Raw genomic sequence first — 144,179 nt, forward strand, 5'->3', positions numbered from 1 at the left:
GGCTTTATCAAAAAGGAATGTTTTAAGTTTAACCTTAAATGCACAGAAGGTGTCTGCCTGGTAGCTGAATGCTCTACCTCATGTTCTACTCTTACAGACTCTTGGAACCACACGAGAGCCTGTGTTTTGGGAACGAAAACACCTACTGTCTTCACCTACTGTAGATGGTTGAGAGAGAGTCTGAGCCAGGGACAGTAAATATGGTTGAGGTTCCATCAATAAGGTGAGTAATTAAAAATGTGATAGCTTACAATATACTGTGATGTAAACTGTGTTCTGAGAATGTTTTGGAAATCTGTGGGGATTTATGTAGGTAACATTAATTTGACAACCTTTACCATTTCTATTGGGGAGCCAATTTCACGGCTATGCTCAGTATCAAATTCTAAATCCACATTAAAAAATTGGGGGGTAAAAAAAATGAAAAGATGAGGAGGGCAGTTCATTTTCATGTGATTTTTACTATGTTGTAGACTGGTTTGTTTTAAATGTCCCCAGGCAAAATGGAACGTGCGTAACTTGTAGGTACTACAGTACCAGTATAGTGCCTGGAAAAGATAATATTGGTTACATGCATGATGCCTTGAGCTGCAACTGACAAGTAACACAGAAAGTGAGGGCAAACAAATGCACGTAAGAGGCATTGTCATCATCCACAGGGTCTTCTCCTGTGTCTTTTCACTCTGTAATGTGTATACTGATGACTGCCGCAGCTGGCATGACAACAGATTACTTTTCAAATTTGCTGATGACCCTGTGACAGTCAGTCTCCTCCATGCGGATGAGAACAGCCATGGTCCCATTGTGGATTGCGAATCTGTATTGTTGTGACTGCATTTTTACTACTAAATGTGACAAAAACCAAGGACATGAGTTTTAGGCATCAGCCCTCAAACTCTCAGAGTACTATCATCAAGGGGCAGGTGGTAGACTTTGTAAAGAACTACGGTACAAGTACCATGGGATGATTATTAACTATGATCTCTCTGATGACTATGTCCCTGATGATGGCTGTTTGTATTACGGATAGCATGTGGCTGATCCCTTATTCAGTAGAACATGTAGTAACATGTCCATGTTCCATGCTGTTTATTTAAAAATAATGTACTTGTCTTCTTGTACAATGCTCAATGATATAGATGTCCATTCCAGATTTCTGCATCATACCTTGGAATTGTATCCATAATTAATTATGAAAATAAATCCAGTTTATGATTTGTGATATATGACAATTTGATTCTGACTGATCATAATTCAAGGTCAGCTTTAATTTGCCTCAATTCAAGATACCTTAAATTAAGTTTAAAGTTAGAATGTCATTGTGGAAATCCTGAACTAGAATTGTGACTAATGAAGCATTGTGTTAGTTCATGCAGGACACGGAGTCATGTGCTCAGCTATACCGATAGGTTTATGGGTGCTCGTCAGTCACCCACCAATCACAGCCCATTCTCTCACCAAAGCGGTCCCTTTAAATACGACCTCATCCTCACTGATCCCTGCGAAGCTCTAACACTTTTAGCACTGTAATGGAAATTTTACATTCGTGTATGTATAATTGCATAAACAGACATGTATGTGGAGGACTGACCAAATGGTTGACCAAATTGTTCATCTAAAAGGGCAACTTTAAGGTTTACTGTGGTGGCTTAAGAGACTTGAGTTTTATGGCCTCGAGAAACCACAACTTTATGGTATCTCGTATCTCTGATTGGGATCAAACAAGTGGGATCTCACGGGGGGGAGTCATCCACAGAACATGTAAACAAAAGGACAGGATGTCTCCTCCACTGAGTGAAAATACAGAAGGGTAATATATACCTTTGCATGCTTAGTGGGAGGGGGCTGTGAGTTATAAGAACACAGATTCTCCTATGTTCTTTGCTCATTTGTGCATGTCAATCAGGTGATGTGTACTAATGAGTCCATCTGCAGATGGTGAATTAAACTTAAAGAAAGAAGTGTTTGACTTTGTGCTTGTTTCACAGAAACTGCCACCACAGCACCGAGTCCAAACACGGTTGTGGTAAATCATCTTAAACAAAAGTACCTTGCCTGCTACGCCCACTGGGCACTCTGCATATGTCCCCTGTTTTATCTCAGCACACTGCTCGGCTAACCAGGGAACATCCAATGAATGGAGCCTTCAGCGCCAATCATAACTGTGTCCCCATTTGCAACAAATGGGTAAAGCATGACAAAGGGTTCCTGACTGAACTCGGAATTAAATGGTTAATATCTGAAACTATAATAGTTCAACTGAATTGTAGATATCTAATGTCATTTTAATTCTACCATTACCTGTCTTGACATGTACTGTAGATGCTTGAGAGAGTGTCTGAGCCAGGGACAGTAGACATCACTGAGGTTCCATCAATAATGTGAGTATTGAAACACATGATATTTTACAATATACTGTGATGCAGATTCTCAGAAAGTTACAGAAATTTGTGGGGAAAAATTGTTTGCAGATGCTATGAATGTCGTGTTAATTTCTGACACTCAGTTCACATTTATAGAGTTGGCTTGTTTTGTCAAGAAATCATCCATGTAAATTAAAAGAACATGGAACAAATTATTTATCATGTATTGCTATATTTATTTCTTTACCATTTTCACTTTCAGTGTTGCCAGAGGCATTATGTTTTCAGCTTATCCATCCATCTGTCTGTCCCATTCATGTGAAAGCGATATCTCATGAACAACTACATCATGTAAGTCAAAGGTCGAAAGGTCAAGCTCACTTGACTTTGCATTGTTTTGAATACAAAGGAAATATCATTACATGTGGCACAAACATTCACTTGGCCTCAATGATGACTTGAATAGAATTCAGTTGTCAAAGATCAAATGGCAAGGTCACTAGGACCTCACAAAGCACACTTCTTGCCTTGTAAATGCGATACGCGCAGTACCTCAAAGTAATGGTTAATATTTACCAGTGTGTTAGGTGAATGTGTATATGTGCTCAGGAAACAATTTGTAATACGGTCTGTTCGTGTAGCGTGAAGTAATATTGATAATTACATGACGACGATTAAGTTAACATAAGGCACATCAATCTCCTGCAATGCTAACTGTGCGCTGTCTGTGGAATAGTAGTACACCGTGGCTGTGGAAAAACTATGTGACTAGTGTTGTTGCAAGCAGGCTTTTTTAAATTGATTTTTTCAGAAATAATTGCGTTACTGAGTGTACTGTTCTAAATTGTGAGTTGCAATATATTATCAGTATATTAGAAGTAAGCCGAGTTAAAGAATATTTTGTGAAATGCTGTATTTGTTTATCTTACATGCTTATGTTTACTTTATTACTGGTATCCAAAGTTGTTTAATGAATGCAGGTGCTAGGTCACAGATTAGACAGGTTAAATGTCTGTTTGGATGTACATGGTCTATAGTAATATTTCAGTATAGTCTATTGACGTATGTAATATTTCAGTTCTGTAGATATTCAGCAGTAATTGTACACATTGTGGCATTTGTATTTACAGTAGGTGGTTATCCTGATAATGAGTCATAATACACATGATCTGAGAAAAGTATGTGTCCATTTATCGTTCACTCAAATACACCCTTTTTCAGGTATTTTACACTAGAAAAACAGCTTCCGGCTACGGCGACCCGAATGTAGTTGTGCTTCCTGGGTCTCAGGGGGAACCTCTACTTAAAACTTGGGGCCCCTGGGTGGTTTTGGGCTCGAACTGAGGTAGGAGGTAGGTGGAAAAAATTTGATCTTTTGACCTGCAACACACAGAGCTTTAATAACACATAGGGAGCCTTCTGGGGTGAGAGGAGAGGCAGTGTGCAAAATGTCAGAGCTCTAGCTGGTCAGGGGCCCAAACTGCGAATCTTTGATATCATCTACATTTGCCACTGCCTGTTTATATCTTTGAATGACTTCTATTTTTGATATTTTATATTTCATGTTGAATGCTGTTTGCACCGGGGATAAGAGGGAAACGCTATTTCAATTCTCTGTATTTCCTGCACATATGTCATTATTGATCATAAAGTTGACTTGACTTGAACACTGATAAAGTTGATTCAAGATGTTGAATCTAGGAAAAACTGTTGTGATCCGTGGTCAATGACCTCCATCTAGTGGACGAAAAAAACCATTGCACCCACTTTATCAAGTCACAATCCCCATTATTCCTACACTCACAAACCATTAAAAAGCAATGATTTCGAGTGCAAATCCAATGGAAATGCAGTCAGTGGAAACCAAAGACTATTGTTAGCAGTAGTCAAGTGTTTTAGTGTTTCATCTTGGACACTGCCTTTGTTATTTGTCTGTAGCCATGTCCAAACTCTTCCACAAAGGGCCGAGTGGCTGAATGTTTTCTTGCCAATTCAAGATTCAACAATTTTTACTGTCAAATACACACAAGAACACACACGTTCCCCTGTGAATTGAAATTCTTGTGCTGTCCTTTCTGGAATACCAGCCGACCAAAATAGACATTCAAATACAATATTTACATCAAATACAATAAGAATATGAAACATGTTTAAGAGTAAGGTGAAAACAAGGGTAATGAGGTGAATAGGGTGAGTATTGTGCAAAACTGAGCAGTGCAAATGTATGCAATGTAAATGTAAACAGTACAATTGGAAATAGTTTAATAATGGAGCTAGCTCTCCTGTGAACCCTGCCTGCAGTGGTAAATGCTCTGCAGAGAGGGCAGTGAGTTCTTGATGATTTTTTCTGCTGTCTTCGCCACTCTCTGCAGGCGTTTGCAGTCCATAGTAGATGTGCTGTCGTACCACACGGTGATGCAGCTGGTCAATATGCTCTCAATGATGCAGCTGTAGAAGTTGCTGAGGATCTTAGGAGTCATCCCAAACTTCCTCAGCCTCCTCAGGAAGTACAGCCGCTGTTGAGCCTTCATGACTAGCTGTGTGGTGTTTAATGTCCAGGTGAGGTCCTCACTGAAGTGGACCCCGAGGTATTTAAAGCTGAAATGAATGAAGCAGCAGCAGCACAACAGACACATATTACTACTATATTATTATTACTTTGGCTACCCCCCCATTTTCAGGGGTGCTCTTTCCGTTGGTGGCAGTGCCCGGCAGCTATGACCTTCGGTCCCTGAGATATTCAGGGAAAACACTCCCCATTATAAGCGAATGGGATGGTCAGTAGTGAAAGTTTCACCAAGTGTGGAGGCCCAAATCGTTCCTCCAGAATAGTGATAGGAGCATGTTTCAGGTCATTTGTAGTCTTGGTGGTGGTGGTTTATAGTGGTGGATTTGTTTTGGAGAGCATCACATTTATATTTGTACTGTAATTCTGTTCATACTACCATAATTATATTCCACTGATAATTCTGTTTATATTTATACTGTTCATTCTGTTCATCCTGCCATATCTGCCACATTTATACTCTTGATATGGTCTAGATTTGACACTGCCTCTGTGTGGCACAAAACAACTGGAAACAGTGGCTCTGCCTGCACAAAAGCACTGGAGATGACGAAAGAAGCTTCGAGCCACTTTGTGAAGAAAGGTTCATCTTCTGAACTAAAGTTGCAATTTTAAGCTTCTCTCGCCATCTCCAATGCTTTTGTGCACGCAAAGCCACTGTTTTCAGCTGTTTTGTGCACACAGAGCCACTTTATGAATAAATCACATGATGACCAGTGGAGAGACCTTGGACCATCATTTCAGACAGTCAGTGAGTGGCATTTAACCATGACGCCTGATCTATTCACCTTGCATGAATGCTTTCAGTTTCAAATTTTCTCCAAATCAGTGTTTTCCTGCCACACGATCATTGTATGTGGTTGATGACTATCTCCATTTTCATATCATGTTGTCAAACCAATCAGATGTTCTCCTGCTTGTAGACTTGCCAGAAATGCTGTGGGCAAAGGACAAATACGATGTGGGCCTCATCAGAAACTGTGACCCAGTTACAATTACCCCAAAATCTGAATATCGACCATGTAAACAATGGTACCCAGTCAGACAGGAAGCTGTGGATAGGATACGCCCTGTTTTTGCATCTCTCCTGCAGGCTGGTGTAATTATCCCCTGCCCTGATTCGCCAGTCCATACTCCACTGTTTCCAGTTAAGAAAATCAGAGTGTTGTATATTGGGGTAGCGATGATGTGAAGATGATGAAGGAATCGCCGATTGACACCGTTTGATTGTTTGAAAGGTTTATTACAAAAAGTTCAGCATCAATACAAGCACTGCAATCTGCCTGGAGAGAGATCTGGGGCCAATGTGAATCTCTTCTCCCTAACAGCTTCAACTCCCCGTTTATATAGGAGAGTTGTTTTTGTGAATCTAAAGAAAACACATCTGGCTTTCATCCAGCCCACCTCATCTGTTTGGTAACAGGGAGGGAAAGGCACCAGCTCAAATTTAGGGTGACAGTTTAAGCCGTGACCTAATGCATTAATGTATACATTCAGTTTTTCTCAGAAAACCTAAACTTATAGGCCTCTGAATCCCTCAGGACCTATGGGCCTCAAACTCAGAGATCAGCTTCCTTTAAAGAGAACACAACACATGACATTTCAGACACCACAAGAGATAAAGGTCAGCCTATTGAGTGGTGATTTGTGCAGGATTTGAAGGCTGTGAATGACGCTGTAATTGCTCGATCACCCATTGTTCCCAACCCGTACACGTTGCTTTCCCAAATTCCGCCTGATGCAGAGTGGTTTTCGGTTGTAGATTTATCCAATGCTTTTTTTTAAACGTTCCTGTCCACAAGGACAGCCAGTACTGGTTTGCTTTTAACTTTGAAAACAAGGCCTACACATTCAGACGCCTTTGTCGAGGCTACTGTGAGCCTACTTCTCTGCTAAACTTGACCCAGTGGCAGCTGGCCCTCCACAAAGCTTGTGTGCAGTGGCCGCCTGTGAAAAAGCAGTTCTTGCCTCACGTGACATCGTAGGCTACTCTGACTTGACACTTCTTGTTACTCATGCTGTGTCTCTCATTCTCACAGAACAGAAGACCTCACATCTTTCTGCTGCTAGCTGTTCTTCTTGATATGCCCAACATCACAGTGAAACGCTGTTCAACCTTGAATCCAGCCACGCTTCTCCCGCTTCCAGATGACGGGTGGAGAACACAACTGTGTTGCTGAACTACAAGTCCAGTGTTCACCACAACCTGACCTTTCTGATGAACTATGACTTGATTCTGTATGTAAATGGGTCCGCCTCACGTGAACCCGGTCTCTGGTACTAACTTTGTTGGTTTTTCTGTCTATTCTGATAGTGACATTCTCTTCTCTGGTCCTTTTCCTCATCACCTCTCAGCCCAGGCAGCAGAACTCATTGTGCTCACTGAAAGCATGCAAATTGGCTACTGGTAAAACACTCACAGTTTACAAAGACTCCGGATATGCATTTGGTTTCACTCATGATTTTGGTGCTCTCTGCAGGCACAGGTAATTTTTGGTTGTTCACCATGGCCTCACCATTAGAAGGTAAATCTCACTGCTTAGTGATGGTCAACATGTGGTCAAAATGGGTTGAAGCCTTTCCTGCTTCAAAACAAACTGCAAGTGTAGTCACCAAAGCACTGTTACAAGACATCATTCCACAATGGGGGATTCCTAGCAGAATCTAAAGTGACAAAGCTGTCAAACAACTCAGCTCTCATCTAGGAATGGATGTGCGAACACACTGTGCATATCATCCAGCCAGTGGCGGAGCTTTGGAACGAGAAAATGCACACTCAAAACGAAGCTCGCAAAGTGCTGTGAAGACAGAGGTCTCACATGGACAAAGGTCCTGCCTCTGGCGCTGATGTATATGAGGATGAGAAAACGAACCAGGTCTAACCTTTCACCTTATGAGATTCTTTTTGCAACTCCTCCCCACATTGGTGCGGGTCTTTCACCCTCTCCACTTCCCGCCACAGACTTGTGTGATATGCATGATATGTTGTCCTATTGTTCTAACCTGACTAATGCTCTTTCAGACATCAGGAAACAGGTGACATCTTCCCTTCCTCATCCAGTGACTGAACCACTTCACGACCCCCGTCCAGGCGACTTCGTGGTGGTCAAAGACTTTCGGAGAAAGAACTGGCGCTCACTCAGGTGGCAAGGCCCCTACCAGGTGCTACTCACAACCCACACTGCAGTGCTGAGAGAGCCACCTGGATCCACACTAACCATTGCAAAGGAGTACTGGCTCCATCTGAACAGCTGACGCCTCCAGCTGAAACCACACACACTGATACTCCCACAGGTTGAGAATCACAGAGAGTGTCGTGTGATTAGCACATGAGCGTTCTGCCACAACAGTTGTCTCTTATGTTTCCTGTTTACCTGACTGTATAAAACCTTCTTCTTTCCCTATTCGGAGTTGTTCCACTCTGAGCATTCATGCTAAGTGTGAAACCCTCTGCAGAGCTTTCTATTAAATGACCTAAAGACAACTGTCTGAGAAACTCTTTATTTTACATCTCAAGATAAATTTCCACCACAAGTGTAACCACCTACTGTAAATACAAGTAGTAGTAGTTGTGAAATTACAAGTGCAATAAGTACAAACATTTTTTTTTTACATAAAGATTAATTGACGTTTGGAAAGAATTCAATCCTAAGGGAAGACTATACATTTTTCTCAGCACCACATCAAATATACTCCAGGATAGATAATTTTTTCATGTTCAGTTAGGACAGTTATAGGATCGAAAATTGTGAAATTGGAGTGAGAGACATATCAGACCATAGTCCTGTATATATGACTCTGGCTATGTCAAGAGAACAAAAATCAACACTTTGGAGGCTAAATATAAATGTATTAAAAGGACAAATGAAGGAAGAGTTTATTAAAGAAATTCAGTTATATGTGAGGGAGAATGATAATGGTGAGGTGTCTCCCTCGGTGCTGTGGGACGCGTGTAAAGCTGTGATTAGAGGACAACGAATTGCTAAATCAACATACTTGAAAAGGCAAACACAGGAAAAACTCAATAAATTAGAATCAGAGCTTAAAAAATTGGAAAAAGAACATAAAAAAAATGTGGACGAGCGAATAAACCAAAAGATCAAAAGAGTTAGAACAGAGGTAAATGACATCTCAGGACAAGAGATTCAAAAAAAGCTGTTGTACATGAAACAGCGATAGTATGACGTGGGAAGTAAATCTACAAAATTGCTGGGCTACAGATTAAAAAGGCATAGGGGCTCAGCTACAAATCTACCAAAATATAAGACAGAAGAGATACATACATGTTTTGAAACATATTATAAGAATCTATATTCCCAACCAAAAATAAATAATAAACATCAGATAGCCACATGGCTGGATTCCTTAAATTTACACAGGGTGGCAGAGGACCAGAATTCAGCTCTGATAAAGGAAATCACAGCAGAAGAAATAAAATGATAAAAAAATAAAATGAAATACTTGTTCTACTACTACTACTACTACTTATGGTGAGTATACTGATGACATGATGCTATTGTGATTGTTAATAACAGTATGTAACAATAATACTATATAATGATAATATTTATAATAATATAGTAGAAATATGTGTTGTGCTTCTGCTGCTGCTTCATTGGAAAAAAAAACATTCAGCCACTCGGCCCTGTCCAAGATGAAACACTAAAACACTTGACTTCGGCTAACAATAGTCTTTGGCTTCCACTGACTGCATTTCCATTGGATTTGCACTCAAAATCACTGCTTTTTAATGCTTTGTGAGTGTGGGAATCATGGGGATTGTGACTTGATCAGGTGGGTGCAATGGTTTTTTTTGTCCACCAGATGGAGGTCATTGACCACTGATCACAACAGTTTTTTCAAGCTTCAACATCTTGAATCAACTTTTATCAGTCTTCAAGTCAAGTCAACTTGTCACTTATCAATAATGTCATGTGTGCAGGAAATACAGAGAATTGAAATAGTGTTTCCCTCTTCCCGCACATGATTTATTATTATTATTATTATTATTATTATTATCATTGTTATTATCATTACTATTACTATTATTTATCCAATTTAATTTAAATCAATTGAAACAATTCCTAAAAAAGTTAGACATTTTTTTAAACAAAATCACTTTCCTCACCTCTCTTCCCTCATGAAAGTGAGGGAATAGGGGGAGGCAGAGTTCACAGCCCGAACAGGCGGGGGAGGGCTTAGCCCGGCCGGCTTCTCTCCCTGACTCTGCGCCCCTTATTATATGAATGGTATAAAAAAATATGAAAAGGAGGATTCTAAACCAAATCACTTTTATGAATACTTTTTTTTTTTAAATAAACGAATGAATTAATAAGGAGATATTTTAAATTTTATTCCTAATTCTATTTTACAACTCAAACTACATTATAAACAATATTTTACATACAACAACAAGTTTTAAACTTGTACAAAATAACGTTTTCCTCTGATTGCCTCCACTACTCCCAAAGGATCATGGGAGTTGATTAAATAATGAATTTTTCTCCATTCATTTCCCTTATATCAACCACCAATCCTCAAAAAAAGTTGGAATCATAAACAAATTACTATCCCAATAAGGATTTCCCTAAAATTAAAAAAAATATTTTAAAACATACTCAGAAATTTCAATTACTTATGAATTTTTTACAACTTTAAAATAATTTTTTCTCCTTAAAATACACATCCCACTCTCAAACAATGAGAATTAAACTTTACAAATATATTTTATCCACTAATTAACCAAAAAATGGTAAATACACTGAGATTCTCAGACGTTTTGTTTTAACCACGATAAATAGGAACACGTGTGAGCAAGACTTCCCCCCAAAATACATTACAAAACACAATAGAATGAAATACCACAATAAAATGAAATACTTGTTCTACTACTACTACTACTACTACTACTTATGGTGAGTATACTGATGACATGATGCTATTGTGATTGTTAATAACAGTATGTAACAATGATACTATATAATGATAATATTTATAATAATATAGTAGAAATATGTGTTGTGCTTCTGCTGCTGCTTCATTGGAAAAAAAACATTCAGCCACTCGGCCCTGTCCAAGATGAAACACTAAAACACTTGACTTCGGCTAACAATAGTCTTTGGCTTCCACTGACTGCATTTCCATTGGATTTGCCCTCAAAATCACTGCTTTTTAATGCTTTGTGAGTATGGGAAACATGGGGATTGTGACTTGATCAGGTGGGTGCAATGGTTTTTTTTGTCCACCAGATGGAGGTCATTGACCACTGATCACAACAGTTTTTTCAAGCTTCAACATCTTGAATCAACTTTATCAGTCTTCAAGTCAAGTCAACTTGTCACTTATCAATAATGCCATGTGTGCAGGAAATACAGAGAATTGAAATAGTGTTTCCCTCTTCCCGCACATTATTTTTTATTATTATTATTATTATTATTATTATTATCATTGTTATTATCATTACTATTACTATTATTTATCCAATTTAATTTAAATCAATTGAAACAATTCCTAAAAAAGTTAGACATTTTTTTAAACAAAATCACTTTCCTCACCTCGCTTCCCTCATGAAAGTGAGGGAGTAGGGGGAGGCAGAGTTCACAGCCCGAACAGGCGGGGGAGGGCTTAGCCCGGCCGGCTTCTCTCCCTGACTCTGCGCCCCTTATTATATGAATGGTATAAAAAAATATGAAAAGGAGGATTCTAAACCAAATCACTTTTATGAATGCTTTTTTTTTTTTAATAAACGAATGAATTAATAAGGAGATATTTTAAATTTTATTCCTAATTCTATTTTACAACTCAAACTACATTATAAACAATATTTTACATACAACAACAAGTTTTAAACTTGTACAAAATAACGTTTTCCTCTGATTGGCTCCACTACTCCCAAAGGATCATGGGAGTTGATTAAATAAAGAATTTTTCTCCATTCATTTCCCTTATATCAACCACCAATCCTCAAAAAAAGTTGGAATCATAAACAAATTACTATCCCAATAAGGATTTCCCTAAAATTAAAAAAAATATTTTCAAACATACTCAGAAATTTCAATTACTTATGAATTTTTTACAACTTTAAAATAATTTTTTCTCCTTAAAATACACATCCCACTCTCAAACAATGAGAATTAAACTTTACAAATATATTTTATCCACTAATTAACCAAAAAATGGTAAATACACTGAGATTCTCAGACGTTTTGTTTTAACCACGATAAATAGGAACACGTGTGAGCAAGACTTCCCCCCCAAAATACATTACAAAACACAATAGAATGAAATACCACAATAAAATGAAATACTTGTTCTACTACTACTACTACTACTACTACTACTTATGGTGAGTATACTGATGACATGATGCTATTGTGATTGTTAATAACAGTATGTAACAATAATACTATATAATGATAATATTTATAATAATATAGTAGAAATATGTGTTGTGCTTCTGCTGCTGCTTCATTGGAAAAAAAAACTTTCAGCCACTTGGCCCTGTCCAAGATGAAACACTAAAACACTTGACTTCGGCTAACAATAGTCTTTGGCTTCCACTGACTGCATTTCCATTGGATTTGCACTCAAAATCACTGCTTTTTAATGCTTTGTGAGTATGGGAATCATGGGGTTTGTGACTTGATCAGGTGGGTGCAATGGTTTTTTTTGTCCACCAGATGGAGGTCATTGACCACTGATCACAACAGTTTTTTCAAGCTTCAACATCTTGAATCAACTTTATCAGTCTTCAAGTCAAGTCAACTTGTCACTTATCAATAATGTCATGTGTGCAGGAAATACAGAGAATTGAAATAGTGTTTCCCTCTTCCCGCACATTATTTTTTATTATTATTATTATTATTATTATTATTATTATCATTGTTATTATCATTACTATTACTATTATTTATCCAATTTAATTTAAATCAATTGAAACAATTCCTAAAAAGTTAGACATTTTTTTAAACAAAATCACTTTCCTCACCTCTCTTCCCTCATGAAAGTGAGGGAGTAGGGGGAGGCAGAGTTCACAGCCCGAACTGGCGGGGGAGGGCTTAGCCCGGCCGGCTTCTCTCCCTGACTCTGCGCCCCTTATTATATGAATGGTATAAAAAAATATGAAAAGGAGGATTCTAAACCAAATCACTTTTATGAATGCTTTTTTTTTTTTAATAAACGAATGAATTAATAAGGAGATATTTTAAATTTTATTCCTAATTCTATTTTACAACTCAAACTACATTATAAACAATATTTTACATACAACAACAAGTTTTAAACTTGTACAAAATAACGTTTTCCTCTGATTGGCTCCACTACTCCCAAAGGATCATGGGAGTTGATTAAATCATGAATTTTTCTCCATTCATTTCCCTTATATCAACCACCAATCCTCAAAAAAAGTTGGAATCATAAACAAATTACTGTCCCAATAAGGATTTCCCTAAAATTAAAAAAAATATTTTCAAACATACTCAGAAATTTCAATTACTTATGAATTTTTTACAACTTTAAAATAATTTTTTCTCCTTAAAATACACATCCCACTCTCAAACAATGAGAATTAAACTTTACAAATATATTTTATCCACTAATTAACCAAAAAATGGTAAATACACTGAGATTCTCAGACGTTTTGTTTTAACCACGATAAATAGGAACACGTGTGAGCAAGACTTCCCCCCCAAAATACATTACAAAACACAATAGAATGAAATACCACAATAAAATGAAATACTTGTTCTACTACTACTACTTATGGTGAGTATACTGATGACATGATGCTATTGTGATTGTTAATAACAGTATGTAACAATAATACTATATAATGATAATATTTATAATAATATAGTAGAAATATGTGTTCTGCTGCTGCTTCATTGGAGAAAAAAAAACATTCAGCCCCTCTGCCCTGTCCAAGATGAAACACTAAAACATTTGACTTCGGCTAACAATAGTCTTTGGCTTCCACTGACTGCATTTCCACTGGATTTGCACTCAAAATAACTGCTTTTTAATGCTTTGTGAGTGTGGGAATCATGGGGATTGTGACTTGATCAGGTGGATGCAATGGTTTTTTTTGTCCACCAGATTGAGGTCATTGACCACTGATCACAACAGTTTTTTCAAGCTTCAACATCTTGAATCAACTTTATCAGTGTTCAAGTCAAGTCAACTTTATGATCAATAATGCCATATGTGCAGGACATACAGAGAATTGAAATAGTGTTTCCCTCTTATCCCCGGTGATAACAAGAGTATAAATATTTCAGATATGGCGAGATGAACCAAATGAACGGTATAAATAGAAACAGAATTATCAGTGGAATATCAATAGAAATATGGCAATGTGAACAGAATTACAGTAAACATATAAATGAGATGCTCTCCAAAAAAAAATCCACCACTACAAACGTGCTCCTAACACTATTCTGGAGGAACAATTTGGACTTCCACACTTTTTCACTCCTGACCGTCCCCTATCATTATTATTTTCATTTATTGTTCACTTCATTTGTTGTTGTTGTTGCTGCTTTTTGGTGTGATGTTTTAAATCCATGTTTTATTTTGCTACACAGGACAACGCCTTGAATACATCGATTTTATTGCATTAATATACAATACATAATACAATCAAATGAAATACGACAATAGAATGAAATACAACAATAGAATGAAATACAACAATAGAATGAAATACAACAATAGAATGAAATACTTGTACTTCTACTACTACTACTAATGGTAACCGTACTGATGACATGATGGTCGTGTGTTTGTTAACAACAGTATGTAATAATGTAATAATAACAACACACTTTGGATCTCTCTGTGTGTATGTAATTATAATAACACTATATAATAATCATATTTATAATAATATAGTAGTAATATGGGTCTGTTGTACTGCTGCTACTGCTGCTACATTCACTACTGACCGTCCCATTCGCTTATAATGGAGAGTGTTTTTCCCTGAATATCTCAGGGACCGAAGGTCGTAGCTGCCGGCCACTGCCACCAATGGAAAGAGCACCCCTGAAAATGGGGGGGTAGCCAAAGTCCTGAGTCTCTGGCACCCCGGAAAATAGCGTGTCCACGGAGCCGGACGCGGACACGCTTGGCTATTATCCCCTTACCTAACCCTAACCCCTAACCCTAACCCTAACCCCTAACCCTAACCCTAACCCTAACCCACCCACAGACACACACACACACTCATTTATTTATTTTAATAAATATCAATAACTATGTCATTGACGTGTCTTTTTTCTCCCATGTCCCTCTCTCTCTTTCTCTCTCTCATTGCAGGCATCTCTGACTCCAGAACTGAAGGAGTTATTATTATCTGACTTATCATCATTATTATTATTATTATTAACAACAATACTTAATTAATTATTATATGAATTGTTGCTGCTATCATTAATAATCAATAACTTCTTTACACTGTTATTGTTTAAATTTTAACTAGTCAGAGCTGATACCTGATGTTGCTCAAGTGTTCCGGTCTCTCTCGCCTCCCCCTCACCACTGTTTCTCTGCTCTCCCCAACCAGTAGAGGCAGATGACCATCCACATTGAACCTGGTTCTGCTAGAGGTGTCTCCCTGTAAGTGAGGTAGTTTTTACTCTTCACAGTTGCCAAAGTGCTTGCTGATTGTGGGAACTGTTAGGTTTCTCTATATTAAGCAAGATTTTAAGGTCTTGACCTTCTATGTAAAGTTCCTTGAGATAATATATATTATCATTTGGCGCTATACAAATAAAATTGAATTGAATTGAATAGGTGATGGGAAAATAATAACAATAATTAATTGAGCAGTAGTATCGCAATATATTCAGTAAACTGTACAAAAATAATAATATGTTTTTTCTTCTTTCATGAACATATTTTCCACTTCATATTATGCACACATAAAATTAACAAAACATTCATAGCATCTGTAAACAATACTATATAACAACACTCAAGCATACTATCTATATAACAACAGATCTGAACTGTGTTTGTTCTCAAGTGGGTTGTTTTATACATTTTTAATAACGTTATACGGATCACATTATAGCGTGACATGTTTCTGGTTAAGATTAAAAGTATGCTGACAGAAATTTCATGCGTGCCCCTTTAAGGGACTAGTGACACTACAGGCAGGGCCTGCGTGATGCTGCAGCAGAGACCTGATGGAGAGAGCAGAGGAGAAAATGGAGAAAAACGAGCTTTAATAAGCAGAAAAAGAGTGAAAAAAGTTGATTTAGCAGTTGAAAAATATAACTTACCTGGTCGGGAACTGACGGGGATTTTATGAGAACTAAGTCACACTGGTTTTGGTGAGTTTTGTTTTTATTTTCTTGCAATTTTGCTGCGTTGTACCTTTTTAGCGGAAAGCTAATGCTAAAAACGTAGCTATTCACAAGGAAATGCTCCGTCATAACCTGTTTATCAGTAAATTTTTTGGGTTTATGAAGACTGTGAATGTTACAAAAGTGTCTGTAAGCTGTATAAATGAAAGGTATGCGCTGTAGTTTGTGTGGGAGACGGAGCCGTGAGTTGAAAGAGACCGCTCCGCTGCCATTTTGAGACGAAAAAACACCGTAGCAGTAACGTTACAAGTCAGAAACTGTGAAACATTTATTTGTGTGATTTGAGGATTTAAAAAGAGATTATTTGTGTTTATGACCTGTTACACAGGTCAGGTTTTTTGCTCGGTTTGAAGCTGGGTCGGAGCAAGGACTGTGCACACACAGACGGGATTCAAGATGGCGAGCCAGACCCAGACCTTCACCTTCAACTCATCTACTCCTTCGCGCTAGTGAGGAAATCTTCGGCTTATGGTGACTCGCCGCCAGAGTGGTAGGAGTATCAGGAACTAGTTTGATCTGAACTGATTGATTTATTATTATTTTCGGACTAAATCGAACTGAAACTTTTCATTGAACCGAACACTTGAACTCATGTTGAACTCGATTCGAAAGTGTCATACTTTTATTTGCATGTTGAGTGTGATTGGAAATGATTGTGGTCCACTTTGATTTGATTATGTAACTGAAGGTATTCTCTTACATTTAAAAGAAAGGGAAAAAAGAGTTAACTCAGGAGGAAAAATTCTAAAAATAGATGCAACCTAGGAGAAAAAAGACTGGTTTAACTTAACTTAGATTAGCTTTACTGAAATAAACTAGGAGAACTAAAGAACGAAAGGAAAGAGTGAAATACTCTTTTCAATTATACTTGCCTTAGTATTAGGAACCTGCAGGGTATTTGTTTTGTTTTCTGTACTGTATTTTATATGTGTGTTTTGCATTCAGTAAATTGCCGGCCTTTTGTACTTAGAGCAACGGTCTCTGGTGTGATTATTCTTGCTTCCCACTCCTTAGAACCTAGAACTGGTCCAGTGGCGCAGTAAGTGGGGTGATACCGGTGCTACAAATTCAATTAAATTTTATTTGTATAGCGCCAAATGATAATATACATTATCTCAAGGAGCTTTACATAGAAGGTCAAGACATTAAAATATTGTTTGATATAGAGAAACCTAACAGTTCCCACAATGAGCAAGCACTTTGGTGACTGTGAAGAGTAAAAACTCCCTCACTTACAGGGAGAAACCTCTAGCAGAACCAGGTTCAATGTGGACGGTCATCTGCCTCTACTGGTTGGGGTGAGCAGAGAAAAATGGGGAGAGAAGAGAAACAGTGGGGAGGGGGAGGCGAGAGACCGGAACACTTGAGCACCATCAGGTATCAGCTCTGACTAGTTAAAATGTAAACGATAACAGTGTAAAGAAGTTATTGATTATTAATGATAGCAGCAACAATTCATATAATAATTAATTAAGTATTGTGGAGAAGTGCTCTGTGGATGATGGGAGTTTCCCCAGCAGTCTAGACCTATAGCAGCTTAAGGGATGGTTCAGGACTCACCTGATCCAGCCAGGCTTTATCAAAAAGGAATGTTTTAAGTTTAACTTTAAATGCACAGAAGGTGTCTGCCTGGTAGCTGAATGCTCTACCTCATGTTCTACTCTTACAGACTCTTGGAACCACACGAGAGCCTGTGTTTTGGGAACGAAAACACCTACTGTCTTCACCTACTGTAGATGGTTGAGAGAGAGTCTGAGCCAGGGACAGTAAATATGGTTGAGGTTCCATCAATAAGGTGAGTAATTAAAAATGTGATACCTTACAATATACTGTGATGTAAACTGTGTTCTGAGAATGTTTTGGAAATCTGTGGGGATTTATGTAGGTAACATTAATTTGACAACCTTTACCATTTCTATTGGGGAGCCAATTTCACGGCTATGCTCAGTATCAAATTCTAAATCCACATTAAAAAATTGGGGGGTAAAAAAAATGAAAAGATGAGGAGGGCAGTTGATTTTCATGTGATTTTTACTATGTTGTAGACTGGTTTGTTTTAAATGTCCCCAGGCAAAATGGAACGTGCGTAACTTGTAGGTACTACAGTACCAGTATAGTGCCTGGAAAAGATAATATTGGTTACATGCATGATGCCTCGAGCTGCAACTGACAAGTAACACAGAAAGTGAGGGTAAACAAATGCACGTAAGAGGCATTGTCATCATCCACAGGGTCTTCTCCTGTGTCTTTTCACTCTGTAATGTGTATACTGATGACTGCCGCAGCTGGCATGACAACAGATTACTTTTCAAATTTGCTGATGACTCTGTGACAGTCAGTCTCCTCCATGCGGATGAGAACAGCCATGGTCCCATTGTGGATTGCGAATCTGTATTGTTGTGACTGCCTTTTTACTACTAAATGTGACAAAAACCAAGGACATGAGTTTTAGGCATCAGCCCTCAAACTCTCAGAGTACTATCATCAAGGGGCAGGTGGTAGACTTTGTAAAGAACTACGGTACAAGTACCATGGGATGATTATTAACTATGATCTCTCTGATGACTATGTCCCTGATGATGGCTGTTTGTATTACGGATAGCATGTGGCTGATCCTTTATTCAGTAGAACATGTAGTAACATGTCCATGTTCCATGCTGTTTATTTAAAAATAATTTACTTGTCTTCTTGTACAATGCTCAATGATATAGATATCCATTCCAGATTTCTGCATCATACCTTGGAATTGTATCCATAATTAATTATGAAAATAAATCCAGTTTATGATTTGTGATATATGACAATTTGATTCTGACTGATCATAATTCAAGGTCAGCTTTAATTTGCCTCAATTCAAGATACCTTAAATTAAGTTTAAAGTTAGAATGTCATTGTGGAAATCCTGAACTAGAATTGTGACTAATGAAGCATTGTGTTAGTTCATGCAGGACACGGAGTCATGTGCTCAGCTATACCGATAGGTTTATGGGTGCTCGTCAGTCACCCACCAATCACAGCCCATTCTCTCACCAAAGCGGTCCCTTTAAATACGACCTCATCCTCACTGATCCCTGCGAAGCTCTAACACTTTTAGCACTGTAATGGAAATTTTACATTCGTGTATGTATAATTGCATAAACAGACATGTATGTGGAGGACTGACCAAATGGTTGATTGTTCATCTAAAAGGGCAACTTTAAGGTTTACTGTGGTGGCTTAAGAGACTTGAGTTTAATGGCCTCGAGAAACCACAACTTTATGGTATCTCGTATCTCTGATTGGGATCAAACAACTGGGATCTCACAGGGGGGGAGTCATCCACAGAACATGTAAACAAAAGGACAGGATGTCTCCTCCACTGAGTGAAAATACAGAAGGGTAATATATACCTTTGCATGCTTAGTGGGAGGGGGCTGTGAGTTATAAGAACACAGATTCTCCTATGTTCTTTGCTCATTTGTGCATGTCAATCAGGTGATGTGTACTAATGAGTCCATCTGCAGATGGTGAATTAAACTTAAAAAAAGAAGTGTTTGACTTTGTGCTTGTTTCACAGAAACTGCCACCACAGCACCGAGTCCAAACACGGTTGTGGTAAATCATCTTAAACAAAAGTACCTTGCCTGCTACGCCCACTGGGCGCTCTGCATATGTCCCCTGTTTTATCTCAGCCTACTGCTCGGCTAACCAGGGAACATCCAAAGAATGGAGCCTTCAGCGCCAATCATAACTGTGTCCCCATTTGCAACAAATGGGTAAAGCATGACAAAGGGTTCCTGACTGAACTCGGAATTAAATGGTTAATATCTGAAACTATAATAGTTCAACTGAATTGTAGATATCTAATGTCATTTTAATTCTACCATTACCTGTCTTGACATGTACTGTAGATGCTTGAGAGAGTGTCTGAGCCAGGGACAGTAGACATCACTGAGGTTCCATCAATAATGTGAGTATTGAAACACATGATATTTTACAATATACTGTGATGCAGATTCTCAGAAAGTTACAGAAATTTGTGGGGAAAAATTGTTTGCAGATGCTATGAATGTCGTGTTAATTTCTGACACTCAGTTCACATTTATAGAGTTGGCTTGTTTTGTCAAGAAATCATCCATGTAAATTAAAAGAACATGGAACAAATTATTTATCATGTATTGCTATATTTATTTCTTTACCATTTTCACTTTCAGTGTGGCCAGAGGCATTATGTTTTCAGCTTATCCATCCATCTGTCTGTCCCATTCATGTGAAAGCGATATCTCATGAACAACTACATCATGTAAGTCAAAGGTCGAAAGGTCAAGCTCACTTGACTTTGCATTGTTTTGAATACAAAGGAAATATCATTACATGTGGCACAAACATTCACTTGGCCTCAATGATGACTTGAATAGAATTCAGTTGTCAAAGATCAAATGGCAAGGTCACTAGGACCTCACAAAGCACACTTCTTGCCTTGTAAATGCGATACGCGCAGTACCTCAAAGTAATGGTTAATATTTACCAGTGTGTTAGGTGAATGTGTATATGTGCTCAGGAAACAATTTGTAATACGGTCTGTTCATGTAGCGTGAAGTAATATTGATAATTACATGACGACGATTAAGTTAACATAAGGCACATCAATCTCCTGCAATGCTAACTGTGCGCTGTCTGTGGAATAGTAGTACACCGTGGCTGTGGAAAAACTATGTGACTAGTGTTGTTGCAAGCAGTCTATTTTAAATTGATTTTTTCAGAAATAATTGCGTTACTGAGTGTACTGTTCTAAATTGTGAGTTGCAATATATTATCAGTATATTAGAAGTAAGCCGAGTTAAAGAATATTTTGTGAAATGCTATATTTGTTTATCTTACATGCTTATGTTTACTTTATTACTGGTATCCAAAGTTGTTTAATGAATGCAGGTGCTAGGTCACAGATTAGACATGTTAAATGTCTGTTTGGATGTACATTGTCTATAGTAATATTTCAGTATAGTCTATTGACGTATGTAATATTTCAGTTCTGTAGATATTCAGCAGTAATTGTACACATTGTGGCATTTGTATTTACAGTAGGTGGTTACCCTGATAATGAGTCATAATACACATGATCTGAGAAAAGTATGTGTCCATTTATCGTTCATTCAAATACTCCCTTTTTCAGGTATTTTACACTAGAAAAACAGCTTCCGGCTATGGCGACCTGAATGTAGTTGTGCTTCCTGGGTCCCAGGGGGAACCTCTACTTAAAACTTGGGGCCCCTGGGTGGTTTTGGGCTCGAACTGAGGTAGGAGGTAGGTGGAAAAAATTTGATCTTTTGACCTGCAACACCCAGAGCTTTAATAACACATAGGGAGCCTTCTGGGGTGAGAGGAGAGGCAGTGTGCAAAATGTCAGAGCTCTAGCTGGTCAGGGGCCCAAACTGCGAATCTTTGATATCATCTACATTTGCCACTGCCTGTTTATATCTTTGAATGACTTCTATTTTTGATATTTTATATTTCATGTTGAATGCTGTTTGCACCGGGGATAAGAGGGAAACGCTATTTCAATTCTCTGTATTTCCTGCACATATGTCATTATTGATCATAAAGTTGACTTGACTTGAACACTGATAAAGTTGATTCAAGATGTTGAATCTAGGAAAAACTGTTGTGATCCGTGGTCAATGACCTCCATCTAGTGGACGAAAAAAACCATTGCACCCACTTTATCAAGTCACAATCCCCATTATTCCTACACTCACAAACCATTAAAAAGCAATGATTTCGAGTGCAAATCCAATGGAAATGCAGTCAGTGGAAACCAAAGACTATTGTTAGCAGTAGTCAAGTGTTTTAGTGTTTCATCTTGGACACTGCCTTTGTTATTTGTCTGTAGCCATGTCCAAACTCTTCCACAAAGGGCCGAGTGGCTGAATGTTTTCTTGCCAATTCAAGATTCAACAATTTTTACTGTCAAATACACACAAGAACACACACGTTCCCCTGTGAATTGAAATTCTTGTGCTGTCCTTTCTGGAATACCAGGGGACCAAAATTGACATTCAAATACAATATTTACATCAAATACAATGAGAATATGAAACATGTTTAAGAGTAAGGTGAAAACAAGGGTAATGAGGTGAGTAGGGTGAGTATTGTGCAAAACTGAGCAGTGCAAATGTATGCAATGTAAATGTAAACAGTACAATTGGAAATAGTTTAATAATGGAGCTAGCTCTCCTGTGAACCCTGCCTGCGGTGGTAAATGCTCTGCAGAGAGGGCAGTGAGTTCTTGATGATTTTTTCTGCTGTCTTCGCCACTCTCTGCAGGCGTTTGCGGTCCATAGTAGATGTGCTGTCGTACCACACGGTGATGCAGCTGGTCAATATGCTCTCAATGATGCAGCTGTAGAAGTTGCTGAGGATCTTAGGAGTCATCCCAAACTTCCTCAGCCTCCTCAGGAAGTACAGCCGCTGTTGAGCCTTCATGACTAGCTGTGTGGTGTTTAATGTCCAGGTGAGGTCCTCACTGAAGTGGACCCCGAGGTATTTAAAGCTGAAATGAATGAAGCAGCAGCAGCACAACAGACACATATTACTACTATATTATTATTACTTTGGCTACCCCCCCATTTTCAGGGGTGCTCTTTCCGTTGGTGGCAGTGCCCGGCAGCTATGACCTTCGGTCCCTGAGATATTCAGGGAAAACACTCCCCATTATAAGCGAATGGGATGGTCAGTAGTGAAAGTTTCACCAAGTGTGGAGGCCCAAATCGTTCCTCCAGAATAGTGATAGGAGCATGTTTCAGGTCATTTGTAGTCTTGGTGGTGGTGGTTTATAGTGGTGGATTTGTTTTGGAGAGCATCACATTTATATTTGTACTGTAATTCTGTTCATACTACCATAATTATATTCCACTGATAATTCTGTTTATATTTATACTGTTCATTCTGTTCATCCTGCCATATCTGCCATATTTATACTCTTGATATGGTCTAGATTTGACACTGCCTCTGTGTGGCACAAAACAACTGGAAACAGTGGCTCTGCCTGCACAAAAGCACTGGAGATGACGAAAGAAGCTTCGAGCCACTTTGTGAAGAAAGGTTCATCTTCTGAACTAAAGTTGCAATTTTAAGCTTCTCTCGCCATCTCCAATGCTTTTGTGCACGCAAAGCCACTGTTTTCAGCTGTTTTGTGCACACAGAGCCACTTTATGAATAAATAACATTATTGATGACCAGTGGAGAGACCTTGGACCATCATTTCAGACAGTCAGTGACTGGCATTTAACCATGACGCCTGATCTATTCACCTTGCATGAATGCTTTCAGTTTCAAATTTTCTCCAAATCAGTGTTTTCCTGCCACACGATCATTGTATGTGGTTGATGACTATCTCCATTTTCATATCATGTTGTCAAACCAATCAGATGTTCTCCTGCTTGTAGACTTGCCAGAAATGCTGTGGGCAAAGGACAAATACGATGTGGGCCTCATCAGAAACTGTGACCCAGTTACAATTACCCCAAAATCTGAATATCGACCATGTAAACAATGGTACCCAGTCAGACAGGAAGCTGTGGATAGGATACGCCCTGTTTTTGCATCTCTCCTGCAGGCTGGTGTAATTATCCCCTGCCCTGATTCGCCAGTCCATACTCCACTGTTTCCAGTTAAGAAAATCAGAGTGTTGTATATTGAGGTAGCGATGATGTGAAGATGATGAAGGAATCGCCGATTGACACCGTTTGATTGTTTGAAAGGTTTATTACAAAAAGTTCAGCATCAATACAAGCACTGCAATCTGCCTGGAGAGAGATCTGGGGCCAATGTGAATCTCTTCTCCCTAACAGCTTCAACTCCCCGTTTATATAGGAGAGTTGTTTTTGTGAATCTAAAGAAAACACATCTGGCTTTCATCCAGCCCACCTCATCTGTTTGGTAACAGGGAGGGAAAGGCACCAGCTCAAATTTAGGGTGACAGTTTAAGCCGTGACCTAATGCATTAATGTATACATTCAGTTTTTCTCAGAAAACCTAAACTTATAGGCCTCTGAATTCCTCAGGACCTATGGGCCTCAAACTCAGAGATCAGCTTCCTTTAAAGAGAACACAACACATGACATTTCAGACACCACAAGAGATAAAGGTCAGCCTATTGAGTGGTGATTTGTGCAGGATTTGAAGGCTGTGAATGACGCTGTAATTGCTCGATCACCCATTGTTCCCAACCCGTACACGTTGCTTTCCCAAATTCCGCCTGATGCAGAGTGGTTTTCGGTTGTAGATTTATCCAATGCTTTTTTTTAAACGTTCCTGTCCACAAGGACAGCCAGTACTGGTTTGCTTTTAACTTTGAAAACAAGGCCTACACATTCAGACGCCTTTGTCGAGGCTACTGTGAGCCTACTTCTCTGCTAAACTTGACCCAGTGGCAGCTGGCCCTCCACAAAGCTTGTGTGCAGTGGCCGCCTGTGAAAAAGCAGTTCTTGCCTCACGTGACATCGTAGGCTACTCTGACTTGACACTTCTTGTTACTCATGCTGTGTCTCTCATTCTCACAGAACAGAAGACCTCACATCTTTCTGCTGCTAGCTGTTCTTCTTGATATGCCCAACATCACAGTGAAACGCTGTTCAACCTTGAATCCAGCCACGCTTCTCCCGCTTCCAGATGACGGGTGGAGAACACAACTGTGTTGCTGAACTACAAGTCCAGTGTTCACCACAACCTGACCTTTCTGATGAACTATGACTTGATTCTGTATGTAAATGGGTCCGCCTCACGTGAACCCGGTCTCTGGTACTAACTTTGTTGGTTTTTCTGTCTATTCTGATAGTGACATTCTCTTCTCTGGTCCTTTTCCTCATCACCTCTCAGCCCAGGCAGCAGAACTCATTGTGCTCACTGAAAGCATGCAAATTGGCTACTGGTAAAACACTCACAGTTTACAAAGACTCCGGATATGCATTTGGTTTCACTCATGATTTTGGTGCTCTCTGCAGGCACAGGTAATTTTTGGTTGTTCACCATGGCCTCACCATTAGAAGGTAAATCTCACTGCTTAGTGATGGTCAACATGTGGTCAAAATGGGTTGAAGCCTTTCCTGCTTCAAAACAAACTGCAAGTGTAGTCACCAAAGCACTGTTACAAGACATCATTCCACAATGGGGGATTCCTAGCAGAATCTAAAGTGACAAAGCTGTCAAACAACTCAGCTCTCATCTAGGAATGGATGTGCGAACACACTGTGCATATCATCCAGCCAGTGGCGGAGCTTTGGAACGAGAAAATGCACACTCAAAACGAAGCTCGCAAAGTGCTGTGAAGACAGAGGTCTCACATGGACAAAGGTCCTGCCTCTGGCGCTGATGTATATGAGGATGAGAAAACGAACCAGGTCTAACCTTTCACCTTATGAGATTCTTTTTGCAACTCCTCCCCACATTGGTGCGGGTCTTTCACCCTCTCCACTTCCCGCCACAGACTTGTGTGATATGCATGATATGTTGTCCTATTGTTCTAACCTGACTAATGCTCTTTCAGACATCAGGAAACAGGTGACATCTTCCCTTCCTCATCCAGTGACTGAACCACTTCACGACCCCCGTCCAGGCGACTTCGTGGTGGTCAAAGACTTTCGGAGAAAGAACTGGCGCTCACTCAGGTGGCAAGGCCCCTACCAGGTGCTACTCACAACCCACACTGCAGTGCTGAGAGAGCCACCTGGATCCACACTAACCATTGCAAAGGAGTACTGGCTCCATCTGAACAGCTGACGCCTCCAGCTGAAACCACACACACTGATACTCCCACAGGTTGAGAATCACAGAGAGTGTCGTGTGATTAGCACATGAGCGTTCTGCCACAACAGTTGTCTCTTATGTTTCCTGTTTACCTGACTGTATAAAACCTTCTTCTTTCCCTATTCGGAGTTGTTCCACTCTGAGCATTCATGCTAAGTGTGAAACCCTCTGCAGAGCTTTCTATTAAATGACCTAAAGACAACTGTCTGAGAAACTCTTTATTTTACATCTCAAGATAAATTTCCACCACAAGTGTAACCACCTACTGTAAATACAAATGCCACAATGTGAAATTACAAGTGCAATAAGTACAAACATTTTTTTTTTACATAAAGAGTAATTGACGTTTGGAAAGAATTCAATCCTAAGGGAAGACTATACATTTTTCTCAGCACCACATCAAATATAATCCAGGATAGATAATTTTTTCATGTTCAGTTAGGACAGTTATAGGATCGAAAATTGTGAAATTGGAGTGAGAGACATATCAGACCATAGTCCTGTATATATGACTCTGGCTATGTCAAGAGAACAAAAATCAACACTTTGGAGGCTAAATATAAATGTATTAAAAGGACAAATGAAGGAAGAGTTTATTAAAGAAATTCAGTTATATGTGAGGGAGAATGATAATGGTGAGGTGTCTCTCTCGGTGCTGTGGGACGCGTGTAAAGCTGTGATTAGAGGACAACGAATTGCTAAATCAACATACTTGAAAAGGCAAACACAGGAAAAACTCAATAAATTAGAATCAGAGCTTAAAAAATTGGAAAAAGAACATAAAAAAATGTGGACGAGCGAATAAACCAAAATATCAAAAGAGTTAGAACAGAGGTAAATGACATCTCAGGACAAGAGATTCAAAAAAAGCTGTTGTACATGAAACAGCGATACTATGACGTGGGAAGTAAATCTACAAAATTGCTGGGCTACAGATTAAAAAGGCATAGGGGCTCAGCTACAAATCTACCAAAATATAAGACAGAAGAGATACATACATGTTTTGAAACATATTATAAGAATCTATATTCCCAACCAAAAATAAATAATAAACATCAGATAGCCACATGGCTGGATTCCTTAAATTTACACAGGGTGGCAGAGGACCAGAATTCAGCTCTGATAAAGGAAATCACAGCAGAAGAAATAAAATGATAAAAAAATAAAATGAAATACTTGTTCTACTACTACTACTACTACTACTACTTATGGTGAGTATACTGATGACATGATGCTATTGTGATTGTTAATAACAGTATGTAACAATAATACTATATAATGATAATATTTATAATAATATAGTAGAAATATGTGTTGTGCTTCTGCTGCTGCTTCATTGGAAAAAAAACATTCAGCCACTCGGCCCTGTCCAAGATGAAACACTAAAACACTTGACTTCGGCTAACAATAGTCTTTGGCTTCCACTGACTGCATTTCCATTGGATTTGCCCTCAAAATCACTGCTTTTTAATGCTTTGTGAGTATGGGAAACATGGGGATTGTGACTTGATCAGGTGGGTGCAATGGTTTTTTTTGTCCACCAGATGGAGGTCATTGACCACTGATCACAACAGTTTTTTCAAGCTTCAACATCTTGAATCAACTTTATCAGTCTTCAAGTCAAGTCAACTTGTCACTTATCAATAATGCCATGTGTGCAGGAAATACAGAGAATTGAAATAGTGTTTCCCTCTTCCCGCACATTATTTTTTATTATTATTATTATTATTATTATTATTATTATTATCATTGTTATTATCATTACTATTACTATTATTTATCCAATTTAATTTAAATCAATTGAAACAATTCCTAAAAAAGTTAGACATTTTTTTAAACAAAATCACTTTCCTCACCTCGCTTCCCTCATGAAAGTGAGGGAGTAGGGGGAGGCAGAGTTCACAGCCCGAACAGGCGGGGGAGGGCTTAGCCCGGCCGGCTTCTCTCCCTGACTCTGCGCCCCTTATTATATGAATGGTATAAAAAAATATGAAAAGGAGGATTCTAAACCAAATCACTTTTATGAATGCTTTTTTTTTTTTAATAAACGAATGAATTAATAAGGAGATATTTTGAATTTTATTCCTAATTCTATTTTACAACTCAAACTACATTATAAACAATATTTTACATACAACAACAAGTTTTAAACTTGTACAAAATAACGTTTTCCTCTGATTGGCTCCACTACTCCCAAAGGATCATGGGAGTTGATTAAATAAAGAATTTTTCTCCATTCATTTCCCTTATATCAACCACCAATCCTCAAAAAAAGTTGGAATCATAAACAAATTACTATCCCAATAAGGATTTCCCTAAAATTAAAAAAAATATTTTCAAACATACTCAGAAATTTCAATTACTTATGAATTTTTTACAACTTTAAAATAATTTTTTCTCCTTAAAATACACATCCCACTCTCAAACAATGAGAATTAAACTTTACAAATATATTTTATCCACTAATTAACCAAAAAATGGTAAATACACTGAGATTCTCAGACGTTTTGTTTTAACCACGATAAATAGGAACGCGTGTGAGCAAGACTTCCCCCCCAAAATACATTACAAAACACAATAGAATGAAATACCACAATAAAATGAAATACTTGTTCTACTACTACTACTACTACTACTACTACTTATGGTGAGTATACTGATGACATGATGCTATTGTGATTGTTAATAACAGTATGTAACAATAATACTATATAATGATAATATTTATAATAATATAGTAGAAATATGTGTTGTGCTTCTGCTGCTGCTTCATTGGAAAAAAAAACTTTCAGCCACTCGGCCCTGTCCAAGATGAAACACTAAAACACTTGACTTCGGCTAACAATAGTCTTTGGCTTCCACTGACTGCATTTCCATTGGATTTGCACTCAAAATCACTGCTTTTTAATGCTTTGTGAGTGTGGGAATCATGGGGTTTGTGACTTGATCAGGTGGGTGCAATGGTTTTTTTTGTCCACCAGATGGAGGTCATTGACCACTGATCACAACAGTTTTTTCAAGCTTCAACATCTTGAATCAACTTTATCAGTCTTCAAGTCAAGTCAACTTGTCACTTATCAATAATGTCATGTGTGCAGGAAATACAGAGAATTGAAATAGTGTTTCCCTCTTCCCGCACATTATTTTTTATTATTATTATTATTATTATTATTATTATTATTATCATTGTTATTATCATTACTATTACTATTATTTATCCAATTTAATTTAAATCAATTGAAACAATTCCTAAAAAAGTTAGACATTTTTTTAAACAAAATCACTTTCCTCACCTCTCTTCCCTCATGAAAGTGAGGGAGTAGGGGGAGGCAGAGTTCACAGCCCGAACTGGCGGGGGAGGGCTTAGCCCGGCCGGCTTCTCTCCCTGACTCTGCGCCCCTTATTATATGAATGGTATAAAAAAATATGAAAAGGAGGATTCTAAACCAAATCACTTTTATGAATGCTTTTTTTTTTTTAATAAACGAATGAATTAATAAGGAGATATTTTAAATTTTATTCCTAATTCTATTTTACAACTCAAACTACATTATAAACAATATTTTACATACAACAACAAGTTTTAAACTTGTACAAAATAACGTTTTCCTCTGATTGGCTCTACTACTCCCAAAGGATCATGGGAGTTGATTAAATCATGAATTTTTCTCCATTCATTTCCCTTATATCAACCACCAATCCTCAAAAAAAGTTGGAATCATAAACAAATTACTGTCCCAATAAGGATTTCCCTAAAATTAAAAAAAATATTTTCAAACATACTCAGAAATTTCAATTACTTATGAATTTTTTACAACTTTAAAATAATTTTTTCTCCTTAAAATACACATCCCACTCTCAAACAATGAGAATTAAACTTTACAAATATATTTTATCCACTAATTAACCAAAAAATGGTAAATACACTGAGATTCTCAGACGTTTTGTTTTAACCACGATAAATAGGAACACGTGTGAGCAAGACTTCCCCCCCAAAATACATTACAAAACACAATAGAATGAAATACCACAATAAAATGAAATACTTGTTCTACTACTACTACTTATGGTGAGTATACTGATGACATGATGCTATTGTGATTGTTAATAACAGTATGTAACAATAATACTATATAATGATAATATTTATAATAATATAGTAGAAATATGTGTTGTGCTGCTGCTTCATTGGAGAAAAAAAAACATTCAGCCCCTCTGCCCTGTCCAAGATGAAACACTAAAACATTTGACTTCGGCTAACAATAGTCTTTGGCTTCCACTGACTGCATTTCCACTGGATTTGCACTCAAAATAACTGCTTTTTAATGCTTTGTGAGTGTGGGAATCATGGGGATTGTGACTTGATCAGGTGGATGCAATGGTTTTTTTTGTCCACCAGATTGAGGTCATTGACCACTGATCACAACAGTTTTTTCAAGCTTCAACATCTTGAATCAACTTTATCAGTGTTCAAGTCAAGTCAACTTTATGATCAATAATGCCATATGTGCAGGACATACAGAGAATTGAAATAGTGTTTCCCTCTTATCCCCGGTGATAACAAGAGTATAAATATTTCAGATATGGCGAGATGAACCAAATGAACGGTATAAATAGAAACAGAATTATCAGTGGAATATCAATAGAAATATGGCAATGTGAACAGAATTACAGTAAACATATAAATGAGATGCTCTCCAAAAAAAAATCCACCACTACAAACGTGCTCCTAACACTATTCTGGAGGAACAATTTGGACTTCCACACTTTTTCACTCCTGACCGTCCCCTATCATTATTATTTTCATTTATTGTTCACTTCATTTGTTGTTGTTGTTGCTGCTTTTTGGTGTGATGTTTTAAATCCATGTTTTATTTTGCTACACAGGACAACGCCTTGAATACATCGATTTTATTGCATTAATATACAATACATAATACAATCAAATGAAATACGACAATAGAATGAAATACAACAATAGAATGAAATACAACAATAGAATGAAATACTTGTACTTCTACTACTACTACTAATGGTAACCGTACTGATGACATGATGGTCGTGTGTTTGTTAACAACAGTATGTAATAATGTAATAATAACAACACACTTTGGATCTCTCTGTGTGTATGTAATTATAATAACACTATATAATAATCATATTTATAATAATATAGTAGTAATATGGGTCTGTTGTACTGCTGCTACTGCTGCTACATTCACTACTGACCGTCCCATTCGCTTATAATGGAGAGTGTTTTTCCCTGAATATCTCAGGGACCGAAGGTCGTAGCTGCCGGCCACTGCCACCAATGGAAAGAGCACCCCTGAAAATGGGGGGGTAGCCAAAGTCCTGAGTCTCTGGCACCCCGGAAAATAGCGTGTCCACGGAGCCGGACGCGGACACGCTTGGCTATTATCCCCTTACCTAACCCTAACCCCTAACCCTAACCCTAACCCTAACCCACCCACAGACACACACACACACTCATTTATTTATTTTAATAAATATCAATAACTATGTCATTGACGTGTCTTTTTTCTCCCATGTCCCTCTCTCTCTTTCTCTCTCTCATTGCAGGCATCTCTGACTCCAGAACTGAAGGAGTTATTATTATCTGACTTATCATCATCATTATTATTATTATTAACAACAATACTTAATTAATTATTATATGAATTGTTGCTGCTATCATTAATAATCAATAACTTCTTTACACTGTTATTGTTTAAATTTTAACTAGTCAGAGCTGATACCTGATGTTGCTCAAGTGTTCCGGTCTCTCTCGCCTCCCCCTCACCACTGTTTCTCTGCTCTCCCCAACCAGTAGAGGCAGATGACCATCCACATTGAACCTGGTTCTGCTAGAGGTGTCTCCCTGTAAGTGAGGTAGTTTTTACTCTTCACAGTTGCCAAAGTGCTTGCTCATTGTGGGAACTGTTAGGTTTCTCTATATTAAGCAAGATTTTAAGGTCTTGACCTTCTATGTAAAGTTCCTTGAGATAATATATATTATCATTTGGCGCTATACAAATAAAATTGAATTGAATTGAATAGGTGATGGGAAAATAATAACAATAATTAATTGAGCAGTAGTATCGCAATATATTCAGTAAACTGTACAAAAATAATAATATGTTTTTTCTTCTTTCATGAACATATTTTCCACTTCATATTATGCACACATAAAATTAACAAAACATTCATAGCATCTGTAAACAATACTATATAACAACACTCAAGCATACTATCTATATAACAACAGATCTGAACTGTGTTTGTTCTCAAGTGGGTTGTTTTATACATTTTTAATAACGTTATACGGATCACATTATAGCGTGACATGTTTCTGGTTAAGATTAAAAGTATGCTGACAGAAATTTCATGCGTGCCCCTTTAAGGGACTAGTGACACTACACGCAGGGCCTGCGTGATGCTGCAGCAGAGACCTGAGGGAGAGAGCAGAGGAGAAAATGGAGAAAAACGAGCTGCGATTAATAAGCAGAAAAAGAGTGAAAAAAGTTGATTTAGCAGTTGAAAAATATAACTTACCTGGTCGGGATCTGACGGGGATTTTATGAGAACTAAGTCACACTGGTTTTGGTGAGTTTTGTTTTTATTTTCTTGCAATTTTGCTGCGTTGTACCTTTTTAGCGGAAAGCTAATGCTAAAAACGTAGCTATTCACAAGGAAATGCTCCGTCATAACCTGTTTATCAGTAAATTTTTTGGGTTTATGAAGACTGTGAATGTTACAAAAGTGTCTGTAAGCTGTATAAATGAAAGGTATGCGCTGTAGTTTGTGTGGGAGACGGAGCCGTGAGTTGAAAGAGACCGCTCCGCTGCCATTTTGAGACGAAAAAACACCGTAGCAGTAACGTTACAAGTCAGAAACTGTGAAACATTTATTTGTGTGATTTGAGGATTTAAAAAGAGATTATTTGTGTTTATGACCTGTTACACAGGTCAGGTTTTTTGCTCGGTTTGAAGCTGGGTCGGAGCAAGGACTGTGCACACACAGACGGGATTCAAGATGGCGAGCCAGACCCAGACCTTCACCTTCAACTCATCTACTCCTTCGCGCTAGTGAGGAAATCTTCGGCTTATGGTGACTCGCCGCCAGAGTGGTAGGAGTATCAGGAACTAGTTTGATCTGAACTGATTGATTTATTATTATTTTCGGACTAAATCGAACTGAAACTTTTCATTGAACCGAACACTTGAACTCATGTTGAACTCGATTCGAAAGTGTCATACTTTTATTTGCATGTTGAGTTCATATTTTCTGAGTGTGATTGGAAATGATTGTGGTCCACTTTGATTTGATTATGTAACTGAAGGTATTCTCTTACATTTAAAAGAAAGGGAAAAAAGAGTTAACTCAGGAGGAAAAATTCTAAAAATAGATGCAACCTAGGAGAAAAAAGACTGGTTTAACTTAACTTAGATTAGCTTTACTGAAATAAACTAGGAGAACTAAAGAACGAAAGGAAAGAGTGAAATACTCTTTTCAATTATACTTGCCTTAGTATTAGGAACCTGCAGGGTATTTGTTTTGTTTTCTGTACTGTATTTTATATGTGTGTTTTGCATTCAGTAAATTGCCGGCCTTTTGTACTTAGAGCAACGGTCTCTGGTGTGATTATTCTTGCTTCCCACTCCTTAGAACCTAGAACTGGTCCAGTGGCGCAGTAAGTGGGGTGATACCGGTGCTACAAATTCAATTAAATTTTATTTGTATAGCGCCAAATGATAATATACATTATCTCAAGGAGCTTTACATAGAAGGTCAAGACATTAAAATATTGTTTGATATAGAGAAACCTAACAGTTCCCACAATGAGCATGCACTTTGGTGACTGTGAAGAGTAAAAACTCCCTCACTTACAGGGAGAAACCTCTAGCAGAACCAGGTTCAATGTGGACGGTCATCTGCCTCTACTGGTTGGGGTGAGCAGAGAAAAATGGGGAGAGAAGAGAAACAGTGGGGAGGGGGAGGCGAGAGACTGGAACACTTGAGCACCATCAGGTATCAGCTCTGACTAGTTAAAATGTAAACGATAACAGTGTAAAGAAGTTATTGATTATTAATGATACCAGCAACAATTCATATAATAATTAATTAAGTATTGTGGAGAAGTGCTCTGTGGATGATGGGAGTTTCCCCAGCAGTCTAGACCTATAGCAGCTTAAGGGATGGTTCAGGACTCACCTGATCCAGCCAGGCTTTATCAAAAAGGAATGTTTTAAGTTTAACTTTAAATGCACAGAAGGTGTCTGCCTGGTAGCTGAATGCTCTACCTCATGTTCTACTCTTACAGACTCTTGGAACCACACGAGAGCCTGTGTTTTGGGAACGAAAACACCTACTGTCTTCACCTACTGTAGATGGTTGAGAGAGAGTCTGAGCCAGGGACAGTAAATATGGTTGAGGTTCCATCAATAAGGTGAGTAATTAAAAATGTGATACCTTATAATATACTGTGATGTAAACTGTGTTCTGAGAATGTTTTGGAAATCTGTGGGGATTTATGTAGGTAACATTAATTTGACAACCTTTACCATTTCTATTGGGGAGCCAATTTCACGGCTATGCTCAGTATCAAATTCTAAATCCACATTAAAAAATTGGGGGGTAAAAAAAATGAAAAGATGAGGAGGGCAGTTGATTTTCATGTGATTTTTACTATGTTGTAGACTGGTTTGTTTTAAATGTCCCCAGGCAAAATGGAACGTGCGTAACTTGTAGGTACTACAGTACCAGTATAGTGCCTGGAAAAGATAATATTGGTTACATGCATGATGCCTCGAGCTGCAACTGACAAGTAACACAGAAAGTGAGGGTAAACAAATGCACGTAAGAGGCATTGTCATCATCCACAGGGTCTTCTCCTGTGTCTTTTCACTCTGTAATGTGTATACTGATGACTGCCGCAGCTGGCATGACAACAGATTACTTTTCAAATTTGCTGATGACTCTGTGACAGTCAGTCTCCTCCATGCGGATGAGAACAGCCATGGTCCCATTGTGGATTGCGAATCTGTATTGTTGTGACTGCATTTTTACTACTAAATGTGACAAAAACCAAGGACATGAGTTTTAGGCATCAGCCCTCAAACTCTCAGATTACTATCATCAAGGGGCAGGTGGTAGACTTTGTAAAGAACTACGGTACAAGTACCATGGGATGATTATTAACTATGATCTCTCTGATGACTATGTCCCTGATGATGGCTGTTTGTATTATGGATAGCATGTGGCTGATCCTTTATTCAGTAGAACATGTAGTAACATGTCCATGTTCCATGCTGTTTATTTAAAAATAATTTACTTGTCTTCTTGTACAATGCTCAATGATATAGATATCCATTCCAGATTTCTGCATCATACCTTGGAATTGTATCCATAATTAATTATGAAAATAAATCCAGTTTATGATTTGTGATATATGACAATTTGATTCTGACTGATCATAATTCAAGGTCAGCTTTAATTTGCCTCAATTCAAGATACCTTAAATTAAGTTTAAAGTTAGAATGTCATTGTGGAAATCCTGAACTAGAATTGTGACTAATGAAGCATTGTGTTAGTTCATGCAGGACACGGAGTCATGTGCTCAGCTATACCGATAGGTTTATGGGTGCTCGTCAGTCACCCACCAATCACAGCCCATTCTCTCACCAAAGCGGTCCCTTTAAATACGACCTCATCCTCACTGATCCCTGCGAAGCTCTAACACTTTTAGCACTGTAATGGAAATTTTACATTCGTGTATGTATAATTGCATAAACAGACATGTATGTGGAGGACTGACCAAATGGTTGATTGTTCATCTAAAAGGGCAACTTTAAGGTTTACTGTGGTGGCTTAAGAGACTTGAGTTTAATGGCCTCGAGAAACCACAACTTTATGGTATCTCGTATCTCTGATTGGGATCAAACAACTGGGATCTCACAGGGGGGGAGTCATCCACAGAACATGTAAACAAAAGGACAGGATGTCTCCTCCACTGAGTGAAAATACAGAAGGGTAATATATACCTTTGCATGCTTAGTGGGAGGGGGCTGTGAGTTATAAGAACACAGATTCTCCTATGTTCTTTGCTCATTTGTGCATGTCAATCAGGTGATGTGTACTAATGAGTCCATCTGCAGATGGTGAATTAAACTTAAAAAAAGAAGTGTTTGACTTTGTGCTTGTTTCACAGAAACTGCCACCACAGCACCGAGTCCAAACACGGTTGTGGTAAATCATCTTAAACAAAAGTACCTTGCCTGCTACGCCCACTGGGGGCTCTGCATATGTTCCCTGTTTTATCTCAGCACACTGCTCGGCTAACCAGGGAACATCCAAAGAATGGAGCCTTCAGCGCCAATCATAACTGTGTCCCCATTTGCAACAAATGGGTAAATCATGACAAAGGGTTCCTGACTGAACTCGGAATTAAATGGTTAATATCTGAAACTATAATAGTTCAACTGAATTGTAGATATCTAATGTTATTTTAATTCTGCCATTACCTGTCTTGACATGTACTGTAGATGCGTGAGAGTGTCTGAGCCAGGGACAGTAGACATCACTGGAGGTTCCATCAATAAGGTGAGTATTGAAACACATGATATTTTACAATATACTGTGATGCAGATTCTCAGAAAGTTACAGACATTTGTGGGGAAAAATTGTTTACAGATGCTATGAATGTCGTTTTAATTTCTGACACTCAGTTCACATTTATAGAGTTGGCTTGTTTTGTCAAGAAATCATCCATGTAAATTAAAAGAACATGGAACAAATTATTTATCATGTATTGCTATATTTATTTCTTTACCATTTTCACTTTCATTATGGCCAGAGGCATTATGTTTTCAGCTTATCCATCCGTCTGTCCCGTTCATGTGAAAGCGATATCTCATGAACAACTACATTATGTAAGTCAAAGGTCGAAAGGTCAAGCTCACTTGACTTTGCATTGTTTGAATACAAAGGAAATATCATTACATGTGGCACAAACATTCACTTGGCCTCAATGATGACTTGAATAGAATTCAGTTGTCAAAGATCAAATGGCAAGGTCACTAGGACCTCACAAAGCACACTTCTTGCCTTGTAAATGCGATACGCGCAGTACCTCAAAGTAATGGTTAATATTTACCAGTGTGTTAGGTGAATGTGTATATGTGCTCAGGAAACTATTTGTAATAAGGTCTGTTCGTGTAGCGTGAAGTAATATTGATAATTACATGATGACGATTAAGTTAACATAAGGCACATCAATCTCCTGCAATGCTAACTGTGCGCTGTCTGTGGAATAGTAGTACACCGTGGCTGTGGAAAAACTATGTGACTAGTGTTGTTGCAAGCAGGCTATTTTAAATTGATTTTTTCAGAAATATTTGCGTTACTGAGTGAGTGTACTGTTCTAAATTGTGAGTTGCAATATATTATCAGTATATTAGAAGTAAGCCGAGTTAAAGAATATTTTGTGAAATGCTATATTTGTTTATCTTACATGCTTATGTTTACTTTATTACTGGTATCCAAAGTTGTTTAATGAATGCAGGTGCTAGGTCACAGATTAGACATGTTAAATGTCTGTTTGGATGTACATTGTCTATAGTAATATTTCAGTATAGTCTATTGACGTATGTAATATTTCAGTTCTGTAGATATTCAGCAGTAATTGTACACATTGTGGCATTTGTATTTACAGTAGGTGGTTACCCTGATAATGAGTCATAATACACATGATCTGAGAAAAGTATGTGTCCATTTATCGTTCATTCAAATACTCCCTTTTTCAGGTATTTTACACTAGAAAAACAGCTTCCGGCTATGGCGACCCGAATGTAGTTGTGCTTCCTGGGTCCCAGGGGGAACCTCTACTTAAAACTTGGGGCCCCTGGGTGGTTTTGGGCTCGAACTGAGGTAGGAGGTAGGTGGAAAAAATTTGATCTTTTGACCTGCAACACCCAGAGCTTTAATAACACATAGGGAGCCTTCTGGGGTGAGAGGAGAGGCAGTGTGCAAAATGTCAGAGCTCTAGCTGGTCAGGGGCCCAAACTGCGAATCTTTGATATCATCTACATTTTCCACTGCCTGTTTATATCTTTGAATGACTTCTATTTTTGATATTTTATATTTCATGTTGAATGCTGTTTGCACCGGGGATAAGAGGGAAAAGCTATTTCAATTCTCTGTATTTCCTGCACATATGTCATTATTGATCATAAAGTTGACTTGACTTGAACACTGATAAAGTTGATTCAAGATGTTGAATCTTGGAAAAACTGTTGTGATCCGTGGTCAATGACCTCCATCTAGTGGACGGAAAAAACCATTGCACCCACCTAATCAAGTCACAATCCCCATTATTCCTACACTCACAAACCATTGAAAAGCAATGATTTTGAGTGCAAATCCAATGGAAATGCAGTCAGTGGAAACCAAAGACTATCGTTAGCAGAAGTCAAATGTTTTAGTGTTTCATCTTGGACACTGCCTTTGTTATTTGTCTGTAGCCATGTCCAAACTATTCCATAAAGGGCTAAGTGGCTGAATGTTTTCTTGCCAATTCAAGATTCAACACTTTATACTGTCCAATTCACAATTGTGAATTGAAATTCTTGTGCTGTCCTTTCTGGAAAACCAGCCGACCAAAATTGACATTCAAATACAATATTGACATCAAATACAATAAGAATATGAAACATGTTTAAGAGTAAGGTGAAAACAAGGGTAATGAGGTGAATAGATTGAGGATTTTGCAAAACTGAGCAGTGCAAATGTATGCAATGTAAATGTAAACGTTAAAAGTGGAAATAGTTTAATAATGGAGCTAGCTCTCCTGTGAACCCTGCCTGCAGTGGTAAATGTGAGTGAGTTCTTGATGATTTTTTCTGCTGTCTTCACCACTCTCTGCAGGCGTTTGCGGTCCATAATAAATGTGCTGTCGTACCACACGGTGATGCAGCTGGTCAATATGCTCTCAATGATGCAGCTGTAGAAGTTGCTGAGGATCTTAGGAGTCATCCCAAACTTCCTCAGCCTCCTCAGGAAGTACAGCCGCTGTTGAGCCTTCATGACTAGCTGTGTGGCGTTTAATGTCCAGGTGAGGTCGTCACTGAAGTGGACCCCGAGGTATTTAAAGCTGAAATGATTGAAGCAGCAGCAGCAGCAGCACAACTGACACATATTACTACTATATTATTATTACTTTGGCAAACCCCCCCCCCCATTTTCAGGGGTGCTCTTTCTGTCGGTGGCAGTGCCCGGCAGTTATGACCTTCGGTCCCTGAGATATTCAGGGAAAAACACTCCCCATTATAAGCGAATGGGATGGTCAGTAGTGAAAGTTTCACCAAGTGTGGAGGCCCAAATCGTTCCTCCAGAATAGTGTTAGGAGCACGTTTCAGGTTATTTGTAGTCGTGGTGGTGGTTTGTAGTGCTGGATTTTTTTGGGAGAGCATCACATTTATATTAGTACTGTAATTCTGTACATACTGCCATATTTATATTCCACTGATAATTCTGTTTATATTTATACCATTCATTCTGTTCATCCCGCCATTTCTGCCATATTTATACTCTTGATATGGTCTAGATTTGCCACTGCCTATTTATATCTTTGAATGACTTCTATTTTTGATATTTTATATTTCATGTTGAATGCTGTTTGCACCAGGGATAAGAGGGAAACGCTATTTCAATTCTCTGTATGTCCTGCACATATGGCATTATTGATCATAAAGTTAACTTGACTTGAACACTGATAAAGTTGATTCAAGATGTTGAATCTTGGAAAAACTGTTGTGATCCGTGGTCAATGACCTCCATCTATTGGACGGAAAAAACCATTGCACCCACCTAATCAAGTCACAATCCCCATTATTCCTACACTCACAAACCATTAAAAATCAATGATTTTGTGTGCAAATCCAATGGAAAGGCAGTCAGTGGAAACCAAAGACTATCGTTAGCAGAAGTCAAGTGTTTTAGTGTTTCATCTTGGACACTGCCTTTGTTATTTGTCTGTAGCCATGTCCAAACTATTCCATGAAGGGCTGAGTGGCTGAGTGTTTTCTTGCCAATTCAAGATTCAACAATTTTTACTGTCCAATACACACAAGAACACACGTTCCCCTGTGAATTGAAATTCTTGTGCTGTCCTTTCTGGAAAACCAGCCGACCAAAATTGACATTCAAATACAATAAGAATATGAAACATGTTTAAGAGTAAGGTGAAAACAAGGGTAATGTCAATATGCTCTCAATGATGCAGCTGTAGAAGTTGCTGAGGATCTTAGGAGTCATCCCAAACTTCCTCAGCCTCCTCAGGAAGTACAGCCGCTGTTGAGCCTTCATGACTAGCTGTGTGGCGTTTAATGTCCAGGTGAGGTCGTCACTGAAGTGAACCCCGAGGTATTTAAAGCTGAAATGATTGAAGCAGCAGCAGCACAACAGACACATATTACTACTATATTATTATTACTTTGGCTACCCCCACCCCCATTTTCAGGGGTGCTCTTTCTGTTTGTAGTCGTGGTGGTGGTGGTTTTTAGTGGTGGATTTTTTTGGGAGAGCATCACATTTATATTAGTACTGTAATTCTGTTCATCCCGCCATATCTGCCATATTTATACTCTTGATATGGTCTAGATTTGCCACTGCCTATTTATATCTTTGAATGACTTCTATTTTTGATATTTTATATTTCATGTTGAATGCTGTTTGCACCAGGGATAAGAGGGAAACGCTATTTCAATTCTCTGTATGTCCTGCACATATGGCATTATTGATCATAAAGTTAACTTGACTTGAACACTGATAAAGTTGATTCAAGATGTTGAATCTTGGAAAAACTGTTGTGATCCGTGGTCAATGACCTCCATCTATTGGACGGAAAAAACCATTGCACCCACCTAATCAAGTCACAATCCCCATTATTCCTACACTCACAAACCATTAAAAATCAATGATTTTGTGTGCAAATCCAATGGAAATGCAGTCAGTGGAAACCAAAGACTATCGTTAGCAGAAGTCAAGTGTTTTAGTGTTTCATCTTGGACACTGCCTTTGTTATTTGTCTGTAGCCATGTCCAAACTATTCCATAAAGGGCTGATTGGCTGAATGTTTTCTTGCCAATTCAAGATTCAACAATTTTTACTGTCCAATACACACAAGAACACACGTTCCCCTGTGAATTGAAATTCTTGTGCTGTCCTTTCTGGAAAACCAGCCGACCAAAATTGACATTCAAATACAATATTGACATCAAATACAATAAGAATATGAAACATGTTTAAGAGTAAGATGAAAACAAGGGTAATGAGGTGAATAGGGTGAGGATTTTGCAAAACTGAGCAGTGCAAATGTATGCAATGTAAATGTAAACTGTAAAAGTGGAAATAGTTTAATAATGGAGGCAGCTCTCCTGTGAACCCTGCCTGCAGTGGTAAATGTGAATGAGTTCTTGATGATTTTTTCTGCTGTCTTCACCACTCTCTGCAGGCGTTTGCGGTCCATAGTAAATGTGCTGTCGTACCACACGGTGATGCAGCTGGTCAATATGCTCTCAATGATGCAGCTGTAGAAGTTGCTGAGGATCTTAGGAGTCATCCCAAACTTCCTCAGCCTCCTCAGGAAGTACAGCCGCTGTTGAGCCTTCATGACTAGCTGTGTGGCGTTTAATGTCCAGGTGAGGTCGTCACTGAAGTGGACCTCGAGGTATTTAAAGCTGAAATGATTGAAGCAGCAGCCGCAGCACAACAGACACATATTACTACTATATTATTATTACTTTGGCTACCCCCACCCGATTTTCAGGGGTGCTCTTTCTGTTGGTGGCAGTGCCTGGCAGCTATGACCTTCGGTCCCTGAGATATTCAGGGAAAAACACTCCCCATTATAAGCGAATGGGATGGCCAGTAGTGAAAGTTTCACCGAGTGTGGAGGCCCAAATCGTTCCTCCAGAATAGTGTTAGGAGCACGTTTCAGGTTATTTGTAGTCGTGGTGGTGGTGGTTTGTAGTGGTGGATTTTTTTGGGAGAGCATCACATTTATATTAGTACTGTAATTCTGTTCATACTGCCATATTTATATTCCACTGATAATTCTGTTTATATTTATACCATTCATTCTGTTCATCCCGCCATATCTGCCATATTTATACTCTTGATATGGTCTAGATTTGCCACTGCCTGTTTATATCTTTGAATGACTTCTATTTTTGATATTTTATATTTCATGTTGAATGCTGTTTGCACCAGGGATAAGAGGGAAACGCTATTTCAATTCTCTGTATGTCCTGCACATATGGCATTATTGATCATAAAGTTGACTTGACTTGAACACTGATAAAGTTGATTCAAGATGTTGAATCTTGGAAAAACTGTTGTGATCCGTGGTCAATGACCTCCATCTAGTGGACGGAAAAAACCATTGCACCCACCTAATCAAGTCACAATCCCCATTATTCCTACACTCACAAACCATTAAAAAGCAATGATTTTGAGTGCAAATCCAATGGAAATGCAGTCAGTGGAAACCAAAGACTATCGTTAGCAGAAGTCAAGTGTTTTAGTGTTTCATCTTGGACACTGCCTTTGTTATTTGTCTGTAGCCATGTCCAAACTATTCCATAAAGGGCTGAGTGGCTGAATGTTTCTTGCCAATTCAAGATTCAACAATTTTTACTGTCCAATACACACGAGAACACACGTTCCCCTGTGAATTGAAATTCTTGTGCTGTCCTTTCTGGAAAACCAGCCGACCAAAATTGACATTCAAATACAATATTGACATCAGATACAATAAGAATATGAAACATGTTTAAGAGTAAGGTGAAAACAAGGGTAATGAGGTGAATAGGGTGAGGATTTTGCAAAACTGAGCAGTGCAAATGTATGCAATGTAAATGTAAACTGTAAAAGTGGAAATAGTTTAATAATGGAGGCAGCTCTCCTGTGAACCCTGCCTGCAGTGGTAAATGTGAATGAGTTCTTGATGATTTTTTCTGCTGTCTTCACCACTCTCTGCAGGCGTTTGCGGTCCATAGTAAATGTGCTGTCGTACCACACGGTGATGCAGCTGGTCAATATGCTCTCAATGATGCAGCTGTAGAAGTTGCTGAGGATCTTAGGAGTCATCCCAAACTTCCTCTGCCTCCTCAGGAAGTACAGCCGCTGTTGAGCCTTCATGACTAGCTGTGTGGCGTTTAATGTCCAGGTGAGGTCCTCACTGAAGTGGACCCCGAGGTATTTAAAGCTTAAATGATTGAAGCAGCAGCAGCAGCACAACTGACACATATTACTACTATCTCACCAGTTATAGTTAAAGCTGTAAAGTTACCCAGATTAACTTCATTATTTTCATTTAGTCAATCCAAAGAGTAAAGTGGACAGAATGCATTTTGTTGATTCTACAAATTTTAGCAGGGAGATAACACAATTTCTATGCCAAGATAGAAACAACAATAAGGTTTCACAACTAATATTCAGCAATGAGATGGTCATGATCACCCATGGGCATCATGTAAGAAAACCAAAATACAAATACAAAGTAGAAAAGATAAACCATAGTCTTTTACAAATTTGGGTAAATAACCAAGAATTAAGAATAGCCTTGTCCATGCCTACAATATGAAGAGCCACACTGAAGGTAGAGGTAGGATAGTAATCAAAGGAAATATCGTGTTTCAGGGCCATTCTGCACCCATCAATTAAACCTCAAATGAAACCATTTGTTACATTCACAGACTGACATTTCTACAGATAATTACATCTTGATGCCATACAATATAATATGGTTTACGGCAAACAAAAGAGAAGTACTTAAATGTCTCAGAGAAACATTTTCTGAACCATAGACTGTATATAAAGAGGTCTGAACCCAGTTATCTTGCATGGCTTAAGCCTGGCCCCCAGCTTTACTGTGGGGAACCTTGGAGTTACATGAAAACAAGCCTCTGGGACAGCCTTCTTCCACCTACAAAATATGAAAATGAGAAAGATCTCGTCTCAAAGAATGCTGAAAAAGTAGTCCATGCATTTGTTACCTGTCGACCGCTTGGGGAATTCTGTGAAAGAATAAAAATGTTGTGGCTTGTTCAGATGTGTTTTACTCACTGCAGAGTGGGGAGAGACATCACACAAGGCGGTACAATTCTTTCTAATGGTCAACATTCAGAGTTTAGGTTTTGTATCATCACTTAAATGGATAGTTCAACGCAAAAAGAAAATTCACTCATTATCTACTCATCTCTTTGCCGATGGAGGGGTCTCAGTGAAAATAAATGTGAATACAACTCCAGGAACTCCTGGACAGGCTAATTTATTATACAATTATGCTCCAATCATTCACTAAGTCATGTGATAAACACCTTCAGCACCCCTGCTGATGTGGCATATCTGTATGCATTGGGGGTTCAAGTAAATTGAATTCACACTGTGATGTGAGAGCTTGGGAATGGTTTGTATTTATATAGCACCTTTCTAGTCTTGATGATCACTCAAAGCACTTTACAATACAGTTTGCAATTCACCCATTCACACACATATTCATACAGTTTTTTTTTCAATGAAGGGCAATTTGGGGTTCAGCATCTTGCCTAGGTATACTTGCTTGTGTGTCTTGTGTTGCAAGATCCTGCTTTGGCTGGAGCTGGGGGCCATCAGTGAAGTAGAGGTAGCTGGCCACTGCCTCATATAATAATAGCCATGCTCATCCTGCCATTCAGATGAGTTTTGATTTCTGTAGCATTAATTTGATCTTGTTTTGGTCTGGAATTCAGTTCCTGTCAGCCTTATCAGTTGAATTTCTTTTTTGTTTTAGTTCTTTGAAAATTACTTTTTGTTAGAAAAATCTGATCCATCATGTGTCTTCCCTTATTTAGTGCCAGATGACTCTGATGCGCCAAACCAAGTTCTAAATTGCCTGTGAAAATAAAACTGAAAATCTTGTAATTGGTACTGATGTTCAAGGACAAAAGATTATCGGCAAAGTTGGAGCAGCAAAACAAATCAAAAATAAAGAACCTGGGTGTTACTCAGGACTAGATTTTAATCCACACATAAACAATGTCACAAAGATTGCCTTTTATCATTTAAGAAACATTGCAAGAGTAAGACTGTACCTCACTTTGGAAACTGACAAAAAGTTGATGCTTTTATACTTTCTCGCCTGGACTACTGTAATGCACTATATTCAGGATTACCGAAAAAATCCATCGATCGCCTACAGCTTTTGCAAAATTCAGCAGCCATGGTTTTAATGAGAAATAGGAAAAGATTCCATATTACTCTTATTTTAGTGTCTTTACACTGGCTTCTAGCATCACTGCGGATTGATTTTAAAATTATTTTACTTGTTTTTAATTCTCTTAATGGTACAGCACCGTCATACATCTCTGACTGTTTATCGGAATATGTTACGAATCATTCCCTCAGGTCGTCTACATCGGGCTTGCTCAATGTCCCCAAAACAAACTACAGAAGGTTTGGGGAAGCAGCTTTCTCTTGCTATGCTTTCCTATGCTATGCTATCCAAAGGTTTGGAACAAACTCCCACCACACATCAGACATGCTTCTTCTGTTGATAGTTTTAAGAAACAACTCAAGACCTGTTGCTATGATAATACATTTTAGCTGCATTTTATGTATAAATACATGTATTATTATTATTGTTATGGTCTCAGCCAGCCAGGCCATAACAACATGTAATCAGGAAAGCTGTCTCAAAAGCCATCCTCCTGGGAAAGTAGATACAGTAAACACAAAGATCGATGTCATGAAGAAAAGCAGGAACTTGAAAGGTGCATAAAAATATCAAAAGAAATAGAGAAAACAACAACAATTTTCTTCTACAACTCCCAACATGCACTGAACTGTGCCTGTGGCCCCATATTTTTATCATATTACTTCATGTAACTAAAGTCCATTGTTTGTGCTTCCATCTCTCTATCTCTCTCCCTCTCTCTCCAAATTTCACTACTAATAATACCACCATATTATGATTATGATGATGATGATAAACTGTTATTATTAATAATATAATTGCATCTCAATGTATCACTATTCATTATATTTATATTTTTATGACAACAACAGTCTCTCTCTCTCTCTTCTCCCCTCTTATCCACTCATCTCTCCTCTCCTCCATTATTCTCCTCTAGTCAAGGCAGATGGGCGCCCACACTGATTCCAGAAACTTGTTGTCGTCACTCACTCATAGTAAACTCACTTGAATACTATAATAATAATAATAATATTGATACTACTACTAGTAATACACTTTATTCATATAGCACTTTAAAAAACGGAAGTGCTTTGACTGAAAAGCAAGCCAAGTAAATAAAAACTTGAACAAATAAAAGCAGTAATATGACAATCAAATATTAATTTGGTCCAATTTTGAGTGAAAATGGCAGAGCAGATGTTTTGGTTGCAAACCTAACAATGCTCTACTTGGCTCTACTATTGCTCTACTACTTACTTGTATGCAAGTAGAGCTATAATTCATCCTGCACATTGAGGCCTCCATCATGAAATACAATGCACAACAAAAGACATAAAACAGTTTATATTTTGTTACATGTGTAAAACATTACATACAGTACAAAATACTATGAATATACACATATTTCACTTAATAGTAACATGCCATCGCCCAAAGATATCAGTAATCATATCTTCAGTTTTAGAGCATTCCATTACTTCTGACTATACGTGTTGGCAGCTCTGTGCGGTAAACACATTTCCCGTGAGTTTTTATGACAAGTGAAGGCTGCCACAGGTTCTCTTTCATGTTTGGAAGAGGAGGGTAAGATGAGGGGTATTCAGCTGCAACATGAAGCTGCGCAGTATAAGTAGGAAGTATAATTCAGGAAGACTTTCTCATAAACTGTTCCTGGCAAAGGCCGTCCACACAGAGCCCAGTTCTGCCGGATGTTTCTTACACCTGGGAGTTTTTCCTCCCCGCTGTTGCTCATGCTTGCTCGGTGTGGAACAAGTTGGATTTTGTGTTTCTTCTTGGACTTGGACTTTTGTGCAGCACCCTTAGACAACTGCTTGTTGTGATACCGTGCTATATAAATTTGAAATTTGAAATATTCAATTACTCACAAATCTATCTCTCTCTATATATTTCTTCTTATTAATCAGCTGATTTTGGGCATTTTGAATGGCTATTCAGATATTGCCACAATCTCATCCAGCCAGTCGTGCGGTTGTGATCAAATTTTGAAATCCTTTCTCCTCTCTCCGGCAGTCAGTTGTCATTAGTGATCCGCTGTAACTCCCCTTCAACCCAATCTCCTCCGGTTTAATCCGAAGCCATGGTCCAGTCCAGCAGAGTCATTCATAATTATTTCTCCATCAACCCCTCTGATGCCGATGACATCACATAGGGGTCAAAATGCCAAAAGACTTAATTGCATAGAAATAAAAAAAATATTCAACTGTCAAGTTAAAGTCTCTCCTGATTGAACTTTCTAATATCAACCACTTGTTTCCAATCTTATTTCATTGTAGGGCTTCATGCAGCACATTGATTCCCTCTTACACTGACACACACATATTGACAATCAACACATCTGTATGCTTAGACTGCAACCCTCATGTTGCACAGTAGATTCCTCTTGCTCCAACGTGTTTTACAGACACACAGATCACTTCATAATGTTGAGGTAATTATAAAATTAAATATAAAACCATATCATACAAGTGGTAGATGAAGTTACCAGATATTCCATCACAGTGTATCATTCTATGTTATTGTTTCCATCTTTTCAATCCCCCCTCCCTTTCTGCTTCTGTTGTGCAGTGACTTTAGTTTTTTTACGGTCATTTTGTGCCATACAGACTTGCATAGTGAAGATAAGGCTTACAGTGTACCATTCTTAATGCTGTCTTTACTCAGTAGCCATCACATTGTGCAATCATTTACTTCATTGAGATAAGTTGAAGCCAATTGTTGGACTGTAAGTTATACTACTGCAGGAAAAACAAATGCTCATCTTCCTGGAACAATATGTCAACATATAAAATAAATAAGATTTCATCTTTATGACTAATTATATTGACCAGTAATATCCGTTGAAACAAAGTATAATTTAACCCAATAACTATCTGGATGGTTTCTAATTTTTGGAAATGTATAAAACCTGTGATTGTGTAATGTGGGCACATGCCAGTCTTGGTGCCAGAAAATGATGCAAACTAGCTTTGAACTATCAACAAGTACAGTCTTTGTAGCACCCACTAGTGAATGCCACCTCCTGTACAGAGAGGGGCAATCTTGCACATACTCTTCTCAAACACAGTGTGATAAGTGGGATATGAAAAAGTATAAATAACTGTCAAAGAGACAGACAGACAAATAACAACACACTGAGATACACTTCCTTGATGAATCTATGTACACATGATATTTTTTATGATTGAGCGTGCACTCACTTACATACCTGCAGATTGTGGTCATGGCCAGACAAGTACACAGTGACTCTGTATTTCTTCAGCAGGGGCCTCAGTCTGTTGACCAGACAGGATGTTGGTCCGTGATGGCCGATGAACCAGACAGGATAATGACCAGCCACCACAACATAGGCTGATCTGACACATGTCATACATACTGGCACTACAGTTAAAAGGCAACAACAGAACAAAATGTAACTGTATCACATCTTAGAGAACAACCACAGTTCTGTCTCATTTGCTTCTGTTTCTGTATGTTAATTGAGAGTGGCATGATGATGCAGAAATCGTTTGTATTTAGTGCCGTGCAAAAATATTATAATTAATAACATGCATAATACAATCATGCACATAGCAATGACTCCAAACATATAGCCTTATAAAGATTTATCAAGAACTATCTTCACAGATAAGAGAAACAAGTAGCTCTTCACATCATCAAGTTATTTTTTGACAGCATGACGTAACAGAGGAATGTTTTTTGAGCAATGTTGCAGATCATCAAACACATTTTAATATAAGGTAAAGACAATGTGAGTACATCATTGGATTTATTGAAAGGAAAGAGTTCATCTAAATCCCCCATTGAAAGGTAATCCACCCCAAAACCTAAATACTGTTCTATTTGCAATAACTTTAAGTCTTTTACATCCCTGTGGAGGAATTTTTGAACCATTGCCATTGCAGGACTTTTTAAAATCCAGCACATAGGTTTTTGAGCATGTACTGTACATTCATGCTGTACTCTAAAGTCTTGCCACAGCATCATAACCGGGTTCAAGTTGAGAGCTAACATATGGTGTTTGTCCTGATGCCTATGTAAGTACGTGCTCAGGACATTATGTGTTGCTCTACAAATAGTTTGGAGTGTCCAGGCAGTTGTATTGGCAGTTTGCTACTGCATGGCGTGAGTTTGGTTGCTTTGCAGCTTGTTTTTTCGAATTTAACTGTTGCTTGTGGGTATCGTTGTGTTATTGCGAAGTTGTGGTCTCCCTGTTGTTAAAAAAAATCCACTGTGTGTGTGCATGTGTGTGCAGAGGTGATAAAAGCACACACATTCTTTACTCAAGTAGAGGTACAGATACTTGTATTAAAAATAACTTGAGCTGAAGTTTAACCACTGTTTCGGCTTCTTTAACCAAGTAAAAGTATAAAAGTACAGGTTCTGAAATGTACTTTGACTTCTTTAACTGAACTACTCTTACTTCAAATAAAGTAAAAAACAATTCACTTAAACGGAGGGTTAAAGCAAAGATTTTTGAGCATGAAAAACTGTCCACAAGAAAATGAGTACAATGTATTGAATGAAGTATTTTCTTAGATGGTCCAGTGTATAAGACTAAGGAGAAAGTGATCTATTGGCAAGAATTGAATATAAAATAATCCACCAGTGGGCAATTGTCAAAATTGTACAGATTAAACAGAATGGGCCCTGCTAGATTTAAATACTTTATATTTACATCAGGAGTGTGTCCAAACTGGACAAACTAAAGCTTTTGAGTTTTTATGTCAGCTGAAGTTCACCACAGGTTCTACTACCCACCTCTGAGAGTGTTTATGTACATATGATATTCATTAGCGATATTCACTGCCACTAGATGTCGCACTAGCAGCAGTATCTCAAACCATAGCAAATGTGGAGGTAATCCTTTAATTCTCCATTTACTTTAATTAAATCTCAATAGGTATATGTTTATATCAGTGATGTAAGTGTGGATATTTCAGTGGATAAGATGCATGGTGCTAAAAAGGGAACATTTTTATTAAGAGCACCTGCTAAAATGCAAAAATTAGACTTTTTTTCTTTTAATTTTTTCTTTGCCCAAACAACACCGAGCATAATATAAGGAGATTCACTTGGGGGTTGGGGGTTTACAGATAGCAAGTGGCTGATCCCTTATTCAGTAGAACATGTACTTGTACAATGTAACTTGTACAATGCTCAATGATATAGATATCCATTTCAGATTTCTGCTACATACTTTGTAATTTTATCCATAATTAATTATGAAAATAAATCCAGTTTATGATTTGTGATATATGACAATTTGATTCTGACTGATCATAATTCAAGGTCAGCTTTAATTTGCCTCAATTCAAGATACTTTAAATGAGGTTTAAAGTGAGAATGTCATCATAGAAATCCTGAACTTGAATTGTGACTAATGAAGCATTGTGTTAGTTCATGCAGGACACAGAGTCATGTGCTCAGCTACCGATAGGTTTATGGGTGCTCGTCAGTCACCCACCAATCACAGCCCATTCTCTCACCAAAGTGGTCTCTTTAAATACGACCTCATCCTCCCGCAAGTTAGCTGAAGTAGCAGAGTAACATTACATTTCTCATATTCTAATACTAGAGCATATTCATGTTATGGTTGTAATGTTTACTGACAGTTGCAGCACTTAGAGAACAGTATTTTTGTTTATTCTTGTGTTTTTATGTTCAAAAAGTTAATCTAACACCAGCAGCAGTAAGAGCCATGTGTAGTTACCCTAACCAGACATTTGAACCCAAAAGGCCCCAAATTTGATCTTTTGACCTGCAACACCCAGAGCTTTTTTTTTTTTTCAATTATCTTTTTTATTGATTCCACATATCAATATTCCATCAATATTTTACATAATGTGTATAATTTTACAACAGTATAAAACATTCCTATACTTCCACCGCAGAGCAGAGACATAATTGGACATGCATTCTCAAGTAAAGTTACAGTAGAGTAAATGTGAAGTAAAATGAACCGCTTTTTCACTCTTGTCCTTATTTTCACACCTCTCCTGCATTGTTCTTTGTCTCCTGATTGGGGTAAACATATCAAATCAATAAATGAACAATAAACAAGTTTGTAGCCTGAACCAAGGGGGTCAACACTCTGCAATACACACTGTCCTTATTGCACAAAGTCTGCTCTCAATGGAGACACAAAATCAATCCAGTTTTCCCAGTAGTTTTTAAAAGTTTATGATTTTAGTCTAGCTGAGAAAGTCAGCTTCTCCATTCTATATATATCGAGCATTACATCTACCCAATCCTCTATTTTTGGTGGATCTTTTTTTAGCCATTTTCTGGTGATGGCCTTTTTAGCCACCACCACCATTATTCGAAATATATATTTAATCTCCTGGTTCTCTTTTCCCAAATATAAAACTTCAAATGAAAGTGGAATTTGCACTTTCAGAATTGTTTCCATACTCTTCTTTAACTCTTGCCAAAAAGGTATAATACAAGGGCATCCCCAAAAGATATGAAAATGGTTGGCCTTATTTTCCCCACACAGTCTCCAACATCGTGTGTCTTGAGATTTCTGGTGTTGGTGTAATAAAGTATCTTACAATGTTCTTCCAACCATATTCTCTCCATGAGAGGAAGCATGTTGTTTTCCACTGTCCTTCATTTACCTTGTCCCATTCCTCCTCTGATAACTGCCACCCAGCCTCTTTTCCCCCCTTTTCTTTTATATATGTCATATTGTTACCCTTTAATCTTTCCACTTCTTTATATAGTTTTGTGATTAGTTTCTTTCCCTGGTCTGAATCATATGCTGAGATGAATAACTTAATGATTCCTGACTCAGGCTCATCTGAATTAAACTTTGTTATAGTTTGCTCCATATAATGCCGCATCTGTAGATATCTGTATAAATCTTGATTGTTTAATCCATACTGATTTTTTAGATCCTGAAAACTTTTGATGTTCTTCTTTTTAAAAGTTCCCAAAATATTTCTGGTCCCGCGTCCCATCTACTGAATCTACTATCTGCTGTGTTTGGTGTGAAGTCTGAATCATATGCGATTCATCTCAATACCTTACTCTGTTCAATCACTTTATTCCTTGATATAATCTCAAGAAATTCCCTCAAGCAGTCCAAGTTACCAGATATAATGAAATTCCCTACTGACAGTCCTAACATATCACATTCACAGTGACGTTACTCTGACTTTTAACTTCGAAGGGAATTACAATCCTTCATCTTTGAATTGAAGTTAATATTTTTACCAAGTTTGATGACATTCCCATGAGCTGATCTTTAGATATCAATTTAAGGAAAAATATTTACATACTTTGTGAGAACACTGTGACATTTGGCTACCAAAATGAAACCCAAATTCATGTGAATGTGAAAGAATTCCCTGAAGGCATTTCAGATATATCACATTTACAAGGCAAGAAGTGAACTTTGTGAGGTCCTAGTGACCTTGCCATTTGATCTTTGACAACTGAATTCTATTCAAGTCATCATTGAGTCGAAATGAATGTTTGTGCCACATGTAATGATATTTCCTTTGGACAATCCTGATAAATTGTATTCAAAACAATGCAAAGTCATGTGAGCTTGACCTTTTGACCTTTGACTAACATAACGTAGTTGTTCATGAGATATCGCATTCATATGAATGGGCAAGACAGATGGATGGACAACCTGAAAACATAATTCCTCTGGCCATACTGAATGTGAAAATGGTAAAGAAAGAAATATAGCAATACATGATAAATAATTTGTTCCATGTTCTTTTATTTTACATGGATGATTTCTTGACAAAACAAGCCAACTCTATAAATGTGAACTGAGTGTCAGAAATTAACATGACATTCATAGCATCTGTAAACAATTTTTCCCCACAAATTTCTGTAACTTTCTGAGAATCTACATCACAGTATATTGTAAAATATCATGTGTTTCAATACTCACCTTATTGATGGAACCTCAGTGATGTCTACTGTCCCTGGCTCAGACACTCTCTCAAACATCTACAGTACATGTCAAGACAGGTAATGGTAGCATTAAAATAACATTAGATATCTACAATTCAGTTGAACTATTATAGTTTCAGATATTAACCATTTAATTCCGAGTTCAGTCAGGAACCCTTTGTTATGATTTACCCATTTGTTGCAAATGGGGACACAGTTATGATTGGCGCTGAAGGCTCCATTCTTTGGATGTTCCCTGGTTAGCCGAGCAGCGTGCTAAGATAAAACAGGGAACATATGCAGAACCCCCCAGTGGGCGTAGCAGGCAAGGTACTTCGGTTAAGATGATTTACCACAACCGTGTTTGTACTCTGTGCTGTGGTGGCAATTTCTGTGAAACAAGCACAAAGTCAAACACTTCTTTCTGTAAGTTTAATTCAGCATCTGCAGATGGACTCATTAGTACACATCACCTGATTGACATGCACAAATGAGCAAAGAACATAGGAGAATCTGTGTTCTTATAACTCACAGCCCCCTCCCACTAAGCATGCAAAGATATATATTACCCTTCTGTAGTTTCACTCAGTGGAGGAGACATCCTGTCCTTTTGTTTACATGTTCTGTGAATGACCCCCCCCCCCCCTGCGAGATCCCAGTTGTTTGATCCCAATCAGAGATACAATGAGATACCATAAAGTTGTGGTTTCTAGAGGCCATAAAACTGTCCTGCATGATACAACATGTACTAGTTCCATGCTGTTTATTTAAAAATAATTTACTTGTCTTCTTGTACAATACTCAATGATATAGATATCCATTCCAGATTTCTGCAACATACTTTGTAATTTTATCCATAATTAATTATGTGAATAAATCCAGTTTATGATTTGTGATATATGACAATTTGATTGTGACTGATCATAATTCAAGGTCAGCTTTAATTTGCCTCAATTTGAGATACCTTAAATTAAGTTTAAAGTGAGAATGTCACTGTGGAAATCCTGAACTTGAATAGCGACTAATGAAGCATTGTGTTAGTTCATGCAGGACACAGAGTCATGTGCTCAGCTACCGATAGGTTCATGGGTGCTCGTCAGTCACTCACCAATCACAGCCCATTCTCTCACCAAAGCGGTCCCTTTAAATACGACCTCATCCTCACTGATCCCTGCTCAGCTATAACACTTTTAGCACTGTAATGGAAATGTTACATTTGTGTATGTATAATTGCATGAGCAGACATGTACTGTATGTCGAGGACTGACCAAGGGCAACTTTAAGGTTTACGATGGTGGCTTAAGAGACTTGAGTTTTATGGCCTTGAGAAACCACAACTTTATGGTATCTCGTTGTATCTCTGATTGGGATCAAACAACTGGGATCTCACAGGGGGGGGGGGTCATCCACAGAACATGTAAACAAAAGGACAGGATGTCTCCTCCACTGAGTGGAACTACAGAAGGGTAATATATACCTGTGCATGCTTAGTGGGAGGGGGCTGTGAGTTATAAGATCACAGATTATCCTATGTTCTTTGCTCATTTGTGCATGTCAATCAGGTGATGTGTACTAATGAGTCCATCTGAATTAAACTTACAGAAAGAAGTGTTTGACTTTCCTCTTGCTCCATCTCCTTTGTTTGACCAAACCATCGGCTCCTCTGTTCAGCAGCGATGCTTGTAATCAAACCAGATCGACCTGTATGCCCAATAGCTGCAGGACGGTGAAAGTGAAGTGGTTTTATTTATCTAATGGCATCCATGTCTTGCTTGTGTGAATAAAGGCAGAGATAAATTTGCTGGCACTGTATGAGGACTGTGTGAGTAGCTGCCCCATATATGCCCAAGCTGTCTACCATCACAGGAATGTGAAACCTGTGTTTGGCTCTTACCAGCTATCTGAGCAGATAAGAAGGTCAACTGGGCACTTGCTGCTGACTGACTCCCAGCAGACCTCAGTTTACACACTGTCTCCTTCCATTAGACAGACAATCCCCATTCCCGCAGCTTGTCAATATTATTCAAAGGTTTATTGTGAAGTTGTTTAATGTTGTAAATAGATATTTAAGAACCCGTGACTTGCCAATTAATTTACATGAAATACTAAGATGACCACATCCTCTCTTAGAGGATGCAGGCTTATGCTCCTGGTAAATATGCCATAAGTAACAAGTTTGCAAAACAGGAAGTGCTGGATGACGCCCAGCCTCACAGGCCTTTGTCTTTGACATTTCCTCAATAGAATGACAGAAGAAATTTTAATATCCTTTTATCTTTCAACAACATAAAAAGAGAGGATGGCACAGTGTTAAATAAACATCTGCCCCCAGCTGGTAAATTTAAAGAGAACAATTAATCCTGATGACTTTGTGAGAATTATGGTGTTAGGTATCGATCTTCACATTTTATCGGAGGTGATCATTTTTGTCAGTGAATAATTACTTAAGAAAGAGTAATTGTTTTCTTATTGTCTTGAACTCTCCCTCAGCTCTCTCTCTTTCCAATTCATGTCCATCACTGTGGTGTAAAGGCAATTTCATTATTAACTGAACATAATAACAAATCCATGTTGCTGTTTAAACTCTGCAATAAATCTGCAGAAAGAGCATGGCCAGTGTAGTTCATTGTGAAACCTTTCATTGAACTTCTCATCTCGGGACAGTAGCTCAGGTTGTCACTGCATATTTACACATTACACTGTGTTACTCAGAGGTGGCAAAGGTACTCACATTCTTTACTAAAGTAGAAATACAGATACTTGAGTAAAAAAAGACTCTGGTAAAAGTAAAAGTACTGATACAACTCCTTAACTCAAGTACAGGCTCTGAAATGTTCTCAAGTATATGAGTAAAAAGTAAAAATTAATTTTTAATATAATGATACACAATGCTTTTTCTAGGATATAGGATAGTTTTCCTCTTTTGGTATCAACCTACACAGAACTGGTACTGAGAAAAAAAATCACTGGACACACATCTAGTTTTGCTGCCAAATTTCAGACAGAATAATAAAGACTACAGGGAATAAATGGATGTGGAATGTGTTCGGGCTGATTAAGTCCCTGCCCTTTGTACACACCACCTGTCACTACCATAGATTGGATGGTTTAGTGAGGTCCTCTGAGGTCCTCTCTGTGTTGATGTGTTTTCTTATGTCGTGTTGTCATCCGTGGAGGTTGAAACAAGTAACGAGCCAGTTTTGAGAATTTAAGGAGTAGATACCTGAAAAATCAACTTAAGTACAGTAATGAAATATTTGTACTTTGTTACTTCCCACCTCTGGTTTTACTCATTTGATAAACTGATAGATGGATGAGACACATTGGCTGTGAAAGGATATTCACTCTAAAGACCATTTGGAGAAACTTTCTAAAGCATTATTCAGATTCAGAAAATAAAAGTAGTCTGCAATTGGTTGATTATAGTAACAGGGACTTAAGGGATGTAAAGTGTCCCAGAAAGAGTTGTTGTTGGATTTGTCTGTACTGTATATTGTGATAAATACCTCTATTGTGTTGAGGGGGAAGCAGAACCCTCAGAACCCAAACACACTTTGGCCCAATGGGCTGCAGTTGAAAAGGACTGCTGAAGATTATACACTGAAAATAAAAGGAAAATAAATCTCAGGTGGATCCAACAGTGTTTGACACCCAGATATACTGTATGGCTGCACCTCCCCCTTACCACCCTTTTTACACTTTGCACTTTTCCGTGTTGAATCTTCATTATAGCCCCTTGATAACATACCTCAAAATTTGAATAGAAGAAGAAAAAGAAAAATTACTTTTATTGTCATGAATACACTCTGTCACACTGTGAATTTCATTTTATTTTCATTTTATTTTATTTTATTTATTTATTTATTTTTTCTTATACAACTTATAGGTCCATTGTCTGTCTGTATATGTTGTTTCCATTGTTGTTGTTTGTTTGCACTATTTGTTGTTTGTTATAAGTTGTGTGTTATATATTACTTGCACATTTGGAGTATGGGGAAACGCAATTTGAATCCTCTGTGACCTGTTCCATTGTTTGGTTGACAATAAAGTTCACTAAGACTAAGACTAAAGAAGCAAGAGCCAAGACCACAGAGCCAAGTGAATGCTTGATTGCTGCACTGAAGTCAGTACTATAAAGGTAAGATTTTTTGGGGGGAGAAATTGAAATAGAATTACATAATTCACCAGGGTCTGGGAGCATTAAGCTTTTCTCTGGTATTTAAATTTAATCTCACCCATCAACACAGATCACTAAACTCTGCTGTTGTTGCTTTTCTTGACAATGTGTGCGTGTGCAGGTATGTGTGCATGTGTTCCTGAAGCTTTATCCTGTGTTAACAGTTGGTGGACTCATTTAGTCATTTGGATTCAGTCCTTCCCTTCAGAGTGTTCCTTGGTATTCAAGCCACGGTGAACTGTAATACAGCCAGGCCCCTCACTGCCAGGGGTGGGGGGGCTTGTGGGACTAGGAGGATAATGGGGCAGGGGGAGGAGCTCTGGCAAAGTGCCACATGTGCCAACTCCATGGGAAGAAAAACTGCCGTCTACATTAAACAACCACTGTCTCTGCTTTGAAATTTGCTACAAATCATTGACAGTCCTTCCTAATCATCTCACAAAGCTATAGTGTTGTACATGCATTCCAACCTTCCTGCTGATAGTTTCACTTGATTTAATCTGCATGTGAAACTGAATTTGCAGAGATTTTATTACAGTTACATTGTTGAACAGGTTACCGTGTGTGGTGAAGTAATGTAGTAGTAAGACTGATTTGAAAAGGCAGGCCACCCTGTACATATGAGAGCAAAAACAAACAACAGAGGGCTTCCCTATCAGTAACATGGAATATTAACTGTGGTTAACACAGTATAAACCTCTCTATTAACATACCACAGTCCAAACTCACTCTCAGTGTCTCTGTATGTCTGCAAGCATATAACTCTAAACCACTCAGTCTATGAATAGACCTCCAGATCACCCACTTGAGCTCTTAGTGGAAGTCCTGACTAATGTCCTCTGCAGAGACATGATGATGCCATCAACCTGGTCAGAGCTTGTAAGCTTCTAGAATATTTAGGTTCTCTCACGCTGTAGTAAGGGATGTATGGTCAACATACCATCGGGAAGCATGTCATCCATTCCATTCCCACTATGACGACACTGAACCTACTATACCTCTCGGTTTGAGTCACATTACCAACATCTTTGTGTCTGTTGAACATTGACCAACCAAATTAAAAATTTTATAAATCTGTCATGAAACATATTCACCACCTGTTACATCTTTTTAAAACTTCTTGTGGTAATTAAAATAATAAGCAAATATATAAATATTGAGCCAAATGAAAAACTCATTTTGAGATAAATAAGTCTAATGAATTATTTTGCATACAATAAATACTGGGGGGAAACTATTGTGTTGTTTATCACAAACCACCTTTTTTTTTAAAAACCTGGATTTGTTTTTTTAAACAGTGGAATATAATAGCATCTGATATGTTCCTGGTCGAATTCAAGTGTAATAGTTTTGTCAACTTGGAAAATACATATGATTGAATTATTAACACTTGGAAACTTAATTCAATCACAAGATTGAATCATGTTATTGAACATTACACCGCAACAGTGTCACTAAAAATAACAAGTCAACCATTACAAGGTTGCAATATGTAAGTTTTTGCATGTGCCTGATTATTTGATCTCTTTTGTCTGTGAGGGTTGTAGAGCAGCGTGGAATGAATGTTGAACTGTTGAATACTGAAGAAGAGTTCAGGTGTTGGTAGCAGAAATATTCACAGAAACCACTGCGACTCAGGTGGACTATTGTTTAACGTTGGCCTATAAACTGTCTCTCACCTTCACAGAACAAGAAAACTTGTTATATCAGGCCTTTTGTGTTGAGGTAATAGAAGCCCTTGATTTGGAGCATGCATTGTAATTTGAGGACTTTGTTGCAACAATGGTTTTTCTGAAATCAGCCTCAGTTACTTACTTGGAATTTGTTACAGATGTTCCATGTTTCTTTCTTTCACTTGATTTCAAAGAATCTGCCAGGTGAAGTGAGAGAATGAATGAATGAATAGAGCTGATTTCATAGCTGTGATTGGTTGGTGTCCAATAATTATATGCTGACTGACCAAAACGCCGATATAATAATAACAACAACAATAGCAACAACAACAACAATAATAATAACAACAATAATATGAATAACAATAATAACTAATAATACATCAGTAAGGTTGATTACGTGGCGGATGACCTCAGCAGGACAGCATGCTGTATAGTAATTTGCAATACTGTGGCTGTGTCAGTCTGGTGACGCCACGGCCGGACGCTCCATATTTGGCTATGCCCCGCTTGTTGCTAAAACCACTGGTTTCCAGCGAGAGAGTCAGACGATCCACAAACTGCACAGGGTACTCGCTCAGTAGCAGCACAGACACAGAACAGAACCTTTAGGAATACATCAGAGGAGATGATGGTCACAGCAGCTCTCGTCTCTACACTCTTCTTTCTCTCCACACGCTCCGCCTCAGGTGAGTCCACGCTGCTTGCCCTTCATTCCACGCGTTCTCTCAAATGACCTTAAAGTCAAATTGTAGTAGCGCGACATATGATATGTACATACAATATCAAATACTATGATTCTCTGTGTGGAGCAGTTTGTTTTGTAGTATTGTGAGTGTGAAAATGTAAATGTATAGCAAATGTAAAGTTGGATTCACATGAACAGATCTACATGAACAGGTCACTGGAGGAGCAGCATACAGTCATTCGTTTAGTGTTTATGTTTAGATTTCCGGCACACATAGAAATACTCTTTACAGTTTTCATGTCTTATAGAGTTTTCAGTACAAGTCACTACACACTTTGCAGGATTAATATTTGAAAAAAAATGTTTGAACACCAGTGGACACTCGTGCTTTATAGGCTGTAAATCACATTTAAGAATTTAAGATTACCTGTAACAATTTAATGTTGAGGCATTTGTTAGTACCTAAAACATTATGTAACATGAGGGGGGAGGGGACTGCTGTTTCTTCTCAGTATTTGCTCATACTGCAAAGAAACAGCAATGACTTACCACAGTGTATAGCTGTTGTTAATAAGAAATGACTGATCTGACTTAAACAACTCAGGTAAGGTAAGGTAACAGACTGCTGATATAAAAACAGCCCTTCTCTTATGTTCTTTGGGTGCCACACTTTCTACTGCTGCTTTGTAGTCATAAAAAACACACATTTGTGGTTGTGACAGAACAGTCAGTCCAATAAAATATAGGACCAAGGATATTTTACACTGACAATCGCAACGTGCTCTAGTCACAACATTAACATTATCTTATCTCACTGACAAAGTGCTGTATCTGAACTTGTGGCTTTTTTAATTATTTCTGGTCCACAGTGCCTCATTTGTGCAAAGCTTTTTTCTCTCTAATGAATGTGTGTAGTCCTACATATTGTGACGGGCCTCAATTAAGGTGTTAAGTGTTTATTACTTAAAAGTGTAGTTTAGTGTTAAATAGTGTTCGCTGTGTAGAATTTTGTGATATCTAGTGTTGAAATTGCATGTTGCAACTGATTACCCCTCACCTCACCCTCTCCTTCCAAACATGAAAAAGAAACTGAAGCAGCCTTTAATTGTCATGAAAACTCAAAAGGTGTTTAGTTTGTTCAGTCTGGACTAATGTAAAAAACATAGTGGCCTCCGTAGAGAGGGTCCCCTCGAAGTATTTAAATTTAAAGGGCCTTTTCTGGGGTAAGGAAACTACAATTCATACAATTTAGATGAAATAAACTAGTGAAAACATGAGAATTATTCTACATTAAATAATAGTTCCCTTTCACTTAAATCTTACACACTGGGCCTTTAATAGTTTAAAACTTATGGCACTAAGGCCCTATCACTGTGTGACAGTCCCCTGTTCAGCTCACCTATGGAAATTACTTGTATAAGTTAATAAAGTATATAAAACACCTTTGGTGTATTGTTTTCTTTCATAATGACAGGAGTCAACATTTGTGTGTCACTATAACCTTCATTTAAATCATGTTAGTATAGTATCTTACACAAATTGTCTCATTTTCCAGGCTCCTATCCCCAAGCACAAAATTGGAAATCAACCAACTTTAAAACCATTTTGTCCTGGGAACCAAAACCATCAGCCACTTACAGCTACAGTGTGGAGTACTCTACGTAAGTACCTGCATCCGAACCTCACCCTTTAACTCTTTTAACAAATGGCATTTAATTCCCAGAAACGTTCATCTTGTCAGTGTGTCCACGGAAAGCAAATGCCCTCACACTTTCCCGCTATGTGACCTTGCAGGAATGAGTTTTTCCATTGTTGATTCAGTTAAAGCTTTTACTGGAATGTATATTTTAGGCCTGAGCTCTTTAAATAGTAAGATAACTAAAAGACAATTGACCTTTGTGTTTCAATAAGAGAAAAATGAAAGAGGCAAGAGCAATGTCAACAATCAAATAGAATTAACAAATGCCAACAGCTGCAAACAGCTCTTTCAGCTCATTGTTCCACAGTATATTCACATCAATGTTATTTTGCACAGATAATAAATTATTTATTTCTGACTGTATGCGTTATAAATGATACCCAGACTAGACAGACTTAAGACCTAATTTATTGCTCATCTGGTGTCTATTATAGACTAAATAAGACTATTTTCATCCATCATTCATGTCCATATGAAACTTGTCAAATTTTACAGGGTTTCTGGCAACAGAGGACTCCTCACTGTATCCGGACCACAGAAACAGTGTGTGATCTGTCCAGCTCTCTGACTGACCTGAACGCCTACTACACAGCTGACGTCCTGTCCGAAACCCCGAGGGGGGCCACCATTGACCTCATTGAGTCCCCTCACACCAGCTCACCACGGTTCTGCCCCTACAAAGACAGTACATTCTTCTGCTACACTCGTGAAGACTTTTTTCTAATTGACAAAACATGTTGGAAATAACAGCTGTTAAATTGTCCCAGAGCCCGTCAGTGCTCTGGTCCTTCCCAATGACCTCTTGTTGCAGCTCAGCTCTGTCTTTCTCAAGCTGCTTTCTGACATGCACCGAACTCAGCAGTTCCTCAGTATATTTGCCAGAGGAGGTGCATGTGTGAATGCAAATGTCCAAGTGAGACGCTCCCCAGTTTTTGCAGACTTTCTCCTCCTGGCCTCCTAGTATAATGTCCATAGAATTTCAGGAGAATTCTATGGAAGTGTATTGCATTCACTTGAAAAAAAAACAAAACATTTTTTTCTGAGTAATTTATTTTTTGGTTTGTTTTTTTGAATATTTTTTTCTGTTTTTCTGGCAATTTTTTTTTTCTGTTTTTCGAAGTAATTCTTATCTGTTTTTCGGAGTAGTTTTTTTTCTGAATTTCTGAATTATCGAGATACTTCGAACTCCCTCGGAACCTCCAACCTGCAAGTGACTCCAATGGACCTATGGTGACTCCTGCACATACATGCCCCATCTCAGCAGATCTGAATGGGCTTTCCTTCTGAGCAACCGCAAAGTCCTCAGGTGCCTGCGTAGATTCGGCAAACTAATGATAATAAGCTAGAAAGGAAGTGGCGCTCCACCAATCGCCAAGACTTCCACCTAGCCTGGAAGAATAGCCTTATAAATTACAAAAAAGCACTTAGAAATGCCCAAACCTCGTATTACTCATTACTAATAGAAAAAAATAGGAACAACCCCAGGTTCCTCTTCAGCACTGTAGCCAGGCTGACAGAAAGTCACACCTCCACTGACCCATCTATTCCTCTAGATCTGAGAAGCAATGACTTCATGAGCTTCTTCGCTAATAAAATTACAACCATCAGGGATAAAATCCACGACCTCCTCCCAGTGAATAACACGGATTCATTGTCTGGTCCTGAAACCATAGCACCAGATTTATGTCTAAACAAATTTTACTCTATTGATCTTCCTGAACTGACCTCGTTAGTTTCATCATCTAAACCAACTACTTGTCAGCTGGACTCTTTTCCAACTAGACTTTTTAAAGAAGTCCTCCCCCTAATTGACAGTTCCATTTTAAATCAGATTAATATGTCTTTGCTAACCGGCTACGTACCACAGGCTTTTAAGGTAGCCGTTATTAAACCTCTGCTTAAAAAGCCTACGCTTGATCCAAAGGTTTTAGCTAACTATAGACCCATATCCAACCTGCCCTTCATTTCCAAAATCCTAGAAAAAGCCGTTGCTAACCAGCTGTGTGGTTACTTAGATAGTAACGGTTTATTGGAAAAATTTCAGTCAGGATTTAGAACCTATCACAGCACAGAAACAGCACTATTGAAAGTCACTAATGACCTTCTTATGGCATCAGATGATGGACTTGTCTCTGTCCTCGTCTTGTTGGACCTTAGTGCAGCCTTCGACACAATAGATCATAAGATTCTGCTACAGAGATTAGAGCAACATATAGGAATTAAAGGAACAGCACTACACTGGTTTAAATCATATATATCAGATAGATTCCAATTTGTTAATGTTAACAATGACTCCTCCATGCACATGCAAGTTAATCATGGAGTTCCACAAGGTTCTGTCCTTGGACCAATACTCTTCACCCTATATATGCTCCCCTTAGGCAACATTATCAGACAGCACCACATACAATTCCACTGCTATGCAGACGACACCCAATTGTATATTTCCATGAAGCATGATGAATCTAATCGCCTAGTTCAACTTCAGGAATGTCTCAAAGATATCAAGGCGTGGATGACCCAAAATTTTCTACTTTTAAACTCAGACAAAACTGAGGTTGTTGTAATTGGCCCTAAACATCTCAGAGAAACACTGTCTGACCAGATAGTTACTTTGGATGGTGTCAGTCTGGCTTCCAGCTCCACTGTGAGGAACCTTGGAGTGTTGTTCGACCAAGACATGTCATTTGACCCCCATATTAAACTAGTGTCTAGGACGGCTTTCTTCCATCTGCGCAATATTAACAAAATTAGAAACATCCTGTCTAAGCAGGATGCTGAAAAACTAGTCCACGCGTTTGTAACCTCTAGATTAGATTACTGTAACTCTCTATTAGCAGGATGCTCCATGAAGACTGTTAAAAGTCTCCAGTTGGTCCAAAATGCTGCAGCACGAGTGCTGACAGGAACTAGAAGGAGAGATCATATCACTCCTGTCTTAGCTTCCTTACATTGGCTCCCGGTAAAATTTAGAATAGAATTCAAGATCCTGCTCCTCACTTTTAAAGCCCTCAACAATCACGCCCCCACATATATCAAAGAGCTGATAACACCTTATTATCCAAGTAGATCACTTCGTTCCCAAAACACAGGCTCTCTAGTGGTTCCAAGAGTCTGTAAGAGTAGAGCAGGAGGTAGAACATTTAGCTATCAGGCTCCTCTCCTGTGGAACCAGCTCCCACTCTGGGTTCGGGAGGCAGACACTGTCTCAGCATTTAAAGTAAAACTAAAAACCTTCCTCATTGACAAAGCCTATAGTTAGGGCTGGATCAGGTGAGTCCTGAACCATCCCTTAGTTGTGCTGCTATAGGTTTAGACTGCTGGGGGAACGCCCATCATGCACTGAGCACTTCTTCACTTCCCTCTGTCTCTCTGTCTCTCTGCCCCCCCACACCTCTTTATTTATTTATTTATTTATTTATTTATTAGTTTTAACATGTCATCATGTCAAAGTGTCACTTTGTCCTCCCATAGTCCCTCTGGCTCTTCTCTCTATCTCGTTTCAGATAACTCCGGCACCGGGACTACAGGACCACAACGACCACCATCACCATTGTCTGCATTTATTACAAGAACTCAGCAATTCATTAATATATCTAGTCATGTTGTAGATCTATACATTGTTATTGTTATGGTTAGCCTTGATTTTGATGGTGCCAAATTGTTACCGGTCTCTCTCTCTCCACCTCATCTCTCTTCTCTCCCCCGCTTTCCACCCATCTCTGCTTTCCTCCCCCCTTACTTTTCTTTCCTCACCCCAACCGGTCGAGGCAGATGGCCGCCCACATTGAGCCTGGTTCTGCCAGAGGTTTCTCCCTGTTAATGAGGGAGTTTTTCCTCTCCACAGTCGCCTGTGCTTGCTCATTGTGGGAACTGTTGGGTTTCTCTATGTTAATATTGTTTTAAGGTCTTGACCTTTAAATGTAAAGTGCCTTGAGATAATGTAAATTATGAATTGGCGCTATATAAATAAAATTGAATTGAATTGAATTGAATGATAATACCATCTATATGACTTAAAGACAGGACTATCTCCCAGTGTCTTAAACCCAGATCAAAGTAAAACTTGATTAAACTAAACAAGCAGGTCATGTTTGTTTCCATTACTTCTAGCTCTCAATAAAGGAATGAAAGCGTCTATTGTTTCAAATGCTCTCTAAACGCAGAAAAAAAAAAGTCCGAAAAACAGAAGAAAAATTACTCCAAAAAACAGAAAAAAAATAGTCAGAAAAACAGAAAAAAATATTGATTTAGACATGCATTGTAAAGTTCATTGAGGTTTTTTTTTTTTTTTTTCAAGTGAATGCAATACGCTTCCGTTCAATGTGAAAGCACTGTGAGAGAGAGTGTTTGTGTGTGTGTTGCTGTTGTGAACATGTCTGTGCAGAGAACCTCCTGTTGTGTTGTGCATGTTTGAAAGTCAGACTATGGGTAAACTCTGTAGCCAATACTGCTCACTTTACCTATCATATCTAAAAATGGCTTCAGCGTTGTCAGTGCTCACAATTTTTTGGCCTCTAACATAATTAAAATGGTAACTTCCATGAGAGATACAGTGGTGTACATGCACAGGTGACAGTCTCCCTCCCTTCTCCACAGCTGAGATAGGCAAACCTGACTTCAAGCTGGAGGTGATTGAAAGCCAAAAGAAAACCACCCTGTATGTGACTGACCCACTCACCGCCCTGTTTAAAGATGGCCACCAGCTGAACATCAGGGATATCTTTGCTGACCAGCTGCACTATAAAGTCACCTATCGGAAAAACAAAAGCACTGGAAAGGTGAGTAAAAGGAGACATCACGATATCGGTCTCAAACACGCATACATTTGTACTCATTACAAACTGCATGCTTTCCATTCTGTGTTTTCTGCAGAAAGTCCACATCTCTAAGACCAATTTAATAGAACTGACTGATCTGGACAAAGGCGAGACACTGTTTCAGTGTCCAGGCCTACATCCCCAGCCGTGGTGTGGACAAGCAGCTGGGAGAGCTGAGCCTTCTCAAGTGCTCCAGTGTTGACAACCCGTCCATCTTTGAAGGTAAGTTGTCCTGAGTGTTAGAAAGACTGCAATCATGAAAGATGTGGGTAGGGAAGGGATTTAGTTAAACGTTATACAATAATGAACAACTTGCCTGTATGCCAGATGCGTCAGTGGAGAGCAACACACACAGCAGTAGTCTAATCCTGACACTGAAGTTTTGGTGGCATTTACTTTTCATTGGTATTCTGTGTGAACTTACACACCAAATAAGACATTGTGAAGTATTTTTGCTCAAAACCAAGCATGCAGTTAAAATAGCTTCTTGATGTCAACAGTGTTATTTTCTACATGAATAGACTGGAGCATCTAAATGGAATTGAAATGAAAGTTGTGCGAAAGGATGGAAACAGGGTGTATCCCTATATACCCTGTTTTATTCGTGGCAAAGCAAAGAATCAGTTAAAGCCGGATCTGACAGGACACTGGATGTATTGCTGTGTGTGTGTGTGTGGGTGTAGCTGAAAAAAAAGCATTCAATCGCAATGTCCCTTCTCGGGTTAAATAAAATGGTTGGCTGGTCTGGGAGTATGTCTAGATATACCACATGGCTCTCTTCAAAAGATGCAAGCATCATATGCAAATCAAAACTCGTAATTTAGTCATCTAAACATGGCACTGGTTTTTGTTAGGTTGCTACGCACGGGTCCTTTATCTAAAACTCTCTAAGTTTTACATTAACATTTAAGCCACAAGAGTTTGCAGTCCCTTTAACAATAAATGTTAACTAGATTGTAAAGGTGAACTGAGGATCATAATTGCATTGTTCTCTTGTATTGAGATTTTACCAACTGTAAAATTATTTCTTGAGGAAGAAATTAGAAATTTTATATTTGTTGGATGGTTGCAGCCCCCCAAAGGATAAGCAGTATAGTAAAATGATGGGTGGATAGATGGATTTGTTGTCTTGAATTGTAGAAGAAAGGAGACCGACCTTAATGACACAAAGATATGTTAAGCTCCCAATCACCTCAACTTTTCCACACACAAACACTCCTGTCACACAAGGGCTGGAGGTCCACTCATCCTTCATCACAGTATGACATGTAAAAGGGATCTATGACTCATGTCTCTTTGGTTTACAAGAAATGTAAATCAGCAACACGTCCTCTACCTGGGGTGTGTGTGTGTGAGAGAGAGAGAGAGAGACTTCAAGATACATTCACTATACAAATAAGATACACTTACACATGTTGGTTTAGGTATTTTCATGGGTTTTATTCACTATAAAAAATATATAGAATAACACTGTCAATTTGATGGCCAAATAGCACCACCCTCAGGACAAACGCAATACTTACTGCACATTACTCATTGTCAAATGCAAAGAATAGCAAAAACATCAGAACTGTGTTATTCTGTAAAAACATTTTACTGTGGGATGTAATGAATATATTCAGACTATAGGTACCTACTGTGGGGATTTCATCTTTTCTTTGAATGTGTATTTCATGTATTATTCCTTGTCTGTTTGTACTTAAACCAGGCTACATCCTATTAATCATAATAATATTATCCTACGTAACAGTCTTAATGTCACACAAGTAAAGAAAATCTAACATAAAGTTAAGCAATTAAGTGTTGTCTTGTTTTGTCTTCAACAGTGTATTCAGTTGGTGTGATTGCTGCTGCCATCTTCCTCATCCTGCTACTGATTGGCATAATCATTGCCATTGCAGTGGTCTGTTGCAAGTGGAGGAAGAAAGCTCTGAGAAAGGACAAAGAAGGAGTGCCACTCCGGGATGTTTAGTGTGTGTGTGTTTCAGCACATGCACACACATGCACACATATTATTGTGGGAACAAGCGGTACAGCTGAACTGGACTGAGGCCCACAACGAAAGTAGTAGTTCAAAGTTCCACTGTCAAACACTGGAATCCACCCTTCCTTTAGTTTCTGTGAAACTGAATATGTTGAACATATTTTATTCTTACTTCATCTACTACTATCATTTCATGCTGCAAAAAAGAAAAGATGGAAACACTGATAGTCATCTTACTGACTATCAGTGTTTCCTGTTTCATTCATTTTCTTTTGTATTTGCTTAGTGGTATTTGATAATTGTAGATAAAGACTACCATTTCATTTTATTTATTTCATTTTATAGAGACCTTTCTAACTTCACATTTATTTTTTTAGTCTGGTGAAAGCAACACTTTATGGGAAATCATGACTTTGTGTATATTATTTTGTATCTGATGCTTAACTTATTGTGTTTAATTGAAATGAACACATTTGTATATGATGCTTTTGTTATACATCTGTTTTTTGCAGATAATTTTGTATTTGGTGAGAATATTTAAGATTTGATAACTATTGTTATAAACAGAGCCATTTATTATTTCAGTTCTGTTAAATGGAAAATAGCAAATATTACAATTTGTGTCTGTGCCTTATTAGAGATGGAATTGGAAATGTCAGGATTGCAAAAATGCTTGGACTGAATGTGCAGAACCCAGAACCCCAACACACTGAATAAACAATAGTACTTGTTAATTAACCCTAAGTGATGTCCAGGGGGCTTACATCCATCTATAGTTTTAAGAACTTCACTGTAAAAGGAGTTCTGTGCATCTTCATCAAAGGGTGACAAAAAAAGTGCTCTGGTCCTTCCCAATGACCTCTTGTTGCAGCTCAGCTCTGTCTTTCTCAAGCTGCTTTCTGACATGCACCGAACTCAGCAGTTCCTCAGTATATTTGCCAGAGGAGGTGCATGTGTGAATGCAAATGTCCAAGTGAGACGCTCCCCAGTTTTTGCAGACTTTCTCCTCCTGGCATCCTAGTATAATGTCCATAGAATTTCAGGAGAATTCTACGGAAGTGTATTGCATTCACTTGAAAAAAAAAAAAAATCATTTTTTTCTGAGTAATTTATTTTTTGGTTTGTTTTTTTGAATATTTTTTTCTGTTTTTCTGGCAATTTTTTTTTTTCTGTTTTTCGAAGTAATTCTTATCTGTTTTTCGGAGTAGTTTTTTTTCTGAATTTCTGAATTATCGAGATACTTCGAACTCCCTCGGAATCTCCAACCTGCAAGTGACTCCCATGGACCTATGGTGACTCCTGCACATACATGCGCCATCTCAGCAGATCTGAATGATTTAAAGACAGGAATTGGAGATGTCAGGATTGCAAAAATGCTTGGACTGAATGTGCAGAACCCAGAACCCCAACACACTGAATAAACAATAGTACTTGTTAATTAACCCTAAGTGATGTCCAGGGGGCTTACATCCATCTATAGTTTTAAGAACTTCACTGTAAAAGGAGTTCTGTGCATCTTCATCAAAGGGTGACAAAAAAATCTAAAAAGTGAAACCTGATCCATTTTATGTCTATTAAATCTTGACAAAAGGCATTCATATTTTTACACTCTTACCTTAATAATTCTAGATTCTATAATTCTGTATGGGTTTGAAAAAAATCCACTCTAGTAGATACTTATATGTTATGTAATCTACTTCCTTGCAAAGCATATACACCACCCGCCTCACCCGGAAAGCCACCTCGATTGCGAGGGACACCAGCCACCCCGCACACAGCCTTTTCAGCCTCCTACCCTCTGGAAGAAGGTATAGGACCCTCCGTTCCCGCACCACCAGACTCAGCAATAGCTTCATCCACCAAGCTGTCAGGAAGCTAAATTCTCCCCACTCACTCCCCCCAGCCATATCCGACAGTCTGACAATAGGCTGAATCCCCCCCCCCCCCTCCAAAAATCACTCAGGACTCTGAAACAAACTGTCTCTGCACTTTATCACTTTTTATCACTTATCACTTTTACCTCTTTTGACTTGCACTGCTAATACTTTTATCTATGTATGTTCTATTTAGAGATATGTTATGTTAAGTTATGTAATGTCTTGTCTGTATACTGTATATTACTTAGCTCCAAGTAATGTTTATCTGTTGTTTATCTGTTGTGCCTGTGCACTTTATATGTTTCACTGTGGGGAGAGTGGGAAACGTTCTTTCGACTGCTTTGTATGTTTACATGTGAAATAGTTGACAATAAAGCTACTTTGACTTTGACTTTGACTTAGTAGCCTCCCTCATAAATTTAGTTTTTTTTTGTCTTCTGGCATTGAGAGAGGAGTAATCTCACCAGTTACAGTTAAAGCTGTAAAGTTACCCAGATTAACTTCATTATTTTCATTTAGTCAATCCAAAGAGTAAAGTGGACAGAATGCATTTTGTTGATTCTACAAATTTTAGCAGGGAGATAACACAATTTCTATGCCAAGATAGAAACAACAATAAGGTTTCACAACTAATATTCAGCAATGAGATGGTCATGATCACCCATGGGCATCATGTAAGAAAACCAAAATACAAATACAAAGTAGAAAAGATAAACCATAGTCTTTTACAAATTTGGGTAAATAACCAAGAATTAAGAATAGCCTTGTCCATGCCTACAATATGAAGAGCCACACTGAAGGTAGAGGTAATGAGGTAGGATAGTAATCAAAGGAAATATCCTGTTTCAGGGCCATTCTGCACCCATCAATTAAACCTCAAATGAAACCATTTGTTACATTCACAGACTGACATTTCTACAGATAATTACATCTTGATGCCATACAATATAATATGGTTTACGGCAAACAAAAGAGAAGTACTTAAATGTCTCAGAGAAACATTGTCTGAACCATAGACTGTATATAAAGAGGTCTGAACCCAGTTATCTTGCATGGCTTAAGCCTGGCCCCCAGCTTTACTGTGGGGAACCTTGGAGCTACATGAAAACAAGCCTCTGGGCCAGCCTTCTTCCACCTACAAAATATGAAAATGAGAAACATCTCATCTCAAAGAATACTGAAAAAGTAGTCCATGCATTTGTTACCTGTCGACCGCTTGGGGAATTCTGTGAAAGAATAAAAATGTTGTGGCTTGTTCAGATGTGTTTTACTCACTGCAGAGTGGGGAGAGACATCACACAAGGCGGTACAATTCTTTCTAATGGTCAACATTCAGAGTTTAGGTTTTGAATCATCACTTAAATGGATAGTTCAACGCAAAAAGAAAATTCACTCATTATCATCTCTTTGCCGATGGAGGGGTCTCTGTGAATATAAATGTGAATACAACTCCAGGAAGTCCTGGACAGGCTAATTTATTATACAATTATGCTCCAATCATTCACTGTCATGTGATAAACACCTTCAGCACCCCTGCTGATGTGGCATATCTGTATGCATTGGGGGTTCAAGTAAATTGAATTCACACTGTGATGTGAGAGCTTGGGAATGGTTTGTATTTATATAGCACCTTTCTAGTCTTGATGATCACTCAAAGCACTTTACAATACAGTTTGCAATTCACCCATTCACACACATATTCATACAGTTTTTTTTTCAATGAAGGGCAATTTGGGGTTCAGCATCTTGCCTAGGTATACTTGCTTGTGTGTCTTGTGTTGCAAGATCCTGCTTTGGCTGGAGCTGGGGGCCATCAGTGAAGTAGAGGTAGCTGGCCACTGCCTCATATAATAATAGCCATGCTCATCCTGCCATTCAGATGAGTTTTGATTTCTGTAGCATTAATTTGATCTTGTTTTGGTCTGGAATTCAGTTCCTGTCAGCCTTATCAGTTGAATTTCTTTTTTGTTTTAGTTCTTTGAAAATTACTTTTTGTTAGAAAAATCTGATCCATCATGTGTCTTCCCTTATTTAGTGCCAGATGACTCTGATGCGCCAAACCAAGTTATAAATTGCCTGTGAAAATAAAACTGAAAATCTTGTAATTGGTACTGATGTTCAAGGACAAAAGATTATCGGCAAAGTTGGAGCAGCAAAACAAATCAAAAATAAAGAACCTGGGTGTTACTCAGGACTAGATTTTAATCCACACATAAACAATGTCACAAAGATTGCCTTTTATCATTCAAGAAACATTGCAAGAGTAAGACTGTACCTCACTTTGGAAACTGCCAAAAAGTTGATGCTTTTATACTTTCTCGCCTGGACTACTGTAATGCACTATATTCAGGATTACCGAAAAAATCCATCGATCGCCTACAGCTTTTGCAAAATTCAGCAGCCATGGTTTTAATGAGAAATAGGAAAAGATTCCATATTACTCTTATTTTAGTGTCTTTACACTGGCTTCTAGCATCACTGAGGATTGATTTTAAAATTATTTTACTTGTTTTTAATTCTCTTAATGGTACAGCACCGTCATACATCTCTGACTGTTTATCGGAATATGTTACGAATCATTCCCTCAGGTCGTCTACAGCGGGCTTGCTCAATGTCCCCAAAACAAACTACAGAAGGTTTGGGGAAGCAGCTTTCTCTTGCTATGCTTTCCTATGCTATGCTATCCAAAGGTTTGGAACAAACTCCCACCACACATCAGACATGCTTCTTCTGTTGATAGTTTTAAGAAACAACTCAAGACCTGTTGCTATGATAATACATTTTAGCCGCATTTTATGTATAAATACATTTATTATTATTATTGTTATGGTCTCAGCCAGCCAGGCCATAACAACATGTAATCAGGAAAGCTGTCTCAAAAGCCATCCTCCTGGGAAAGTAGATACAGTAAACACAAAGATCGATGTCATGAAGAAAAGCAGGAACTTGAAAGGTGCATAAAAATATCAAAAGAAATAGAGAAAACAACAACAATTTTCTTCTACAACTCCCAACATGCACTGAACTGTGCCTGTGACCCCATATTTTTCTCATATTACTTCATGTAACTAAAGTCCATTGTTTGTGCTTCCATCTCTCTATCTCTCTCCCTCTCTCTCCAAATTTCATTACTAATACTACCACCATATTATGATTAAGATGATGATGATAAACTGTTATTATTAATAATATAATTGCATCTCAATGTATCACTATTCATTATATTTATATTTTTATGACAACAACAGTCTCTCTCTGTCCCTCTCTCTCTCTCTTCTCTCCCCTCTTATCCACTCATCTCTCCTCTTCTCCATTATTCTCCTATAGTCAAGGCAGATGGGCGCCCACACTGATTCCAGAAACTTGTTGTAGTCACTCACTCATAGTAAACTCACTTGAATACTATGATAATAATAATAATAATAATATTGATACTACTACTACTACTACTACTACTAGTAATACACTTTATTCATATAGCACTTTAAAAAACGGAAGTGCTTTGACTGAAAAGCAAGCAAAGTAAATAAAAACTTAAACAAATAAAAGCAGTAATATGACAATCAAATATTAATTTGGTCCAATTTTGCTCTACTATTGATCTACTACTTACTTGTATGCAAGTAGAGCTATAATTCATCCTGCACATTGAGGCCTCCATCATGAAATACAATGCACAACAAAAGACATAAAACAGTTTATATTTTGTTACATGTGTAAAACATTACATACAGTACAAAATACTATGAATATACACATATTTCACTTAATAGTAACATGCCATCGCCCAAAGATATCAGTAATCATATCTTCAGTTTTAGAGCATTCCATTACTTCTGACTATACGTGTTGGCAGCTCTGTGCGGTAAACACATTTCTTGTTAGTCTGCATGAAGGTGACTGTCATCTTATGCTCAGTGACCTGGAAGTAAGCCACGCCTCCTATTGTGTGATTGACAGGACTGGAGTAGAGCTGCCAGGACTGAGGAACACTGTCCTTGTGAGTGGTGTCAGGATCGCCTACCACCCCACTCCCACTGACTACATATGAGCTCCCATCATCCTCTCTGATGAACTGTTAAAAATACAGAGACAGACAGCATTAAAGGCATCAATGTTGTGCTCAATTAGACCAAGATACAGCGACAAAATTCATTAAAGGTTCAGTGTGTAAGATTTAGGTGAAAGGGAGCAGAAACTGAATACAAAGTAATCCTAGTGATGTTTTCACTAGTGTGTTTTATCTAAATTGTAAGATTGTTGTTTTCTTAGACTGAGCCATCTATATTTAAATAATTTATATTTACATGGGGAGCAGGTCCTCTCTACAGAGGCCGCCATGTTTTTACAGTAGTAAAAACTGGACAAACTAAACGCCTCTTGAGTTTTTATGACAAGTGAAGGCTGCCACAGGTTCTCTTTCATGTTTGGAAGAGGAGGGTAAGATGAGGGGTATTCAGCTGCAACATGAAGCTGTGCAGTATAAGTAGGAAGTATAATTCAGGAAGACTTTCTCATAAACCGTTCCTGGCAGAGGCCGTCCACACAGAGCCCAGTTCTGCCGGAGGTTTCTTACACCTGGGAGTTTTTCCTCCCCGCTATTGCTCATGCTTGCTCGGTGTGGAACAAGTTGGATTTTGTGTTTCTTCTTGGACTTGGACTTTTGTGCAGCACCCTTAGACAACTGCTTGTTGTGATACCGTGCTATATAAATTTGAAATTTGAAATATTCAATTACTCGCAAATCTATCTCTCTATATGTATTTCTTCTTATTAATCAGCTGATTGTGGGCATTTTGAATGGCCATTCAGATATTGCCACAATCTCATCCAGCCAGTCGTGCGGTTGTGATCAAATTTGAAATCCTTTCTCCTCTCTCCGGCAGTCAGCTGTCATTAGTGATCCGCTGTAACTCCCCTTCAACCCAATCTCCTCCGGTTTAATCCGAAACCATGGTCCAGTCCAGCAGAGTCATTCATAATTATTTCTCCATCAACCCCTCTGATGCCGATGACATCACATAGGGGTCAAAATGCCAAAAGACTTAATTGCATAGAAATAAAAAAAAATATTCAACTGTCAAGTTAAAGTCTCTCTCTGATTGAACTGTTCTCATATCCACCACTTGTTTCCAATCTTATTTCATTGTAGGGCTTTATGCAGCACATTGATTCCCTCTTACACTGACACACACATATTGACAATCAACACATCTGTATGCTTAGACTGCAACACTCACGTTGCACAGTAGATTCCTCTTGCTCCAACGTGTTTTACAGACACACAGATCACTTCATAATGTTGAGGTAATTATAAAATTAAATATAAAACCATATCATACAAGTGGTAGATGAAGTTACCAGATATTCCATCACAGTGTATCATTCTATGTTATTGTTTCCATCTTTTCAATCCCCCCTCCCTTTCTGCTTCTGTTGTGCAGTGACTTTAGTTTTTTTACAGTCATTTTGTGCCATACAGACTTGCATAGTGAAGATAAGGCTTACAGTGTACCATTCTTAATGCTGTCTTTACTCAGTAGCCATCACATTGTGCAATCATTTACTTCATTGAGATAAGTTGAAGCCAATTGTTGGACTGTAAGTTATACTACTGCAGGAAAAACAAATGCTCATCTTCCTGGAACAATATGTCAACACTGTGCTCATATAAAATAAATAAGATTTCATCTTTATGACTAATTACCAGTAATATCCGTTGAAACAAAGTATAATTTAACCCAATAACTATCTGGATGGTTTCTAATTTTTGGAAATGTATAAAACCTGTGATTGTGTAATGTGGGCACATGCCAGTCTTGGTGCCAGAAAATGATGCAAACTAGCTTTGAACTATCAACAAGTACAGTCTTTGTAGCACCCACTAGTGAATGCCACCTCCTGTACAGAGAGGGGCAATCTTGCACATACTCTTCTCAAACACAGTGTGATAAGTGGGATATGAAAAAGAATAAATAACTGTCAAAGAGACAGACAGACAAATAACAACACACTGAGATACACTTCCTTGATGAATCTATGTACACATGATATTTTTTATGATTGAGCGTGCACTCACTTACATACCTGCAGATTGTGGTCATGGCCAGACAAGTACACAGTGACTCTGTATTTCTTCAGCAGGGGCCTCAGTCTGTTGACCAGACAGGATGTTGGTCCGTGATGGCCGATGGACCAGACAGGATAATGACCAGCCACCACAACATAGGCTGATATGACACATGTCATACATACTGGCACTTCAGTTAAAAGGCAACAACAGAACAAAATGTAACTGTATCACATCTTAGAGAACAACCACAGTTCTGTCTCATTTGCTTCTGTTTCTGTATGTTAATTGAGAGTGGGCATGATGATGCAGAAATCGTTTGTATTTAGTGCCGTGCAAAAATATTAAAATTAATAACATGCATAATACAATCATGCACATAGCAATGACTCCAAACATATAGCCTTATAAAGATTTATCAAGAACTATCTTCACAGATAAGAGAAACAAGTAGCTCTTCACATCATCAAGTTATTTTTTGACAGCATGACGTAACAGAGGAATGTTTTTTGAGCAATGTTGCAGATCATCAAACACATTTTAATATAAGGTAAAGACAATGTGAGTACATCATTGGATTTATTGAAAGGAAAATTGAAAATCCCCCATTGAACGGTAATCCACCCTAAAACCTAAAAACTGTTCTATTTGCAATAACTTTAAGTCTTTTACATCCCTGTGGAGGAATTTTTGAACCATTGCCATTGCAGGACAGGAAAATCCAGCACATAGGTTTTTGAGCATGAACTGTACATTCATGCTGTACTCTAAAGTCTTGCCACAGCATCATAACTGGGTTCAAGTTGAGAGCTAACATTTGGTGTTTGTCCTGATGCCTATGTAATTACGTGCTCAGGACATTATGTGTTGCTCTACAAATTGTTTGGAGTGTCCAGGCAGTTGTATTGGCAGTTTGCATGGCGTGAGTTTGGTTGCTTTGCAGCTTGTTTTTTCGAATTTAACTGTTGCTTGTGGGTATTGCGAAGTTGTGGTCTCCCTGTTGTTAAAAAAAATCCACTGTGTGTGTGTATGTGTGTGCAGAGGTGATAAAAGCACACACATTCTTTACTCAAGTAGAGGTACAGATACTTGTATTAAAAATAACTTGAGCTGAAGTTTAACCACTGTTTCGGCTTCTTTAACCAAGTAAAAGTATAAAAGTACAGGTTCTGAAATGTACTTTGACTTCTTTAACTGAACTACTCTTACTTCAAATAAAGTAAAAACCAATTCACTTAAACGGAGGGTTAAAGCAAAGATTTTTGAGCATGAAAAACTGTCAACAAGAAAATGAGTACAATGTATTGAATGAAGTATTTTCTTCAAAGGTCCAGTGTATAAGACTTAGGAGAAAGTGATCTATTGGCAAGAATTGAATATAAAATAATTCGATTTTTACATGGAAATCATCCATGTAAAAAAAAAGAACATGGAACAAATTATTTATCATGTATTCCTATAATTATTTCTTTACCATTTTCACATTCAGTATGGCCAGAGGCATTATGTTTTCAAGTTGTTTATCCATCTGTCTGTCCCATTCATGTGAATGCGATATCTCATGAACAACTACGTTATGTTAGTCAAAGGTCAAAAGGTCAAGCTCACATGACTTTGCATTGTTTTGAATACAATTTATCAGGATTGTCCAAAGGAAATATCATTACATGTGGCACAAACATTCATTTGGACTCAATGATGACTAGAATAGAATTCAGTTGTCAAAGATCAAATGGCAAGGTCACTAGGACCTCACAAAGCACACTACTTGCCTTGTAAATGCGATATATCCGAAATGCCTTCAAGGAATTCTTTCACATTTGGCACAAACATTCATATGATTTTGGGTTTTATTTTGGTAGCCAAATGTCACAGTGTTCTCACAAAGTATGTAAATATTTTTCCTTAAATTGATATATAAAGATCAGCTCATGGGAATGTCGTCAAACTTGGTAAAAATATTAACTTCAATTCAACGATGAAGGATTTTATTCCCTTCAAAGTTAAAGGTCAATGTGACTGTAAATGTGATATGTTAGGACTGTCAGTATGGAATTTCATTATATCTGGTAACTTGGACTGCTTGAGGGAATTTCTTGAGATTATATCAAAGAATAAAGTGTTTGAACAGAGTAAGGTATTGAGATGAATCGCATATGATTCAGACTTCACACCAAACACAGCAGGATGGATTAAACAATCAAGATTTATACAGATATCTACAGATGCGGCATTATATGGAGAAAACTATAAAAAAGTTTAATTCAGATGAGCCTGAGTCAGGAATCATTAAGTTATTCATCTCAGCATATGATTCAGACCAGGGAAAGAAACTAATCACAAAACTATATGAAGAAGTCGAAAGATTAAAGGGTAACAATATGACATATATAAAAGAAAAGGGGGGGAAAAGAGGCTGGGTGGCAGTTATCAGAGGAGGAATGGGACAAGGTAAATGAAGGACAGTGGAAAACAACATGCTCCCTCTCATGGAGAGAATATGGTTGGAAGAACATTGTAAGATACTTTATTACACCAACACAACAGAAATCTCAAGACACACGACGTTGAAAACTGTGTGGGGAAAATAAGGCCAACCATTTTCATATCTTTTGGGGATGCCCTTGTATTATACCTTTTTGGCAAGAGTTAAAGAAGAGTATGGAAACAATTCTGAAAGTGCAAATTCCACTTTCATTTGAAGTTTTATATTTGGGAAAAGAGAACCAGGAGATTAAATACATATTTCGAATAATGGTGGTGGTGGCTAAAAAGGCCATCACCAGAAAATGGCTGAAAAAAGAACCACCAAAAATAGAGGATTGGGTAGATGTAATGCTCGATATATATAGAATGGAGAAGCTGACTTTCTCAGCTAGACTAAAATCATAAACTTTTAAAAACTACTGGGAAAACTGGATTGATTTTGTGTCTCCATTGAGAGCAGACTTTGTGCAATAAGGACAGTGTGTATTGCAGAGTGTTGACCCCCTTGGTTCAGGCTACAAACTTGTTTATTGTTCATTTATTTATTTGATATGTTTACCCCAATCAGGAGACAAGGAACAATGCAGTAGAGGTGTGAAAATAAGGACAAGAGTGAAAAAGCGGTTCATTTTACTTCACATTTACTCTACTGTAACTTTAATTGAGAATTCATGTCCATTTATGTCTCTGCTCTGCGGTGGACAAGCATAGGAATGTTTTATACTGTTGTAAAATTATACAGATTATGTAAAATATTGATGGAATATTGATATGTGGAATCAATAAAAAAGATAATTGAAAAAAAAAAAAAAAGCTCTGGGTGTTGCAGGTCAAAAGATCAAATTTGGGGCCTTTAGGGTTCAAATGCCTGGTTAGGGTAACTACACCTGCTCTTACTGCTGCTGGTGTTAGAATAACTTTTTGAACATAAAAACACAAGAATAAACAAAAATACTGTTCTCTAAGTGCTGCAACTGACAGTAAACATTACAACCATAACATGAATATGCTCTAGTATTAGAATAAGAGAAATTAAATGTTACTCTGCTACTTCAGCTAACTTGCGGGTAAAGCACAATATTCCATGTGTCACAAAAAGCAACAAGTGTCAGAACCTGTCTGACTGCCAGGCACAACTTCTTTTCTTTCGCACCTGCGGACACCAGGCCGAAATAGGTGGATGGGCTTTCTGTAAAGAAGGCTCCTGTCGTGGTTTCAAAGCTCTACGTGCTTTCTGGCATTTGCTGGAGGCCCGTCAAATTGCAATCTATAATGAAAGGGGAATCAGAAGTTAGTGTAAATCCCATTATCAATGCCTAGAATATGCTGGCCCCTTATTTCAGCCAAAAAGGCCTCAAACTGTTTGAAAGTTACACCTTTGCGATCACGTAGGCCCCCTGATCAACATTCTTCCATCTCATACTCTGTACAGAGTATGTACTCTGTACGGCTATCAAAATGGAGCCCGTAGAAATGGGCTTAATTGATACCAAAGGTCGAAAAGGTCACCTGGGCCCTTCTGCAGTTTTGGTGAAAATCGGTAATGCAGGCTCAAAGAGCCCCTCATGACCAGTGGGTCAAATTTGGGGCTCCTAGGCCCTTGGGAAGGCCCCAAAAGGGATTGTTATTTTCCCAAAAAGCTCCAGAACCAAGAGGCTGCAAACCCTGTTTAGGCCCCTGACCAGGTAGAGGGCTGAAATCCAAGTGACAACTCATGTAACGTTGATAAGAAATTCCCTCAAGCAGTGAGTCCAAGTTACCAGATATAATGAAAATCCCTACTGAAAGACCTAACATATCACATTCACAGTGATGTTACTCTGACCTTTTACTTCAAAGGGAATAAAATCCTTCATCTTTGAGTTGAAGTTAATGTTTTTACCAAGTTTGAGGACATTCCCATGAGCTGATCTTTAGATATCAATTTCAGGAAAAATATTAAGATACTTTGTGAGAACACTGTGACATTTGGCTACCAAAATGAAACCCAAATTCATGTGAATGTTTGTGCCAAATGTGAAAGAATTCCCTGAAGGCATTTCGGATATATTGCATTTACAAGGCAAGAAGTGTGCTTTGTGAGGTCCTAGTGACCTTGCCATTTGATCTTTGACAACTGAACTTTATTCAAGTCATCATTGGTTCCAAATGTATGTTTCTGCCACATGTAATGATATTTCCTTTGGACAATCTTGATAAATCACAAAACAGCTGGAAAACAGTAGCTCTGCGTGCACAAAAGCGCTGGAAACGGCGAGAGAAGCTTAAAAATGCAACCTTAGTTCAGAAGATTTACTTTTGTTCACAAAGTGGTTCTGATTGCACTAAACAGCTGGAAACAGTAGCTCTGCGTGCACAAAAGCGCTGGAAACGACGAGAGAAGCTTAATAATGCAACTTTAGTTCAGAGGATTAACTTTTGTTCACAAAGTGGCTCTGCGTGCACAAAAGCGCTGGAAACGGCGAGAGAAGCTTAAAAATGCAACCTTAGTTCAGAAGATTTACTTTTGTTCACAAAGTGGTTCTGATTGCACTAAACAGCTGGAAACAGTAGCTCTGCGTGCACAAAAGCGCTGGAAACGGCGAGAGAAGCTTAAAAATGCAACCTTAGTTCAGAAGATTTACTTTTGTTCACAAAGTGGTTCTAAGTGCACAAACCAGCTGGAAACAGTAGCTCTGCGTGCACAAAAGCGCTGGAAACGGCGAGAGAAGCTTAAAAATGCAACCTTAGTTCAGAAGATTTACTTTTGTTCACAAAGTGGTTCTGAGTGCACAAAACAGCTGGAAACGGCGAGAGAAGCTTAATAATGCAACTTTAGTTCAGAGGATTAACTTTTGTTCACAAAGTGGCTCTGCGTTGCACAAAAGCGCTGGAAACGGCGAGAGAAGCTTAAAAATGCAACCTTACTGAAGAAGATTTACTTTTGTTCACAAAGTGGTTCTGAGTGCACTAAACAGCTGGAAACAGTAGCTCTGCGTGCACAAAAGCGCTGGAAACGGCGAGAGAAGCTTAATAATGCAACTTTAGTTCAGAGGATTAACTTTTGTTCACAAAGTGGCTCTGCGTGCACAAAAGCGCTGGAAACGGCGAGAGAAGCTTAAAAATGCAACCTTAGTTCAGAAGATTTACTTTTGTTCACAAAGTGGTTCTGATTGCACAAAAGCGCTGGAAACGGCGAGAGAAGCTTAAAAATGCAACCTTAGTTCAGAAGATTTACTTTTGTTCACAAAGTGGGTATGAGTGCACTAAACAGCTGGAAACAGTAGCTCTGCGTGCACAAAAGCGCTGGAAACGGCGAGAGAAGCTTAATAATGCAACTTTAGTTCAGAGGATTAACTTTTGTTCACAAAGTGGCTCTGCGTGCACAAAAGCGCTGGAAACGGCGAGAGAAGCTTAAAAATGCAACCTTAGTTCAGAAGATTTACTTTTGTTCACAAAGTGGTTCTAAGTGCACAAAACAGCTGGAAACAGTAGCTCTGCGTGCACAAAATCACTGGAAACGGCGAGAGAAGCTTAAAAATGCAATCTTAGTGAAGAAGATTTACTTTTGTTCACAAAGTGGTTCTAAGTGCACAAAACAGCTGGAAACAGTAGCTCTGCATGCACAAAAGCGCTGGAAACGGCGAGAGAAGCTTAATAATGCAACTTTAGTTCAGAGGATTAACTTTTGTTCACAAAGTGGCTCTGCGTGCACAAAAGCGCTGGAAACGGCGAGAGAAGCTTAAAAATGCAACCTTAGTTCAGAAGATTTACTTTTGTTCACAAAGTGGTTCTGAGTGCACTAAACAGCTGGAAACAGTAGCTCTGCGTACACAAAAGCGCTGGAAACGGCGAGAGAAGCTTAATAATGCAACTTTAGTTCAGAGGACTAACTTTTGTTCACAAAGTGGCTCTGCGTGCACAAAACAGCTGGAAACAGTAGCTCTGCGTGCACAAAAGCGCTGGAAACGGCGAGAGAAGCTTAAAAATGCAATCTTAGTGAAGAAGATTTACTTTTGTTCACAAAGTGGTTCTGAGTGCACTAAACAGCTGGAAACAGTAGCTCTGCGTGCACAAAAGCGCTGGAAATGGCGAGAGAAGCTTAATAATGCAACTTTAGTTCAGAGGATTAACTTTTGTTCACAAAGTGGCTCTGCGTGCACAAAAGCGCTGGAAACGGCGAGAGAAGCTTAATAATGCAACTTTAGTTCAGAGGATTAACTTTTGTTCACAAAGTGGCTCTGCGTGCACAAAAGCGCTTGAAACGGCGAGAGAAGCTTAAAAATGCAACCTTAGTTCAGAAGATTTACTTTTGTTTACAAAGTGGTTCTAAGTGCACAAAACAGCTGGAAACAGTAGCTCTGCGTGCACAAAAGCACTGGAAACGGCGAGAGAAGCTTAAAAATGCAATCTTAGTGAAGAAGATTTACTTTTGTTCACAAAGTGGTTCTGAGTGCACTAAACAGCTGGAAACAGTAGCTCTGCGTGCACAAAAGCGCTGGAAACGGCGAGAGAAGCTTAATAATGCAACTTTAGTTCAGAGGATTAACTTTTGTTCACAAAGTGGCTCTGCGTGCACAAAAGCGCTTGAAACGGCGAGAGAAGCTTAAAAATGCAACCTTAGTTCAGAAGATTTACTTTTGTTCACAAAGTGGTTCTAAGTGCACAAAACAGCTGGAAACAGTAGCTCTGCGTGCACAAAAGCGCTGGAAATGGCGAGAGAAGCTTAAAAATGCAACCTTAGTTAAGAAGATTTACTTTTGTTCACAAAGTGGGTATGAGTGCACTAAACAGCTGGAAACAGTAGTTCTGCGTGCACAAAAGCGCTGGAAATGGCGAGAGAAGCTTAATAATGCAACTTTAGTTCAGAGGATTAACTTTTGTTCACAAAGTGGCTCTGCGTGCACAAAAGCGCTGGAAACGACGAGAGAAGCTTAAAAATGCAACCTTAGTTCAGAAGATTTATTTTTGTTCACAAAGTGGTTCTAAGTACACAAAACAGCTGGAAACAGTAGCTCTGCGTGCACGCAGTAGCTCTGCGTGCACGCAGTAGCTCTGCGTGCACGCAGTAGCTCTGCGTGCACGCAGTAGCTCTGCGTGCACGCAGTAGCTCTGCGTGCACGCAGTAGCTCTGCGTGCACGCAGTAGCTCTGCGTGCACGCAGTAGCTCTGCGTGCACAAAAGCGCTGGAAACGGCGAGATGCAACTTTAGTTCAGAGGATTAACTTTTGTTCACAAAGTGGCTCTGCGTGCACAAAAGCGCTGGAAACGGCGAGAGAAGCTTAAAAATGCAATAGTTCAGAAGATTTACTTTTGTTCACAAAGTGGTTCTGAGTGCACTAAAGCGCTGGAAACGGCGAGAGAAGCTTAAAAATGCAACCTTAGTTCAGAAGATTTACTTTTGTTCACAAAGTGGTTCTAAGTGCACAAAACAGCTGGAAACAGTAGCTCTGCGTGCACAAAAGCGCTGGAAACGGCGAGAGAAGCTTAAAAATGCAATCTTAGTGAAGAAGATTTACTTTTGTTCACAAAGTGGTTCTGAGTGCACTAAACAGCTGGAAACAGTAGCTCTGCGTGCACAAAAGCGCTGGAAACGGCGAGAGAAGCTTAAAAATGCAATCTTAGTGAAGAAGATTTACTTTTGTTCACAAAGTGGTTCTGAGTGCACTAAACAGCTGGAAACAGTAGCTCTGCGTGCACAAAAGCGCTGGAAACGGCGAGAGAAGCTTAATAATGCAACTTTAGTTCAGAAGATTTACTTTTGTTCACAAAGTGGTTCTAAGTGCACAAAACAGCTGGAAACAGTAGCTCTGCGTGCACAAAAGCGCTGGAAATGGCGAGAGAAGCTTAAAAATGCAACCTTAGTTAAGAAGATTTACTTTTGTTCACAAAGTGGGTATGAGTGCACTAAACAGCTGGAAACAGTAGTTCTGCGTGCACAAAAGCGCTGGAAATGGCGAGAGAAGCTTAATAATGCAACTTTAGTTCAGAGGATTAACTTTTGTTCACAAAGTGGCTCTGCGTGCACAAAAGCGCTGGAAACGACGAGAGAAGCTTAAAAATGCAACCTTAGTTCAGAAGATTTATTTTTGTTCACAAAGTGGTTCTAAGTACACAAAACAGCTGGAAACAGTAGCTCTGCGTGCACGCAGTAGCTCTGCGTGCACGCAGTAGCTCTGCGTGCACGCAGTAGCTCTGCGTGCACGCAGTAGCTCTGCGTGCACGCAGTAGCTCTGCGTGCACGCAGTAGCTCTGCGTGCACAAAAGCGCTGGAAACGGCGAGATGCAACTTTAGTTCAGAGGATTAACTTTTGTTCACAAAGTGGCTCTGCGTGCACAAAAGCGCTGGAAACGGCGAGAGAAGCTTAAAAATGCAATAGTTCAGAAGATTTACTTTTGTTCACAAAGTGGTTCTGAGTGCACTAAAGCGCTGGAAACGGCGAGAGAAGCTTAAAAATGCAACCTTAGTTCAGAAGATTTACTTTTGTTCACAAAGTGGTTCTAAGTGCACAAAACAGCTGGAAACAGTAGCTCTGCGTGCACAAAAGCGCTGGAAACGGCGAGAGAAGCTTAAAAATGCAATCTTAGTGAAGAAGATTTACTTTTGTTCACAAAGTGGTTCTGAGTGCACTAAACAGCTGGAAACAGTAGCTCTGCGTGCACAAAAGCGCTGGAAACGGCGAGAGAAGCTTAAAAATGCAATCTTAGTGAAGAAGATTTACTTTTGTTCACAAAGTGGTTCTGAGTGCACTAAACAGCTGGAAACAGTAGCTCTGCGTGCACAAAAGCGCTGGAAACGGCGAGAGAAGCTTAATAATGCAACTTTAGTTCAGAGGATTAACTTTTGTTCACAAAGTGGCTCTGCGTGCACAAAAGCGCTGGAAACGGCGAGAGAAGCTTAAAAATGCAACCTTAGTTCAGAAGATTTACTTTTGTTCACAAAGTGGTTCTGAGTGCACTTAACAGCTGGAAACAGTAGCTCTGCGTGCACAAAAGCGCTGGAAACGACGAGAGAAGCTTAATAATGCAACTTTAGTTCAGAGGATTAACTTTTGTTCACAAAGTGGTTCTAAGTGCACAAAACAGCTGGAAACAGTAGCTCTGCGTGCACAAAAGCGCTGGAAACGGCGAGAGAAGCTTAATAATGCAACTTTAGTTCAGAGGATTAACTTTTGTTCACAAAGTGGCTCTGCGTGCACAAAAGCGCTTGAAACGGCGAGAGAAGCTTAAAAATGCAACCTTAGTTCAGAAGATTTACTTTTGTTTACAAAGTGGTTCTAAGTGCACAAAACAGCTGGAAACAGTAGCTCTGCGTGCACAAAAGCGCTGGAAACGGCGAGAGAAGCTTAAAAATGCAATCTTAGTGAAGAAGATTTACTTTTGTTCACAAAGTGGTTCTGAGTGCACTAAACAGCTGGAAACAGTAGCTCTGCGTGCACAAAAGCGCTGGAAACGGCGAGAGAAGCTTAATAATGCAACTTTAGTTCAGAGGATTAACTTTTGTTCACAAAGTGGCTCTGCGTGCACAAAAGCGCTTGAAACGGCGAGAGAAGCTTAAAAATGCAACCTTAGTTCAGAAGATTTACTTTTGTTCACAAAGTGGTTCTAAGTGCACAAAACAGCTGGAAACAGTAGCTCTGCGTGCACAAAAGCGCTGGAAATGGCGAGAGAAGCTTAAAAATGCAACCTTAGTTAAGAAGATTTACTTTTGTTCACAAAGTGGGTATGAGTGCACTAAACAGCTGGAAACAGTAGTTCTGCGTGCACAAAAGCGCTGGAAATGGCGAGAGAAGCTTAATAATGCAACTTTAGTTCAGAGGATTAACTTTTGTTCACAAAGTGGCTCTGCGTGCACAAAAGCGCTGGAAACGACGAGAGAAGCTTAAAAATGCAACCTTAGTTCAGAAGATTTATTTTTGTTCACAAAGTGGTTCTAAGTACACAAAACAGCTGGAAACAGTAGCTCTGCGTGCACAAAAGCGCTGGAAACGGCGAGAGAAGCTTAATAATGCAACTTTAGTTCAGAGGATTAACTTTTGTTTACAAAGTGGTTCTAAGTGCACAAAACAGCTGGAAACAGTAGCTCTGCGTGCACAAAAGCGCTGGAAACGGCGAGAGAAGCTTAAAAATGCAATCTTAGTGAAGAAGATTTACTTTTGTTCACAAAGTGGTTCTGAGTGCACTAAACAGCTGGAAACAGTAGCTCTGCGTGCACAAAAGCGCTGGAAACGGCGAGAGAAGCTTAATAATGCAACTTTAGTTCAGAGGATTAACTTTTGTTCACAAAGTGGCTCTGCGTGCACAAAAGCGCTTGAAACGGCGAGAGAAGCTTAAAAATGCAACCTTAGTTCAGAAGATTTACTTTTGTTCACAAAGTGGTTCTAAGTACACAAAACAGCTGGAAACAGTAGCTCTGCGTGCACAAAAGCGCTGGAAACGGCGAGAGAAGCTTAATAATGCAACTTTAGTTCAGAGGATTAACTTTTGTTCACAAAGTGGCTCTGCGTGCACAAAAGCGCTGGAAACGGCGAGAGAAGCTTAAAAATGCAACCTTAGTTCAGAAGATTTACTTTTGTTCACAAAGTGGTTCTGAGTGCACTAAACAGCTGGAAACAGTAGCTCTGCGTGCACAAAAGCGCTGGAAACGACGAGAGAAGCTTAATAATGCAACTTTAGTTCAGAGGATTAACTTTTGTTCACAAAGTGGTTCTAAGTGCACAAAACAGCTGGAAACAGTAGCTCTGCGTGCACAAAAGCGCTGGAAACGGCGAGAGAAGCTTAAAAATGCTATCTTAGTGAAGAAGATTTACTTTTGTTCACAAAGTGGTTCTGAGTGCACTAAACAGCTGGAAACAGTAGCTCTGCGTGCACAAAAGCGCTGGAAATGGCGAGAGAAGCTTAATAATGCAACTTTAGTTCAGAGGATTAACTTTTGTTCACAAAGTGGCTCTGCGTGCACAAAAGCGCTTGAAACGGCGAGAGAAGCTTAAAAATGCAACCTTAGTTCAGAAGATTTACTTTTGTTTACAAAGTGGTTCTAAGTGCACAAAACAGCTGGAAACAGTAGCTCTGCGTGCACAAAAGCGCTGGAAACGGCGAGAGAAGCTTAATAATGCAACTTTAGTTCAGAGGATTAACTTTTGTTCACAAAGTGGCTCTGCGTGCACAAAAGCGCTTGAAACGGCGAGAGAAGCTTAAAAATGCAACCTTAGTTCAGAAGATTTATTTTTGTTCACAAAGTGGTTCTAAGTACACAAAACAGCTGGAAACAGTAGCTCTGCGTGCACAAAAGCGCTGGAAACGGCGAGAGAAGCTTAATAATGCAACTTTAGTGAGGAAGATTTACTTTTGTTCACAAAGTGGTTCTGAGTGCACAAACCAGCTGGAAACAGTAGCTCTGCGTGCACAAAAGCGCTGCAAATGGCGAGAGAAGCTTAAAAATGCAACCTTAGTTCAGAGGATTAACTTTTGTTCACAAAGTGGCTCTGCGTGCACAAAAGCGCTGGAAACGGCGAGAGAAGCTTAAAAATGCAACCTTAGTGAAGAAGATTTACTTTTGTTCACAAAGTGGTTCTGAGTGCACTAAACAGCTGGAAACAGTAGCTCTGCGTGCACAAAAGCGCTGGAAACGGCGAGAGAAGCTTAAAAATGCAACCTTAGTTCAGAAGATTTACTTTTGTTCACAAAGTGGTTCTGAGTGCACTAAACAGCTGGAAACAGTAGCTCTGCGTGCACAAAAGCGCTGGAAACGGCGAGAGAAGCTTAATAATGCAACTTTAGTTCAGAGGATTAACTTTTGTTCACAAAGTGGCTCTGCGTGCACAAAAGCGCTGGAAACGACGAGAGAAGCTTAATAATGCAACTTTAGTCCAGAGGATTAAGTTTTGTTCACAAAGTGGCTCTGCGTGCACAAAAGCGCTGGAAACGGCGAGAGAAGCTTAAAAATGCAATCTTAGTGAAGAAGATTTACTTTTGTTCACAAAGTGGTTCTGAGTGCACTAAACAGCTGGAAACTGTAGCTCTGCGTGCACAAAAGCGCTGGAAACGGCGAGAGAAGCTTAATAATGCAACTTTAGTTCAGAGGATTAACTTTTGTTCACAAAGTGGCTCTGCGTGCACAAAAGCGCTGGAAACGGCGAGAGAAGCTTAATAATGCAACTTTAGTTCAGAGGATTAACTTTTGTTCACAAAGTAGCTCTGCGTGCACAAAAGCGCTGGAAACGGCGAGAGAAGCTTAAAAATGCAACCTTAGTTCAGAAGATTTATTTTTGTTCACAAAGTGGTTCTAAGTGCACAAAACAGCTGGAAACAGTAGCTCTGCGTGCACAAAAGCGCTGGAAACGGCGAGAGAAGCTTAAAAATGCAATCTTAGTGAAGAAGATTTACTTTTGTTCACAAAGTGGTTCTAAGTGCACAAAACAGCTGGAAACAGTAGCTCTGCGTGCACAAAAGCGCTGGAAACGGCGAGAGAAGCTTAAAAATGCAACCTTAGTTCAGAAGATTTACTTTTGTTCACAAAGTGGTTCTGAGTGCACTAAACAGCTGGAAACAGTAGCTCTGCGTGCACAAAAGCGCTGGAAACGACGAGAGAAGCTTAAAAATGCAACCTTAGTTCAGAAGATTTACTTTTGTTCACAAAGTGGTTCTGAGTGCACTAAACAGCTGGAAACAGTAGCTCTGCGTGCACAAAAGCGCTGGAAACGACGAGAGAAGCTTAATAATGCAACTTTAGTTCAGAAGATTGAATTTTGTTTACAAAGTGGTTCTAAGTGCACAAAACAGCTGGAAACAGTAGCTCTGCGTGCACAAAAGCGCTGGAAACGGCGAGAGAAGCTTAATATGCAACTTTAGTTCAGAGGATTAACTTTTGTTCACAAAGTGGCTCTGCGTGCACAAAAGCGCTGGAAACGGCGAGAGAAGCTTAAAAATGCAACCTTAGTTCAGAAGATTTACTTTTGTTCACAAAGTGGTTCTGAGTGCACTAAACAGCTGGAAACAGTAGCTGTGCGTGCACAAAAGCGCTGGAAACGGCGAGAGAAGCTTAAAAATGCAACCTTAGTTCAGAAGATTGAATTTTGTTTACAAAGTGGTTCTAAGTGCACAAACCAGCTGGAAACAGTAGCTCTGCGTGCACAAAAGCGCTGGAAACGGCGAGAGAAGCTTAAAAATGCAACCTTAGTTCAGAAGATTGAATTTTGTTTACAAAGTGGTTCTAAGTGCACAAAACAGCTGGAAACAGTAGCTCTGCGTGCACAAAAGCGCTGGAAACGGCGAGAGAAGCTTAAAAATGCAATCTTAGTGAAGAAGATTTACTTTTGTTCACAAAGTGGTTCTGAGTGCACAAACCAGCTGGAAACAGTAGCTCTGCGTGCACAAAAGCGCTGGAAACGGCGAGAGAAGCTTAATAATGCAACTTTAGTTCAGAGGACTAACTTTTGTTCACAAAGTGGCTCTGCGTGCACAAACCAGCTGGAAACAGTAGCTCTGCGTGCACAAAAGCGCTGGAAACGGCGAGAGAAGCTTAAAAATGCAACCTTAGTTCAGAAGATTTACTTTTGTTCACAAAGTGGTTCTAAGTGCACAAAACAGCTGGAAACAGTAGCTCTGCGTGCACAAAAGCGCTGGAAACGACGAGAGAAGCTTAATAATGCAACTTTAGTTCAGAGGATTAACTTTTGTTCACAAAGTGGTTCTAAGTGCACAAAACAGCTGGAAACAGTAGCTCTGCGTGCACAAAAGCGCTGGAAACGGCGAGAGAAGCTTAATAATGCAACTTTAGTTCAGAGGATTAACTTTTGTTCACAAAGTGGCTCTGCGTGCACAAAAGCGCTTGAAACGGCGAGAGAAGCTTAAAAATGCAACCTTAGTTCAGAAGATTTACTTTTGTTTACAAAGTGGTTCTAAGTGCACAAAACAGCTGGAAACAGTAGCTCTGCGTGCACAAAAGCGCTGGAAACGGCGAGAGAAGCTTAAAAATGCAATCTTAGTGAAGAAGATTTACTTTTGTTCACAAAGTGGTTCTGAGTGCACTAAACAGCTGGAAACAGTAGCTCTGCGTGCACAAAAGCGCTGGAAACGGCGAGAGAAGCTTAATAATGCAACTTTAGTTCAGAGGATTAACTTTTGTTCACAAAGTGGCTCTGCGTGCACAAAAGCGCTTGAAACGGCGAGAGAAGCTTAAAAATGCAACCTTAGTTCAGAAGATTTACTTTTGTTCACAAAGTGGTTCTAAGTGCACAAAACAGCTGGAAACAGTAGCTCTGCGTGCACAAAAGCGCTGGAAATGGCGAGAGAAGCTTAAAAATGCAACCTTAGTTAAGAAGATTTACTTTTGTTCACAAAGTGGGTATGAGTGCACTAAACAGCTGGAAACAGTAGTTCTGCGTGCACAAAAGCGCTGGAAATGGCGAGAGAAGCTTAATAATGCAACTTTAGTTCAGAGGATTAACTTTTGTTCACAAAGTGGCTCTGCGTGCACAAAAGCGCTGGAAACGACGAGAGAAGCTTAAAAATGCAACCTTAGTTCAGAAGATTTATTTTTGTTCACAAAGTGGTTCTAAGTACACAAAACAGCTGGAAACAGTAGCTCTGCGTGCACAAAAGCGCTGGAAACGGCGAGAGAAGCTTAATAATGCAACTTTAGTTCAGAGGATTAACTTTTGTTTACAAAGTGGTTCTAAGTGCACAAAACAGCTGGAAACAGTAGCTCTGCGTGCACAAAAGCGCTGGAAACGGCGAGAGAAGCTTAAAAATGCAATCTTAGTGAAGAAGATTTACTTTTGTTCACAAAGTGGTTCTGAGTGCACTAAACAGCTGGAAACAGTAGCTCTGCGTGCACAAAAGCGCTGGAAACGGCGAGAGAAGCTTAATAATGCAACTTTAGTTCAGAGGATTAACTTTTGTTCACAAAGTGGCTCTGCGTGCACAAAAGCGCTTGAAACGGCGAGAGAAGCTTAAAAATGCAACCTTAGTTCAGAAGATTTACTTTTGTTCACAAAGTGGTTCTAAGTGCACAAAACAGCTGGAAACAGTAGCTCTGCGTGCACAAAAGCGCTGGAAATGGCGAGAGAAGCTTAAAAATGCAACCTTAGTTAAGAAGATTTACTTTTGTTCACAAAGTGGGTATGAGTGCACTAAACAGCTGGAAACAGTAGTTCTGCGTGCACAAAAGCGCTGGAAATGGCGAGAGAAGCTTAATAATGCAACTTTAGTTCAGAGGATTAACTTTTGTTCACAAAGTGGCTCTGCGTGCACAAAAGCGCTGGAAACGACGAGAGAAGCTTAAAAATGCAACCTTAGTTCAGAAGATTTATTTTTGTTCACAAAGTGGTTCTAAGTACACAAAACAGCTGGAAACAGTAGCTCTGCGTGCACAAAAGCGCTGGAAACGGCGAGAGAAGCTTAATAATGCAACTTTAGTTCAGAGGATTAACTTTTGTTCACAAAGTGGCTCTGCGTGCACAAAAGCGCTGGAAACGGCGAGAGAAGCTTAAAAATGCAACCTTAGTTCAGAAGATTTACTTTTGTTCACAAAGTGGTTCTGAGTGCACTAAACAGCTGGAAACAGTAGCTCTGCGTGCACAAAAGCGCTGGAAACGACGAGAGAAGCTTAATAATGCAACTTTAGTTCAGAGGATTAACTTTTGTTCACAAAGTGGTTCTAAGTGCACAAAACAGCTGGAAACAGTAGCTCTGCGTGCACAAAAGCGCTGGAAACGGCGAGAGAAGCTTAAAAATGCTATCTTAGTGAAGAAGATTTACTTTTGTTCACAAAGTGGTTCTGAGTGCACTAAACAGCTGGAAACAGTAGCTCTGCGTGCACAAAAGCGCTGGAAATGGCGAGAGAAGCTTAATAATGCAACTTTAGTTCAGAGGATTAACTTTTGTTCACAAAGTGGCTCTGCGTGCACAAAAGCGCTTGAAACGGCGAGAGAAGCTTAAAAATGCAACCTTAGTTCAGAAGATTTACTTTTGTTTACAAAGTGGTTCTAAGTGCACAAAACAGCTGGAAACAGTAGCTCTGCATGCACAAAAGCGCTGGAAACGGCGAGAGAAGCTTAATAATGCAACTTTAGTTCAGAGGATTAACTTTTGTTCACAAAGTGGCTCTGCGTGCACAAAAGCGCTTGAAACGGCGAGAGAAGCTTAAAAATGCAACCTTAGTTCAGAAGATTTATTTTTGTTCACAAAGTGGTTCTAAGTACACAAAACAGCTGGAAACAGTAGCTCTGCGTGCACAAAAGCGCTGGAAACGGCGAGAGAAGCTTAATAATGCAACTTTAGTGAGGAAGATTTACTTTTGTTCACAAAGTGGTTCTGAGTGCACAAACCAGCTGGAAACAGTAGCTCTGCGTGCACAAAAGCGCTGCAAATGGCGAGAGAAGCTTAAAAATGCAACCTTAGTTCAGAGGATTAACTTTTGTTCACAAAGTGGCTCTGCGTGCACAAAAGCGCTGGAAACGGCGAGAGAAGCTTAAAAATGCAACCTTAGTGAAGAAGATTTACTTTTGTTCACAAAGTGGTTCTGAGTGCACTAAACAGCTGGAAACAGTAGCTCTGCGTGCACAAAAGCGCTGGAAACGGCGAGAGAAGCTTAAAAATGCAACCTTAGTTCAGAAGATTTACTTTTGTTCACAAAGTGGTTCTGAGTGCACTAAACAGCTGGAAACAGTAGCTCTGCGTGCACAAAAGCGCTGGAAACGGCGAGAGAAGCTTAATAATGCAACTTTAGTTCAGAGGATTAACTTTTGTTCACAAAGTGGCTCTGCGTGCACAAAAGCGCTGGAAACGACGAGAGAAGCTTAATAATGCAACTTTAGTCCAGAGGATTAAGTTTTGTTCACAAAGTGGCTCTGCGTGCACAAAAGCGCTGGAAACGGCGAGAGAAGCTTAAAAATGCAATCTTAGTGAAGAAGATTTACTTTTGTTCACAAAGTGGTTCTGAGTGCACTAAACAGCTGGAAACTGTAGCTCTGCGTGCACAAAAGCGCTGGAAACGGCGAGAGAAGCTTAATAATGCAACTTTAGTTCAGAGGATTAACTTTTGTTCACAAAGTAGCTCTGCGTGCACAAAAGCGCTGGAAACGGCGAGAGAAGCTTAAAAATGCAACCTTAGTTCAGAAGATTTATTTTTGTTCACAAAGTGGTTCTAAGTGCACAAAACAGCTGGAAACAGTAGCTCTGCGTGCACAAAAGCGCTGGAAACGGCGAGAGAAGCTTAAAAATGCAATCTTAGTGAAGAAGATTTACTTTTGTTCACAAAGTGGTTCTAAGTGCACAAAACAGCTGGAAACAGTAGCTCTGCGTGCACAAAAGCGCTGGAAACGACGAGAGAAGCTTAAAAATGCAACCTTAGTTCAGAAGATTTACTTTTGTTCACAAAGTGGTTCTGAGTGCACTAAACAGCTGGAAACAGTAGCTCTGCGTGCACAAAAGCGCTGGAAACGACGAGAGAAGCTTAATAATGCAACTTTAGTTCAGAGGATTAACTTTTGTTCACAAAGTGGCTCTGCGTGCACAAAAGCGCTGGAAACGGCGAGAGAAGCTTAAAAATGCAACCTTAGTTCAGAAGATTGAATTTTGTTTACAAAGTGGTTCTAAGTGCACAAAACAGCTGGAAACAGTAGCTCTGCGTGCACAAAAGCGCTGGAAACGGCGAGAGAAGCTTAAAAATGCAATCTTAGTGAAGAAGATTTACTTTTGTTCACAAAGTGGCTCTGCGTGCACAAAAGCGCTGGAAACGGCGAGAGAAGCTTAAAAATGCAACCTTAGTTCAGAAGATTGAATTTTGTTTACAAAGTGGTTCTAAGTGCACAAAACAGCTGGAAACAGTAGCTCTGCGTGCACAAAAGCGCTGGAAACGGCGAGAGAAGCTTAAAAATGCAACCTTAGTTCAGAAGATTTACTTTTGTTCACAAAGTGGGTATGAGTGCACTAAACAGCTGGAAACAGTAGCTCTGCGTGCACAAAAGCGCTGGAAACGGCGAGAGAAGCTTAATAATGCAACTTTAGTTCAGAGGATTAACTTTTGTTCACAAAGTGGTTCTGAGTGCACTAAAGCGCTGGAAACGGCGAGAGAAGCTTAAAAATGCAACCTTAGTTCAGAAGATTTACTTTTGTTCACAAAGTGGTTCTGAGTGCACTAAACAGCTGGAAACAGTAGCTCTGCGTGCACAAAAGCGCTGGAAACGACGAGAGAAGCTTAATAATGCAACTTTAGTTCAGAGGATTAACTTTTGTTCACAAAGTGGTTCTAAGTGCACAAAACAGCTGGAAACAGTAGCTCTGCGTGCACAAAAGCGCTGGAAACGGCGAGAGAAGCTTAAAAATGCAATCTTAGTGAAGAAGATTTACTTTTGTTCACAAAGTGGCTCTGAGTGCACAAACCAGCTGGAAACAGTAGCTCTGCGTGCACAAAAGCGCTGGAAACGGCGAGAGAAGCTTAATATGCAACTTTAGTTCAGAGGATTAACTTTTGTTCACAAAGTGGCTCTGCGTGCACAAAAGCGCTGGAAACGGCGAGAGAAGCTTAAAAATGCAACCTTAGTTCAGAAGATTTACTTTTGTTCACAAAGTGGTTCTGAGTGCACTAAACAGCTGGAAACAGTAGCTGTGCGTGCACAAAAGCGCTGGAAACGGCGAGAGAAGCTTAAAAATGCAACCTTAGTTCAGAAGATTGAATTTTGTTTACAAAGTGGTTCTAAGTGCACAAACCAGCTGGAAACAGTAGCTCTGCGTGCACAAAAGCGCTGGAAATGGCGAGAGAAGCTTAAAAATGCAACCTTAGTTCAGAAGATTGAATTTTGTTTACAAAGTGGTTCTAAGTGCACAAAACAGCTGGAAACAGTAGCTCTGCGTGCACAAAAGCGCTGGAAACGGCGAGAGAAGCTTAAAAATGCAATCTTAGTGAAGAAGATTTACTTTTGTTCACAAAGTGGTTCTGAGTGCACAAACCAGCTGGAAACAGTAGCTCTGCGTGCACAAAAGCGCTGGAAACGGCGAGAGAAGCTTAATAATGCAACTTTAGTTCAGAGGACTAACTTTTGTTCACAAAGTGGCTCTGCGTGCACAAACCAGCTGGAAACAGTAGCTCTGCGTGCACAAAAGCGCTGGAAACGGCGAGAGAAGCTTAAAAATGCAACCTTAGTTCAGAAGATTTACTTTTGTTCACAAAGTGGTTCTAAGTGCACAAAACAGCTGGAAACAGTAGCTCTGCGTGCACAAAAGCGCTGGAAACGGCGAGAGAAGCTTAAAAATGCAACCTTAGTTCAGAAGATTGAATTTTGTTTACAAAGTGGTTCTAAGTGCACTAAACAGCTGGAAACAGTAGCTCTGCGTGCACAAAAGCGCTGGAAACGGCGAGAGAAGCTTAAAAATGCAATCTTAGTGAAGAAGATTTACTTTTGTTCACAAAGTGGTTCTGAGTGCACAAACCAGCTGGAAACAGTAGCTCTGCGTGCACAAAAGCGCTGGAAACGGCGAGAGAAGCTTAAAAATGCAATCTTAGTGAAGAAGATTTACTTTTGTTCACAAAGTGGCTCTGCGTGCACAAACCAGCTGGAAACAGTAGCTCTGCGTGCACAAAAGCGCTGGAAACGGCGAGAGAAGCTTAAAAATGCAACCTTACTGAAGAAGATTTACTTTTGTTCACAAAGTGGTTCTGAGTGCACTAAACAGCTGGAAACAGTAGCTCTGCGTGCACAAAAGCGCTGGAAACGGCGAGAGAAGCTTAATAATGCAACTTTAGTTCAGAAGATTTACTTTTGTTCACAAAGTGGTTCTGAGTGCACAAACCAGCTGGAAACAGTAGCTCTGCGTGCACAAAAGCGCTGCAAATGGCGAGAGAAGCTTAAAAATGCAACCTTAGTTCAGAAGATTGAATTTTGTTTACAAAGTGGTTCTAAGTGCACAAAACAGCTGGAAACAGTAGCTCTGCGTGCACAAAAGCGCTGGAAACGGCGAGAGAAGCTTAAAAATGCAATCTTAGTGAAGAAGATTTACTTTTGTTCACAAAGTGGTTCTGAGTGCACTAAACAGCTGGAAACAGTAGCTCTGCGTGCACAAAAGCGCTGGAAACGGCGAGAGAAGCTTAAAAATGCAACCTTAGTTCAGAAGATTTACTTTTGTTCACAAAGTGGTTCTGAGTGCACTAAACAGCTGGAAACAGTAGCTCTGCGTGCACAAAAGCGCTGGAAACGGCGAGAGAAGCTTAAAAATGCAACCTTAGTTCAGAAGATTTACTTTTGTTCACAAAGTGGGTATGAGTGCACTAAACAGCTGGAAACAGTAGCTCTGCGTGCACAAAAGCGCTGGAAACGGCGAGAGAAGCTTAATAATGCAACTTTAGTTCAGAGGATTAACTTTTGTTCACAAAGTGGTTCTGAGTGCACTAAAGCGCTGGAAACAGTAGCTCTGCGTGCACAAAAGCGCTGCAAATGGCGAGAGAAGCTTAAAAATGCAACCTTAGTTCAGAAGATTTACTTTTGTTCACAAAGTGGTTCTGAGTGCACTAAACAGCTGGAAACAGTAGCTCTGCGTGCACAAAAGCGCTGGAAACGACGAGAGAAGCTTAATAATGCAACTTTAGTTCAGAGGATTAACTTTTGTTCACAAAGTGGCTCTGCGTGCACAAAAGCGCTGGAAACGGCGAGAGAAGCTTAAAAATGCAACCTTAGTTCAGAAGATTTACTTTTGTTCGCAAAGTGGTTCTGAGTGCACTAAACAGCTGGAAACAGTAGCTGTGCGTGCACAAAAGCGCTGGAAACGGCGAGAGAAGCTTAAAAATGCAACCTTAGTTCAGAAGATTGAATTTTGTTTACAAAGTGGTTCTAAGTGCACAAAACAGCTGGAAACAGTAGCTCTGCGTGCACAAAAGCGCTGGAAACGGCGAGAGAAGCTTAAAAATGCAATCTTAGTGAAGAAGATTTACTTTTGTTCACAAAGTGGTTCTGAGTGCACAAACCAGCTGGAAACAGTAGCTCTGCATGCACAAAAGCGCTGGAAACGGCGAGAGAAGCTTAAAAATGCAACCTTAGTTCAGAAGATTTACTTTTGTTCACAAAGTGGTTCTAAGTGCACAAAACAGCTGGAAACAGTAGCTCTGCGTGCACAAAAGCGCTGGAAATGGCGAGAGAAGCTTAAAAATGCAACCTTACTGAAGAAGATTTACTTTTGTTCACAAAGTGGTTCTGAGTGCACTAAACAGCTGGAAACAGTAGCTCTGCGTGCACAAAAGCGCTGGAAACGGCGAGAGAAGCTTAAAAATGCAACCTTACTGAAGAAGATTTACTTTTGTTCACAAAGTGGCTCTGCGTGCACAAAAGCGCTGGAAACGGCGAGAGAAGCTTAAAAATGCAATCTTAGTTCAGAAGATTTACTTTTGTTCACAAAGTGGTTCTGAGTGCACAAACCAGCTGGAAACAGTAGCTCTGCGTGCACAAAAGCGCTGGAAACGGCGAGAGAAGCTTAAAAATGCAATCTTAGTGAAGAAGATTTACTTTTGTTCACAAAGTGGCTCTGCGTGCACAAACCAGCTGGAAACAGTAGCTCTGCGTGCACAAAAGCGCTGGAAACGGCGAGAGAAGCTTAAAAATGCAATCTTAGTGAAGAAGATTTACTTTTGTTCACAAAGTGGCTCTGCGTGCACAAAAGCGCTGGAAACGGCGAGAGAAGCTTAAAAATGCAACCTTACTGAAGAAGATTTACTTTTGTTCACAAAGTGGTTCTGAGTGCACAAACCAGCTGGAAACAGTAGCTCTGCATGCACAAAAGCGCTGGAAACGGCAAGAGAAGCTTAAAAATGCAACCTTAGTTCAGAAGATTTACTTTTGTTCACAAAGTGGTTCTAAGTGCACAAAACAGCTGGAAACAGTAGCTCTGCGTGCACAAAAGCGCTGGAAACGGCGAGAGAAGCTTAAAAATGCAACCTTACTGAAGAAGATTTACTTTTGTTCACAAAGTGGTTCTGAGTGCACTAAACAGCTGGAAACAGTAGCTCTGCGTGCACAAAAGCGCTGGAAACGGCGAGAGAAGCTTAAAAATGCAACCTTACTGAAGAAGATTTACTTTTGTTCACAAAGTGGCTCTGCGTGCACAAAAGCGCTGGAAACGGCGAGAGAAGCTTAAAAATGCAATCTTAGTTCAGAAGATTTACTTTTGTTCACAAAGTGGTTCTGAGTGCACAAACCAGCTGGAAACAGTAGCTCTGCGTGCACAAAAGCGCTGGAAACGGCGAGAGAAGCTTAAAAATGCAATCTTAGTGAAGAAGATTTACTTTTGTTCACAAAGTGGCTCTGCGTGCACAAACCAGCTGGAAACAGTAGCTCTGCGTGCACAAAAGCGCTGGAAACGGCGAGAGAAGCTTAAAAATGCAATCTTAGTGAAGAAGATTTACTTTTGTTCACAAAGTGGCTCTGCGTGCACAAAAGCGCTGGAAACGGCGAGAGAAGCTTAAAAATGCAACCTTACTGAAGAAGATTTACTTTTGTTCACAAAGTGGTTCTGAGTGCACTAAACAGCTGGAAACAGTAGCTCTGCGTGCACAAAAGCGCTGGAAACGGCGAGAGAAGCTTAATAATGCAACTTTAGTTCAGAAGATTTACTTTTGTTCACAAAGTGGTTCTGAGTGCACAAAACAGCTGGAAACAGTAGCTCTGCGTGCACAAAAGCGCTGGAAACGGCGAGAGAAGCTTAAAAATGCAATCTTAGTGAAGAAGATTTACTTTTGTTCACAAAGTGGTTCTGAGTGCACTAAACAGCTGGAAACAGTAGCTCTGCGTGCACAAAAGCGCTGGAAACGGCGAGAGAAGCTTAATAATGCAACTTTAGTTCAGAGGATTAACTTTTGTTCACAAAGTGGCTCTGCGTGCACAAAAGCGCTGGAAACGGCGAGAGAAGCTTAATAATGCAACTTTAGTTCAGAGGATTAACTTTTGTTCACAAAGTAGCTCTGCGTGCACAAAAGCGCTGGAAACGGCGAGAGAAGCTTAAAAATGCAACCTTAGTTCAGAAGATTTATTTTTGTTCACAAAGTGGTTCTAAGTGCACAAAACAGCTGGAAACAGTAGCTCTGCGTGCACAAAAGCGCTGGAAACGGCGAGAGAAGCTTAAAAATGCAATCTTAGTGAAGAAGATTTACTTTTGTTCACAAAGTGGTTCTAAGTGCACAAAACAGCTGGAAACAGTAGCTCTGCGTGCACAAAAGCGCTGGAAACGACGAGAGAAGCTTAAAAATGCAACCTTAGTTCAGAAGATTTACTTTTGTTCACAAAGTGGTTCTGAGTGCACTAAACAGCTGGAAACAGTAGCTCTGCGTGCACAAAAGCGCTGGAAACGACGAGAGAAGCTTAATAATGCAACTTTAGTTCAGAGGATTAACTTTTGTTCACAAAGTGGCTCTGCGTGCACAAAAGCGCTGGAAACGGCGAGAGAAGCTTAAAAATGCAACCTTAGTTCAGAAGATTGAATTTTGTTTACAAAGTGGTTCTAAGTGCACAAACCAGCTGGAAACAGTAGCTCTGCGTGCACAAAAGCGCTGGAAACGGCGAGAGAAGCTTAAAAATGCAATCTTAGTGAAGAAGATTTACTTTTGTTCACAAAGTGGCTCTGCGTGCACAAACCAGCTGGAAACAGTAGCTCTGCGTGCACAAAAGCGCTGGAAACGGCGAGAGAAGCTTAAAAATGCAATCTTAGTGAAGAAGATTTACTTTTGTTCACAAAGTGGTTCTGAGTGCACTAAACAGCTGGAAACAGTAGCTCTGCGTGCACAAAAGCGCTGGAAACGGCGAGAGAAGCTTAAAAATGCAACCTTAGTTCAGAAGATTGAATTTTGTTTACAAAGTGGTTCTAAGTGCACAAAACAGCTGGAAACAGTAGCTCTGCGTGCACAAAAGCGCTGGAAACGGCGAGAGAAGCTTAAAAATGCAACCTTACTGAAGAAGATTGAATTTTGTTTACAAAGTGGTTCTAAGTGCACAAAACAGCTGGAAACAGTAGCTCTGCGTGCACAAAAGCGCTGGAAACGGCGAGAGAAGCTTAAAAATGCAATCTTAGTGAAGAAGATTTACTTTTGTTCACAAAGTGGTTCTAAGTACACAAAACAGCTGGAAACAGTAGCTCTGCGTGCACAAAAGCGCTGGAAACGGCGAGAGAAGCTTAATAATGCAACTTTAGTGAGGAAGATTTACTTTTGTTCACAAAGTGGTTCTGAGTGCACAAACCAGCTGGAAACAGTAGCTCTGCGTGCACAAAAGCGCTGCAAATGGCGAGAGAAGCTTAAAAATGCAACCTTAGTTCAGAGGATTAACTTTTGTTCACAAAGTGGCTCTGCGTGCACAAAAGCGCTGGAAACGGCGAGAGAAGCTTAAAAATGCAACCTTAGTTCAGAAGATTGAATTTTGTTTACAAAGTGGTTCTAAGTGCACAAAACAGCTGGAAACAGTAGCTCTGCGTGCACAAAAGCGCTGGAAACGGCGAGAGAAGCTTAAAAATGCAATCTTAGTGAAGAAGATTTACTTTTGTTCACAAAGTGGTTCTGAGTGCACTAAACAGCTGGAAACAGTAGCTCTGCGTGCACAAAAGCGCTGGAAACGGCGAGAGAAGCTTAAAAATGCAACCTTAGTTCAGAAGATTTACTTTTGTTCACAAAGTGGTTCTGAGTGCACTAAACAGCTGGAAACAGTAGCTCTGCGTGCACAAAAGCGCTGGAAACGGCGAGAGAAGCTTAAAAATGCAACCTTAGTTCAGAAGATTTACTTTTGTTCACAAAGTGGGTATGAGTGCACTAAACAGCTGGAAACAGTAGCTCTGCGTGCACAAAAGCGCTGGAAACGGCGAGAGAAGCTTAATAATGCAACTTTAGTTCAGAGGATTAACTTTTGTTCACAAAGTGGTTCTGAGTGCACTAAAGCGCTGGAAACGGCGAGAGAAGCTTAAAAATGCAACCTTAGTTCAGAAGATTTACTTTTGTTCACAAAGTGGTTCTGAGTGCACTAAACAGCTGAAAACAGTAGCTCTGCGTGCACAAAAGCGCTGGAAACGGCGAGAGAAGCTTAAAAATGCAATCTTAGTGAAGAAGATTTACTTTTGTTCACAAAGTGGCTCTGAGTGCACAAACCAGCTGGAAACAGTAGCTCTGCGTGCACAAAAGCGCTGCAAATGGCGAGAGAAGCTTAAAAATGCAACCTTAGTTCAGAAGATTTACTTTTGTTCACAAAGTGGTTCTGAGTGCACTAAACAGCTGGAAACAGTAGCTGTGCGTGCACAAAAGCGCTGGAAACGGTGAGAGAAGCTTAAAAATGCAACCTTAGTTCAGAAGATTGAATTTTGTTTACAAAGTGGTTCTAAGTGCACAAAACAGCTGGAAACAGTAGCTCTGCGTGCACAAAAGCGCTGGAAACGGCGAGAGAAGCTTAAAAATGCAATCTTAGTGAAGAAGATTTACTTTTGTTCACAAAGTGGTTCTGAGTGCACAAACCAGCTGGAAACAGTAGCTCTGCGTGCACAAAAGCGCTGGAAACGGCGAGAGAAGCTTAAAAATGCAACCTTAGTTCAGAAGATTTACTTTTGTTCACAAAGTGGTTCTAAGTGCACAAAACAGCTGGAAACAGTAGCTCTGCGTGCACAAAAGCGCTGGAAATGGCGAGAGAAGCTTAAAAATGCAACCTTACTGAAGAAGATTTACTTTTGTTCACAAAGTGGTTCTGAGTGCACTAAACAGCTGGAAACAGTAGCTCTGCGTGCACAAAAGCGCTGGAAACGACGAGAGAAGCTTAATAATGCAACTTTAGTTCAGAGGATTAACTTTTGTTCACAAAGTGGCTCTGCGTGCACAAAAGCGCTGGAAACGGCGAGAGAAGCTTAAAAATGCAATCTTAGTGAAGAAGATTTACTTTTGTTCACAAAGTGGTTCTGAGTGCACTAAACAGCTGGAAACAGTAGCTCTGCGTGCACAAAAGCGCTGGAAACGGCGAGAGAAGCTTAATAATGCAACTTTAGTTCAGAGGACTAACTTTTGTTCACAAAGTGGCTCTGCGTGCACAAACCAGCTGGAAACAGTAGCTCTGCGTGCACAAAAGCGCTGGAAACGGCGAGAGAAGCTTAAAAATGCAACCTTAGTTCAGAAGATTTACTTTTGTTCACAAAGTGGTTCTAAGTGCACAAAACAGCTGGAAACAGTAGCTGTGCGTGCACAAAAGCGCTGGAAACGGCGAGAGAAGCTTAAAAATGCAATCTTAGTGAAGAAGATTTACTTTTGTTCACAAAGTGGCTCTGCGTGCACAAACCAGCTGGAAACAGTAGCTCTGCGTGCACAAAAGCGCTGGAAACGGCGAGAGAAGCTTAAAAATGCAACCTTAGTTCAGAAGATTGAATTTTGTTCACAAAGTGGTTCTAAGTGCACAAAACAGCTGGAAACAGTAGCTCTGCGTGCACAAAAGCGCTGGAAACGGCGAGAGAAGCTTAAAAATGCAACCTTACTGAAGAAGATTTACTTTTGTTCACAAAGTGGTTCTGAGTGCACTAAACAGCTGGAAACAGTAGCTCTGCGTGCACAAAAGCGCTGGAAACGGCGAGAGAAGCTTAATAATGCAACTTTAGTTCAGAAGATTTACTTTTGTTCACAAAGTGGTTCTGAGTGCACTAAACAGCTGGAAACAGTAGCTCTGCGTGCACAAAAGCGCTCGAAACGGCGAGAGAAGCTTAATAATGCAACTTTAGTTCAGAGGATTAACTTTTGTTCACAAAGTGGCTCTGCGTGCACAAAAGCGCTGGAAACGGCGAGAGAAGCTTAAAAATGCAACCTTAGTTCAGAAGATTTACTTTTGTTCACAAAGTGGTTCTGAGTGCACTAAACAGCTGGAAACAGTAGCTCTGCGTGCACAAAAGCGCTGGAAACGGCGAGAGAAGCTTAATAATGCAACTTTAGTTCAGAAGATTTACTTTTGTTCACAAAGTGGTTCTGAGTGCACTAAACAGCTGGAAACAGTAGCTCTGCGTGCACAAAAGCGCTGGAAACGGCGAGAGAAGCTTAAAAATGCAACCTTACTGAAGAAGATTTACTTTTGTTCACAAAGTGGTTCTGAGTGCACTAAACAGCTGGAAACAGTAGCTCTGCGTGCACAAAAGCGCTGGAAACGGCGAGAGAAGCTTAATAATGCAACTTTAGTTCAGAGGATTAACTTTTGTTCACAAAGTGGCTCTGCGTGCACAAAAGCGCTGGAAACGGCGAGAGAAGCTTAAAAATGCAACCTTAGTTCAGAAGATTTACTTTTGTTCACAAAGTGGTTCTGATTGCACAAAAGCGCTGGAAACGGCGAGAGAAGCTTAAAAATGCAACCTTAGTTCAGAAGATTTACTTTTGTTCACAAAGTGGGTATGAGTGCACTAAACAGCTGGAAACAGTAGCTCTGCGTGCACAAAAGCGCTGGAAACGGCGAGAGAAGCTTAATAATGCAACTTTAGTTCAGAGGATTAACTTTTGTTCACAAAGTGGCTCTGCGTGCACAAAAGCGCTGGAAACGGCGAGAGAAGCTTAAAAATGCAACCTTAGTTCAGAAGATTTACTTTTGTTCACAAAGTGGTTCTAAGTGCACAAAACAGCTGGAAACAGTAGCTCTGCGTGCACAAAATCACTGGAAACGGCGAGAGAAGCTTAAAAATGCAATCTTAGTGAAGAAGATTTACTTTTGTTCACAAAGTGGTTCTAAGTGCACAAAACAGCTGGAAACAGTAGCTCTGCATGCACAAAAGCGCTGGAAACGGCGAGAGAAGCTTAATAATGCAACTTTAGTTCAGAGGATTAACTTTTGTTCACAAAGTGGCTCTGCGTGCACAAAAGCGCTGGAAACGGCGAGAGAAGCTTAAAAATGCAACCTTAGTTCAGAAGATTTACTTTTGTTCACAAAGTGGTTCTGAGTGCACTAAACAGCTGGAAACAGTAGCTCTGCGTACACAAAAGCGCTGGAAACGGCGAGAGAAGCTTAATAATGCAACTTTAGTTCAGAGGACTAACTTTTGTTCACAAAGTGGCTCTGCGTGCACAAAACAGCTGGAAACAGTAGCTCTGCGTGCACAAAAGCGCTGGAAACGGCGAGAGAAGCTTAAAAATGCAATCTTAGTGAAGAAGATTTACTTTTGTTCACAAAGTGGTTCTGAGTGCACTAAACAGCTGGAAACAGTAGCTCTGCGTGCACAAAAGCGCTGGAAATGGCGAGAGAAGCTTAATAATGCAACTTTAGTTCAGAGGATTAACTTTTGTTCACAAAGTGGCTCTGCGTGCACAAAAGCGCTGGAAACGGCGAGAGAAGCTTAATAATGCAACTTTAGTTCAGAGGATTAACTTTTGTTCACAAAGTGGCTCTGCGTGCACAAAAGCGCTTGAAACGGCGAGAGAAGCTTAAAAATGCAACCTTAGTTCAGAAGATTTACTTTTGTTTACAAAGTGGTTCTAAGTGCACAAAACAGCTGGAAACAGTAGCTCTGCGTGCACAAAAGCACTGGAAACGGCGAGAGAAGCTTAAAAATGCAATCTTAGTGAAGAAGATTTACTTTTGTTCACAAAGTGGTTCTGAGTGCACTAAACAGCTGGAAACAGTAGCTCTGCGTGCACAAAAGCGCTGGAAACGGCGAGAGAAGCTTAATAATGCAACTTTAGTTCAGAGGATTAACTTTTGTTCACAAAGTGGCTCTGCGTGCACAAAAGCGCTTGAAACGGCGAGAGAAGCTTAAAAATGCAACCTTAGTTCAGAAGATTTACTTTTGTTCACAAAGTGGTTCTAAGTGCACAAAACAGCTGGAAACAGTAGCTCTGCGTGCACAAAAGCGCTGGAAATGGCGAGAGAAGCTTAAAAATGCAACCTTAGTTAAGAAGATTTACTTTTGTTCACAAAGTGGGTATGAGTGCACTAAACAGCTGGAAACAGTAGTTCTGCGTGCACAAAAGCGCTGGAAATGGCGAGAGAAGCTTAATAATGCAACTTTAGTTCAGAGGATTAACTTTTGTTCACAAAGTGGCTCTGCGTGCACAAAAGCGCTGGAAACGACGAGAGAAGCTTAAAAATGCAACCTTAGTTCAGAAGATTTATTTTTGTTCACAAAGTGGTTCTAAGTACACAAAACAGCTGGAAACAGTAGCTCTGCGTGCACGCAGTAGCTCTGCGTGCACGCAGTAGCTCTGCGTGCACGCAGTAGCTCTGCGTGCACGCAGTAGCTCTGCGTGCACGCAGTAGCTCTGCGTGCACGCAGTAGCTCTGCGTGCACGCAGTAGCTCTGCGTGCACGCAGTAGCTCTGCGTGCACGCAGTAGCTCTGCGTGCACGCAGTAGCTCTGCGTGCACGCAGTAGCTCTGCGTGCACGCAGTAGCTCTGCGTGCACGCAGTAGCTCTGCGTGCACAAAAGCGCTGGAAACGGCGAGATGCAACTTTAGTTCAGAGGATTAACTTTTGTTCACAAAGTGGCTCTGCGTGCACAAAAGCGCTGGAAACGGCGAGAGAAGCTTAAAAATGCAATAGTTCAGAAGATTTACTTTTGTTCACAAAGTGGTTCTGAGTGCACTAAAGCGCTGGAAACGGCGAGAGAAGCTTAAAAATGCAACCTTAGTTCAGAAGATTTACTTTTGTTCACAAAGTGGTTCTAAGTGCACAAAACAGCTGGAAACAGTAGCTCTGCGTGCACAAAAGCGCTGGAAACGGCGAGAGAAGCTTAAAAATGCAATCTTAGTGAAGAAGATTTACTTTTGTTCACAAAGTGGTTCTGAGTGCACTAAACAGCTGGAAACAGTAGCTCTGCGTGCACAAAAGCGCTGGAAACGGCGAGAGAAGCTTAAAAATGCAATCTTAGTGAAGAAGATTTACTTTTGTTCACAAAGTGGTTCTGAGTGCACTAAACAGCTGGAAACAGTAGCTCTGCGTGCACAAAAGCGCTGGAAACGGCGAGAGAAGCTTAATAATGCAACTTTAGTTCAGAAGATTTACTTTTGTTCACAAAGTGGTTCTAAGTGCACAAAACAGCTGGAAACAGTAGCTCTGCGTGCACAAAAGCGCTGGAAATGGCGAGAGAAGCTTAAAAATGCAACCTTAGTTAAGAAGATTTACTTTTGTTCACAAAGTGGGTATGAGTGCACTAAACAGCTGGAAACAGTAGTTCTGCGTGCACAAAAGCGCTGGAAATGGCGAGAGAAGCTTAATAATGCAACTTTAGTTCAGAGGATTAACTTTTGTTCACAAAGTGGCTCTGCGTGCACAAAAGCGCTGGAAACGACGAGAGAAGCTTAAAAATGCAACCTTAGTTCAGAAGATTTATTTTTGTTCACAAAGTGGTTCTAAGTACACAAAACAGCTGGAAACAGTAGCTCTGCGTGCACGCAGTAGCTCTGCGTGCACGCAGTAGCTCTGCGTGCACGCAGTAGCTCTGCGTGCACGCAGTAGCTCTGCGTGCACGCAGTAGCTCTGCGTGCACGCAGTAGCTCTGCGTGCACAAAAGCGCTGGAAACGGCGAGATGCAACTTTAGTTCAGAGGATTAACTTTTGTTCACAAAGTGGCTCTGCGTGCACAAAAGCGCTGGAAACGGCGAGAGAAGCTTAAAAATGCAATAGTTCAGAAGATTTACTTTTGTTCACAAAGTGGTTCTGAGTGCACTAAAGCGCTGGAAACGGCGAGAGAAGCTTAAAAATGCAACCTTAGTTCAGAAGATTTACTTTTGTTCACAAAGTGGTTCTAAGTGCACAAAACAGCTGGAAACAGTAGCTCTGCGTGCACAAAAGCGCTGGAAACGGCGAGAGAAGCTTAAAAATGCAATCTTAGTGAAGAAGATTTACTTTTGTTCACAAAGTGGTTCTGAGTGCACTAAACAGCTGGAAACAGTAGCTCTGCGTGCACAAAAGCGCTGGAAACGGCGAGAGAAGCTTAAAAATGCAATCTTAGTGAAGAAGATTTACTTTTGTTCACAAAGTGGTTCTGAGTGCACTAAACAGCTGGAAACAGTAGCTCTGCGTGCACAAAAGCGCTGGAAACGGCGAGAGAAGCTTAATAATGCAACTTTAGTTCAGAGGATTAACTTTTGTTCACAAAGTGGCTCTGCGTGCACAAAAGCGCTGGAAACGGCGAGAGAAGCTTAAAAATGCAACCTTAGTTCAGAAGATTTACTTTTGTTCACAAAGTGGTTCTGAGTGCACTTAACAGCTGGAAACAGTAGCTCTGCGTGCACAAAAGCGCTGGAAACGACGAGAGAAGCTTAATAATGCAACTTTAGTTCAGAGGATTAACTTTTGTTCACAAAGTGGTTCTAAGTGCACAAAACAGCTGGAAACAGTAGCTCTGCGTGCACAAAAGCGCTGGAAACGGCGAGAGAAGCTTAATAATGCAACTTTAGTTCAGAGGATTAACTTTTGTTCACAAAGTGGCTCTGCGTGCACAAAAGCGCTTGAAACGGCGAGAGAAGCTTAAAAATGCAACCTTAGTTCAGAAGATTTACTTTTGTTTACAAAGTGGTTCTAAGTGCACAAAACAGCTGGAAACAGTAGCTCTGCGTGCACAAAAGCGCTGGAAACGGCGAGAGAAGCTTAAAAATGCAATCTTAGTGAAGAAGATTTACTTTTGTTCACAAAGTGGTTCTGAGTGCACTAAACAGCTGGAAACAGTAGCTCTGCGTGCACAAAAGCGCTGGAAACGGCGAGAGAAGCTTAATAATGCAACTTTAGTTCAGAGGATTAACTTTTGTTCACAAAGTGGCTCTGCGTGCACAAAAGCGCTTGAAACGGCGAGAGAAGCTTAAAAATGCAACCTTAGTTCAGAAGATTTACTTTTGTTCACAAAGTGGTTCTAAGTGCACAAAACAGCTGGAAACAGTAGCTCTGCGTGCACAAAAGCGCTGGAAATGGCGAGAGAAGCTTAAAAATGCAACCTTAGTTAAGAAGATTTACTTTTGTTCACAAAGTGGGTATGAGTGCACTAAACAGCTGGAAACAGTAGTTCTGCGTGCACAAAAGCGCTGGAAATGGCGAGAGAAGCTTAATAATGCAACTTTAGTTCAGAGGATTAACTTTTGTTCACAAAGTGGCTCTGCGTGCACAAAAGCGCTGGAAACGACGAGAGAAGCTTAAAAATGCAACCTTAGTTCAGAAGATTTATTTTTGTTCACAAAGTGGTTCTAAGTACACAAAACAGCTGGAAACAGTAGCTCTGCGTGCACAAAAGCGCTGGAAACGGCGAGAGAAGCTTAATAATGCAACTTTAGTTCAGAGGATTAACTTTTGTTTACAAAGTGGTTCTAAGTGCACAAAACAGCTGGAAACAGTAGCTCTGCGTGCACAAAAGCGCTGGAAACGGCGAGAGAAGCTTAAAAATGCAATCTTAGTGAAGAAGATTTACTTTTGTTCACAAAGTGGTTCTGAGTGCACTAAACAGCTGGAAACAGTAGCTCTGCGTGCACAAAAGCGCTGGAAACGGCGAGAGAAGCTTAATAATGCAACTTTAGTTCAGAGGATTAACTTTTGTTCACAAAGTGGCTCTGCGTGCACAAAAGCGCTTGAAACGGCGAGAGAAGCTTAAAAATGCAACCTTAGTTCAGAAGATTTACTTTTGTTCACAAAGTGGTTCTAAGTACACAAAACAGCTGGAAACAGTAGCTCTGCGTGCACAAAAGCGCTGGAAACGGCGAGAGAAGCTTAATAATGCAACTTTAGTTCAGAGGATTAACTTTTGTTCACAAAGTGGCTCTGCGTGCACAAAAGCGCTGGAAACGGCGAGAGAAGCTTAAAAATGCAACCTTAGTTCAGAAGATTTACTTTTGTTCACAAAGTGGTTCTGAGTGCACTAAACAGCTGGAAACAGTAGCTCTGCGTGCACAAAAGCGCTGGAAACGACGAGAGAAGCTTAATAATGCAACTTTAGTTCAGAGGATTAACTTTTGTTCACAAAGTGGTTCTAAGTGCACAAAACAGCTGGAAACAGTAGCTCTGCGTGCACAAAAGCGCTGGAAACGGCGAGAGAAGCTTAAAAATGCTATCTTAGTGAAGAAGATTTACTTTTGTTCACAAAGTGGTTCTGAGTGCACTAAACAGCTGGAAACAGTAGCTCTGCGTGCACAAAAGCGCTGGAAATGGCGAGAGAAGCTTAATAATGCAACTTTAGTTCAGAGGATTAACTTTTGTTCACAAAGTGGCTCTGCGTGCACAAAAGCGCTTGAAACGGCGAGAGAAGCTTAAAAATGCAACCTTAGTTCAGAAGATTTACTTTTGTTTACAAAGTGGTTCTAAGTGCACAAAACAGCTGGAAACAGTAGCTCTGCGTGCACAAAAGCGCTGGAAACGGCGAGAGAAGCTTAATAATGCAACTTTAGTTCAGAGGATTAACTTTTGTTCACAAAGTGGCTCTGCGTGCACAAAAGCGCTTGAAACGGCGAGAGAAGCTTAAAAATGCAACCTTAGTTCAGAAGATTTATTTTTGTTCACAAAGTGGTTCTAAGTACACAAAACAGCTGGAAACAGTAGCTCTGCGTGCACAAAAGCGCTGGAAACGGCGAGAGAAGCTTAATAATGCAACTTTAGTGAGGAAGATTTACTTTTGTTCACAAAGTGGTTCTGAGTGCACAAACCAGCTGGAAACAGTAGCTCTGCGTGCACAAAAGCGCTGCAAATGGCGAGAGAAGCTTAAAAATGCAACCTTAGTTCAGAGGATTAACTTTTGTTCACAAAGTGGCTCTGCGTGCACAAAAGCGCTGGAAACGGCGAGAGAAGCTTAAAAATGCAACCTTAGTGAAGAAGATTTACTTTTGTTCACAAAGTGGTTCTGAGTGCACTAAACAGCTGGAAACAGTAGCTCTGCGTGCACAAAAGCGCTGGAAACGGCGAGAGAAGCTTAAAAATGCAACCTTAGTTCAGAAGATTTACTTTTGTTCACAAAGTGGTTCTGAGTGCACTAAACAGCTGGAAACAGTAGCTCTGCGTGCACAAAAGCGCTGGAAACGGCGAGAGAAGCTTAATAATGCAACTTTAGTTCAGAGGATTAACTTTTGTTCACAAAGTGGCTCTGCGTGCACAAAAGCGCTGGAAACGACGAGAGAAGCTTAATAATGCAACTTTAGTCCAGAGGATTAAGTTTTGTTCACAAAGTGGCTCTGCGTGCACAAAAGCGCTGGAAACGGCGAGAGAAGCTTAAAAATGCAATCTTAGTGAAGAAGATTTACTTTTGTTCACAAAGTGGTTCTGAGTGCACTAAACAGCTGGAAACTGTAGCTCTGCGTGCACAAAAGCGCTGGAAACGGCGAGAGAAGCTTAATAATGCAACTTTAGTTCAGAGGATTAACTTTTGTTCACAAAGTGGCTCTGCGTGCACAAAAGCGCTGGAAACGGCGAGAGAAGCTTAATAATGCAACTTTAGTTCAGAGGATTAACTTTTGTTCACAAAGTAGCTCTGCGTGCACAAAAGCGCTGGAAACGGCGAGAGAAGCTTAAAAATGCAACCTTAGTTCAGAAGATTTATTTTTGTTCACAAAGTGGTTCTAAGTGCACAAAACAGCTGGAAACAGTAGCTCTGCGTGCACAAAAGCGCTGGAAACGGCGAGAGAAGCTTAAAAATGCAATCTTAGTGAAGAAGATTTACTTTTGTTCACAAAGTGGTTCTAAGTGCACAAAACAGCTGGAAACAGTAGCTCTGCGTGCACAAAAGCGCTGGAAACGGCGAGAGAAGCTTAAAAATGCAACCTTAGTTCAGAAGATTTACTTTTGTTCACAAAGTGGTTCTGAGTGCACTAAACAGCTGGAAACAGTAGCTCTGCGTGCACAAAAGCGCTGGAAACGACGAGAGAAGCTTAAAAATGCAACCTTAGTTCAGAAGATTTACTTTTGTTCACAAAGTGGTTCTGAGTGCACTAAACAGCTGGAAACAGTAGCTCTGCGTGCACAAAAGCGCTGGAAACGACGAGAGAAGCTTAATAATGCAACTTTAGTTCAGAAGATTGAATTTTGTTTACAAAGTGGTTCTAAGTGCACAAAACAGCTGGAAACAGTAGCTCTGCGTGCACAAAAGCGCTGGAAACGGCGAGAGAAGCTTAATATGCAACTTTAGTTCAGAGGATTAACTTTTGTTCACAAAGTGGCTCTGCGTGCACAAAAGCGCTGGAAACGGCGAGAGAAGCTTAAAAATGCAACCTTAGTTCAGAAGATTTACTTTTGTTCACAAAGTGGTTCTGAGTGCACTAAACAGCTGGAAACAGTAGCTGTGCGTGCACAAAAGCGCTGGAAACGGCGAGAGAAGCTTAAAAATGCAACCTTAGTTCAGAAGATTGAATTTTGTTTACAAAGTGGTTCTAAGTGCACAAACCAGCTGGAAACAGTAGCTCTGCGTGCACAAAAGCGCTGGAAACGGCGAGAGAAGCTTAAAAATGCAACCTTAGTTCAGAAGATTGAATTTTGTTTACAAAGTGGTTCTAAGTGCACAAAACAGCTGGAAACAGTAGCTCTGCGTGCACAAAAGCGCTGGAAACGGCGAGAGAAGCTTAAAAATGCAATCTTAGTGAAGAAGATTTACTTTTGTTCACAAAGTGGTTCTGAGTGCACAAACCAGCTGGAAACAGTAGCTCTGCGTGCACAAAAGCGCTGGAAACGGCGAGAGAAGCTTAATAATGCAACTTTAGTTCAGAGGACTAACTTTTGTTCACAAAGTGGCTCTGCGTGCACAAACCAGCTGGAAACAGTAGCTCTGCGTGCACAAAAGCGCTGGAAACGGCGAGAGAAGCTTAAAAATGCAACCTTAGTTCAGAAGATTTACTTTTGTTCACAAAGTGGTTCTAAGTGCACAAAACAGCTGGAAACAGTAGCTCTGCGTGCACAAAAGCGCTGGAAACGACGAGAGAAGCTTAATAATGCAACTTTAGTTCAGAGGATTAACTTTTGTTCACAAAGTGGTTCTAAGTGCACAAAACAGCTGGAAACAGTAGCTCTGCGTGCACAAAAGCGCTGGAAACGGCGAGAGAAGCTTAATAATGCAACTTTAGTTCAGAGGATTAACTTTTGTTCACAAAGTGGCTCTGCGTGCACAAAAGCGCTTGAAACGGCGAGAGAAGCTTAAAAATGCAACCTTAGTTCAGAAGATTTACTTTTGTTTACAAAGTGGTTCTAAGTGCACAAAACAGCTGGAAACAGTAGCTCTGCGTGCACAAAAGCGCTGGAAACGGCGAGAGAAGCTTAAAAATGCAATCTTAGTGAAGAAGATTTACTTTTGTTCACAAAGTGGTTCTGAGTGCACTAAACAGCTGGAAACAGTAGCTCTGCGTGCACAAAAGCGCTGGAAACGGCGAGAGAAGCTTAATAATGCAACTTTAGTTCAGAGGATTAACTTTTGTTCACAAAGTGGCTCTGCGTGCACAAAAGCGCTTGAAACGGCGAGAGAAGCTTAAAAATGCAACCTTAGTTCAGAAGATTTACTTTTGTTCACAAAGTGGTTCTAAGTGCACAAAACAGCTGGAAACAGTAGCTCTGCGTGCACAAAAGCGCTGGAAATGGCGAGAGAAGCTTAAAAATGCAACCTTAGTTAAGAAGATTTACTTTTGTTCACAAAGTGGGTATGAGTGCACTAAACAGCTGGAAACAGTAGTTCTGCGTGCACAAAAGCGCTGGAAATGGCGAGAGAAGCTTAATAATGCAACTTTAGTTCAGAGGATTAACTTTTGTTCACAAAGTGGCTCTGCGTGCACAAAAGCGCTGGAAACGACGAGAGAAGCTTAAAAATGCAACCTTAGTTCAGAAGATTTATTTTTGTTCACAAAGTGGTTCTAAGTACACAAAACAGCTGGAAACAGTAGCTCTGCGTGCACAAAAGCGCTGGAAACGGCGAGAGAAGCTTAATAATGCAACTTTAGTTCAGAGGATTAACTTTTGTTTACAAAGTGGTTCTAAGTGCACAAAACAGCTGGAAACAGTAGCTCTGCGTGCACAAAAGCGCTGGAAACGGCGAGAGAAGCTTAAAAATGCAATCTTAGTGAAGAAGATTTACTTTTGTTCACAAAGTGGTTCTGAGTGCACTAAACAGCTGGAAACAGTAGCTCTGCGTGCACAAAAGCGCTGGAAACGGCGAGAGAAGCTTAATAATGCAACTTTAGTTCAGAGGATTAACTTTTGTTCACAAAGTGGCTCTGCGTGCACAAAAGCGCTTGAAACGGCGAGAGAAGCTTAAAAATGCAACCTTAGTTCAGAAGATTTACTTTTGTTCACAAAGTGGTTCTAAGTGCACAAAACAGCTGGAAACAGTAGCTCTGCGTGCACAAAAGCGCTGGAAATGGCGAGAGAAGCTTAAAAATGCAACCTTAGTTAAGAAGATTTACTTTTGTTCACAAAGTGGGTATGAGTGCACTAAACAGCTGGAAACAGTAGTTCTGCGTGCACAAAAGCGCTGGAAATGGCGAGAGAAGCTTAATAATGCAACTTTAGTTCAGAGGATTAACTTTTGTTCACAAAGTGGCTCTGCGTGCACAAAAGCGCTGGAAACGACGAGAGAAGCTTAAAAATGCAACCTTAGTTCAGAAGATTTATTTTTGTTCACAAAGTGGTTCTAAGTACACAAAACAGCTGGAAACAGTAGCTCTGCGTGCACAAAAGCGCTGGAAACGGCGAGAGAAGCTTAATAATGCAACTTTAGTTCAGAGGATTAACTTTTGTTCACAAAGTGGCTCTGCGTGCACAAAAGCGCTGGAAACGGCGAGAGAAGCTTAAAAATGCAACCTTAGTTCAGAAGATTTACTTTTGTTCACAAAGTGGTTCTGAGTGCACTAAACAGCTGGAAACAGTAGCTCTGCGTGCACAAAAGCGCTGGAAACGACGAGAGAAGCTTAATAATGCAACTTTAGTTCAGAGGATTAACTTTTGTTCACAAAGTGGTTCTAAGTGCACAAAACAGCTGGAAACAGTAGCTCTGCGTGCACAAAAGCGCTGGAAACGGCGAGAGAAGCTTAAAAATGCTATCTTAGTGAAGAAGATTTACTTTTGTTCACAAAGTGGTTCTGAGTGCACTAAACAGCTGGAAACAGTAGCTCTGCGTGCACAAAAGCGCTGGAAATGGCGAGAGAAGCTTAATAATGCAACTTTAGTTCAGAGGATTAACTTTTGTTCACAAAGTGGCTCTGCGTGCACAAAAGCGCTTGAAACGGCGAGAGAAGCTTAAAAATGCAACCTTAGTTCAGAAGATTTACTTTTGTTTACAAAGTGGTTCTAAGTGCACAAAACAGCTGGAAACAGTAGCTCTGCATGCACAAAAGCGCTGGAAACGGCGAGAGAAGCTTAATAATGCAACTTTAGTTCAGAGGATTAACTTTTGTTCACAAAGTGGCTCTGCGTGCACAAAAGCGCTTGAAACGGCGAGAGAAGCTTAAAAATGCAACCTTAGTTCAGAAGATTTATTTTTGTTCACAAAGTGGTTCTAAGTACACAAAACAGCTGGAAACAGTAGCTCTGCGTGCACAAAAGCGCTGGAAACGGCGAGAGAAGCTTAATAATGCAACTTTAGTGAGGAAGATTTACTTTTGTTCACAAAGTGGTTCTGAGTGCACAAACCAGCTGGAAACAGTAGCTCTGCGTGCACAAAAGCGCTGCAAATGGCGAGAGAAGCTTAAAAATGCAACCTTAGTTCAGAGGATTAACTTTTGTTCACAAAGTGGCTCTGCGTGCACAAAAGCGCTGGAAACGGCGAGAGAAGCTTAAAAATGCAACCTTAGTGAAGAAGATTTACTTTTGTTCACAAAGTGGTTCTGAGTGCACTAAACAGCTGGAAACAGTAGCTCTGCGTGCACAAAAGCGCTGGAAACGGCGAGAGAAGCTTAAAAATGCAACCTTAGTTCAGAAGATTTACTTTTGTTCACAAAGTGGTTCTGAGTGCACTAAACAGCTGGAAACAGTAGCTCTGCGTGCACAAAAGCGCTGGAAACGGCGAGAGAAGCTTAATAATGCAACTTTAGTTCAGAGGATTAACTTTTGTTCACAAAGTGGCTCTGCGTGCACAAAAGCGCTGGAAACGACGAGAGAAGCTTAATAATGCAACTTTAGTCCAGAGGATTAAGTTTTGTTCACAAAGTGGCTCTGCGTGCACAAAAGCGCTGGAAACGGCGAGAGAAGCTTAAAAATGCAATCTTAGTGAAGAAGATTTACTTTTGTTCACAAAGTGGTTCTGAGTGCACTAAACAGCTGGAAACTGTAGCTCTGCGTGCACAAAAGCGCTGGAAACGGCGAGAGAAGCTTAATAATGCAACTTTAGTTCAGAGGATTAACTTTTGTTCACAAAGTAGCTCTGCGTGCACAAAAGCGCTGGAAACGGCGAGAGAAGCTTAAAAATGCAACCTTAGTTCAGAAGATTTATTTTTGTTCACAAAGTGGTTCTAAGTGCACAAAACAGCTGGAAACAGTAGCTCTGCGTGCACAAAAGCGCTGGAAACGGCGAGAGAAGCTTAAAAATGCAATCTTAGTGAAGAAGATTTACTTTTGTTCACAAAGTGGTTCTAAGTGCACAAAACAGCTGGAAACAGTAGCTCTGCGTGCACAAAAGCGCTGGAAACGACGAGAGAAGCTTAAAAATGCAACCTTAGTTCAGAAGATTTACTTTTGTTCACAAAGTGGTTCTGAGTGCACTAAACAGCTGGAAACAGTAGCTCTGCGTGCACAAAAGCGCTGGAAACGACGAGAGAAGCTTAATAATGCAACTTTAGTTCAGAGGATTAACTTTTGTTCACAAAGTGGCTCTGCGTGCACAAAAGCGCTGGAAACGGCGAGAGAAGCTTAAAAATGCAACCTTAGTTCAGAAGATTGAATTTTGTTTACAAAGTGGTTCTAAGTGCACAAAACAGCTGGAAACAGTAGCTCTGCGTGCACAAAAGCGCTGGAAACGGCGAGAGAAGCTTAAAAATGCAATCTTAGTGAAGAAGATTTACTTTTGTTCACAAAGTGGCTCTGCGTGCACAAAAGCGCTGGAAACGGCGAGAGAAGCTTAAAAATGCAACCTTAGTTCAGAAGATTGAATTTTGTTTACAAAGTGGTTCTAAGTGCACAAAACAGCTGGAAACAGTAGCTCTGCGTGCACAAAAGCGCTGGAAACGGCGAGAGAAGCTTAAAAATGCAACCTTAGTTCAGAAGATTTACTTTTGTTCACAAAGTGGGTATGAGTGCACTAAACAGCTGGAAACAGTAGCTCTGCGTGCACAAAAGCGCTGGAAACGGCGAGAGAAGCTTAATAATGCAACTTTAGTTCAGAGGATTAACTTTTGTTCACAAAGTGGTTCTGAGTGCACTAAAGCGCTGGAAACGGCGAGAGAAGCTTAAAAATGCAACCTTAGTTCAGAAGATTTACTTTTGTTCACAAAGTGGTTCTGAGTGCACTAAACAGCTGGAAACAGTAGCTCTGCGTGCACAAAAGCGCTGGAAACGACGAGAGAAGCTTAATAATGCAACTTTAGTTCAGAGGATTAACTTTTGTTCACAAAGTGGTTCTAAGTGCACAAAACAGCTGGAAACAGTAGCTCTGCGTGCACAAAAGCGCTGGAAACGGCGAGAGAAGCTTAAAAATGCAATCTTAGTGAAGAAGATTTACTTTTGTTCACAAAGTGGCTCTGAGTGCACAAACCAGCTGGAAACAGTAGCTCTGCGTGCACAAAAGCGCTGGAAACGGCGAGAGAAGCTTAATATGCAACTTTAGTTCAGAGGATTAACTTTTGTTCACAAAGTGGCTCTGCGTGCACAAAAGCGCTGGAAACGGCGAGAGAAGCTTAAAAATGCAACCTTAGTTCAGAAGATTTACTTTTGTTCACAAAGTGGTTCTGAGTGCACTAAACAGCTGGAAACAGTAGCTGTGCGTGCACAAAAGCGCTGGAAACGGCGAGAGAAGCTTAAAAATGCAACCTTAGTTCAGAAGATTGAATTTTGTTTACAAAGTGGTTCTAAGTGCACAAACCAGCTGGAAACAGTAGCTCTGCGTGCACAAAAGCGCTGGAAATGGCGAGAGAAGCTTAAAAATGCAACCTTAGTTCAGAAGATTGAATTTTGTTTACAAAGTGGTTCTAAGTGCACAAAACAGCTGGAAACAGTAGCTCTGCGTGCACAAAAGCGCTGGAAACGGCGAGAGAAGCTTAAAAATGCAATCTTAGTGAAGAAGATTTACTTTTGTTCACAAAGTGGTTCTGAGTGCACAAACCAGCTGGAAACAGTAGCTCTGCGTGCACAAAAGCGCTGGAAACGGCGAGAGAAGCTTAATAATGCAACTTTAGTTCAGAGGACTAACTTTTGTTCACAAAGTGGCTCTGCGTGCACAAACCAGCTGGAAACAGTAGCTCTGCGTGCACAAAAGCGCTGGAAACGGCGAGAGAAGCTTAAAAATGCAACCTTAGTTCAGAAGATTTACTTTTGTTCACAAAGTGGTTCTAAGTGCACAAAACAGCTGGAAACAGTAGCTCTGCGTGCACAAAAGCGCTGGAAACGGCGAGAGAAGCTTAAAAATGCAACCTTAGTTCAGAAGATTGAATTTTGTTTACAAAGTGGTTCTAAGTGCACTAAACAGCTGGAAACAGTAGCTCTGCGTGCACAAAAGCGCTGGAAACGGCGAGAGAAGCTTAAAAATGCAATCTTAGTGAAGAAGATTTACTTTTGTTCACAAAGTGGTTCTGAGTGCACAAACCAGCTGGAAACAGTAGCTCTGCGTGCACAAAAGCGCTGGAAACGGCGAGAGAAGCTTAAAAATGCAATCTTAGTGAAGAAGATTTACTTTTGTTCACAAAGTGGCTCTGCGTGCACAAACCAGCTGGAAACAGTAGCTCTGCGTGCACAAAAGCGCTGGAAACGGCGAGAGAAGCTTAAAAATGCAACCTTACTGAAGAAGATTTACTTTTGTTCACAAAGTGGTTCTGAGTGCACTAAACAGCTGGAAACAGTAGCTCTGCGTGCACAAAAGCGCTGGAAACGGCGAGAGAAGCTTAATAATGCAACTTTAGTTCAGAAGATTTACTTTTGTTCACAAAGTGGTTCTGAGTGCACAAACCAGCTGGAAACAGTAGCTCTGCGTGCACAAAAGCGCTGCAAATGGCGAGAGAAGCTTAAAAATGCAACCTTAGTTCAGAAGATTGAATTTTGTTTACAAAGTGGTTCTAAGTGCACAAAACAGCTGGAAACAGTAGCTCTGCGTGCACAAAAGCGCTGGAAACGGCGAGAGAAGCTTAAAAATGCAATCTTAGTGAAGAAGATTTACTTTTGTTCACAAAGTGGTTCTGAGTGCACTAAACAGCTGGAAACAGTAGCTCTGCGTGCACAAAAGCGCTGGAAACGGCGAGAGAAGCTTAAAAATGCAACCTTAGTTCAGAAGATTTACTTTTGTTCACAAAGTGGTTCTGAGTGCACTAAACAGCTGGAAACAGTAGCTCTGCGTGCACAAAAGCGCTGGAAACGGCGAGAGAAGCTTAAAAATGCAACCTTAGTTCAGAAGATTTACTTTTGTTCACAAAGTGGGTATGAGTGCACTAAACAGCTGGAAACAGTAGCTCTGCGTGCACAAAAGCGCTGGAAACGGCGAGAGAAGCTTAATAATGCAACTTTAGTTCAGAGGATTAACTTTTGTTCACAAAGTGGTTCTGAGTGCACTAAAGCGCTGGAAACAGTAGCTCTGCGTGCACAAAAGCGCTGCAAATGGCGAGAGAAGCTTAAAAATGCAACCTTAGTTCAGAAGATTTACTTTTGTTCACAAAGTGGTTCTGAGTGCACTAAACAGCTGGAAACAGTAGCTCTGCGTGCACAAAAGCGCTGGAAACGACGAGAGAAGCTTAATAATGCAACTTTAGTTCAGAGGATTAACTTTTGTTCACAAAGTGGCTCTGCGTGCACAAAAGCGCTGGAAACGGCGAGAGAAGCTTAAAAATGCAACCTTAGTTCAGAAGATTTACTTTTGTTCGCAAAGTGGTTCTGAGTGCACTAAACAGCTGGAAACAGTAGCTGTGCGTGCACAAAAGCGCTGGAAACGGCGAGAGAAGCTTAAAAATGCAACCTTAGTTCAGAAGATTGAATTTTGTTTACAAAGTGGTTCTAAGTGCACAAAACAGCTGGAAACAGTAGCTCTGCGTGCACAAAAGCGCTGGAAACGGCGAGAGAAGCTTAAAAATGCAATCTTAGTGAAGAAGATTTACTTTTGTTCACAAAGTGGTTCTGAGTGCACAAACCAGCTGGAAACAGTAGCTCTGCATGCACAAAAGCGCTGGAAACGGCGAGAGAAGCTTAAAAATGCAACCTTAGTTCAGAAGATTTACTTTTGTTCACAAAGTGGTTCTAAGTGCACAAAACAGCTGGAAACAGTAGCTCTGCGTGCACAAAAGCGCTGGAAATGGCGAGAGAAGCTTAAAAATGCAACCTTACTGAAGAAGATTTACTTTTGTTCACAAAGTGGTTCTGAGTGCACTAAACAGCTGGAAACAGTAGCTCTGCGTGCACAAAAGCGCTGGAAACGGCGAGAGAAGCTTAAAAATGCAACCTTACTGAAGAAGATTTACTTTTGTTCACAAAGTGGCTCTGCGTGCACAAAAGCGCTGGAAACGGCGAGAGAAGCTTAAAAATGCAATCTTAGTTCAGAAGATTTACTTTTGTTCACAAAGTGGTTCTGAGTGCACAAACCAGCTGGAAACAGTAGCTCTGCGTGCACAAAAGCGCTGGAAACGGCGAGAGAAGCTTAAAAATGCAATCTTAGTGAAGAAGATTTACTTTTGTTCACAAAGTGGCTCTGCGTGCACAAACCAGCTGGAAACAGTAGCTCTGCGTGCACAAAAGCGCTGGAAACGGCGAGAGAAGCTTAAAAATGCAATCTTAGTGAAGAAGATTTACTTTTGTTCACAAAGTGGCTCTGCGTGCACAAAAGCGCTGGAAACGGCGAGAGAAGCTTAAAAATGCAACCTTACTGAAGAAGATTTACTTTTGTTCACAAAGTGGTTCTGAGTGCACAAACCAGCTGGAAACAGTAGCTCTGCATGCACAAAAGCGCTGGAAACGGCAAGAGAAGCTTAAAAATGCAACCTTAGTTCAGAAGATTTACTTTTGTTCACAAAGTGGTTCTAAGTGCACAAAACAGCTGGAAACAGTAGCTCTGCGTGCACAAAAGCGCTGGAAACGGCGAGAGAAGCTTAAAAATGCAACCTTACTGAAGAAGATTTACTTTTGTTCACAAAGTGGTTCTGAGTGCACTAAACAGCTGGAAACAGTAGCTCTGCGTGCACAAAAGCGCTGGAAACGGCGAGAGAAGCTTAAAAATGCAACCTTACTGAAGAAGATTTACTTTTGTTCACAAAGTGGCTCTGCGTGCACAAAAGCGCTGGAAACGGCGAGAGAAGCTTAAAAATGCAATCTTAGTTCAGAAGATTTACTTTTGTTCACAAAGTGGTTCTGAGTGCACAAACCAGCTGGAAACAGTAGCTCTGCGTGCACAAAAGCGCTGGAAACGGCGAGAGAAGCTTAAAAATGCAATCTTAGTGAAGAAGATTTACTTTTGTTCACAAAGTGGCTCTGCGTGCACAAACCAGCTGGAAACAGTAGCTCTGCGTGCACAAAAGCGCTGGAAACGGCGAGAGAAGCTTAAAAATGCAATCTTAGTGAAGAAGATTTACTTTTGTTCACAAAGTGGCTCTGCGTGCACAAAAGCGCTGGAAACGGCGAGAGAAGCTTAAAAATGCAACCTTACTGAAGAAGATTTACTTTTGTTCACAAAGTGGTTCTGAGTGCACTAAACAGCTGGAAACAGTAGCTCTGCGTGCACAAAAGCGCTGGAAACGGCGAGAGAAGCTTAATAATGCAACTTTAGTTCAGAAGATTTACTTTTGTTCACAAAGTGGTTCTGAGTGCACAAAACAGCTGGAAACAGTAGCTCTGCGTGCACAAAAGCGCTGGAAACGGCGAGAGAAGCTTAAAAATGCAATCTTAGTGAAGAAGATTTACTTTTGTTCACAAAGTGGTTCTGAGTGCACTAAACAGCTGGAAACAGTAGCTCTGCGTGCACAAAAGCGCTGGAAACGGCGAGAGAAGCTTAATAATGCAACTTTAGTTCAGAGGATTAACTTTTGTTCACAAAGTGGCTCTGCGTGCACAAAAGCGCTGGAAACGGCGAGAGAAGCTTAATAATGCAACTTTAGTTCAGAGGATTAACTTTTGTTCACAAAGTAGCTCTGCGTGCACAAAAGCGCTGGAAACGGCGAGAGAAGCTTAAAAATGCAACCTTAGTTCAGAAGATTTATTTTTGTTCACAAAGTGGTTCTAAGTGCACAAAACAGCTGGAAACAGTAGCTCTGCGTGCACAAAAGCGCTGGAAACGGCGAGAGAAGCTTAAAAATGCAATCTTAGTGAAGAAGATTTACTTTTGTTCACAAAGTGGTTCTAAGTGCACAAAACAGCTGGAAACAGTAGCTCTGCGTGCACAAAAGCGCTGGAAACGACGAGAGAAGCTTAAAAATGCAACCTTAGTTCAGAAGATTTACTTTTGTTCACAAAGTGGTTCTGAGTGCACTAAACAGCTGGAAACAGTAGCTCTGCGTGCACAAAAGCGCTGGAAACGACGAGAGAAGCTTAATAATGCAACTTTAGTTCAGAGGATTAACTTTTGTTCACAAAGTGGCTCTGCGTGCACAAAAGCGCTGGAAACGGCGAGAGAAGCTTAAAAATGCAACCTTAGTTCAGAAGATTGAATTTTGTTTACAAAGTGGTTCTAAGTGCACAAACCAGCTGGAAACAGTAGCTCTGCGTGCACAAAAGCGCTGGAAACGGCGAGAGAAGCTTAAAAATGCAATCTTAGTGAAGAAGATTTACTTTTGTTCACAAAGTGGCTCTGCGTGCACAAACCAGCTGGAAACAGTAGCTCTGCGTGCACAAAAGCGCTGGAAACGGCGAGAGAAGCTTAAAAATGCAACCTTAGTTCAGAAGATTGAATTTTGTTTACAAAGTGGTTCTAAGTGCACAAAACAGCTGGAAACAGTAGCTCTGCGTGCACAAAAGCGCTGGAAACGGCGAGAGAAGCTTAAAAATGCAATCTTAGTGAAGAAGATTTACTTTTGTTCACAAAGTGGTTCTGAGTGCACAAACCAGCTGGAAACAGTAGCTCTGCGTGCACAAAAGCGCTGGAAACGGCGAGAGAAGCTTAAAAATGCAATCTTAGTGAAGAAGATTTACTTTTGTTCACAAAGTGGTTCTGAGTGCACTAAACAGCTGGAAACAGTAGCTCTGCGTGCACAAAAGCGCTGGAAACGGCGAGAGAAGCTTAAAAATGCAACCTTAGTTCAGAAGATTGAATTTTGTTTACAAAGTGGTTCTAAGTGCACAAAACAGCTGGAAACAGTAGCTCTGCGTGCACAAAAGCGCTGGAAACGGCGAGAGAAGCTTAAAAATGCAACCTTACTGAAGAAGATTGAATTTTGTTTACAAAGTGGTTCTAAGTGCACAAAACAGCTGGAAACAGTAGCTCTGCGTGCACAAAAGCGCTGGAAACGGCGAGAGAAGCTTAAAAATGCAATCTTAGTGAAGAAGATTTACTTTTGTTCACAAAGTGGTTCTAAGTACACAAAACAGCTGGAAACAGTAGCTCTGCGTGCACAAAAGCGCTGGAAACGGCGAGAGAAGCTTAATAATGCAACTTTAGTGAGGAAGATTTACTTTTGTTCACAAAGTGGTTCTGAGTGCACAAACCAGCTGGAAACAGTAGCTCTGCGTGCACAAAAGCGCTGCAAATGGCGAGAGAAGCTTAAAAATGCAACCTTAGTTCAGAGGATTAACTTTTGTTCACAAAGTGGCTCTGCGTGCACAAAAGCGCTGGAAACGGCGAGAGAAGCTTAAAAATGCAACCTTAGTTCAGAAGATTGAATTTTGTTTACAAAGTGGTTCTAAGTGCACAAAACAGCTGGAAACAGTAGCTCTGCGTGCACAAAAGCGCTGGAAACGGCGAGAGAAGCTTAAAAATGCAATCTTAGTGAAGAAGATTTACTTTTGTTCACAAAGTGGTTCTGAGTGCACTAAACAGCTGGAAACAGTAGCTCTGCGTGCACAAAAGCGCTGGAAACGGCGAGAGAAGCTTAAAAATGCAACCTTAGTTCAGAAGATTTACTTTTGTTCACAAAGTGGTTCTGAGTGCACTAAACAGCTGGAAACAGTAGCTCTGCGTGCACAAAAGCGCTGGAAACGGCGAGAGAAGCTTAAAAATGCAACCTTAGTTCAGAAGATTTACTTTTGTTCACAAAGTGGGTATGAGTGCACTAAACAGCTGGAAACAGTAGCTCTGCGTGCACAAAAGCGCTGGAAACGGCGAGAGAAGCTTAATAATGCAACTTTAGTTCAGAGGATTAACTTTTGTTCACAAAGTGGTTCTGAGTGCACTAAAGCGCTGGAAACGGCGAGAGAAGCTTAAAAATGCAACCTTAGTTCAGAAGATTTACTTTTGTTCACAAAGTGGTTCTGAGTGCACTAAACAGCTGAAAACAGTAGCTCTGCGTGCACAAAAGCGCTGGAAACGGCGAGAGAAGCTTAAAAATGCAATCTTAGTGAAGAAGATTTACTTTTGTTCACAAAGTGGCTCTGAGTGCACAAACCAGCTGGAAACAGTAGCTCTGCGTGCACAAAAGCGCTGCAAATGGCGAGAGAAGCTTAAAAATGCAACCTTAGTTCAGAAGATTTACTTTTGTTCACAAAGTGGTTCTGAGTGCACTAAACAGCTGGAAACAGTAGCTGTGCGTGCACAAAAGCGCTGGAAACGGTGAGAGAAGCTTAAAAATGCAACCTTAGTTCAGAAGATTGAATTTTGTTTACAAAGTGGTTCTAAGTGCACAAAACAGCTGGAAACAGTAGCTCTGCGTGCACAAAAGCGCTGGAAACGGCGAGAGAAGCTTAAAAATGCAATCTTAGTGAAGAAGATTTACTTTTGTTCACAAAGTGGTTCTGAGTGCACAAACCAGCTGGAAACAGTAGCTCTGCGTGCACAAAAGCGCTGGAAACGGCGAGAGAAGCTTAAAAATGCAACCTTAGTTCAGAAGATTTACTTTTGTTCACAAAGTGGTTCTAAGTGCACAAAACAGCTGGAAACAGTAGCTCTGCGTGCACAAAAGCGCTGGAAATGGCGAGAGAAGCTTAAAAATGCAACCTTACTGAAGAAGATTTACTTTTGTTCACAAAGTGGTTCTGAGTGCACTAAACAGCTGGAAACAGTAGCTCTGCGTGCACAAAAGCGCTGGAAACGACGAGAGAAGCTTAATAATGCAACTTTAGTTCAGAGGATTAACTTTTGTTCACAAAGTGGCTCTGCGTGCACAAAAGCGCTGGAAACGGCGAGAGAAGCTTAAAAATGCAATCTTAGTGAAGAAGATTTACTTTTGTTCACAAAGTGGTTCTGAGTGCACTAAACAGCTGGAAACAGTAGCTCTGCGTGCACAAAAGCGCTGGAAACGGCGAGAGAAGCTTAATAATGCAACTTTAGTTCAGAGGACTAACTTTTGTTCACAAAGTGGCTCTGCGTGCACAAACCAGCTGGAAACAGTAGCTCTGCGTGCACAAAAGCGCTGGAAACGGCGAGAGAAGCTTAAAAATGCAACCTTAGTTCAGAAGATTTACTTTTGTTCACAAAGTGGTTCTAAGTGCACAAAACAGCTGGAAACAGTAGCTGTGCGTGCACAAAAGCGCTGGAAACGGCGAGAGAAGCTTAAAAATGCAATCTTAGTGAAGAAGATTTACTTTTGTTCACAAAGTGGCTCTGCGTGCACAAACCAGCTGGAAACAGTAGCTCTGCGTGCACAAAAGCGCTGGAAACGGCGAGAGAAGCTTAAAAATGCAACCTTAGTTCAGAAGATTGAATTTTGTTCACAAAGTGGTTCTAAGTGCACAAAACAGCTGGAAACAGTAGCTCTGCGTGCACAAAAGCGCTGGAAACGGCGAGAGAAGCTTAAAAATGCAACCTTACTGAAGAAGATTTACTTTTGTTCACAAAGTGGTTCTGAGTGCACTAAACAGCTGGAAACAGTAGCTCTGCGTGCACAAAAGCGCTGGAAACGGCGAGAGAAGCTTAATAATGCAACTTTAGTTCAGAAGATTTACTTTTGTTCACAAAGTGGTTCTGAGTGCACTAAACAGCTGGAAACAGTAGCTCTGCGTGCACAAAAGCGCTCGAAACGGCGAGAGAAGCTTAATAATGCAACTTTAGTTCAGAGGATTAACTTTTGTTCACAAAGTGGCTCTGCGTGCACAAAAGCGCTGGAAACGGCGAGAGAAGCTTAAAAATGCAACCTTAGTTCAGAAGATTTACTTTTGTTCACAAAGTGGTTCTGAGTGCACTAAACAGCTGGAAACAGTAGCTCTGCGTGCACAAAAGCGCTGGAAACGGCGAGAGAAGCTTAATAATGCAACTTTAGTTCAGAAGATTTACTTTTGTTCACAAAGTGGTTCTGAGTGCACTAAACAGCTGGAAACAGTAGCTCTGCGTGCACAAAAGCGCTGGAAACGGCGAGAGAAGCTTAAAAATGCAACCTTAGTTCAGAAGATTGAATTTTGTTTACAAAGTGGTTCTAAGTGCACAAAACAGCTGGAAACAGTAGCTCTGCGTGCACAAAAGCGCTGGAAACGGCGAGAGAAGCTTAAAAATGCAATCTTAGTGAAGAAGATTTACTTTTGTTCACAAAGTGGCTCTGCGTGCACAAAAGCGCTGGAAACGGCGAGAGAAGCTTAAAAATGCAACCTTACTGAAGAAGATTTACTTTTGTTCACAAAGTGGTTCTGAGTGCACTAAACAGCTGGAAACAGTAGCTCTGCGTGCACAAAAGCGCTGGAAACGGCGAGAGAAGCTTAAAAATGCAATCTTAGTTCAGAAGATTTACTTTTGTTCACAAAGTGGTTCTGAGTGCACAAACCAGCTGGAAACAGTAGCTCTGCGTGCACAAAAGCGCTGGAAACGGCGAGAGAAGCTTAAAAATGCAATCTTAGTTCAGAAGATTTACTTTTGTTCACAAAGTGGTTCTGAGTGCACAAACCAGCTGGAAACAGTAGCTCTGCGTGCACAAAAGCGCTGGAAACGGCGAGAGAAGCTTAAAAATGCAATCTTAGTGAAGAAGATTTACTTTTGTTCACAAAGTGGCTCTGCGTGCACAAAAGCGCTGGAAACGGCGAGAGAAGCTTAAAAATGCAACCTTACTGAAGAAGATTTACTTTTGTTCACAAAGTGGTTCTGAGTGCACTAAACAGCTGGAAACAGTAGCTCTGCGTGCACAAAAGCGCTGGAAACGGCGAGAGAAGCTTAATAATGCAACTTTAGTTCAGAAGATTTACTTTTGTTCACAAAGTGGTTCTGAGTGCACTAAACAGCTGGAAACAGTAGCTCTGCGTGCACAAAAGCGCTGGAAACGGCGAGAGAAGCTTAAAAATGCAATCTTAGTGAAGAAGATTTACTTTTGTTCACAAAGTGGTTCTGAGTGCACTAAACAGCTGGAAACAGTAGCTCTGCGTGCACAAAAGCGCTGGAAACGGCGAGAGAAGCTTAATAATGCAACTTTAGTTCAGAGGATTAACGTTTGTTCACAAAGTGGCTCTGCGTGCACAAAAGCGCTGGAAACGGCGAGAGAAGCTTAAAAATGCAAACTTTGTTCAGAAGATTTACTTTTGTTCACAAAGTGGTTCTAAGTGCACAAAACAGCTCGAAACAGTAGCTCTGCGTGCACAAAAGCGCTGGAAACGGCGAGAGAAGCTTAAAAATGCAACCTTAGTTCAGAAGATTGAATTTTGTTTACAAAGTGGTTCTAAGTGCACAAAACAGCTGGAAACAGTAGCTCTGCGTGCACAAAAGCGCTGGAAACGACGAGAGAAGCTTAATAATGCAACTTTAGTTCAGAGGATTAACTTTTGTTCACAAAGTGGCTCTGCGTGCACAAAAGCGCTGGAAACGGCGAGAGAAGCTTAAAAATGCAATCTTAGTGAAGAAGATTTACTTTTGTTCACAAAGTGGTTCTGAGTGCACTAAACAGCTGGAAACAGTAGCTCTGCGTGCACAAAAGCGCTGGAAACGGCGAGAGAAGCTTAATAATGCAACTTTAGTTCAGAGGACTAACTTTTGTTCACAAAGTGGCTCTGCGTGCACAAACCAGCTGGAAACAGTAGCTCTGCGTGCACAAAAGCGCTGGAAACGGCGAGAGAAGCTTAAAAATGCAACCTTAGTTCAGAAGATTTACTTTTGTTCACAAAGTGGTTCTAAGTGCACAAACCAGCTGGAAACAGTAGCTCTGCGTGCACAAAAGCGCTGGAAACGGCGAGAGAAGCTTAAAAATGCAACCTTAGTTCAGAAGATTGAATTTTGTTTACAAAGTGGTTCTAAGTGCACAAAACAGCTGGAAACAGTAGCTCTGCGTGCACAAAAGCGCTGGAAACGGCGAGAGAAGCTTAAAAATGCAATCTTAGTGAAGAAGATTTACTTTTGTTCACAAAGTGGTTCTGAGTGCACTAAACAGCTGGAAACAGTAGCTCTGCGTGCACAAAAGCGCTGGAAACGGCGAGAGAAGCTTAATAATGCAACTTTAGTTCAGAGGACTAACTTTTGTTCATAAAGTGGCTCTGCGTGCACAAACCAGCTGGAAACAGTAGCTCTGCGTGCACAAAAGCGCTGGAAACGGCGAGAGAAGCTTAAAAATGCAACCTTAGTTCAGAAGATTTACTTTTGTTCACAAAGTGGCTCTGCGTGCACAAAAGCGCTGGAAACGGCAAGAGAAGCTTAAAAATGCAACCTTAGTTCAGAAGATTTACTTTTGTTCACAAAGTGGTTCTGAGTGCACTAAACAGCTGGAAACAGTAGCTCTGCGTGCACAAAAGCACTGGAAATGGCGAGAGAAGCTTAAAAATGCAACCTTAGTTCAGAAGATTTACTTTTGCCCACAAAGTGGTTCTGAGTGCACAAACTAGCTGGAAACAGTAGCTCTGCGTGCAAAAACCGCTGGAAACGGCGAGAGAGGCTTAAAAATGCAACCTTAGTGAAGAAGATTTACTTTTGTTCACAAAGTGGTTCTGAGTGCACTAAACAGCTGGAAACAGTAGCTCTGCGTGCACAAAAGCACTGGAAATGGCGAGAGAAGCTTAAAATTGCAACCTTAGTTCAGAAGATTTACTTTTGTTCACAAAGTGGTTCTGAGTGCACTAAACAGCTGGAAACAGTAGCTCTGCGTGCACAAAAGCACTGGAAATGGCGAGAGAAGCTTAAAATTGCAACCTTAGTTCAGAAGATTTACTTTTGTCCACAAAGTGGTTCTGAGTGCACAAACCAGCTGGAAACAGTAGCTCTGCGTGCACAAAAGCGCTGGAAACGGCGAGAGAAGCTTAAAAATGCAACCTTAGTTCAGAAGATTTACTTTTGTTCACAAAGTGGTTCTGAGTGCACAAAAGCGCTGGAAACGGCGAGAGAAGCTTAAAAATGCAACCTTAGTACAGAAGATTTACTTTTGTTCACAAAGTGGTTCTGAGTGCACTAAACAGCTGGAAACAGTACCTCTGCGTGCACAAAAGCGCTGGAAACGACGAGAGAAGCTTAATAATGCAACTTTAGTTCAGAGGATTAACTTTTGTTCACAAAGTGGCTCTGCGTGCACAAAAGCACTGGAAACGGCGAGAGAAGCTTAAAAATGCAATCTTAGTGAAGAAGATTTACTTTTGTTCACAAAGTGGTTCTGAGTGCACAAAACAGCTGGAAACAGTAGCTCTGCGTGCACAAAAGCGCTGGAAATGGCGAGAGAAGCTTAAAATTGCCACTTTGGTCCAGATAATGAATTTTTAATGACTAAAGGTGAAAATCAGAACACAGGGGTAGTGGATGGTCACCTTGAACAAGGCTCAGGTGAAATATCCCTGTCAACTTTAAAATAATTTTGTAAAGTAATGTTTTCAAGTTTTCAAGACTTCTTAATCTAATATTTGCTCAAAGTTGATTAAAATTGCTTAAGATAGTGAGATAAGGATATATTTGCTACAATGAATAAGATATTGATTTTCTTAATAAAGATTAACCTTAAAAAGACTTCCCCCCACTCTTGTTTAGGATGACCCTCACTATCTGAATGTAAAATCTCAAGTAATTTTGCTGTACGCATTTTGAGTAAATTCAAGGGAAAGTCAGTTAAATTTTAATTATGGCATTCATAACCTTCTCCCATTATGTGTTAGGATAGGTCTTTTTTTACCTAAAAAAAAAATCCTTAAGAGCTGACTTAGAATCTTCACCTCATCCTCGTTCAGGATGATACCCACTATTTGTTTATAATATTTCAATTTGTTTTTACGAAATTTTTTTTGAGAAAGTGAAAGGCAGCTCAATTTTCATTATGGCAAAATATTAACCCAAAAAAGTCCTTAAAAGGTAACCCTAACCCTCTATCTATATTTAAAGTTTCCAGTAATTTTAAACATTATTAAGACTAAATTCATATAAGGTCACTTGACCACTTTAATTTGTTTGAGTCCAAGTGACTCCATTGAGAAGGAATTCCCTCAAGCAGTGAGTCCAAGTTACCAGATATAATGAAATTCCCTACTGACAGTCCTAATATATCACATTCACAGTGACGTGAGGTAACTCTGACCTTTAACTTCGAAGGGAAAAAAAACCTTCATCTTGAGTTTAAGTTAATGCTTTTACCAAGTTTGACGACATTCCCATAGGCTGATCTTGATATATCATTTTAAGAAAAAATATTAACATACTTTGTGAGAACACTGTGACATTTGGCTACCAAAATGAAATCCAAATTCATGTGAATGTTTGTACCAAATATGAAAGAATTCCCTGAAGGCATTTTGGATATATATCGCATATACAAGACAAGAAGTGTGCTTTGTGAGGTGCTAGTGACCTTGCCATTTGATCTTTGATCCTTCATCAATCACATCCAAAAGATGTCCCTACTTTTGGTGTATGTCTGACAATGATAAAGTCTAATCAGGAAGGAGCTCAACACTTCTAATTGCATTTATCACTGCATAAATATTTTGTGATTTACTTCTTAACATCTGTTTAAATCATTATTATTATTGAGATCACATGTCTTTTCCCCTCCCATAACCCCTTTTGGTCCAAAGTTCAAAAACTTTCAATTCCATTTGTTCAACAAAATACAATATTTGGAGGACCAAAGTTATGCTGATATGGGAAAAACATTAGAAATTCCCAAATTATTTCTAATCTACTTTTCTTAAAATTTGTTTTTATTTATTTTAGGATTTAATTCTTTGTTAATAACATCAAAAAGCCAATGATACCTTAAATTTATTTAATATACTTAAATTTACTTACCTTTACTTACCTTTGGCAGTTGAGAACTCCTCTCTCTCTCTTTTTCCCCCCTGTCTGCTTAAAGCAGATTGACCGCAGCGTCGATATAATCCTGGCTCAGGTCTCATACCTCCAGTCCTAGCCACATCTCTGGTGCAAAACTCTATTACCTATATAATATCATAGTTTGTTAAATCATGAGCCCGACTTCAGAACCCAATATAACAAGTGTATTAAATCAACAAACACTCCATATATTTATACTCCTTAACTCTGTGACCTCCTCTTAGATCACGAGCCTGTTTATTCCAATACTCTTCAGTTAACCCAGTTAACTACGTGATCTCCAAGATCACCAACAGGCTTATTCTCTATTCCTTAGTTAACCCAATTAACTCTGTGATCTCCAAGACCACCTGAAGCTTCCTTGATTCTACATCGGTTTGGAACCGATGTAGAATGCAGACACGTCGGTCACTCACCCAGTGAGAGAATCGTTTCCCTTCTGAATTTGTCTTCCCAGAAAGACAGTGTCTCTGTGCTACTTGGTCCCCCAGATTACAGCAGTGAGAGCACTCTTTGGTTCTCAGGCATCAGGCCCTCACGTCTCTACCCTCTTTTGTCAGGGAGGGTGAGGTCAGAGACCCAGACTACCTGTGCAGTTTTACCTTTCATCCCTGAGATCCAGAGTGTCCTCTCACACGAGTGATCCTGCCGACAACGCCAAAATTGTGGTGGAAATTTCTGTGAAACAAGCACAAAGTCAAACACTTCTTTTTGTAAGTTTAATTCAGCATCTGCAGATGGACTCATCAGTACACATCACCTGAATGACATGCACAAATGAGCACAGAACTTAGGAGAATCTGTGCTCTTAAAACTCGCAGCCCCTTTCCACTAAGCATGCAAAGGTATATATTACCCTCCTGTAGTTTCACTCAGTGGAGGAGACATCCCGTCCTTTTGTTTACATGTTCTGTGGATGACCCCCCCTGTGAGAACCCAGTTGTTTGATCCCAATCAGAGATACTAAAAGATACCATAAAGTTCTGGTTTCTCAAGGCCATAAAACTCAAGTCTCTTAAGCCACCATCGTAAACCTTAAAGTTGCCCTTTTCAATTAACAATTTGGTGAACCATTTGTTCAGTCCTCCACATACATCTTTGCTCATGCAATTATACATACAAAAATGTAACATTTCCATTACAGTGCTAAAAGTGTTAGAGCTGAGCAGGGATCAGTGAGGATGAGGTCATATTTAAAGAGAGAGAATGGGCTGTAATTGGTGGGTGACTGACGAGCACCCATAAACCTATCGGTAGCTGAGTACATGACTCTCTCCTGCATGAACTAACACATTAGTCACAATTCAAGTTCAGGATTTCTACGATGACATTCTCACTTTAAACTTAATTTAAAGTATCACAAATTAAAGCTGACCTTGAATTATGATCAGTCAGAATCAAATTGTCATATATCACAAATCATAAACTGGATTTATTTTCATAATTAATTATGGATAAAATTACAAGGTATGTTGCAGAAATCTGGAATGGATATCTATATCATTGAGCATTGTACAAGTTACATTGTACAAGTACATCTTCTACTGAATAAGGGATCAGCCACTTGCTATCTGTAATACAAACAGTCATCATCAGGAACATCAGAGATATCATAGTTCATAATCATCCCAAGGTACTTGTAGTTCTCTAAAATGTCTACCACATGTCCCTTGATGATAGTATTCTAAGAGTTTGAGGACTGATGCCTAAAACTCATGTCCTTGGTTTTTGTCACATTTAGTAGTAAAAATGCACAGTCACACCAATACAGATTCACAATCCACAATGGGACCATGGTTGTTCTCATCTGCATGGAGGAAACTGACTGTCACAGAGTCATCAGCAAATTTGAAAAGTAATCTGTTGTCATGCCAGCTGCGGCAGTCATCAGTATACACATTATAGAGGGGAGGTGAAAGGACACAGGAGGAGACCCTGTGGATGATGACAATGTGTCTTACATGCATTACTTTCTGTGTCAGTTGCAGCTCGAGGCATGTATCCAAAATTATCTTTTCCAGGCACTATACTGATACTGTAGTCACTACAAGTTACGCATGTTCCATTTTGCCTGGGGGACATTTTAAACAAACCAGTCTACAACACAATAAAAATCACATGAAAATCAACCTCCCTCCCCATCTTTTCATATTTTTTTACTCCTCAATTTTTTAATGTGGATTTAGAATTTGATACTGAGCATAGCTGTGAAATTTCCCCCCCAAATAGAAATGGTACAAGTTGTCAAATAAATGTTATCTACATAAATCCCCACATATTTCAAAAACCTTCTCAGAACACAGTTAACATCACAGTATATTGTAAGGTATTGTAATGGAAATTTTTACATTTGTGAATGTTTAATTGCATTAGCAGACATGTATGTGGATGACTGACCAAATGGTTCACCAAATTGTTTATCTGAAAGGGCAACCTTAAGGTTTACGATGGTGGCTTAAGAGACTTGAGTTGTATGGCCTCGAGAAACCAAATCTTTATGGCTTCTCATGGTATCTCTGATTGGGATCAAACAACTGGGATCTCACAGGGGGGGTCATCCACAGAACATGTAAACAAATGGCCAGGATGTCTCCTCCACTGAGTGAAACTACAGGAGGGTAATAAATACCTTTGAATGCTTAGTGGGAGGGGGCTGAGAGTTATAAGAACACAGATTCTCCTATGTTCTTTGCTCATTTGTGCATGTCATTCAGGTGATGTGTACTGATGAGTCCATCTGCAGATGCTGAATTAAACTTTCAGAAAGAAGTGTTTGACTTTGTGCTTGTTTCACAGAAATTGCCACCACATTTGGCGTTGTTGGCAGGATCACTCGTGTGAGAGGACACTCTGGATCTCAAGGCTGAAAGGTAAAACTGCGCAGGGAGTCTGGGACTCTGACCTCAACCTCCCTGACAAAAGAGGGTAGAGACGTGAGGGCCTGATGCCTGAGAACCAAAGAGTGCTCTCACTGCTGTGATCCGGCGGACCAAGTAGCACAGAGACACTGTCTTTCTGGGAAGACAAATTCAGAAGGGAAACGATTCTCTCACAGGGTGAGTGACAGACGTGTCTGCATGGCAAGGTTTGGAACCGATGTAGAATCAAGGAAGCTTCGGGTGATCTTGGAGGTCACGGGTGGTCTTGGAGACCACAGAGTTAATATAGAATAAGCCTGTTGATGATCTTGGAGATCACGTAGTTATTAGAATAAACAGGTTGGTGATCTGAGAGGAGGTCACAGAGTTAAGGAGTATTGATATGTACGTGATATAATAATAGAAATATACGGAGTGTTTGATGATTTTAATACACTTGTTATATTGGGTTCTGACGTCGAGCTCATGATTTAACAAACTATGATATAATATAGTAAATAGAGTTTTGCACTGGAGATGTGACTGGGACTGAAGGACTGAGACCTGAGCCAGGATAATCTCGACACTGCAATGAATCTGCTTTAATAAGAGAGAAAAAAAAGAGAGAGTGAGAGAAGTTCTCAACCGCCAAAGGTAAGTAAAGGTAAGTAAATTTAAGTAAACTTAAGTATATTAGGGGTATAATTGGCTTTTTCAGGGTATTAAGAAAGACTAAATCCTAAAAACAAATTTTTAACAAAAGGAAATTAAAAAGAAAGAACGGATTAAAATAAATTAGGGAATTTCTAAATGTCTTTTCCCATATCAGCATAACTTTGGTCTTCCAAATTTTGTATTTTGTTGAACAAATTGGGAGTTTAAATTGATAAATAAGAGTTGTGTTAAAACTGCTGAGACAACCTACTAGAGAAATGGGTTTAAACATCGGTAAAGGAAAGAAAGATAAGGATAATGCTAATCCACTTCAGCTTTCTTTTCTTAATGTTCAGTATATGTTAATAAGTGATTGTAAGCGTAGAGTTAGAGAGGAAAGAGTTAGAGAGGAACGAGTTAGTGAGGACAAATTAGAAGGAAAAAAGAAATGTAGGGATATTTGTACTGGAGCGTGTGAATTTTGGTTAACTGAAGTGAATATCAGGGACAGTTTACAAAAGGTAGGGATTGAACTAATCTCCAAGTCTCAGTGTGTCCGACTAGACCCTGATCTGGACTCAGCTCCACCGAGAGGACAACCACAGCCAGCAGCGGTGCAGTGTGATGACCAGCAGGACACTCAGCTGCTACCGGTGCAGAGGGCGCAGGCGGCAGCTCCAGCCGTCCCTAACCTCCATCCAGACCTCGAGCTTGTTGCAGCAGAGGAGGTGGACAGGCCTCCATCATGCACCACTCCATATGTGGCAGCACATACTCCACGGCGCACCGGGAAGGAGGCAATTTATGATTTGAATGCAACCCCGCAAGCACCGATGGTGGAGGTGGCTGCAGGAGATGGAAATACTCAGCTGATCTACAGACCATGGACATTCACCAATATGAAAGAACCTACCACTTCATCTCTCCCACAAGTGTTAAGTGGGGGAGCGGTATGCAGTGCAACTGGAACCAGCACTGAACAGCAAAGACTGCTGATGACTGAGATGGGGACTCAGTATTCGAAAGTGGCAAGATCCGTCTCTGCACAGGAGCGGAGAATGGTGAATCCAGCATGGGGTAATGCTGATTATGCAGAAAAACTCTTGAACAGCAAGAAAAAGAAAAAGGCAACGCAGTTGACAGAGGGACTGCAAATGGCACAGCTGGCAGCATATCAAAACCAAGTCTGCGGGCACAAGAAAGGTCATGGAGGGAGAGGAAGGGGACGTGGAAGAACTGACGCTTGTTTCAAATGTGGCAAAATTGGACATTGGATCAGGGATTGCCCTGAGAACCAATACACATAGTGCGATTGAGTAGCGGTGGAGCTGGGGACAGTGAAGGATTCATCTGGTGCAGACGCGGAGACAGAGAGAAAGTTTCAACCTACTCACCAAATTCGTAAGAGCACTGTAACACGCACACCATATGAATTACTGTTAGAACTGATGCATATATGCAAAAACACACAATCAAAGTAAATGGTAAAGACATCACATTTTTGGTAGATTCAGGTGAAAACAGAATCAGTCTCCAAAAATGAATGTTAGAGATGTTTTAAAACAATTGAAGCAACAGGTACGACAGTGCTAGAGAGATACACTGTACCATTGTTTTAAAAAAAAAAATGAGGTTAAGGAAATTTTAAACATTAATTTTTGTTGTCACCACGCTGGCTGATAGATATTATTGGTAGAGATTTCATGTGTTCATTGAGTAATATGCTAATTTTAACATCACAAGGCGTAGATGTAACTAGAGGATTTGATATATGCATATCAATGGAAGATTCTGAACGCTTCCCTCACCTCTGTAAGTAACACTTTCTTGTGAGATGCTGAGGTACTCACCCAGATGTAATTACAGATGTTATCCTAACACAAAGGATTGTAGAGAAGGTTAGAGTAAGTAGTTAAAGAATGTGATAGAGAAAGTTAGATTAAAGATTAACGATAGGTTAGGTTGGTTATACTAGAACAGTAATCACTGTGTTGTCTCAGTAGCTTAGATTGACTCACTGGACAAATTGTTTAAGGTATCAAATTCTGATCTCCATGTTCTATTAAGCAAAGGAGAACAAAAACAATTGGTATTGAAAGTTTTGGAACTTTGGACCAAAAGGGGTTATGGGAAGGGAAAAAACATCTGATCCCAATAATAAAAATAATTTAATCAGAGGTTTAGAGGTAAATCACAAAAGATTTCTGCAGTGATAAATGCAATTAGGACTGTGGAATTTATTATTGTCAGACTGAACACTTTTCAAAAGCTAAGTGACTCAGATACAGTACAGCTGATAAATGCAGATATGAAGCTGTTTGTGGACGACTCAGCATTAAAAGATCCAGCAACTGGTAGAAGCCAAGTGGGTTTTGACGTTACAACTTTGTATGACAAATTTGGCTGAATCACTCATTACATTATTCTGCAGAAGCTGCAGAATTGGTTGCATTGATTGAGAAATGCAAATATATAAGTGACAGGTGTCAACATATACACTGGTAGCAGGTATGCATTGGGAGTGGTATATGATTTGGCAGATTTTTGGCTAAAGGGAAATTCTCAAACCCATTACCTACCATACATTGGTTGCTGTTCTGATTGATGCTGTGTTGTTATTCAAACTAATTGCGTTCTGCAAATGTGAAGCATTTTTTAAAGACTTTTCAGTTTCACAGGGGAATGTGAGAGCAGAAGCTGCTGCAAAAGCTGCAGCAAAGCACAGTCTGCTTGTCCGAGGCGTTTCTGAATCTGATAGGTCATTAACACCTAATGTATTTGATGGGTCATTAACATTTAAATACAGATTTAAAGGAGCTGCAGATAAGGGCAGCTCAGTTAAAAACAAACAAAAAAACTGTTTGAAGGGAAGTGGATTGTTTGGTGGCTATACATTTTGGTCTGGAACAAATAGGAAATCCTGTTTAGAAAGATATCTGTTTCCTCATAGTTGACACATGGTCAGAACCAAGTGTCAAAGGGGGGATGCCAAATGTAGGAAGAGATACAGATATATTGGTTTACAAAAGAATTGTCAAACTCACAAATGACTCACAAATTATTTTTAAATTTTCATTAGAGTTATATAATTGGTACTATAATAATATACAAAGAGGAATCCAGATTATATAAAGTGAACTGTTTGAGGGATTTTATGGAAGAACAAAGTGAGGGAAAGCAATACTGTCTTGATTTTATTGACATGTGTGTTTCTCCACATTTAAACAGGACTCTTCAGCAGTTGCGAAGGCACTGCTCAGGGAAATGTTTTATTGTGCAACCTGTCCCCTATGCTTTTTGAGATCCACAGATAGGTGAAGGAAGCCCTACCAAAATCCATAGATGGCAGTGAAGGCTGCTGAAAGATCAACTTGGATGTATGCAAGCCATTGCAGGGAGGTTCCTGAGCAAGGAGTGGATTCTTCAGAACACAGCGTGCATTGATGTCAGTGAGTGCACCTCAGCCTTCAACTGCTTTGTGTCCGCGAGCAAGGAGGGGGTGGAAATCTCTAGGACCACACGTCTCCAATCTCACGAAGAGGCGGCACATTGATTAGGGGGTTGGCTAGGGTGACGCTGCTGATAAACGATGACGCCGACAGACAAAAAGTGACACCTGATGGGACGACTGGGATGCAGTTCAAGGGAAAAGATGTGTTCCCTGTCCTTGCTCACAGTCATCATCGTCCTGCCAACATTGCTATGGCAGGTGAAACCTTGGCAGGAAGAACAACACCAAACTAAACTGAGCATCATAGGCAAAAAAAAAAAAGGAAACTCTTGTTTGAACTGACAAAGCCTGAAGTCAATTCATGGTATGCAGCCATGAAGACAACTGCGAGGAAAGATCATCAATGAGAGACCTAACCTCACTTACTTCCATACAGATTGCACTCACTATTATGAAGATATGAGTGTTCCACATTGAAAGTGTCTTCAAAGGATTTGAGGGACTCTTCCCATGGTGGGGAAATGTGCGAACAACACACAGAATAGATGGGATTGTACTTAGTGGGGGTTGGGTTTTCATTTTTGTTTCTCCCAATATTCAGGGCCTCAGAAATGTGGCTCTGCGAAATAGGATGGCTTTGGACATTATGCTCACCAGCCAAGGAGGTGTTGGTCACATAATCTGATCTGATTGCTGCACATACATACATACATACATCTGACAATTTGATGCATATTGTTTTTCATTTAAATTGCCTATTGTTTGAGGAAAAGAACAAGGACACACAGATTCCTGAAGCATGGAATTGGTGGTCATAGTGTATTTTAAATGTGAAAAATGTGTCATTGGAATATTTGACATCGATTCAGATTTTTGTTTGTATTTAAGTGTTGTTGGTCTGGTGTATTGATTGTGTACTATTTGTGTACTTTAATCAAGAATGCAATTGGATATGTTAAATATCCGGGGCCTCATCTAGAATGAAATTCTCAATTTCAAGATGATGCGTTTGTCTAAAAATGATAGTTGTTTAGTGAGCATGAAATGCTCAAAGGGGGGAAATGTAATGGAAATTTTTACATTTGTGAATGTTTAATTGCATTAGCAGACATGTATGTGGATGACTGACCAAATGGTTCACCAAATTGTTTATCTGAAAGGGCAACCTTAAGGTTTACGATGGTTGCTTAAGAGACTTGAGTTGTATGGCCTCGAGAAACCAAATCTTTATGGCTTCTCATGGTATCTCTGATTGGGCTCAAACAACTGGGATCTCACAGGGGGGGTCATCCACAGAACATGTAAACAAATGGCCAGGATGTCTCCTCCACTGAGTGAAACTACAGGAGGGTAATAAATACCTTTGAATGCTTAGTGGGAGGGGGCTGAGAGTTATAAGAACACAGATTCTCCTATGTTCTTTGCTCATTTGTGCATGTCATTCAGGTGATGTGTACTGATGAGTCCATCTGCAGATGCTGAATTAAACTTTCAGAAAGAAGTGTTTGACTTTGTGCTTGTTTCACAGAAATTGCCACCACAGTATCACATTTTTTATTACTCACCTTATTGTTGGAACCTCAACCATATTTACCCCCCCCCCCCAATCCACAATGGGACCATGGTTGTTGTCATCTGCATGGAGGAAACTGACTGTCACAGAGTCATCAGCAAATTTGAAAAGTAATCTGTTGTCATGCCAGCTGCGGCAGTCATCAGTATACACATTATAGAGGGGAGGTGAAAGGACACAGGAGGAGACCCTGTGGATGATGACAATGTGTCTTACATGCATTACTTTCTGTGTCAGTTGCCAGTTGCAGCTCGAGGCATGTATCCAAAATTATCTTTTCCAGGCACTATACTGATACTGTAGTCACTACAAGTTACGCACGTTCCATTTTGCCTGGGGGACATTTAAAACAAACCAGTCTACAACACAATAAAAATCACATGAAAATCAACCTCCCTCCTCATCTTTTCATATTTTTTTCTCCTCAATTTTTTAATGTGGATTTAGAATTTGATACTGAGCATAGCCGTGAAGTTGCCCCCCCAAATAGAAATGGTACAAGTTGTCAAATAAATGTTATCTACATAAATCCCCACAGATTTCAAAAACCTTCTCAGAACAAAGTTAACATCACAGTATATTGTAAGGTATCACATTTTTTATTACTCACCTTATTGATGGAACCTCAACCATATTTACTGTCCCTGGCTCAGACTCTCTCTCAAGCATCTACAGTAGGTGTTTTCATTCCCAAAACACAGGCTCTCTTGTGGTTCCAAGAGTCTGTAAGAGTAGAACAGGAGGTAGAGCATTCAGCTACCAGGCAGACAACTTCTGTGCATTTACGGTTAAACTTAAAACACCCCCCCCCCCACACACACACAATCCACAATGGGACCATGGTTGTTCTCATCTGCATGGAGGAAACTGACTGTCACAGAGTCATCAGCAAATTTGAAAAGTAATCTGTTGTCATGCCAGCTGTGGCAGTCATCAGTATACACATTATAGAGGGGAGGTGAAAGGACACAGGAGGAGACCCTGTGGATGATGACAATGTGTCTTACATGCATTACTTTCTGTGTCAGTTGCCAGTTGCAGCTCGAGGCATGTATCCAAAATTATCTTTTCCAGGCACTATACTGATACTGTAGTCACTACAAGTTACGCACGTTCCATTTTGCCTGGGGGACATTTAAAACAAACCAGTCTACAACACAATAAAAATCACATGAAAATCAACCTCCCTCCTCATCTTTTCATATTTTTTTCTCCTCAATTTTTTAATGTGGATTTAGAATTTGATACTGAGCATAGCCGTGAAATTGCCCCCCCAAATAGAAATGGTACAAGTTGTCAAATAAATGTTATCTACATAAATCCCCACAGATTTCAAAAACATTCTCAGAACACAGTTAACAACACAGTATATTGTAAGGTATCACATTTTTTATTACTCACCTTATTGATGGAACCTCAACCATATTTACTGTCCCTGGCTCAGACTCTCTCTCAAGCATCTACAGTAGGTGTTTTCATTCCCAAAACACAGGCTCTCTTGTGGTTCCAAGAGTCTGTAAGAGTAGAACAGGAGGTAGAGCATTCAGCTACCAGGCAGACAACTTCTGTGCATTTACGGTTAAACTTAAAACATTCCTTTTTGATAAAGCCTTGCTGGATCAGGTGAGTCCTGAACCATCCCTTAAGCTGCTATAGGTCTAGACTGCAGGGGAAACTCCCATCATCCACAGAGCACTTCTCCACTTCTCTCTGTCTCTCTGCCCCCCCCCCCACCCCACACTCATTTATTTTTTTGAGTAAATGTCAAAAACTATGTTATTGACGTGTCTCTTTTCTCCCATAGTCCCTCTCTCTCTTTCTCTCTCTCATTGCAGATACCTCTGACTCCAGAACTGAAGGAGAACAACTATTATTATTATTATTATTGTTAACAACAATACTTAATTCATTATTATATTAATTGTTGCTGCTATCATTGATAATCAATAACTTCTTTACACTGTTATTGTTTACATTTTAACTATTAAGAGCTGATACCAGATGATCCAGGCAGATGATCGTCCACATTGAGCCTGGTTCTGCTAGAGGTTTCTACCTGTAAGTGAGGGAGTTTTTACTCTTCACAGTCACCAAAGTCTGCTCATTGTGGGAACTGTTATGTTTCTTTATATTAAACAAGATTTGAAGGTCTTGACCTTCTATGTAAAGTTCCTTGAGATAATGTATATTATGATTTGGCGCTATACAAATAAAATTGAATTGAATTGAATAGGTGATGGGATAATAATAACAATAATTAATTGAGCAGTAGTATTGCAATATATTCAGTAAACTGTACAAAAACAATATGTTTTTTTTTCTTTCATGAACATATTTTCCATTTCATATTACGCACACACCAACCTATAACTGTGGGCTGAGTTTCCTGAGCACATATACACATTCACCTAACACACTGGTAAATGTTAACCATTACTATGAGGAACTCATACCTGAAAAAGGGAGTATTTGAATGAACGATACATGGACACAAACTTTTCTCAAATCATGTGCATTATGACTGAAGGGAGTAAGCGAGGTGTCTCTTACAATCCTCAAAAGCTACATGCTCCCTCTGCTGGATCCCTCTGGTAACTACACCTGCTCTTACTGTTGCTGGTGTTAGAATAACTTGTTGAACATAAAACACAAGAATACACAAAAATACTGTTCTCTAACTGCTGCAACTGACAGTAAACATTATAACCATAACATAAATAAGCTCAAGTATTAGAATATGAGAAATGTAATGTTACTCTGCTACTTCAGCTAACTTGCTGGTGAAGCAATATATTCCTTGTGTCACAAAAGCAACAAGTGTCAGAACCTGTCTGACTGCCTAATTCAACCAGGCACAACTTTTCTTCTTTCGCACCTGCGGACACCAGGCCGAACTAGGTGGATGGGCTTTCTGTAAAGACGGCTCCTGTCGCGGTTTCAAAGCTCTTTGTGCTTTCTGGCATTTGCTGGAGGCCCGTCAAATTGCAATCTATAATGAAAGGGGAATCAGAAGTTAGTGTAAAGCCCATTATCAATGCCTAGTATATGCTGGCCCCTCATTTCAGCCAAAAAAGCCTCAAACTGTTTGAAAGTTACACCTTTGCGATCATTAGGCCCCCCGATCAACATTTTTCCCTCTCATACCCGTATGTACTCTGTATGGCTATGAAAATGGAGCCCTTAGAAATGGGCTTAATTGATACCAAAGGTCACAAAGGTCACCTGGGCCCTTCTGCGGTTTTGGTGAAAATCGGTAATGCAGGCTCAAAGAGCCCCTTGTGACCAGTGGGTCAAATTTGGGGCTCCTAGGCCCCTGGAAAGGCCCCGAAAGGGATCGTAATTTTCCCAAAAATCTCCAGAACCAAGAGGCTGCGAGCCCTGTTTAGGCCCCTGACCAGCTAGAGGGCTGAAATCCAAGTGACACCTCATGTAACGTTGATAAGAAATTCCCTCAAGCAGTCCAAGTTACCAGATATAATGAAATTCCCTACTGACAGTCCTAACATATCACATTCACAGTGACGTGAGGTAACTCTGACCTTTAACTTCGAAGGGAATAAAATCCTTCATCTTTGAGTTGAAGTTAATGTTTTTACCAAGTTTGACGACATTCCCATGAGCTGATCTTTAGATATCAATTTAAGGAAAAATATTTACATACTTTGTGAGAACACTGTGACATTTGGCTACCAAAATGAAATCCAAATTCATGTGAATGTTTGTGCCAAATATGAAAGAATTCCCTGAAGGCATTTTGGATATATATTGCATATACAAGGCAAGAAGTGTGCTTTGTGAGGTGCTAGTGACCTTGCCATTTGATCTTTGATCCTTCATCAATCACATCCAAAAGATGTCCCTACTTTTGGTGTATGTCTGACAATGATAAAGTCTAATCAGGAAGGAGCTCAACACTCCTAATTGCATTTATCACTGCATAAATATTTTGTGATTTATTGCCCTTTTCGATTAACAATTTGGTCAACCATTTGTTCAGTCCTCCACATACATCTTTGCTCATGCAATTATACATACAAAAATGTAACATTTCCATTACAGTGCTAAAAGTGTTAGAGCTGAGCAGGGATCAGTGAGGATGAGGTCATATTTAAAGAGAGAGAATGGGCTGTAATTGGTGGGTGACTGACGAGCACCCATAAACCTATCGGTAGCTGAGTACATGACTCTCTCCTGCATGAACTAACACAATGCTTCATTAGTCACAATTCAAGTTCAGGATTTCTACGATGACATTCTCACTTTAAACTTAATTTAAAGTATCACAAATTAAAGCTGACCTTGAATTATGATCAGTCAGAATCAAATTGTCATATATCACAAATCATAAACTGGATTTATTTTCATAATTAATTATGGATAAAATTACAAGGTATGTTGCAGAAATCTGGAATGGATATCTATATCATTGAGCATTGTACAAGTTACATTGTACAAGTACATGTTCTACTGAATAAGGGATCAGCCACTTGCTATCTGTAATACAAACAGTCATCATCAGGAACATCAGAGATATCATAGTTCATAATCATCCCAAGGTACTTGTAGTTCTCTAAAATGTCTACCACATGTCCCTTGATGATAGTATTCTAAGAGTTTGAGGACTGATG

General features: G+C 39.8%; 5 long non-coding RNA genes across 15 annotated transcripts in view; 4 read left to right on the top strand and 1 right to left on the bottom strand.

The window, feature by feature from the left end:
* Positions 1-8,413, top strand: part of LOC138411373 (uncharacterized) — a 13,223-nt gene extending 4,810 nt beyond the window's left edge. For 2 of the 5 annotated variants that reach the window (XR_011244007.1, XR_011244006.1), the window contains 3 exons: positions 1-2,231; positions 2,323-2,381; positions 2,626-8,413. The exon at positions 1-2,231 is cut by the window's left edge. This is a non-coding gene — a long non-coding RNA (uncharacterized lncRNA). The remainder of the gene's footprint in view (positions 2,232-2,322; positions 2,382-2,625) is intronic. The other 3 variants (XR_011244010.1, XR_011244008.1, XR_011244009.1) reach the window with 3 other exon arrangements.
* A 5,001-nt stretch (positions 8,414-13,414) lies between these two features.
* LOC138411374 (uncharacterized) lies at positions 13,415-26,277 on the top strand. Of its 4 annotated transcripts, XR_011244012.1 has the most exons (7): positions 13,426-16,259; positions 16,621-16,782; positions 17,962-18,087; positions 19,849-20,091; positions 20,183-20,241; positions 20,486-20,574; positions 21,445-26,277. It is a non-coding gene; the product is annotated as an uncharacterized lncRNA (long non-coding RNA). The 4 variants fall into 4 exon arrangements; XR_011244014.1 differs by having other exon boundaries at positions 13,415-16,259; positions 16,621-16,763; positions 17,962-20,091; XR_011244011.1 differs by having other exon boundaries at positions 13,420-16,259; positions 17,962-20,091.
* Positions 26,278-30,257: 3,980 nt separating this feature from the next.
* LOC138411436 (uncharacterized) lies at positions 30,258-38,293 on the top strand. 2 transcript variants are annotated; one of them, XR_011244081.1, is made up of 3 exons: positions 30,258-36,525; positions 36,617-36,674; positions 37,877-38,293. It is a non-coding gene; the product is annotated as an uncharacterized lncRNA (long non-coding RNA). The 2 variants fall into 2 exon arrangements; XR_011244082.1 differs by having other exon boundaries at positions 30,258-36,481.
* Positions 38,294-42,929: 4,636 nt separating this feature from the next.
* LOC138411435 (uncharacterized) lies at positions 42,930-70,547 on the top strand. Of its 3 annotated transcripts, none has more exons than XR_011244080.1 (6): positions 42,930-43,299; positions 61,332-61,437; positions 61,971-62,160; positions 66,075-66,256; positions 66,351-66,517; positions 68,122-70,547. It is a non-coding gene; the product is annotated as an uncharacterized lncRNA (long non-coding RNA). The 3 variants fall into 3 exon arrangements; XR_011244079.1 differs by lacking the exon at positions 42,930-43,299 and adding an exon at positions 57,066-59,777; XR_011244078.1 differs by lacking the exon at positions 42,930-43,299 and having other exon boundaries at positions 59,801-61,437.
* LOC138411437 (uncharacterized) lies at positions 69,353-82,761 on the bottom strand. Its single transcript, XR_011244083.1, has 2 exons — positions 76,244-82,761; positions 69,353-74,231 (listed from the first exon to the last, which is right to left on the bottom strand). It is a non-coding gene; the product is annotated as an uncharacterized lncRNA (long non-coding RNA).
* Between the last annotated feature and the right edge of the window lie 61,418 nt (positions 82,762-144,179).

This window comes from Paralichthys olivaceus, chromosome 9 (assembly GCF_024713975.1).
Source record: "Paralichthys olivaceus isolate ysfri-2021 chromosome 9, ASM2471397v2, whole genome shotgun sequence".
NCBI lineage: Eukaryota > Metazoa > Chordata > Actinopteri > Pleuronectiformes > Paralichthyidae > Paralichthys > Paralichthys olivaceus.